Source organism: Rattus norvegicus, chromosome 5 (assembly GCF_021556685.1).
Source record: "Rattus norvegicus strain SHRSP/BbbUtx chromosome 5, alternate assembly SHRSP_T2T, whole genome shotgun sequence".
Lineage (NCBI taxonomy): Eukaryota > Metazoa > Chordata > Mammalia > Rodentia > Muridae > Rattus > Rattus norvegicus.
Window position 1 is genome coordinate 63,502,406 of NC_141538.1, and position 132,427 is coordinate 63,634,832.

The 132,427-nt window shown below is 46.7% G+C and overlaps 2 protein-coding genes, 1 long non-coding RNA gene and 1 pseudogene across 13 annotated transcripts; 2 read left to right on the forward strand and 2 right to left on the reverse strand.

The window, feature by feature from the left end:
- The first annotated feature begins 21,527 nt into the window (after positions 1-21,527).
- Clta (clathrin, light chain A) lies at positions 21,528-39,401 on the forward strand. Of its 4 annotated transcripts, NM_031974.2 has the most exon segments (7): positions 21,528-21,867; positions 27,457-27,494; positions 28,483-28,600; positions 32,540-32,651; positions 36,744-36,797; positions 37,967-38,002; positions 38,960-39,401. In NM_031974.2, coding segments are annotated over 7 exon segments (747 nt in total). In that variant the 5' UTR covers positions 21,528-21,650; the 3' UTR covers positions 39,132-39,401.
- Positions 39,402-43,136: 3,735 nt separating this feature from the next.
- On the reverse strand, positions 43,137-83,510 carry Gne (glucosamine (UDP-N-acetyl)-2-epimerase/N-acetylmannosamine kinase). Of its 8 annotated transcripts, none has more exons than XR_015687461.1 (12): positions 83,207-83,452; positions 68,468-68,673; positions 63,585-64,036; positions 59,089-59,241; positions 56,890-57,102; positions 51,671-51,758; positions 50,505-50,715; positions 48,037-48,166; positions 47,504-47,730; positions 45,862-46,044; positions 44,706-44,822; positions 43,137-43,679 (listed from the first exon to the last, which is right to left on the reverse strand). XR_015687461.1 is itself a non-coding variant. In XM_087660055.1 (12 exons), the coding sequence occupies exons 1-12, from the start codon at positions 83,255-83,257 to the stop codon at positions 43,444-43,446; spliced, it is 2,262 nt and encodes a 753-aa protein (XP_087516181.1). In that variant the 5' UTR covers positions 83,258-83,510; the 3' UTR covers positions 43,137-43,443.
- Positions 83,511-100,898: 17,388 nt separating this feature from the next.
- On the forward strand, positions 100,899-101,356 carry LOC148005766 (small ribosomal subunit protein eS12 pseudogene; annotated as a pseudogene).
- An 11,497-nt stretch (positions 101,357-112,853) lies between these two features.
- Positions 112,854-115,227, reverse strand: LOC148005767 (uncharacterized). The gene is made up of 2 exons (XR_015620852.1): positions 115,141-115,227; positions 112,854-113,314 (listed from the first exon to the last, which is right to left on the reverse strand). It is a non-coding gene; the product is annotated as an uncharacterized LOC148005767 (long non-coding RNA).
- Between the last annotated feature and the right edge of the window lie 17,200 nt (positions 115,228-132,427).

Consider the following 132,427-nt stretch of genomic DNA (forward strand, 5'->3'; position numbering starts at 1 on the left):
GTAGCCCCAGCCTTTTTTGGGGTTAGCTTTTAAGCACAAAAATCATGTTCTGGGCTGGCATACTTCAGTCGACAAGAACAGTTAGCTAGAAGCAGAGCTACAGAAGCTAAAGAGCAAGGCTGATAGATTTAGAGGAATTCCCAGGGGCTGGAGAGATGGCTCAGCGGTTAAGAGCACTGACTGCTCTTCCAGAGGTCCTGAGTTCAATTCCCAGCAACCGCATGGTGGCTCACAACCATCTGTAGTGGGATCTGATGCCCTCTTCCGGTGTGTCTGAAGACAGCTGCAGTGTACTTATGTATTATAAATAAATAAATCTTTTAGAGGCGTTCCCAGAACTATATGGCCTTGGTGGCTCAGCCTTTGCTTTAGTTTTGGCAGCCGGTGTTGTCTGTGAGCTGTTTTACAGCCTGCATGGTCCTTCCATTGTGAAATCAGTGTGCTAAGGTCGGGGTCCTGTTCCATTCTCGACTGATCTTAGTGTATCAGTGGACTCATCCAGCTTTAGAGAGGTATAGTTGGTCCCATTAATTTTACTGAACTGACACATAATTGGCCGCGTAGTTTAAGATGGAGGACCTCCATGAGAGAGCAGTGAGCTGGCCCTGTCCCTCGCCGGCAGCAGCACTCAGGAGATAGGCACTGTGTGTCACTTGGGCAGCACAGTAGGGCTGGCCTTGGTGGAGGGGGAGCAGATGAGCTGGCCCTAAGAGAGAGATGCCCTGCCTCACCTGCAGTAGCTGGACAAGTTGGCCCAGAAGGGATTCGAGCAGGACAACTAGCCCTGCCCCCTCTTCACTGGCCGTAGCACTTGGGAGAGGGCACCATGGACCTCACCTGGGCAACACAGTGGAGCTGACCCTGGTGGCGAAGGCACAGGTGAGCTAGCCTTGTCAAGTGTGTAAGATTCCAGCCCCTCACAGGCTGTAGCACTTGGGAGAGTGGGCCTGGTGCAGCACAGTGGAGCTGGCCCTGGTGGAGTGAGAGCTGAAGAGATATCCCTACCTCCTGCCCATGGCGGCATGGAGTGTTAGCCAGAGCGGTGCTGGAGAGCTCCCCCTGGTGGTGCAGATAAGGGAGAGCCTATGGGCTGACCAGCTCAGCTACACCCAGGCTCAGATCCAGGGCTCTGAGCCCCCCACCCCCCAAATCTACATCATCTGTGAACAGTTGGTGTATGAAAGGGCCAGCCCTGCCGTTCCAAAGCTGCAGGATCTCCATGACACAGAAGAATAAGAACAGGTAGGAGTCCCAATGAGGACCCAATATTGATGGTGTCACAGAAGCCAGAGATATCAAACCAGACCAATGACTCATTACAATGGACATTTGCAACTAAAGTGTGGTCAGAGGAGTATACTGGGGGACACACTGTGACATACACACTGAATGCTTTCATGAGGTGTTTTCTATGCTTTGTTGTTGTTTGTAAGTGAGTTTTTATTTGGGAGGGGGTAGGTTGCAAGGGTAGAGGGCAGATATGGAGGGACAGGGAGATGAGTAGGACTGGGGTGCATGATGTGAAACTCACAGAGAATCAATTAAAAGGTTTTAAAAAATGGAGGGTCTACCATTAATTCAGTCCGAACGAGAATTAAAGGCCCAGTGTGCTGGCAGCAGAGTAAGCCAGGAGGACCCAGAGAACAGAGACTGGCACCAATTATCTGACAAATTATATATTTGTTTCTTTTTCCATTTTGATTTTCCCCAATCATAGCAAGATTTTTTAAAATTACTCCTGATTGAGTAACATAGAACAAGTTTTCCCAAAGTCATATACAGTGTCTATTATCTCACGAGAAGTCTAAGTTGCTATCCTAGGAAGCACAGGGCTGCATGTCTGAGTGTGACCAGCAATCCTGGGTGGCTTCTGGCTGGGAATGGTTAACTGAATTCCCCAAGTTCTCCCTGTCTCCCAAAGACTGAAATCTTTTTAAAGGAATTTTCCAGGAAGGTTCAGTTTCACAACCCCAGTTTTTGCAATGGAAACTCCTCTGTTCCTAGGAACCAAGGAACAAGCTACAGGGCATGCATAGATTTATAAACTCGGCATTCCTATCTCAAAAGATAAACTCTTTCCTTTCTCCAAACAGCAGACACCTAAGGTAGACATCTGTAAACAAAGGCCAACATGGGTGTGGGTTGCTGGTCTGCAATCACACTAGCTCTCAACTCCCCTGTGTGTCTTCCTCAGTTCCCTGGTCCAGACCTGAGGTGGGTGGGCATTGGCCCAGGACTCTGTTTTCATACCAACAGAAGACTCGGGAGAAGGTAGAGGACCAGGGAGTGGAAGAGCCCAAGGCCCAGTGAAACCTTAGTTTTAATGAGTCCAAGTCTGCAAGAAAATCTATTTGACAGCAGCATCAGCAGCTTCTGCTTTCTTTCTTTTTCTTTCTTTCTTTCTTTCTTTCTTTCTTTCTTTCTTTCTTTCTTTCTTTCTTTCTTTCTTTCTTTTTTTCCCCCCAATTTTATTTATTCTTTTGTGTTATGAGTACACTGTTGCTCTCTTCAGACACACCAGAAGAGGGCATCTGATCCCATTACAGATGGTTGTGAGCCACCATGTGGTTGCTGGGAATTGAACTCAGGACCTCTGGAAGAGCAGTCAGTGCTCTTAATCGGCGAGTCATCTCTCCAACCTGGCTTCTGCTTTCCTTATGTAATGCTAGCTTCCTTCATCACCGTAGAAGCAGAGAGAAATCAGCTCATAGGGTCCTTTCCAGGTTAGTTCTAGAACCTCTAGGCTAGGTGCTTGACCTGAATTGGGTATCTCTAAACTCAAACAAGGGACAACTGGTGATGGACTTGGAGGTCAGTTGGGTCTCTCAGATAGTTTCATGACTAGGCTGTATGGAGAACTGGAGGACCCGTTGTGACTTGAGAAAGGAACGGTTAGAGATTTCTGCCAACTGCTGATGTCTGAGCCTGGGAAACGTAGGGGAGTCTTCTAGACATAATCTCAGAGGGTAAAGCCTTCCTTATATGGGGCTCAGGGGGCCCAAAGCAAATCAAAGCAAAGCAAAGAGGTCTGTCCACCTTTGCAGGACTCTGGGTCACACAGGCATTACACAGCCAGCGTTCCGTGTTCTGTTTCTGGTGTTCCTCAGAGGAGGGCTTCAATGGCATGGGGTCCTGTGGGTGTGAGGTCTTGACTAGAGTTAACGTCTTTGTTTGTTCTCATTTGTCTACAGTGCTTAGACGGGTGGGCCATCCTGTAGCTACAGGGTCTAATCAGTTGGGAAAGTGTGTGATAGAATATTTCAAGTTGGGTTAAAGCCCTTCTGAGGTTTTGAGACATCTGCACCAGGCCTGGAGTAGAAGACAGAACTGTTTTAAAAGTCTGAAATGCCTTTTGTTTAGTCTCAGTACAGTTTAGGGGTTTGGTGCACCCCCACTTTGTGCTGGTGTATAGAGGCCTTGCTATTTCCACAAACTCTGGTACCCAAAGACCTCTCAAGTGGTGTCTTAGTCTTGGATTGGGATCTGAAGATGGCAGCACTCCGACTTGGAAACCGGCTCCCTCTGCCTCTGCTCAGGTGGGGCACAAGCCAGGCAGCCCTGATGTATGGAACTGGGCTTTAGTCACCATTCTGTAGCCAAGCTCTGTAACTCTAACAGCAGTCCCTCGGTTGGCTTTTTTATATTCTATTTTCCCAGGAAACCTCTGACAGGAGTGCAGGAGGTTAACACTTAGGGTCTCATCAAACAGGGCTGGAGGATTTTTAAATTGTTGAGGCAACCTGGTCCAGGTAGGTGGCCCACTGTAGCTGCCCTCTGGGTCTGTCCATTTAAAAGCAAATATGGATTGACTCACTTCTGCCAATGTGAGGCAGCCTAAGACAATATATATCTGTTTCTCTGGAAGAACCAGACTCATGAGAATTAGAGGTCCTAGGTTTCTTTACAGGCAGGAGAAGTATATCCCAGGATGACTGGCAGGACATCAGGATGCCTGTCCCTCCAAGCCTGGCGACATGGTTGGCAGTTTTCCCTTTTGTCTCCAGGGTCATTGGGTATTGTTAAATATGGATGGAGTAGATGAACCAATTAGTTGAACACTTATAGGAACTTGGTTGTAGTGGCTATTCCTGGTTGTCAGCTTGGCTGTATCTGGAATGAACTACAACCCAGAATTGGAGGGCTCACCTGTGGTCCAGATCTTGAGGCTGGGAGATACAAGTTTCTGACCAGGATCTTGGCATAGAGATCTTTAGGTATAGTAGCCATGAATCCCAGGAGACTAAGGCAAGGAGATCTCTGAGTTGAAGGTCATCTGGTACAAAGCAAGTTCCAGACCCAGGCTTGGAGGTACACACCTTTAATCTGGACCACATCTTCTGCTGGAGACCTACATAAGGACATTGGAAGAAGGAAGATTCTCTCTTCTGCTTGCCTTGTGGGGCTGAGCTACTGCTAGATTCCATTCACAGCTGCTGCTGACCAGTGTTGGGGAATTGGACTGCAGACTGTAAGTCATCAACAACTTCCTTTACTATATAGATACTACCCATAAGTTCTGTGACTCTAGAGAACCCTGACTAATCCACTGGTCTTGGGCCAGTCCTTGAGGGTGGTTTTCTCCCATACCCTAGGAATCTTTGTTCTCAATTTGAGTGATAGTCCCACTGTATCTTTTGATTGGAGGTCATCTTCTGACAAAGGGTAAGACCGATCTGCTGGGATCTGTAAGTCTAACAGCATCTCAGCAGAGAAGGTGATAGTGGCTTCCAGTTCATGCAGAAGGCCTCATGGCAACCAGCTCTCTGTTGTTAAAACACTTTTCGAGCTACCTCAGCAGCTGGGATCTGTTTATACCTTTAAATTTTTCTAAACTTTATATTTTTTTCTAATAGCTGGGACCGACTGGTTGACAAAGGAAATCTTTTTAGTAGCTACCTGTAAGCCTTCTAAAAAGGCCCAAGCAAAAGTAGTTTAGTTTCAGACCTTGGTCAGTGCTAGACAGAAGAGAAAACCCACTCTATCCAGCAGCAATTCTCCCCACCTGGCCCTGGGAGGGTTTCTATTTTTTTAGAGAATGGTTAGGTTTTGAGTTTTCCAGTTATATGGATAATGGGTTGAAAAATAGACATAAACCACAAAAGACAGAGTAGAGCTTCCTCCCTCCGCCTCCACTAGGTTGCTTAGAGCAGGAGGAGGGGCAAAGGGGCTCGCCTCAGGCAGTGTGTGTGCACTCCATGTGGTTGGCAGGGGACCTGGACGAGAGCCTAGCACCTCCCTACCTCCACAGGACCCTGAGTGGGAGTCAAACAATAAACAAACAAGTGTTCCTGCTCTGAGATTTGAACAGGTAGAAGCTTTTTGTGTTTGTTTGGTTGGTTGGCTGGTTGGTTTCTCTGGGTGACCTGGCAGAGCCAAAAGAATTCAGGTACCTGAGGGGGAATAAATCTTAAGCCAATTACACCAGAGAAAGCCACTGGTCATTACAGGGAAACCAAACTAACAGAAATAGAAAGACACACAGAGACGCACAGTAAAGACAACCAGTGGTGGCCACCACACATTCATAAACACGAACAGATAGGGGAATCTAGTAACATCTCACATGGGTCCTGGACACGGGATCAGCAGCCGCCTTTAACCTCTCCCAAGTCTCCAAATAGAAGGTGTCTTATCTAGACTTACCTCTAGAGGTGACAGACTTTGTAACTTGGTTCCATTTGGGGCGGAAGTATCAGATTCCTTAGGGTAGAGGTTGATCCTGGGGATCTGGATCATTCCAGGATCCTACCCTGGAGGAGTCCCTTGACCACCACAGTCTTCACCACTCCAAGGGCCTCTGAGACTCCCAGTATCTCTTGGGATCTTGGTGGGACCTCCAGAAACGTTGTGTGGTATCCACCAGAGAAGAATGTTTCGACATGTAGTTAAGCCAACAGAAAATCTTTATTAGCTACCTGGTGGCTACACTGGGTATTTGGGATTGAAGTGTGGTGGGGTTGAGGAGTCGCCTCACAAACACAGGACGCTCATCTCAGTCAGACAGGGACAGTTTATTGAGCATTTGCCCCAGGACAGATTCGAGAGCTGGCTTCGACCCTGGGTCAAGATCTTACAGAGCTTTTAAGCCTTGAACTCATAAACATCTGTGACAAGTTATTCGACCAACCAGGATTTAGGAATAGGGGACTTCCTTAGGAATATGTCTTTGTTGTACACTTACTCTGCTCCCATTAGTTGGGTATTCATCTGTGGCAGGGGACTTGACCTGTCTAACATTCATGCCTGAACTTGTCAACCAGGATGGGACTTGTCTTGCCTAACATGAATGTCTTAACTTGCCAATCAGGATTTCAGTTACCCCAGGACTTACCCTTTCTGCCAACTAGGATGTCAATTCCCAGGGAGGTCTTGGGAACTTAAACTTTATTTGACCCCTACTCAAAGTGGAAATCTTTTTCCAAATACCTTCCTATATTGGGGCAGGTGTCTCTCCTATGTTGGGGTCCATTCCAGGGGCAGCTTATAAAGGCAGAGACCATAGAAGCTCACACACAGGTGCAGGAAGTGCTGCCTGGCGGTTGGTTTGGGTCCAAACCTGTTGTGGGTAACTCTACAGAGCAGCTCTAACTGACCTCTGTTGTGACTGGATTCCAAGAACACCAAAGCACAGCATTTAACAGAATATGCAATCAAATTAATCATGAGAAAGTTTCCTAGTAATGGCACAAAATGGCAGGCTAGACAGGTAATAGTTACAAGGCCTTAACATTTTACCTAGGCCGTAAAGCACTTAACAAGAACAGTTAGCCAAAAGTAGAATTACAGAAAAAGCAAGATTATTACATTTAGAGACATTCCCAGAACTATGGACTTTGATGGATTAGGCCTTTGTTTTAGTTTTGGCAGGTGGTGCTGTCTACGTGCTTTATTTTATAGCCTGACTGGTATTGGCGCCATGGAATTAGATATGCTAAAGTCTGAGGTCTTCTAAAGTCTGGGGCCCTGTTACAATTCCATAACCCCTTTCTTGTATCCTTGACTCTAAACCCAAAATCATGTGTCTGAATCTGCAAAGTTCTGTTGTTTGCTGGAGTCAGAACATGACCCCCATTATTCAGTTACATCTGCATCAACTTCTGTTTTAATGGTTTCCTTCATAGGTTAGAAGCTTAGCTCAGTACGGTCTTGTCCTAAGGCTACCACTCCCTTTATTCTATTCAGCATCAGGCTTTTTTTTCAAACTTAATCTCCTTGACTCTGGACTTGGCTCCACTACACTTCCTGGTGCTCCTTTTCTCTTCAAGCGCTACACTTTGTATTTTTCCTTGTTCAGCTTTCTCCTTTTCATAATATATCTGTACAAGAGTGTCCACTGATAACCGTATGACACAGTCAATGCTAGGCCATCTTGAGATCTCTGCCAATGCCATGAAGCCAAAACTCTTCAATTCAGCCTCAGACAGATTTCTTTGGTACAAAAAGCAGCCACATTCTTCTCCAAAATATCACAAGGCCATTTACTAATATTCTTTCCCTCTGAAGCCTCTTGAGCATTGAGCATCTCAACACTACTGTCTTTCTCTACATTCACACTAGTATGGCCATTAAGCACTGCTTAAAGCATCCAGCGCTTTCCTAATCTAAAGTCCCAAAGTCCACATTCCACCAGAGAGCAGCGTGGTCAGGCCTGTCTCAGCAAAACGCCATTCCCAGTACCAACTTACGTCTTGGTCAATATTCCAGTACTTTGAAGAAACACCGCGACTGTGACAACTCTTGCAAAGAGAAGCATTTAATTAGGTTCTACTTACAGGTTCAGAGGTTTAGTCACCACATCACAGAAGAAAATTTGCCTAACCTAAAGGAGATACCTACCAAGGTACAAGAAGCATACAGGGGGGCTGGGGATTTAGCTCAGTGGTAGAGCGCTCGCCTAGCAAGCGCAAGGCCCTGGGTTCGGTCCCCAGCTCCGAAAAAAAGGAAAAAAAAAAGCATACAGGATCTAAAAACAAATTCTCCATAACACACTATAATAAGACACCTAAACATACTATACAAAGAAAAAATATATTAAAAGCTGCAATGGAAAAAGACCAACTAACATATAAAGGCAGAGCCATTTTATTAACACCTGACTTCTCAATGGAGACACTAAAGTCCACAAGGGCCTGGAAGGATTGTCTATAAACTCTAAGAGACCACAGATACTAGTCCAGACTTCTATACCCAGCAAAACTATCAATCAAATAGACAGAGAAAGATAAAGCCAAATTTAAGCAGTATCTGTCTACCAACTGTCTTCCAGCTACATAGAAGTCACAAGAAGGAAAACTTCTATGTGAAGAGGTTAACAACACCCAAGAAAATGGAAAGAATACATAACCCCAGGCCAATGAATCAAAAGAGGAAAAAAATCCACACCGTAATAACAAAATAATACAGATCAATGAACACTGCTGTTATGGTTTGCATATGCTTGGCCCAGACAGTGGCACTATTAGAAGGTGTTGCGTTAGAAGGAACAACCATGAGCCTGCCCCACATGTGGCCCATACATATACAGCCACCAAACTAGATAAGATGGATGAAGCAAAGAAGTGCAGGCCGACAGGAGCTGGATTTAAATCTCTCCTGAGAGATACAGCCAGAATACAGCAAATACATAGGCGAATGCCATCATTAAACCTCTGAACTGAGAACAGGACCCCCGTTGAAGGAATCTTAGAAAGGACTGAAAGAGCTTGAAGGGGCTCGAGACCCCATATGAACAACAATGCCAACCAACCAGAGCTTCCAGGAACTAAGCCACTACCTAAAGACTATACATGGACTGACCCTGGACTCTGACCTCATAGGTAGCAGTGAATAGCCTAGTAAGATCACCAGTGGAAGGGGAAGCCCTGGGTCCTGCCAAGACTGAACCCCCAGTGAACGTGATTATTGGGGGGAGGGCAGTAATGGGGGAAGGATGGGGAGGGGAACACCCATATAAAAGGGGAGGGGGAGGGGGTAAGGGGATGTTGGCCCGGAAACCAGGAAAGGGAATAACAATCGAAATGTAAACGAGAAATACCCAAGTTAATAAAGATGGAGAAAAAAATTTTTTTGATAAATTTAAATAAGTTGGTTGGGGCTGGAGAGATGGCTCAGCGGTTAAAAGCACTGACTGCTCTTCCCGAAGTCCTGAGTTCAATTCCCAGCAACCACATGGTGGCTCACAACCATCTGTAATAAGATCTGATGCCCTCTAGATCTGATGCCCTCTTCTGGTGTGTCTGAAGATAGTGTACTTAAATATAATAAATAAATAAATCTTAAATAAGTTGGTTGTTGTTTAAACTGATTGTCTGTTTAAGTAAGGGAATAAATATCACTTTAATTTTCAAAAAAAAAAAGGTGTTCCCTTGTTGTAGTAGGTGTGACCTTGTTGCAGTAGGTGTGGCCCTGTTGGAGTAGGTGTGTCACTGTGAGGGTGGATTATAAGATCGTCCTCCTAGCTGCCTGGAAGCCAGTATTCTGCTAGTAGCTTTCAGATGAAGATGTAGAACTCTCAGCTCCTCCTGCACCATGCCTGCCTGGTGTGGCCCCAATTAAATCTTGTCCTTATAAAAGTGGTCTTGGCCATGGTGTCTGATCACAGCAGTAAAATCCTAACTAAGACAACTGCTAACTGATAATTCTCAACATCAGTGGTCAATTCTTCCAATAAAATGACACAGACTAACTGATTGAATAAAATAACACAATCTATCTTTCTCCTGCACTCAAGAAACACACCTTAACATCAGAGATAGACACCATCACAGAGTAAGACTGGAAAAGGGTATTCCAAATGGTCCCAGGAAACAAGCTGGTGTAGTCATTTTAATATATGAAAAAAAAATAGACTTCGAACCAAAACTAATCAGAAGACCCAGGGAAAGATACTATAAACTCATGAAAGGAAAATTCCACCAAGAGGATATTTCAGTTCTAAACATCTATACACCAAATGCAAGGACATCCAAGTTCATAAAAGAAACACTACTACGGCTAAAATCACATATTCACACACACAGTGGTAGTGTGAGAATGCAATACCCCACTCTCTCAGAAACAAGTCATCCAGACCAAAACTAAGTAGAAAAATGCTGGGGTTAATCAATGCCAGAATTCAAAAGAAACTAGAAGACATTTACAGAACATTTAGCTCAATACGAAAGAATATACTTCTCAGTAGATCATAGACCTTTCTTGAAAACTTACCACGTACTTGGGCACAAAATAAGTCTTAACAAATAAAAGAAAATTGAAATAACACCCTGAATCCCATCTGACCACCATGGATTAAAGCTTAATATCAACAACAATAGATTTTGTTTTGTTGTTTGTTTTGAGGCAGGATTTCTCTGTGTAACAGCCCTATCTATTCTGAAACTCACTTTGTAGACCAGGCTGGCCTCAAACTCACAGAGATCTGCCTTCCTGTTTCCTGAGTGCTGGGATTAAAGGTGTGGGCCACCACTGCGTGGCTAACAACAACATCAAATTTAAAAACTCTTAGAAATTGAACAACTCACTGAATAAAAAAAATGGATTAACATATAAATTAAGAAGGAAACTAAAGACTTTTTAGTATCAACCTAAAATGTGAAAATGAAATCACAACACAAACAAATAAAGGTGGTTGGTTCTAAGAGTCAAGTTCATTGCACAAGTGCTTACACAAAGAAAATGAATAGATCCTTATATTAACAACTTAATGGCACACCTAAAAGACTTAGAACAAAACAAATAAGTGACACCTAGTAGAGGGGAAAAAATTAATCAAACTCTGGACTGAAATAGATCGAATTAAAAAAACCAAAATTGTTTACATAGACTCAATGAAATAAGAGTTGGTTATTCAAGAAAATCAGTGATTTTTTTTTCTTTTTTTTTTTTTTCCGGAGCTGGGGACTGAACCCAGGGCCTTGCGCTTACAAGTGGTATACACTGAGCTAAATCCCCAACCCCGAAAATCAGTGATATTTATAATTTTAGCCAAATTGAAAGATAGAGAGAAAAGATTCAAATTAATAAAATTAGAGACAAAAAGAGCACATCACAACAGAGGAAACTCAGAGAATCATAAAGACATACTTTAAATCTGTAATCTACCAAACTAAAAAACCTAAGAGAAACGGATAATTTTCTTGACATATACCACTTACCAAAGTTAAATCCAGATCAGAGGGGCTGGGGATTTAGCTCAGTGGTAGAGCGCTTGCCTAGCAAGCTCAAGGCCCTGGGTTCAGTCCTCAGCTCAAAAAAAAAAAAAAAAAAATCCAGATCAGATAAGCAATCTAAACAGACACAAGACCCCAGGAAAATAGAAGCAGTAACCAAAAGACTCCCAAAGAACAGCAACAAAAAATAAAACAAAACAAAAATTCAGGGCAAATAGACTCAGCACAGAATTCGACCAGAACCTCAGGAAATAATTGTTACTCCTTCGCAAACTATGTCACAAAAGAAAAACAGAAGAAACACTGCCTAATTTTTTTAATGAGGCATTAATTAGTCTGATACCTAAACCACACAAAGACCCAACCAAAAATATCTACAAACCAATTTCCCCAATACACATAAAGAGTCAACGAAAAAGAAAATTACAAACCAATTTCCCTGATAAACATACATACAAAAGTTCTCAATAAAATACTTGCAAACAAAATTCAAGAACACATCAAAAATTTCATCCACCATGATCAAGAAGGCTTCATCCAAGAGGTGAAGGGATTGTTCAACATTTGTACAGAATAAATGTAATCCACCATATAAACAAATTAAAATTAAAGACAAAAACCTCATTGCAGAGAAGGCCTATGAAACATCTTTCCATGATAAAAGATCTCAAGAGATTAGGGATCAAAGAGAGATACCTCAACATAATAAAGGTGACGTACAGCAAGCCTGTAGCCAGCATCAACTTAAGTGGAGAGAGAGAAACTTGAAGCATTTTCCCTAAAATTAGGAACAAGACAAGGTCATCTGTTCTCTCCATACCTATTCAATGTGGGACTTGAAAAACAGCTCAAGCAATAAGACAATTGGAAGAGATCAGGGGCAATGATAGGAAAGGAAGAAGCCAAAGTATCTTTGAATTCTATCTAAAAGTTCTACCAGAAAACCTCTACAGCTGAAGAACCCTTTCAGCAAAGTAGCAGAATACAAAATTAACATGCAGAAACCGAGAGCTTTCCTACATACAAAAGTCTCATGGACCAAGAAAGATATCAAGGAAACAAAACTTTTTGCAATAATTTCAAAAAATATTTTGGGGCAACTCTAACCAAGCAAATGAAAGACTTGAGTAACAAAAACTTTAAGACATTGAAGAAACGAATTGAAAAAGATAAAATATCAGAAGATGAAAAGATCTCCCACGCTTGTGAATTGGTAGGATTAATATAGTGAAAATGGCCATCCTATCAAAAACAATCTACAGACTTAATGCAATTCCCACCAAAATTCCAATACAATTCTTCACAGGATGATTTTCAGCGTCATATGGAAACACACACACACACACACACATACGCACACACACGCACACACACCCCACACCACAGGATGGCTAAAATAATCCTGGATGAAGAGGAACTGCTGGAGACAGCAGCGTCCGCAGTCTCAGGATGGACCTCGGAGCTATGGTAGTAAAACAGTGTGGCACGGGCACGAAGCAAACGTGCTGAGCAGTGGGATCAAACTGAAGACCCAGACCTCGATATACAGACCCATGGACACCATATTTTAAACAAACCCAGAAATATTCGCTGGGAAAAAGACGGCATCTTCAACAAATGGTGCTGGTTAGACTAGATGTCTGCATGTAGAAGAATGCAAATTGGTTCAAGTCTATCATCCTGTACAAACCCCACGTCCAGATGGATCAAGGACCTCAATACGAGGCCAGATGCCCTGAACTTGATAGAAGACAGAGTGAGAAGCAGTACTGAACTCATCGGCACAGGAAAAGACTTCTTGAGCAAGAACACCATTAACACAGATGCTAAGATCAACAACTGATAAATAGAACCTCACAAAACCGAAAGGCTTCTGTAAGGCAAAGGACACTGTCATTCGCACAAATAAGTAGGCTGCAGAATGGAAAAAGATCTTTACCAGCTACATCAGACAGAGGGCTAATATCCAAAATATAGAGCTAAACCCCAAAACCCACAAGGACCCCCCCTCCCTGAAAATCAAGAAAACAACTCAATTAAAGAGAGGGTACAGACTAAATACAGCCCCCAAAAAAGGAAACATAAATAACATCTTTAACTCAACATCCTTAGTCACCTGGGAAATGCAAATTGAAACTACTTTGAGATTCCGTCTCACACCAGTCAGAATGGCAAAGATCAATAAAACAAATGGCAACTCATATTGGTGAGGGTGTTGGGTAAGGGAAACTCTCTTTTATTGATGGTGGGTGTTGGAATAATTTTTTTGTATGCTGTATGAGGTGTGTTTCTGTCCTTCTTCACCTGCCCAAGGCATTCTCTGATTGGCTTTAATAAAGATCTGACAGCCAATAACTGGACAGGAAGTAGAAGGCGGGACTTCCTGGTAGAGAGAGGATTGTGGGAAGAATCAGGAGCAGGAGGATTCCACAGTGTAACACCGAGGTGGAGGAAACAGGTGCTGGGTCTGAGAGAGGTAGCAGGCCACGTGGCAGATATAGACTAGAATAAACTGGTTAATCTAAGTTAGACGAGGTAGTTGGGAGGTACCCAGCTATAATAAAAAGGCTCCGTGTCATTATTTGGGAGCTGATGGGTCGAGACAACCTGGCAATAGGTGTGAGTGTAAACTACACAATCATTATGGAAATCAGTGAGGCAGTGCCTCAGGAAACTGGGAGATCTACCTCAAAACTCAGCTATACCACTCTTGGGCATATAAAAGACTACATCCTACTGCAACAGTGGTTCTCAACCTGTGGGTCGCAATGCTCTTGGAGTTGTTGAATGACCCTTTCACAGGGGTCACCTAAGATCAGAAAAAAGATAATCTGGGGGTTGGGGATTTAGCTTAGCGGTAGAGCGCTTGCCTAGAGAGCGCAAGGCCCTGGGTTCGGTCCCCAGCTCCGGAAAAAAAAAAAAAAAAGAAAAAAGATCATCTATATTACAATTCATAACAAGAACAAAATTGCATCTATGAAGTAGCAATGAAAATAATTTTATGGTTGGGTGTACCACAACGTGAGGAACTGTATTAAAGAGTGGCAGAATTAGGAAAGTTGAGAACCATTGTACTACTGAGAAATTTGCTCAACTGTACTCACTGCTACTCTATTCGTAGTAGCCAGTGTTGCAGGATAGTTGGTGATTGTACAAAGAAAACTAAGTGTTAACAAAACAGGGAAGCCTAGAAAGATACTGTTTGTCAGAGGTAGGTAGGTGTGTCTGGAAGAGCTGCAGTTTGGGTGTTGCCTCTAAAGGCCTAGTAGATAAGAATGCTAAAGAATTAAAAGTTCCTGCCCATTTCAAGGCAAATTGCTTGGGTGAGGTCTTTGGTCTCTGCTCTACGACCTGAAGCAAAGTCAGCTGGATGGCCTTGGGTTGCCCCACTGTACAGGTGACATGGTTTGGCCCCCACTGACTTGGCTTGGAGCCACTACCACCACCATGACCGTGGCCTGGCTCAGCCTGGCCAGGGTGTAAGGAGGAGCTAGAGACGTCTTTTATAGCAATGGACCTTTGAGAGAGCTCTACTGGCTTTGTTTTTGTGGGGCTTTCTCTCTAGGGATTCGTTCCTTGGGCTAGCAGGAACCTCAGAGAAGCAGCTGGCAGGACGCAGGTGAAACGGGATTCTAGGGGCCCTCTTGGGTTTGGAGGAGCTCAAGAGAAAGGTAGACAGATAGAATGACACAGACAGAACGATTTCCGTAGCACTAGCACTTTAGTTGTAGAATCAGGCTGGTAAGAGACCTTTTGTTAGGAAAATAAAGTTAGTTGCTGAGCTAGCAGGTTTCTACCACAGCTTCCGCCTCCAGTGTCTTTATGGGAATAAATATTAAGTAAACCTAAAAAGATAATTATTACAAACCAGGAATTGGAAACACCCTTGATGCCTGTCTAAGGGTTTCTATTGCTATTGCTGTGAAGAGACACCATAGCCAAGGCAATTCTTTTTTTTTTTTTTTTTTTTTTGGTTCTTTTTTTCGGAGCTGGGGACCGAACCCAGGGCCTTGCGCTTCCTAGGTAAGCGCTCTACCACTGAGCTAAATCCCCAGCCCCGCCAAGGCAATTCTTATAAAGAAAAATTTAGCTGGGGCCGGCTTACAGTTCAAAGGTTTAGTGCATTACCATCACAGCGGGAAGCATGAGGCATGCAGGCAGCTGTGGTACTGGAGAGGTAGCTGAGTTCTACATCTGGATCCAAAGGCAGCAGGAAGAGGCAATGAACCACTAAGCCTGACTTGAGCTTCTGAGACCTCAAAGCCTGCCCCCAGTTAACCACTTCCTCTGAAAATGCCACGCCTACTCCAACAAGGCCACACCTCTCAATAGGCCTAGTCCCGAGGAGCCTATGCGGCCATTTTCAAACTACCACGATGCCCATCAGTAGAGGAATGAACCAGGAAAATGTGGTATATTTACACAATGGCATATTATTTGTTACAAAAATGAAATCATGAGATTTTTTTTTTCAGGTGAATGGATAGAAGTAGAAAAAAAGTCATCCCGAGTGAGGCAATGAAGAATTAAAAAGTCAGATATGGTACTGTGATGCTTGGAGTGGGCATGGCTCCCAAAGGCTCATATATTTGAATGCTTAGCTCCCAGCTGATGAACTGTTTGGGAAGGATTAGGAGGTGTGACCTCTTGTAGAAAGTGTGTAACTGGGGAAGGGCTTTGAAGTTTCAAAAGCCTATGCCAGGCCTAGTGTCTGTCTGTCTGTCTGCTGCCTGTGTGGATGAGGATGTAAAACTCCCAGCTACTGCTCTGGCAGCATGCCTGTCTGTTCCCTGTCCATGATGAACATGGCCTAACCTCTGAAACTACGCAAGCCTTTAACTAAAGGCTTCTTTCTATAAGAGTTGCCTTGGTTATGGTGTCTCTTCACAGCAACAGAGCAGTAACTAAACTGGGTATATATTCTTTTTTATGTGGATATTAGCTTTTAAGCCTTCAGTAGGCAAGTTACTAAGTGAACAACTGCAGAGGTTAATATGTAGTGAGGAACTAGAGGGGAGAGAAGAATCCCCCCCCAAGGAGGGGAAAATAGGATACATAGAGGAAAACGGCAGGGAGGAGGCTGGAACTGGAGGAGAGAGTGGAGAGAGGAGGAAAGATGGGGTAAGGGAGGAAGTGTAGGGAGGGCAGCTAACAGTAAGGTCATTTGAATGGGCCATGGAAACCTACTGAAGTAGAAGCTTCTGAAAACTCTACACCCTACCAGAGGAGAAAGTTAAACACTAACTCGACTCAAACCCTTTTACCTACATCTGTGACGTTCCTGCATGGTAACAGTGGCATAGATGTTGCTGGAGAAACCAACCACCAAGCAGTTGGATCTAAGGCCCACACCACATGACAGAACCCAGGCCTGTTCAGGTGGACATGAATCTGAAACTACATAGGCCATGGACCTAGGGAAAAACCAAATACTATTGTTCTGCTAAAGTAAAGAAGCAATAACATGTGTCCTAAGAACATTCTGCTCTAGATCAGTGCCTAAGGTAAGTGACCTGGATCAGTGTCTCCCTCGGCTATCAGCAGAGAGGCCGTCTCCTGCAGTAATTAGCAAAGAGACTTGAGGCTGAATGGTGTGTAGAGTGGGAGAGGCCTTGGAACACTTAGTCCTAAGTGGGATGTCACCATCAAATCCTTCCCCTCAGGGCTCAGAGAACTCTGAGGAAGGGGACACACAAAGATTCTAAGAGCCAAAGGAGATGAATGGTACCAAGGAAATTGTCTTCCAGGTACAACAGAGCCGATGAACACACAAACTCAGAGTCCGTGGCAGCATGCATTGGGTCTGCATAAATCCAAACCAGATGCAGTTCCAGCACCAAGACAGAGAAGTAGGCATAAGCTCCCATCCCCAACAAAGGAACGACCTCCAACTGACAACTGCTTGCAAAGAAAAAATTGGTTTCCTCAAGTCTCAGTGGCCAAACAACTTCACTTAAAGGCAGGTCCTGTGCCAGCAGCAGATGTCCAGCACAAAACAAACTCAAAGGAATCTGTCTTAGTTAGGATTCCATTGCTGGGAGGAGACACCGACACAAAGGCAACTCTTATAAAGGACAACATTTAATTGGGACTGGCTTTCAGGCTCAGAGGTTCAGTCCAGGAAGCACAGCAGCATCCAGGCAGACATGGTGCTGGAGAAGGAGCCAAGAGGAGACTCAAATTCCACACTGGGTATAGCTTGAGTTTATGTATGAGACCTCTACCTCCAATGACCACACCTCCTAATAGTGCTACTCCCTCTAGGCCAAGAATTCAAACACATAAATTTTTTTTTTGGTTCTTTTTTTTTCGGAGCTGGGACCGAACCCAGGGCCTTGCGCTTCCTAGGCAAGCGCTCTACCACTGAGCTAAATCCCCAACCCCCAAACACATAAATCTATGGGGGCCAAAGCTATTCAACCCACCACCTTTCACTGCCTAGCTCCCACTGGCTTGTAGCCATAATTTCCAATGTTTCTTAGTAAGGGTCTTATTGGTCATGGTGAACAGACACCATGATCAATGTAAGTTTTATAAAGGACAACATTTAGTTGGGGCTGGCTTACAGGTTCAGAGGTTCAGTCCATTATTATCAAGGTGGGAGCATGGCAGCATGTAGGCAGGCCTGGTGCAAAAGGAGCTGAGTTCTACATCTTCACCCAAAGGAAGCCAGGAACAGACTGAGCATCCTCAGGCAGCTAGGAGGAGGGTCTCCAAGCCCACCCCACAATGACACACTTCCTCCAACAAGGCCCCACCTTCTAATAGTGCCACTCCCTGGGCCAAGCATAAGCAAACCATCACACAATGCATTTAGTCTAACTTCAAAGTCCCCATAGTCTATCATAATCTCTAAAAGTTCAAAGTCTCATCTGAGATTCATGCAGTCTATTAACTGTAATCCCCTATAAAATTAAAATAGAAAAGCAGATCGCATAGTTCCAACATTATGGGATATGCATTACCATGCCAAAACATCATAAGGAAATACTGGACTAAAACAAGACCAAAACCAGCTGAGTTAGTTCCAAACTGTATCTCCATGTCCATCTGCATATCCAACTCTTTTCAGCTTTGTTGACTGCAACACAACTCTTTCTCTTGGGCTGGTTCTACTCCCTGTTAGCAACTTTCCCAGCAGGTATTCCATGGCTCTGATGTCTTGAACAATTGGGGTCTCCAAGGCTACTTCGACGTCACAGCTTCTTGTTCTAATGTCTGGAATCCACACATGGTCTGCGGTCACATCTCTGGCTCTGCCCTCTGTAGCACTCTAGGCTCCACCATGCTACTGGGGATGATTTCTCTATGCTGGGTTCTTCCACTGCAACTAGGCTGCACTTCCACTAACAGCTCCTTAAGGGTTCTCTTCATGGTGCTGAAACCTCTACTTCTTTGCATGACTCCTTCGGTCCTGGGCCTTTAACTACCACTGAGGCTCTACCTTGACCCATGGCTTTTCCTGGCCTCGTGCATCAGCTGCTCTCCATGACCCTTCCATGCCTTCATAGCCAGTTCTACATGGGTGACTCTTGCACACTCCCAAGTCTGGCTGCCAGCACAAGATCCTTGACTGTACAGCCAGAACCACATAGCTGAAAGATGCTAAGGTCTACTGCTTGCTGGGACTGGAACATGACCCTCTTGTTCAAATACATCTTCACCGGCTTTCTTCTTTGCAATGGTTTCCTTCACTGTCCAAGCTTGGCCGTCATGGAACTTGCCCTGTAGACCCAGCTGACTTTGAACTCAGAGATCTGCCTGCCTCTATCTCCTGAGTGATGGGATTAAAGGCTTGTACCACCATTCCTGTACCTAAACTTCTCTTTAATTCCTTTTTATTGTAGATCTTTATAAGCATGATCATTATGCCTCGAGATCTGGATTAAATGTGTGTGTGGATCTGGATCAAGACTGGGATCAAAGGCAGGCTGTCTTCCTGCTTCAAGGTCCAGATCGCGGGTACACCCTCCATTTCAAGACTGTAGCTCATTCCAGACATAGTCAAGTTCACAACTGTGAATACCCATCGCAACCCATCCCTTGTCAACCTGACGCAACATCATATCTCCTGTGTCTAAGTGAAAACAGTAAAAAGGTCATCATAATGCCTAGTAAATTTAGATTAGGTGGCAATGTCCCTTTTTCAACATCCCTTTCACAAGATGGAGCTTAGGTGGGTGGGATCATGCTCCAAAGTCACCACTCTCTTAATTTCATTTAGTATCTTTAATCTGTTACCTTCTTGTATACAGGATTTAGCTCCATCCCACTTCCTGGTGCCCCTTCAACCCTTGAATCATACGTTTTGTATTTTCCCTTTCTAAGCTTGCTACACCTGATCAAAATGCTCTACATAAGAGTGAACGGCAGGGCAGAGTCTATGGTAGACTTTTTTGAGACTTCCCTTGTCAATGCAATTAATCTGAATCTTTTTATCTCAGCCTCAGGCAGACTCTTCAGACAAGCAGTTCCATTCTTCCCCAAAATATCACAAGAACAGTCTCTAGGCCACATAGTAAAATTCTTCTCCACTAGAACCTCTTCAGCCAGACCCCCACAGTTCAAGTCATTCTCACCACCACTATCTCCCATTGCTTCTACTACACTTGCCCATTAATCCTGGCTTAGAGCATTCCACAGCTTTCCAAAATCTCCATTACTCCAAAAGTATGGTCAGGTCTATCACAGCAATACCCCAGTCCCTGGTACCAACTTCTACCTTAGGGTTTCCATTGGTATGGAGAGACAACCTGACCAAAGCAACTCTTATAAAGGACAACGTTCAAGTGGCTTAGTTTCAGAGGTTTAGTCCGGGAATCATGGCAGCATCCAGGCAGACATGGTACTGGATAATGAGTTGAGAGGTCTATATCTTTGGAATATTATTTGGAGATTTTTTTTTAATATTGCTTTGTTGGGTTATGCTTTGATTTTTGTTTGTTTTCTTATATATATGTCTTAAACCTTACTGGTCTTTTGCTTGTATAGTAAGGTTTCCAATTTTGAGGTTTTGGGCTTTGTTTCCCCCTCCCTTCCTTTCCCCCCTCTCTGTGTACTCATGTTCCTTGTGATCTTAGTTTTTTTTAAGTTTCATTAATTTGTTAATTTCATCTTACTTTTGTTTGTCTTTATTTTCCTGTTTTTTTTTTTTTTTTTTTGTTCTTTTTTTTTCTTTTTTTCGGAGCTGGGGACCGAACCCAGGGCCTTGCGCTTCCAAGGTAAGCGCTCTACCACTGAGCTAAATCCCCAGCCCCTCCTGTTTTTTTTTAAGACTTTATAATATATACAGTGTTCTGCCTACATTCCAGAAGAAGGAACCAAATCTCATTACAGATGGTTGTGAGCCACCATGTGGTCATTGGGGTTTGAACTCAGGACCTCTGGAAGAGCAGTCAGTGCTCCAGCCCCCTCCAAATTTCTTACAACCATGCTTAGAATGGTTCAACCATGCTTAGGATGGTTTTAGAAGGCCCGGATGTAGTTCAGTGGTAGAGAACTCGCCTAGCAAGTGTGTAGTCTTCTGTTCCCATTCAGCAGAACAAAAGAAGTGGTTTCTGTAGTTACTTAAAAAGCAACAACAACAAAAACAAATCAAAGATAGTGTATTAAAACACACAGGACTGGCCAGATGGAACACTGGATAAAGGTGCTACCACCAGGCCTGATAACTTGAGTTCCATCCAAGGGACCCACATTAGAACTGGCTCCCAACGAGTTGGCCTCCAATCTACACACGCACTTTAAGTAACTATGATTAAAAAAAAAAATAGAACTCACATTTTCTTGTCCTTACTATTTCTGAAGGCATCTTGTTTGACCCAAGGGTTGGTTGGTTGCTTAATGGGGTTTTCTACGTTTTGATGCCCAAGCTGGCCTCAAATTCCTAGGCTCAAAGTGACCTTTGTCTTTTTGTTTCTTTCTTTCTTTTTAGGGCGGTGACATTAAATGGTAAATGCACTTCTCTTGGTCTATGTACCCATAAAATTTTTCAATTATCCAGGAGGGAAACAATGTAAGATTCTTCTACCAGTCTTCCAAGCAAGGACACTGAGGTTCAGAAACACCAAGTGGTTGCGTGTTGAGTAGTCCGGAAGAGCTCATATCCCAGGTCCCCGCAAACTCCTCAAACCCTACTAACGGCTGTTCCAGGTCACTCAGGCTCCGGACGCTCGACGACTCCCAGCTTTCCAAAGTGGGCATTTCCGCTGGCTCCTCCCTCCGCTCCGGGTCACGAGTTGTCTCCAGGACTCCACCCCTTTGCCGGCTGATAGGGTAACTTTCACCTTCTGATTGGCTGTTCTTTTTGTGGCTCGCCAACCTAACCGGATATAGAAGCAAGGCTTCCGCTTCCACCTTCTCCCTCCTCTCCGCTCGTCCTCCGGTAGCAGCCGCCAGCACAGTGTCCGCTGCTGGGCGGGGTGTCGGCGGATCGGTCGGTTGGTTTCGGCTTCGGTGTCGCTGCGTTTGAGTTGGGCCGTCATGGCTGAGTTGGATCCATTTGGCGCTCCCGCCGGTGCGCCCGGTGGCCCCGCGCTCGGGAACGGGGTGGCGGGCGCCGGCGAGGAAGACCCGGCCGCGGCCTTCTTGGCGCAGCAGGAGAGTGAGATTGCGGGCATAGAGAACGACGAGGCCTTCGCCATCCTAGACGGCGGCGCCCCCGGGCCGCAGGCACACGGCGAGCCGCCGGGGGGTCCTGGTGAGAGGGCGGCGGCGTTCGGGCGGGAGGACCTGGGGGCACTCGGGTCGGTTCTCTTCCGCGGGACTCGGGCTTCTGGCTGAAGCTTTAGGAGCTCAAAGAGGAAGTGAGACCCCGGCTGGGTCATTGCACAGACCTCCGCTGCTGCAGGCTGTCGGTGAACGGAGTGCTGCTGGGCCGGGGCGGAGGGGAGCGCAGATGCAGTGACTGTCAGGATCCGGGCCCGTTCTGTCCAACTTTTCACCAAGCAATTGCTTGTGCTGCCGCATTGGCGCAGTTTGGCCAGACTTACAGACGTGTCTGAGTCCACTCGGAAATTGCTTATTAGGAAAAAGTAAGAATAATAGAAACTTTGGGGCACACGCGCCAATAAAAATGTCAGCGTAGTTCAGCAGTTAAGATATATAAAATGTTGGATTGTGGGGAGGAGGAGAGGAAGATAAGGAATTCTTAGAAGATGGGCTGGCCGTGGAGAAAGAAACTAGTCCAGAGGATAGGTGTTACGTTATATACATTGCATAAATTGTTGAGAGTAGGACTCCGGGCGCTTGTCTTTGGAAACAACTTTGGAGGTAGTTACTGCCTCAGGGATAGTCCGGACCAATCAAAGAGAGAAAAAGAAGATGAATGTGGAGTGCAGCGTGGGCCTTTTCACAGCAAAGCTCAAGGAAAAGAGAAGGGATAGGATGACAGTTTGGCCTTTGGATGGCTTCCTTGTGTGATGCTCACGATTGTGGTATGGGAGGAAAGATGGAGTGGAAAAGGCCTATTCAGTCCCAAAGGAGGTAGGAAATTAGCTAGAAAAGAGAGAGAGAGAATGGCTTTCCATTTACAAGGAAGAAAAGCTTGGCATTGCAAAGCATGCATTTAGGTGTTTGGGACATGGGTACCAGAGGCTCGCCACCAGCCTGAGTAACATAGGGGGAACGAACGCTCCATCAAAAAAAAAAAAATGCAACTTAAAAAAATAAAATGGCAGCCTCTGGGGGAGAAGGAATATCTACACTCTGAACTGCGACTGTGAGGCAGGTCACTGAGGAGGGCAAACAGCATGGAGACATCGAGGGGTGCAGGCACAGGCTTTGGTGCACCAAAGTAATGCTTTGTGGGTATTCGAGGCCAGAGATCACAAATGACCATTCTAAGCAAGCAGAATATTTTGAGGCACACAAGTCATCCCCCAGCAGGAGCTGACATGGGAACATGTACTGTACCCCAGGTTTACAGTTTCCAGCAAGCTGCCTGGACAGAACTGGGGCGCAACCTAGAGCTGAGGCCGATTTTAAGTGACAGGGGCTGTTTTCTTTGGTCTTTTGCATTTGCCTGAGAACTTCTAAAATGTGCTTCTTACCCCCATAGTGTCCTTCCTTCACTTAATAGAAAGCTGAATCCTAGAGAGTCGTGACTTAGTTAAGAAGACAGCTGCACCTTGACTCAGACTGTACCTGACTCCTGCAGATGTTTCAGTGGGGTGCGCGTGGATGGGAGAACCGCTTTGTGGGTGTTGAATTGGGAGAGGAGTGTATGATTCTACGGTCAGTGTAGAAAGAGCCCTAACAGCACACAGCTCGGGGAAGGCAGCTTGGGAAGATAAAGTGGAGAGACTAGAACTGCACAGTTGGGCCTCTCTTCCAGCAAAGGGAAGGAAAGGGATGATTGCTGACTTAGTTCCTGGGAAAGACGTTTTTATGAACTAAGCATTTAATGACTTAATGCCAGATCCTGACAGTGTGTGGTGACACTGTAGTCTCAGCACTTCCTCTTGGGATTAGAGAACTTTCATACTCAACACAGTAGTGGTTGGGATTTGGGCTATCCTATGTTGCTTGAGGGTGAGTTTAGGCACTTTAGGTAACGGCCATCACTGCCCAGCCGGTTTCTTCTCTGTCTTAAGATACATAATGTATACCACACAGTGTTTTTAGAATTACATTAATTTGTCTGTAAAGTGCTTACTGGTGTGTAAGTAAGCAGCCAGTGAATTTTAACTACTACTTTCCTGGAAGTAGGAGGAGGCGTTACAAGGCTTGGAGGCTTTGGGGTGTACTGTGTAAAACGAAAGAGTAGGTGGGAGCTGTGCTTTCCAGAGGGACAGAGGAAAACAACATAAACGTGCCCCTTCTGTGGGGAAAATTCCCATGGGAGATGTGCACAGGTTAAACACAAGGCTGGGATTAGGAGGTAACCAACAGGTGAGATGGCGGGGATGGGGGGCGGGGGTGTAAAGAGGAAGGGCGCAGATGGTCAGGAGGGAGGCGGGGCAAGTCCAGGTATTAAAAAAATCCCTCACTGGTGGGGTCTGGCAGGAGAAGAATCTAGAAGGGATTGAGGAACCACAGAGCGTGGCCACAAGGCCCTGTGCTTCCAAGGAGCCCAGAGAGATGAATTAAGGGGTGTTTTCTGGAGGGAGATTAGTTTTATTGGTAGAAATGGGAGAGAGAAATAAAGAGTGTTACACGTGCTCTTTAAATATGCTGTGCATTTACTGCATCCAAACACCCCTTACACCTCTGCTTCACACAGCATCTGCCAGCTAAGCTGAGGGGTTTCGGATGAGAACTGTTTCTGTGTCAGTTAGGCCGTCCTAAGGTAGCAGGCTAATCAATCAGTGCTCAGCGAGGATGCAGCCCTAGGTCTGCCTGACCTCACTTGCTGACATAAACATAAGCTTAAAGTTGTTTTGCTCCATGGAAACTTTACTCTGGCCCTTGGTTCTTTAATTTTGGGCGAGTCGGGTGGTGGTTTGAGACAGGGTCTGTCCCTGTATCCTGGACTGTCTTGGAACTTGGTGCAAACAAAGCTGGCAGAACTCAAATCCTCTGCTTCTGTCTCTGAAGTTCTGAGATTAAAGCATGTCCTATTGTGCCTGACTTGGCCTTTGTTTCTTTCTAGACTTTCTGGTTTTTTGAGAGGGTTTCTCTGTATATCCCTGGTTGTACTGGAACTCACTCTAGATCAGGCTGGCCTAGAAATCACAAAGATCTGCCCACCTCTGCCTTGAAAGTGCTGGACTTAAAGGTGTGCCGCACTACTGCTTGGTTTCTTTCTGGACTTCTTAAGATGCCTGAGAAAGTCTCTTCTGGATCATTGGCGTTAGTGTAGCTATCCTAAATCAAGGGCCATAGATATAATTTCCCTGTTCCTGTAGACTGTCCTTCACTTGGGTCATTTGATTCAAGTAAGAATATGAGAAAAGGACTGGAGACATGGCTCAGTGGTTCAGATCACTGGCTGCTCTTTCAAAGGAACTGGATTCAGTTCTAGTATCACATAACAGCTGTAACTCTGGTCTCTGGGGATCTGATTACCTCTTTTCTTTGCAGGCATTGCATACAGGGCGGCACACACACACACACATACAGGCAGAGCACCCATACACACAAAATGTCAAAAGAATAATGGAGTATCTAATAAAGAGCTTGCTGCCCCAGTAATATGGGAGCAGTTGTAGCATTCCTCTGTGGGAAAGAAACTGTTACACAGTTTTATGCCTCTTAGCTACATAGAAAGAGGAATATGGGTGACAGACACAAGGCAGGAGGGGAGTTGGAGAGGGGGGAAGAGCTCAAAGCATGTGCCAGAGGGTCGGGATGAATCCTCAGACCCAAAGGACAGGCTACAAGTAGTTTAGGAGGTGTGGGATGTGCATTGCCCTGGTTTTATGTAGAGAGTAAGGGCCAAAGTCTTCTTTTGGAAACGGCCCTAAGATGAACTATATTAACTGTGTGGCTGTGATGTATTAACCATACTGTAGGACTGGTCAGGCTAGCCACTGCAGGCTCTAGGATGTAAAACTCTCTCACTCTACCTTACACAAGAACAAATTCCAGGTAAAGTACCAGAAGAGGGAGGGCCAGTGAGATGGCTCAGTGGGTGAAAGGCCCCTGCTGTCAAACAAGATGGCCTAAATAAATAAAGTGTAATAAATTATTTTTAAGTACCAGAAGAAAAATACAATTGTGGCATAGTCTGTGCAGAAGCCACGAGTTGGTAACATTGGCAGAAAAATTGCAGTTCTCAGTATTAATGTCCTAAGCCAAATTGAAAAACAAAATGGGGTGTTGGGATGTAACTCAGTTGATAGAGTGCTTGCCGGGTATACATGAAGCCCTGGGTTCAATTCCTAGCACCATATAAACCAACTTACATGGTGGTGTAGACCCATCTTCCCAGCACTTGGGAAAGTGGAGGCAGAGTATTAGAAGTTTATTTAAGGTCATTCTCACCAGCATACTCTTTGAAAACAGCCTGGGTTACAGTGAAAGCCTCTGTCAATTGTGCGCGCGCGCGCGCGCGCGCGCACACACACACACACACACACACACACACACACACACACACTCTCTGAACGTGGGAGATGGCTCAGGCTGGTTGAGTACTCCCTGCACAAGCTTGCCACCCTGAGTTAGATCCCAGTACTCATATAAAATCTGGCTGCTTGGTGGATGCCCGTGACCTCAGAGTTGGGAGGAGACAGGAGGATCCCTGGAGCTTGCTGGTCTACCAGCAGACCACATCTCAAACAATAAGGCTGAAGACAATTGAGGGGAGATAACAAGAACCCCTGAGCTCCACGTGTGTGCACAGAGAGAGGAGCCTGGGGAGGGAGGTGAACAAGATGGGAAAATACTTGCAACAGAATAGGTTTCGTAATAAAGGAAATTCAGAGATCAGAAGACAGGAAAAACAGGCAAATCTCAGACAGTTCATAAAGAAGAAAGTCAGGTGTCAGATACAAATACCTGACAGGGAGTAGGGACCTTCGCCTTAGTGCATACCCTGTGACCCAGCATTCTAAACAAGGAACTATCAAAGGAGTAGTTGACTATACCAGCCAAATACTTGTATTCACTGTTAGGAACCACTGTTAAAATTGTTAGGCCATATGCTGCCTACCTTTGGTGTCTTGCTGTGTGGCTGAAGCTCACCTGGAATTTGCCCAGGCTGGCCTCACAACCCTTGATCTCCTACGTCAGCTTCTGAATGCTGGCACTATAGGAGTGTATGAACATGCATAGTTCATATCCACACCCCAACCCCTGTGTGTGTGTGTGTGTGTGTGTGTGTGTGTGTGTGTAGGTCGGAGGAAAGCTTGCAGGAATCCTGTCCTGCTGTTTGGGTCACGGGGATGGGACTCAGGGTGTCGGGCAGCTTTTTTTTTTTTTTTTAAAGTGCAAATGAGTGTTTTGCCTGCATATGTGTTTCTGCACCACTAGGGTGCCTGGAACCCATGGAGGCAGGAGAGCACTGGAGCTCTTGGAACTGGAGTTACAGGTGGTTTTAAGCTGCCCTGTGGGTGCTGGGAATCAAACCTGGGTCCTCAGAGGGCCTCCAGTGCTCTTTACCCCTGAGCCATCCTTCCAGCTACCTTCTCCACTGAAGTATTTTGCCTTTTGATCCCATGGCCTCACTGAGGCATGGGGGCTAGGAAGCTGTCTTGTCACTGAGCTCTGTTCCAGCCCTGCCATCACTTCTTAAAGGCTACTTAGTAGCGCATAGCTGCTACAGTAGCAATATTATATTTTGCTGTATAGTCCTTAGTCCTTCCCTCCAGCCCCGATTGACAGGCTGGAATCTTATGTCTTGCAGATGCGGTTGATGGAGTGATGAATGGCGAATACTACCAGGTACGAAGTGCTCTTAACTATATTAAGTGATGTCTTAAGTGTGATTTGAACTGACTAACCTAAAAGAGACCCCAGTGCTGGTTCACTGCCTACCAGAGTGGACAGTGGAAGTGGTAGAAAGAGCTTTTTTAAAAAAACGAAAATTGAGATACTGGTCGTCATCCTCAATTCAAGCACTGTGTGCCTTATGCCATACCCAGCACTATAGAGGTCACTAGTGACAGTGTAGTCCTGGCTGTCCTGGAATTCACTGGACTGGGCTGGGTTCCCTCACAGTTTCACTTGCTCCTCAGCTGGAATCCACCACTAAGCCCGGCAGTCACAAGAACTTTAAGTAATTCCCCTTTTCTCTTTGTTAGAGTCTAATAAGGCTAAGCGGGTAATGATCCCCAGGTGGCCACATAGTATAATTCTCCAGTCAGTTCGCAACTATGGGTTTCCGTCAACCTGTTATTAGCTCTCAGGTCTTTACCCACCACAGAGAAGCCTCCCTGCCCTCTGACTCATAGTCACCCCCATTTTTTGATCCTTCCCTGATTTGACTACAGTTGCTATACTTTTGAATTCTTTCCTAAAGTTTACCGTCTGGCTAGATGTTATTCAGTGACTGTTCCCCTGTGTGGTAAAATGGCTTCTGAAGTCTTAGGCTCTAGGCTTGGCTTTGCTCTGTGCTTATTAGCTTTGAAGGCAGCACATAATCTCCGAATATGTCCCTTACCCATCCAGCCTCAACTCTCCTGTCACCCACTTGTGTCCCGCTTTTCAACAGATAGCAACTAGTCTGCCTCCCTCCTGAGAGCGCAAGGACCCAGCTCAGTAATGTTGCGATGCAGGAGGCTCTCTGGTGGCTTGTAGGGTTCTCTTACTGCTTTAAGTAGTCCTTTAACAGTTACAAGCCCGCCTTCTATGTGACCTGACGTTCTACTCTTGTGAAAAACATTTCAGAAAGACTTGGGGGCACTGATGGATATAATTGTTTTGTGTTAAGGAGAGCAATGGTCCAACAGACAGTTACGCAGCCATTTCAGAAGTGGATCGGTTGCAGTCAGAGCCTGAAAGTATCCGTAAGTGGAGAGAAGAGCAGACAGAGCGCCTGGAAGCCCTCGGTAAGGAATTCCGCTTTGCTTTCAGGTATCTGCTTACAGTAGAGTAGTTGACGAGAACTGTACTCTGATCCCCTTTAAGCTTGCATCGGCCATAGTGTCTCTGTTCAGTGTTGAGGAAGTTGTATTTCTCAGCCTAAAGGTCACAGGCCACTGGCAAGGATAGGCTTCATCAGCGGCTACTGCATGAAGAACTCGGGAGTGTAGGGAGGCGTCTTCTCCAGGAAGTGAAAGGCTCAGTTCAAGATTGCACCTTGCTGACTGGGTGCCTGGTTCCCGTCTTTCACTGTCATCATCTGAGGGAGTCAGTGATGCTGACTACAGCTGAGTGCTGTTGACAAGCATATGGGAACTTGAGGTACTGCTCATGTGAGCGACACTGACGGTTCACTTCTCATTTGAAAGATGGATCTACTGTTAGGAAATGTGTCCGTACCTTCCCATGCTGTGACAACATAGTGGACAGAATCAACTGAAGGAAGAAGGTTCAATTTGGCTCACAGTTTCAGACATAGCTGCTGGCTCTATTGCTTTCAGGTCTGGGAATAGAGAGACTTCCAGGCAGAACAGACAAAGGGCATCTGTTCGCCTCATAGCAGATAGGAAGCAGGGAAGTAAGGATGTCATACAGTTCAGAGGGACTCTCCACAGCCACCACTTCACCCAGCCTTTACCTTCCCCTGTTACCACATCTCCCAGTGGTCCATTCAGTCATGGATCAGCCCATGGATTAGGTCGAGTCTCTTACAGTGCAGTCACTTCCAACAGATAGCACCATGAGCCTTTTTTTTTAAAGTCCATAATTGAATTTGTGTGTGTGAATGTTGTAGCAGTGTCTTAGGGTTTCACTGCTGTGAACAGACACCATGACCAAGGCAACTCTTATAAGGAATTTAGTTGGGTCTGGCTTACAGGTTCAGAGGTTCAGTCCATTATCATCAAGGCGGGAGCATGGCAGTGTCCAGGCAGGCCTGGTGCAGGAGGAGCTGAGTTCTACATCTTCACCCAAAGGAAGCCAGGAACAGACTCAACATCCTAGGAGAAGCTAGGAGGAGGGTCTCCAAGCCCAGCCCCACAGTGACACACTTCCTCCAACAAGGCCACACCTTCTAATAGTGCAGCTCCCTGGGCCAAGCACATTCAAACCGTCACAAGCAGCATGTCTGTCTGTGTAGTGTGTCTGGTACCTGCAGAGGTCAGAAGAGGTTGTTGGATCCCCTGCACCTGGAGTTACAGATGGTTGTGACCCATAATGTGGATGCTGGTCTTCTGCAAATCAACAAGTGCTCTAAATTCCAGAATCTTCTCTCAGGCTGTCTACATGAGTCTTTTTAGGGGATCCTATCATTTCCAAATCATAACATGGACTTTTTTTCTTTACCTTATTATCCCTGTAAGGTAAGGGATCTTTTTGCATTTAAAAAAAGTATTTATTTTTTATGTGCATTGGTGGTTGTGACTGCATGTATGTCTCTGTGAGGGTGTTGGATGCCCTGGAACAGGAGTTTCAGATGATTGTAAGCCACCATGCGGGTGTTGGGAATTGAACCCAGGACCTCTGGAAGAGCAGCCAGTGCTCTTCCCTGCTGAGCCATCCCTCCGCCCCCCCCCCCTTTTCATTTTTATGAATAAAGGTATTGAGGATCATAAGTAGATTACATTTGAAGCACACAGCTAAGGAGTGTGGTAAAAACAAGTTTGGGTTTGTCTGCTCTGCTGAGGCTCCACATTTACCCCACGAGCCACGTGGCTTTCTACGTGCATTTTGTGTACAGGGCCATCTAACTGGGCAGGCCAAGCCCTACCGTGGCATCAGCTTCTTGTTTCTCTGGCTGTCCTGGAACTTGATACTTCGATCAGACTGGCCTCAAATTTACAGAGAACCATCTGCCTCTGCTTTCCAGGTGCTGGGACTAAAGGTATATGATATCATGCCTAGCCCTAACAAAAATAATTGTAATGATTGTTAGAATACATAGAAAGAATATAGTCCAATCAAAACACTTAAAAATTGTAAACATGTCAAGGTTCTATTTTGAGACCCAGGATTGGACTCAGGCCATCAGGCTTCTACCCCAGAACCATCTTGCCAGCCACAAAAGGGGTGTGATTGGGAAGTGATTCCAGTTTGCAGTTAGGTCAGGTAGTAGATTTTTATTTCCTTGAAGCTCACGTGGCCTCCTCAACTTCTGGAGTCTGATGGCAGAGTAGTTTATCCTCTGCCCTGTGTGTGCCATGGGCAGGACTGTCGGCAGTTCTCTGCCGGTATGTCAGAGGCTTTCGGGGGAGCTCATAGTATACAGTCTTGTGTGAGTGCCAGGCAACTTCCGGTGAGTTAAACAACAAAGAAGAGAGTCTGTAATAGCAGGACGCCTGGAGATGGCTCTAGACACAGCCTGGCCCAGGAGGTTAGTACGTGTCTGGCAAAGGGCAGATGCCCAGGAATACTCTGCTTCTTCAGGCCTTCCTTTACTTGATGCCACCCTGCTTTCACTCTCCTTCTCCAAGGTGCTAATTACAGGTTGGGCTCTTACTCTGTGCTTGGAGACCTCTCTGGATTACTTGATGGTTATATAATCATGTGATTATTTCCAGGTTTGTGTACTGAAGTGAGTCAAGTGTGAGCTTGAGAGCAGACTGGGTCTTTGCTCGCCCCTTATCCATGGCAAGCTTACTCAGCTTTTTGAGGGCTTTTTCCTCCCTTACTGCTGAAAAGGAACCTAAAATTTATCTTCTTGGGAGTATTGTAAAGATTGAGGTCCATGAGAGGATGTCCCCAAGACCATGTTTAACTGTTAGCAATTCACATGTGCTGCTAGCAGTGATCATGCTTCCCTGCCTTTGTGACAGGTGGTCTTCAACCAACATCGTGCAAAACTACATTTAATCTAAAACTTGACTTTGGTGGCTAAGAGTATTGACTGCTCTTGCAGAGGACCCCAATTCAGTTCATAGCAACCACATGGTGGCTCACAACTGTCCGTACCTCTATCTCATGGGTTTTCATATCTCTGGCCTGCATATGTGCTGGATTGTGTGTGAGCACACACACCAAAAAAGAGCTTGCAAAGGAGAAAATGTTTGCGAATCCAGGGTAGCAAACCTGCAGATATGAATTCTCTCTGAACTTACTACTGTCTTAAGCCTTTTGGTGATTGTTAACCGGTGACCCTGTGTCCTTGGCCCCTGCAGCTCCCTCCATCCCGGTTTTCTTTCACTTAGCTCTGTTACAAACTGACTGTCATCCAAACTGGAGTAGGTATTCTGTGGTCCTGTGTCCTACCATTCTCTGATTTGTGAGCCATTTCTACCTCTGCTAATTTTACTGTTAGTTTCCTGCCTCGCCAAGTGTTTCTGCCATATTTATAATTAGAGTAACTTTGTTTGGGGTGTGGACTGTGTACATTTCTAGAAGAGTTAGAAGAATCTGTTCCGTTAGTTGGGAGAGTACTTGCCCAGCATGCACAGAGTCCTGAAGTCAGTCCCTAACACAATACAAAACTGGGCAGAGTCACACATTTCTGTAAATTAGCATTCAGAGGGGGAAGCAGGAGGTAGAAGTTCACAGTTTTCACCAGTATCATAGGTTAAGGGTCATCCTGGGCTACATGAAACATTGGCTCAGAAAAAGAAAAAGTTGTTATTTATGCCCGTGCACCATATGTGTGAGGTGCCTGTAGAGGCCAGAATGAGGGTGTAGGGTCCCCTGGAACTGGAGTGAACGATGGTTGTCAGCTACCATGGGATATGGGTGTTGGGATGGAACCCAGGTCCTCTGGAAGAGCAGCCAGTGCCCTTAACCGATGAGCCATCTCCCATCATTTTTCCCAACATCTGTATGCTCAGAAGATACGTCGGTAACTTCTATAGGACTACAGTGTTATACGTTGACATGAACTTATTTTTGCTTTCCCTCAGTTGTATTCTTTTCTCTCCTAAAAGATGCCAATTCTCGGAAGCAGGAAGCAGAGTGGAAAGAAAAGGCAGTGAAGGAGCTGGAAGAGTGGTACGCAAGGCAGGATGAGCAGCTACAGAAGACAAAAGCCAGCAACAGGTGGGTCCTCTGTGCATCTAGAACAGCCTGCTCTCTGAGACTGAGTAAATCCATTTTCTAGAACCCAGTCTAGGTTCTTGGCTGTGCCTGCCTTCTTAGAAAAGCCTTGGAGATCTGGAAGAAACTGCTAGAAACAGAGGCCGCAGGTTTCCTGGGTCTTATGAGCAGAATCAACTTGGATTGAGTTTGGCTCTTAAACTGGGTTTGGTTTCATCAGCTGTGATGGTGTGACCTGGGAAAGTTAGGCCCTGGAGAGCCCTGAGATGAAAGGTCAGTTGCAGTCTCGTGACTTGTGAGAGAGACAATTACAGACAACATACAGATCCCCCTAAGTGTGGCCCTGTCCTCCTAGAGAGGCTTTCTGAAGTCCTTAGCAGGGATGTGCTCTGTAATTACGCAGCTTAGGACGTTCCAGCTTGAACTACAGGGTGAAGGCTTCACTGACTGCTACCTGTGCTTAAGAAGCTTCAAGCTGATTTCCTAAAATTGCTTTAAACACGTACGCGAGCGCGCATACACACACACACACACACACACACACACACACACACACACACACACACACACACCCTGTGGGGAGAGAAAACACTCATTTTCCTATCATTACAAACAGTAGCTGTGGGATGCACTCATTTCTTAGGAGCCCTTACTTGGGTGTAGCCTAGGGGAGACACTCGAGCGGCTTTCCGGTGGATTCAGAGCCACCTCATTGTTAAAACAAAGCTAAGCCCAAGGCTGAGTCTGTTGTTTTTTTTGTGGGCAGCTCTTAGGTGGAAATCTGACAGAATGTAGCTAACCCTCACCAGCCAGCTGGTGCCATCGTGAAGCAGCTGTGACAGGATAAGTAGGCTCTTCCCTATGACGGTCCTTTAAACCCTCGTGTGTTTCCTGGTCATCTTTGGCACTGTCCTTTGATGCCGAGCCCAGGCCTCTCCACCTGGTCGTTTCTCTGAGGGTTGTCCTCTCCTCTTCTCTAAGACAGGTTCCATCTGAGTAAGGTGGGGACCACTGTGAGTCAGGGTTGGTTGCCACGGGGACAGTTGCCATCAGGCTGCCCAGAGCTGCCGCGCTGATGGGAAGTGTGAAATGCCAGGCTCCCCTGCTCTTCCCACCTCGATGATTCCCTCCAGGGTCCAGCGCAGCTCTGCAGTAAAGAGAGTACCGCAGTGTGGTGCTTCCCAGCAAAGGCCCCCGGCACCCACTCTGCTCTGAAGTCCCGAGGTTAGGCCCACCAACTCTTCCTGCATCGGGTCCCCGGGCTTCAGCAGCTTGACAGACGGATTTTCAAACTTGATAAGGAAGACGTGAGGCTTTCTATTGCAGAGGGCTTTGCTCACTCCCTTTATTTAGAGGACTGCCCCGTGTCTGATGTAGGGCGTAGAGGGCGGGCGAGGTTCTTCATGTAGTCAGACGGTACTCTGATTACTTGGAATTATAGAATGTTGAGTTCACTGACCCTCCGTAGTTTCAGAGAGGAGAGATTTCTCATGGAGTGTTAGCATATTACTGTCAGAAGCCCGCTCATCTGCCTTGTAAAACTTGCTTACAGGCTCGAGTCTGTGTGTGTAAGTAAAGTTAGGATGTACTAGCCACCATCCCACAATACTAGGGCAGAAGATAGTTTTTTACTCTGTTCCTGCAGGTTTGGTTTTTTTATGTTTTTGGTTTTTGTGTTTTATCTTGAGACAGTCTTTCTGTGGCTGGCGTCACTCAGAGAGGTCCCCCCGCCTCTGTCTCCCAAGGGCTGGGACTAAAGGAAAGGCCTGTGCTACCACTGCCGGCTTCCAGTGATTTCTTCAGAGGATGGTGGTTAGGTGGATGTGTGAGGGGCTAGGAATGAAGCTCTGTGATGTGCTAAATCCTCAAAATGACTAAGGGAAGGATGGGCACCCATCAAGCCATTGGTGGTACCACACCACTGTAATCGCATGCTCTGAAGGCTGAGACAGACGTGGGGTTAACCTGGGACAGACAGACAGACAGAACGCCTCACCAAGATACCAGAGCATATCCCAGCCAGTGTAGAGCGTCAGCAGAAGGTTGGGGTTGGGCGGGGTGGGGTGTTAGGTTCCTATGTAGATGGACTGTGTTGTCAGTGCCAAGCCACATCTTTTATCCCAAGTTAGGGCCAGAGCATGAATCATTCAGTAGTGGCCTATGAAAAAGCATGGAGGACAACTCTAGAACTCCCTTCCCAAGCCAGAAGAGAGACATTCCTCTTGTGAGAGGTCTCTTGTATTAGGACTTTCAGCTCTAACCAAGGCCTAAAAAGCACTTGAGGAATTAAAAGTCATTAGTCTTAGCAATGGTAGACTTCTTTTCCCATGCCCACTGTGGGGCTATTTCTAGAGTGAAGCCCTGAGTTGTTATTTTAGGCCCTTGGTCAGACATTCCTCTCCCCTTTCCCAGGTCCGCCTCATCCTGGAGAAGAGCAGCCAGGAGGGCGCCTGTGCTGTGCTTACTGTGTGCAGTTTTGTCCCTCAGAGGCCCTGCTTGTCCATGACAAGCTCTTTAGTGTTGGGCCTGGTTGTGAAGAGGCAGAGCTTCACAAAGGCCTTTGTTGTGAAGTGATGCCCTGGGGTGGGGGGAAGTAAACCTTTCTTCTCCCCCAGTTGGAGCAAGGCAGCATTAAACGGATTAGACTAAGCCTTCAGTAAACTGAAGGGATCAGAGCTGCCTGCCCTTCTTTGCCGCCTATTTTTGGTGACTCACCGGCAGCTGCTTCCCTGCTGAGTCCCTGAGTTACAACCGGGCTGCTCCCTTTGCCTTCTTTAAATGTCCACAGATAGCCTCTGTGGAGAGCTAGGAAAGAGTGAAGGAGAGAGTTAGGAAAGGTGTGTTCCGTGAGGGATTGCACAGTGTGTGAGGCCCTGGACCTGGTCTGCAGCACTGCCTGAAGTGGATACTCACGATCCCAGCATCCCTAAGACGGGTAGAGGCAGGAGAACTAGAACTTCAGGTCATCCTCAGTTACCTGTCAAGTTTAAGGCCACCCTGGGCTACATGAGACCGTTTCAAAATGAAATAAATATATACTAGAACGTATGTTACTAGAATTTGCTTTCATATAAACGTGTGTGTAAGTTCAAGAGTGATTATGATTGTCCTTTAAAAATGTCCCTCCCAGCCAGGTTCTGCCTCTCAATATGAGAGGCCAGGGCTACAAAATGAGATCCTGTCTCAAAAAATTTTCCTGGTTTTTATCCTAAAACGATGTAGCAAAGGACAGGCTGAGACTTAGCAAGGTTTTTCGGTGTACCTTCTTGAGGCACTGAGCCCTGGTTAGTGAAATCCTGCCGATTGATCCTCCCTCACCCCCACCGGCACATAAAGACTTGCTGAAGGTCAGGACTTTAAGCTACACTGTCGAAAGCCCAGAGTGGCACATACGTGTTTAGAAACTGTCCTGGCTTCCTGAGCAGACACAGAACCCCGGGCCAGAGCCCAGACTAGCTTCTGCTTCCCAGACCACTTACCCTCCAGCCTCTCTTACGTCTGAGACTGACATTTTGCAACAGGTTTTTTTTTTTCATTCCACGAAGCAAGTATGGGGAAGCAGTGATTAGGCTGAAGATTTGGGATTAAATCTTTGGGACTGTGTCCATCTCTTGCTTGGCAGTGATCATACCCAATGATAATTCCTGAGGCTGGCAGAAAGGCAGCATGGCGTCCTGAGCTGGCAAACGTTATAGTGAGTAAAACATGTGCACTGCGAACCACACTGCCACTAGCTGACCAAGTCTTCACCACTGAGCCTCGGTCTCCTTCCCTGGGGAGGAGGGCGAGAACACCGGCAGCATGGGTGGTAACCGTTGCCGTATGGAATGGCACGTGGCCCTTAACAAAGCGCTTACTAAAGGTTGTCGTCAGTGAGGCCCAGAGCTCTCCATAGAGCCCATGAAGGCCAGCTGCCAAGATGCCTCTGTCCACTGCAGCTCCGACCGCTGGAAGCCCCCTGGGGTCAGATGGAGCCTTGGGAGCAGCTCCCTGGGGTGCTGTCACGCCTACTGTGGATTTTAGATGTTTCTGCTTCTCAATGTTTTCTCTTTTTTCCTGCCTGCTTGCCTGCCTTTTGGACTTCTTGCTGTCTAGGGTGGCAGATGAAGCTTTCTACAAACAACCCTTCGCTGACGTGATTGGTTATGTGTATGTTGCAAAACTAATTCCTTTTCTTGTTTGATTCTTTCTTTCTGTTTAGAGTTATTGCTCTTAGTTGTCACAAGTTGCTTTGCTTTTTAAACTATTTCACATTGGCTCTGTGGGGCTGCTTGAGAGTTGATAAGCTAGATATGACTGTTGCTAATCTTGCAGAACTGTCACTCCACGCACTCCCTGGTGACATTTTCACATTGAGGTCCTGGAGGGAAGCAAGCTTTCATGCTCCCTCTGGGAAGGGTTTGTTTTGGGCTTAGATGGGTCTGACACTTGCTGGTGCTGCCAGCTTCCAGGCCCTGCTGCCTGCCTGTCTGCCTAAGCTGGGAGGAGAGTTTCCCCTGTGGAGTCAGGGATGACCTAAGGTGTTGGGCTGCCATGGTCAGCAGCACCATATATTACCAGAGTCAGCGCTGGGAAGTGTGTGGTAGGTGGAGGGTGGGGTGGCACGGGGGATGGGGGCTCTGCCTTGCCAATTCCTGATCCTTAAAGAAGTGAAGTGTCACTCAGGCAGCATGGGTCTCTGTCACTGTTTTTCTCTGGTCTTAGGTGTCAGAAATTGCTATTTTAGTGACCAGCTTCTGGTGCCCTGTCCCCTCCCCAGCACAGAGGCCCCCAGCTGCGAAGTCAAAACTGTCCAGTAAACGACTTCAGTTTTCTCCCAGAAAACTGTCTTTTCTGGAAAGGCTTTTTTGTTTCAATAAAATATCCTTGTTAATGAAAACAGTATTGCTGAGGACTTGGAAATCGTCCTGTTTTCCTTTTGATGACAGAACTAGAAGGAAAAAATGACAGCTGCTTGGGCAAGTTGGTAGACAGAGTCTCTTGGGGCCCATGACCCTGAGATGGCCACCTCATTAGACAGCAGAACTGGGTGTCCTGGGTCCCCGGGTGAGTTTGCAATGAGACTTGTGAAATGCTGGACTTACAGGTGGTGTTCACTTTGACTTTTACACGTTCTCTGGAGTAGAAATGGAGACTGAAAAGGTTGAGTCTGGGTTTGCTGGACAGCAGGGTGGCTGGCAAAGGCAGCTGCACGCTCCCGGGCCTAGGAAGAGCGGCAAGGGCATGTGTAGCTTACTGACCATCTGCATTGAATCATTCTCATTTCTATATCTGACCTAAAGTTTCTCCTTGTTTCTTTTCTTCTCTTCACCTTTAAGCACAAACATAAACCATCCTTGCTACAGCCTAGAACAGTTAAGTAAACCTTCCTCACTGCCCTAACTGTGTGTGCCATGAAGTCGCAGTGTTGTAGTGGCTCTGGGCTTCAGCAGTGTTTGCCACGGCCATCCCTGTGAGAGTGCCACCCTCTGTCCCCACAGACCGGTCATCTCCATTGCTTTTGCTTTGCCGTGATGCTTGTTGGAGTAGCTAAAGTACATTGTGTCTTTCCCACTTTTACCACCGTCCTTTGGGCTGTCGCTCTAGCCAGTAAGTTCCCACTGGGGGCGGGCTGGTCCTGATGTGAAAGAACGTTGGGGTGGCGTCCTGCCAAAAAGCAGCTCACGTTGGCTCTCCTGCCAGGGTCTTCCCTGAGTGGCTCCAGATGCCTGGCTGGAGAGAAATGGCAGACTTGTTGGCTGAGCTGGTGACTGTCCTAATGCCCCCTTCCAGAATGGCTTTAGTCTCTAGTACCTGCTAGCATGGGAGCTTGGTCTTGAATGCCTTTTGCTCTGCCCTGTTTCTCTCCAGCCTTAGGATAAGTTTGAGGCTATTATGCAGTGACCCAAGGGCTTTTGGGAAATCTGAATTCCCTTGAACCTCAGTGTAGCCCAGCATAAGCTACTCTGTAAGCCCTTGATCAGCCTGCTGCTTTCTCTTCTTGTTCAGAGAAGCAGTTTGTGATTGGCCAAGGATTTGCTTTTTCATGCTCTGATGAGCAAAGCCAGCCATAGAGACAGAGCGAGCCCTGAACCAAACCTGTACTCCGCCATTTCACACAGCAGCCTGGGTACTGTATCTAGGAGAGCTGGCCACATGTCTGCCCTTGGTTCTGACCTGAGCTCTAGGGGCTGATATGATACTCTCTGGAAAACCAGAATGCCACTTTTGAGTCAAAAGTCACTCACTCTGTAACAAGTTAAAGCAAGGCAGCCATCAGACTGCTCAAAGGGTTTTTACATTAAACCAACATATTCTGTTATTGCTTCCAGGGCAGCAGAAGAAGCCTTTGTAAACGACATTGACGAGTCATCCCCAGGCACTGAGTGGGAGCGGGTGGCCCGCCTGTGTGACTTTAACCCCAAGTCCAGCAAACAGGCCAAAGATGTCTCTCGCATGCGCTCAGTCCTCATCTCCCTGAAGCAGGCGCCCCTGGTGCATTGAAGAGCCACCCTGTGGAAACACTACGTCTCCGATCTTAATCCTACTCAGTGAAGCTGTTCACGCAATTGGATTAATTATGCCGAGTTCTTTTGGACCAAACCTTTTGTCTTTAGAGTTGATCATTGTTTGTGATTGCATGTTTCCTTCAACTGTGTTCTCCCTGGCATTCAGAGAAGAGAGAGGAAGAGGAAGGGAGGGGAGCTCCCAACAGTAGCCTCAACCTGTGCTTTTGTGCATTATTCTGAGAATAAATTTCTGTTTCAAACAATATATACGTGAGGCATTTTTACTTGATCTCAAAATGGTGCTGCAGCTCGGGGCAGGCTTAAAGGGGTGAGAGATTCGCAGTTATTTCTGGGACTGAGAAGGCACTGCCCTTGAGCATCTGCCCTTTTTAAACTGTAGTAACTCCAAATTTCTGGTGTTGGGGGGGGGCTCCTAGGGTATGCTAGGTAAGCATACTATCACAGCCCATCAACCTCCCTCTTTCCCTTTTGAAATAGGGGTCCATTTTAAGAACCAGTTTAAAGCCCCTCCCTCCATGATGCCTTACTCCTCTCCCTGGACGCCCATAGCCCTTGGTTTTGGTATTGGCTACATGCCATTGTCTTGGATTTTCTTGGATACATGACAGCTTTAAATTTTGATATTATCCAGATGAAGTAGAGGACAGAAGTGATGGCTGTGAGTTCCAAAGCTAGACCATATAGGGCAGCACAGCTGACGCATTAAATCTCTGCCTGGTAACCCCGAGCCACTCTATATAAGACGTTCTTCTGTGGTGAAGCCACCATGTATCAAGGAAACAAGCTCACCCGGAGACCACCTGAGAGCCCTTCGTGTCGGCTCTAGCAAGTGCACAGCGCTAGGAGCAAAGGCTCTCCCACCTGAAAATGGAGCTGCTGTTTACAGTCTGTTGTCCTTAATGCACAGCATTTGCAATTCTTAGCCACATGTAGCTTCATAGGTGACAGAATGAGGGAAGAGACTGGCCCTGATGGCACACACCTTTCATCCCAGGCAGACTGGTGAAGCAGAGGCAAGTGGATCTCTTGAGTTTGAAGCCAGCCTGGTCTACATAGTGAGCTCCAAGTCCACTAAGGCTGCACAGTGAGACCCTGCCTTTAACAAAGAGGAAGCAGTCATTGGTTTAGGGGTTATTTATTGGGTGTTCGACGTCAGTTCTGAGCTTCCTTCTTGGGGCTACCTTTTCTCTGTGTCAAATGTAGATGCTAGTTTAGTAATGGTCTCTATTAATAGCTCCTTTTCCCTTGGTTAAGAAAGCAGTGGTACTTGATTATGATAATGTAATGTATGATAATGTATGTAATGATAAAAGTAAGGCCACAAACACAAAGCTCTTGAGAAAAGAATTGCTTTTAGTTTAAGGGTAAGCATGCTATAAGGGTGTTAGGACTTACACAAGGAGGGGTTGGGGATTTAGCTCAGTCGTAGAGTGCCTGCCCAGCAAGCGCAGGCCCTGGGTCCTCAGCTCTGGGAGAAAAAAAAGACTTGGACAAGGAAGTGTATTTTGTCTTAAATTGGATTCAGAATCGCAATAAAATTTTTTAATTGAGACATAGGTTAATCATAGGTTATTTTGTCAGAATATATTACACTTTCCACAAGATTTGGCTTTCAGTTTGGTATCATCCTTTTAAATACCTGGCTCACAGCATGGTGGCAGTGCAGTCTGGTGTGCAGTAACTACAGGTATATCCTCTGCCCAGACATGGCTGCCTGGATGATAACCAGGCCTGGGTGACGAGTGAAGGCAGCAGTTTAACCTGTGGGTTGTGACCCCTTTGAGGGGTCATATATCAGATATCCTGCATGTCATATTTACATTATGATTCATAACAGCAGAATTAGCAACAAAATAATTTTATGGTTGGGGGGTCACCACAACATGAGTTCTATTAAACTCATTTAATACGTGGAATGGTATTAAAGGGTTACAGCATTAGGAAGGTTGAGAACCACTGGTTTAAGGGCTGGCTATAACCAGCCCAAGAAAGGTATGTGTGTAGGTGACAGGAAAGCTGGGGGTGCTGAGCCTCGAGCCTCGAGCCTCTTGATGCTGACGGCCCGGTGTAGGCATGAAGCTGCAGGGTTGGAGTTTGCCCTGCTAGTTCGGTTTATGTCCAGTGTTCTCACTGCTCCTGTCTCCCACTGTGCCCCTAGTTCCTTCCATGCCCCATTCCTCGTGTCCCTAGTCCTATGCCTCCATTACTCTTTGGAAGTTAAATGTACACTCTGCCATTGTGGGTTGGAAGTCTGTAATTTTCATTTTTCCCAGGGGGTTGTAGTTGAGAGATTCCCTTAGTCTCAGAAGAAACTTAGTACTGAGGCTGTTAGAGACTACAGGGACTTTAAAGATGTCCAGGAGTTTATGGGAGTCAGGAGTGGATGTGTTCGGAATGGGAATGTCTTCCGTGGGCTCAGGTGTTCTCAGTATGCCCCTCAGGTAGCTGAGCTGTTTGACGAGGGCAGCCTGGGTGAGTCCATGGCCTTCCCCCAATTGCCGTTCACTTACCCTGCTGTTTGCTTGTAGTTGATGTGATTTCTCAAGCTCCCTGCCCTGGCCTCCTGCCTCTGCCTTCCCTGCCTTTATGGATTCTCTAGAACTGTAGGCTAAATGCTCTCTTCCATAAGTTGCCTTGGTCACCTTCACAGCAGCAGAAGGTGCTGACAGACTGGCATTTGCTGGTGCTTATGCCAGGGTACAGTTAGTGGTCAGAACCTCAGACTTTAATATTTTGTCATTCAAGAAAGCAGATTTTAGGCTGGGTGTGGTAACTCATTATCTATAATCCCAGTACTCTGGAAGCAGGGGCAGGAGGATGGTTCTGCGTTTAAGAGAAACCAAGGATACAGAGACAAACAAGATTCTGTCTTAAAAACAAGCACAACGAAAAGACAATAATTTAGTCAGAATCCAGATCCATGGCTTTCAGCGGTAGGTGTCACACAGCACTCAGAACCATGCACGCACTCTACTTCTGCTGACACTCTGGGTCCTTCCTGCTAGCTCTGGGAGGAGAAGGATGGCCACTAAGGCCACCATAACTTGGACCTCAGTCTGAAGTATCTCACAAACTCCACAAGTAAGGGGTGGACACTGGGATGTGACAGATCTGTCCAGTTCCTTTGTCTGTGGTAACTATTTAACAGGAGTATGACTTCTTGAAAGGTTATGAAATGTATAAAGTTAACATTGCTAAAAAACAAAGTGGGCAGGCATTTGTGGTAAGCTTTTCTTCCGTTGTGTGACAGGCTCTCTGTGGTCTTAGGAAGGACTATGACTGTTAACCCAAGCCTTGCCATGATGCTCGCATCCCAAGGTCTATAAGGAGTCCCACATCTTCTGGGTCAGTTGCTGTCGCTCCTTTTGGTGTGGGAAGTGTCCCTGGAACCCACAACAGGGTTTGCAGTAAGATGACCCTATCAGAGCAGCCTTGGCGAAAGCTGGCGAGGAAAGGTGGGTTTGAAAGGTATGATACCATTCTTGGTTGCCAACTTGATTACACCTGGAATTAACTAAAACCCAAGAGGCCGGGTACACCGGGAGGGATTTCTTAATTAAATTATTTGAAGTAGGAAGGTCCAATTTTCATCCACATCTTTTTGAGGTGGGACGGTCCACCTTTAATCTGGGCCGCACTTTGTGCTCACAGCTTCTGTAAGGGAAGAAGCGATGGGAGAAGGAAGCGATTGCTGTTGCCTGGTTACCCTTGCTCATCATTCACGAGTACTAAACCTGCTTGACACTTCTGATGTGTACGGAAACCAGCAGAGACATCCAGCCTCGTGCACTGAACAAGACTTTTGGGCTTTCCCTCCATTGTTGGACTAGCTGAACCACACAGCCTGTGAGCCATTCTAATAATCCCTTTTATAGAGAGAGAGTCGTTCTATCAGTTCTGCCCTAAGGAATCCTAATACAGAAGAGAAGGGAAAAAAAAAGCAAAGATTCCTCTGGTATTTCTGGGATTAAATATCAAGTTTGCCTTTTAAAAAATAAGATTTATTTTAATTTACGTGTATTCTGGAGAGGACTATGTACATTTGAGTGCAGATGCCTGAGGCAGCTGAGGCACTGGATCCCCTGGAGCTTGGCTTTCAGGCAGTTGAGTGCCTGACATGGGTGCTGGGAACTGAACTTGGGTCTTTGGCAAGAGCAGTTTAGGCTCTTGACCACTGAGCTGGCTCCGCAGCCTCCCACATTGGCCTTTGAAGAAATACTGATCTAAGAGAGCGTGGTTCCACTCAGTAGCTCTTGGGTCTCAGTCCAGGTCTATTCCCAGGAGGCCTAGTGGATCCTGCGGGTCGTGTAGTCCAGAACCATGCTGGCCGCACCAAGCAGGGCCGGGTCAACCAAGTCTGAAACCACTACATCCACATCCTGCACGGAGGACAGGGCTTGCTGGCGGATGACGTCCCTCACAATGTGGATGTAGTGACTAGCCAGGACTCCAGACAGGATCACCAGGGAAGGATTCATAGTGTGGAGGATATTCACAACTCCGAGTCCCAAAGCAGTTCCAGCTGCAGGAGAGCAAAACCAGAGAAGTTTAAAGGTTAAATACCAGGAAGTGCTACATTTAAAAGCTGTTGATGAAGGCCGGGGGTGACGGCACACAACTTTAGTCCCCAGGAGACAGAGGTAGGTAGATCTCTGAGTAGGCCAGCCTGGTCTACACAGGACAACCAGGACTCCGTCTCAAAAAACCAGAATCCAAACCAAACCTGTTCATGACTTCGTCTTTCTCCCATTTTTTCCTTTCTGTTTTTGAGACCGACTCTTACCGCGTGATCAGGCAGGCTCCAGCTCAGCGTTCCTCGTCTCACCTCAGCTCCCGAGTACTTGCCTGAGGGCTGAGCTGGCTTTCTGTTCTGCTTTGAGACAGGAGTCTCACTACATGGCTCAGAACTACCAGGATCAGGCAATTCCGCCTCCTGAGAAGGGGCCTGAATGAGAATGTCCTGATATATTCCTCCTGCTTGAGACAGTGCTCATTCTGTAGCCGTGGCTGGTCTTGAACCCACCTAATCATGCAAGCTGCTACCTAGATTTCTAGAGCTGATGTTCCGTCCTCCCGAGGTCTCCTAGCTACCATATCTTTCTTTCCCATTTCTCTCTTGGTGTCAGCACAGACAACAAAGGAGACGCCATCCAAGACAAAAAGAGGGATGGGAGTCTAGCTTAGTGGCAGAGTGCTTGCCGGAATGCACAAGATACTGTGTTTATTCTAAGCACTGCAAAAATAAACAATATTTTGTATATACTGTTAAGGATGACCTTAATGATGTGACCTTAGAAGGCTGGAAAGACATCCTAACAGTTGGAGACTGAGTGGGAAAACTCAGCAGGTTTTCTTACTCCTACACTTCTCTAAACACCTATACGTCAACTTGTAATATTTTACTATAAAATAAGGATTACAACACACAAAGGCAGTGCTTGTAAACATCAACACTTTCCCTCTCAGCAGTGTAAGTGAGTGCACGCACTGCGCCTGAGGGAAACTGAGGCTCTCTGGGCAGCCCCGGGCATCTGGGACGCAGGCTCACCTGTCCGTAAGATGCTCTGGGCCTTCACGTTGCCCAGCTTGGCGGCTTGGATGAGATGGAGGGCGCCCACAGCTTCGTCTTTTGGCACTGACATCCCTTCCACCAAGAGCAGGTCCTCTGAGCAAACAGGAGGAGCAGTGGGAATGAGCAGCCCTGAGGGGGCCTCGGCAGCCGCTCACCGCTCACCGCAGCGAGGCCTCCTCACAGGCAGGGCCACGTGACACACACACATCGCCTGAGCCTCTGCTGCCCTCTTGCCACACAGTTCTGAACTTACCCACATGTACAGCTCCCTGCTTGCTGCTTCCCTGGCTCCCCCTCGCAGTAGGAGAGCCCTTGTTATACTCCCCGCCCACTCTTCCTTCCCAGCTCTGCGGTCACCACAGCAAGGCTCATGGCTAGGGTGATGAGCTGGGCCCGCTCCCACTCAGACCTGTCCCAGCAGCCACTACTAGCCGCACAGGCCTGCCCACATCATTTCATTCTCTATGTCCTTTTTTTCTACAAGACTGGGATAATAAAATCTAGAATTATTTAAGGAAGTAGACAGTGGACATTGATTATGTACAAAGCTGGCTCTACTGAGTGTTAATTAAACAGTAGGGGCAGGGTCTCTAATGGAGCCTAGAATTCACCTGTCCCTGCAAGCCCCAGGGGCCCTCCCTCCACAGGGATTGCAGATGTGCACCAGGTGCCGGGTGTGGGTGACAAGCGCTTCACAGACTGCGCCATCTCCCAGCCCCGACAGTGGACACCACTGTCTCTGTCCTGGAACGACTCTTTGCCATCCACACTTCTTTCCCAATTCATGTATTCCCTAAGGCTCGGCTCCCAGGATGGCGCCCTGACACTCCCTCCTTTCCCTGTATGGAGGGCAAGGAGGGAACTCTAGTGTCCCCTGTACAGATTGCCGCTGCCTTGGCCACTGCTCTCAGTGCATTCCCACACTGGAATGGAAGATGTCCACTGTTTATTTCTTCACCAAAATGTACATGGAGTGCGGGTCATGTGCGCTAATGGCTGAGAAACAAAACTGAAGAAACGCCCCTGCGATCTTGGATGGTAGACCCCTGTGCACCTCCCTCAGCTCTAATCGCTACTCCCATGTCCTAGTCTGCCGTGTGGTTGGCTACTTCCCCAGGTGACAGAGACCCACCGTCGTGGAGCTTCTTTGCTTCCCTCTGCAAGGCCATTCCAGAGGCGTAGGCTTCAATGCACCCATGGCTTCCACAGGAGCAGTCAGGACCATCCAGAGACACCACGAGGTGGCCAAGCTCTGCCGCACAGAAGGAGCTGCCGTGGATCAGCTCGTGCTGGTGGATGATTCCCCCACCGATCCCTGCAGGGAGAGACGGGGCGCTGGGTGGCACAAGCTCCACGTGGAGCAGGAAGCCAGACTGTGGCAGTGCCCCATCTGCTTGCCCATGAAGTGCCTGCTTCTTTAGATGGCTGAGGCTCACTATGCACTGAAACTGTCTGGTGCCACTCCGGAAAGCAGTGTTTGTGGCACATCTTCTGAGGTCTTGCTTCCCATCTGGCTGACTCCGTAGGACTTCAAACCGCCTTGTGTTGGACGGTCCGTCAAGCACATGCTGCCTACTCTATGCACTGGAGTGAGAGGTCACTAGCTAGCAGACTGGGGCAGACAACTCCAGACAGTGCTGTGGGAAGCTGCTTCAGAGTCCTGGGAGATGGTGGCCCTTACTGCCTCCATGGGACTTGGATGGCACAGCCTTTAGTGGCTTCACTCCACTTTACCTCCCCCGGCCTCCCTCATGCTTCTCCAGACCATCTGCACCAGAAAAGAGCAAACTCTGCCTCAGAGAAGGCAGATAAGACAACCTGTCTAATTGTGTTCAGGGCTTGTTCCAGAAGCCCAGAATGCGGAAGATGATTCTGAGGCCATGGCTGAAATTCTACCATTCTAAAACAACGACGACAAACATGTCTTCTGTGGAGTACTAACGCACTAACTCTCTTATTAAGGAGTTAAAGGGTATTTTACCTTAGAAGCCCCCATTTTAAAGAGCCATCCATTATTTTTCGCTTTAAATTTTATGTGTATGGAATTCTTTCTGAACAGCTAGAAGAGTGTATTGGATCCCCTGGAACTGGAGTTACAGATAGTCAGGAGCCACTGTGTGATTGTGGGAGTCAAAGCTGGGTCTTCTGGAAAAGAAGCCAGTATCCTTAACTGCTGAACCTCCAAAACTGACTCTCAATTCTTCTTCCTCGCCCTGAAGCTCACTGACTGTCCTGAGCAAAATGTATCTAGGTTGTTAAATTGTTCACTACAGAAGGAGGGCTGCATGAAAACCCACGAGCTTAGTCAGGATGGTGGCACACCACTTGGAACCCAGAGTTTGCAAGGCTGGGGCAGCAGGTTCAAGTGTTCAAGGCCAGCCTTGGGTACACGAGATCCTTGTCAACCAAAACAACAAACATCAGAGGCTGAAGGGAATAAGACAAAATGTAAGAGCTGTGTAGTCTGGCTGACCTGGAAATCACAGCAAACCCCCTGCCTCTGCTTTTCGAGTGCTGGGACTCAGGTGTGACCCAACATGCCTGGCCAAATTCTTCTCCCTTTTCTTCTTGGTGATATTGGGGGTGGAACTCAGGGCTTCACATGGTGGACACAAGCTCCCACTATTGAAAGGGGCTGAGGGGGTGTGACCTCTGGTGTGTGCCTCCCCTTCATGGTCTACGGTAGGGCAAGTGAAGGCTGAGGCATGGTGGTAGGGCCTCAGTGACGGCTGAGTCCAGCTCTGGCACATTCTGAACCCTTCTTCCCGTCTCACCTGTCCCTGTGATGAGCGTCACAAAGTTCTCCTGTCCTTTTCCTTGGCCAAACTTCCTCTCCGCCATGGCAGCGCAGTTGCCGTCGTTGTCCACCCACACGGGGAGATGCAGGGTGTCGGAGAGTGGTGTCCTGAGGTCCACAGAGTTCCACTCCTGTATCAGCTTGGTCGAGTGCAGCACAACTCCTTCCTGGGGATTCACACGGCCACCTGTGGAGATGCCTGAGCTCCACCCCAAACAGGAAACAGTGTGATTACCGATTTTAGGAACGCCTGCCGACATAATTAATTCATCCAGCATCCTGGACGTTACCAAGAACTGCAAGGAATCGACAGTTGTGAGTGAAATGTACGGTGGTGCACAGACCATCCGAGCTTCTCCCTAACGCTGGCTGCCATCTGAGGCATGCGTGGGGCCCGTGGGGAGCCTGGAACCTAGTCACAGGCAGACACTGGCCCCGAGGCTATGTGTGAAGATTCTGAATGGGAACACAGACAGGAACATTTCTTGGATTTGTAGTTTAAAATCTCACCTACTCCCAGAATTCTGCAATTGAGCTTCACGGCTTCTGCTGCCGCTTCCACACACATCTGCAGGATTAGACTAATCCTTTCCTCATAGGTTTTAGGATTGAACTGGGTGTACTTCTTAACTATTTCACCCTAGAAGGGGAGAGAGAAAACAAAACACAAGTCTGTCGTGGTGGCCGGCTGAGCTGAGGAGCACACTCCGTGAATAGTGGCCTTTGCGGTGACAATCAGCCCTTGTGGAGAAGGCGGGGTGTCTGTGTGTAGAGGGCCTGAGATGAGCCTGAGTCATTTCCTGGGAATCCATCCCAACACAGGCTGCTGACACAATGGCCGCTCCATAGCCATCGGGAAGACTCTCTTAGACTTCTGGTCAATGGCAAGCAATCTAAACCTAGTCCATTAAAAAGTCATAATCCCTCTTTTCAGGTTGATACAATTATCTAATCAATACTGAGGCAACTAAATTGTTACCCTAATGTTTTCATTTTAGTCATCTACTGTAACGAAGGCCAGTAATGGTGTACATACTCAACTCAGGACACATTTCCATGCGGACTGGCACATTGCCATGTCTTGTAGAATACCGTCCTGATTTAATCCAAAACAGAGACAGCCCCTCCTCACTATTCCTGGGGTTCCCGGGCTTTGTTTTGTTTTTTCATTCACCTCAACTGTGTATTATTTTGCTTCAGAATAATGCTATTAAAAATTCCCAATAATGTATGATAATTTTATGAGACTCTAAGAGCCTATTGAAATGTTGACTATAGTTATGTTAAATTTATAATCCAATTTGTGAGGTGCTGACATTTAAAAATACTCAAGACTTTCAGATACTTTTTTCAGGCCTTTGGCACTATTCCAGAATTTTATTTATGTAAATCATGGTTTTATGGTTTTGATTATTCTTAGGAATTTGGGTTGTTCTGAGTCGGTAGCCTTTTCCTTTCATATTCTTTTGTATTGATGGATTTTTATATGTCAAATACAAGGATTAAAGCTGCTTATCATTAAAAAATAAATCTACAGGAGTGCTTCTCAACTTTTATTGTGTGAGTCGGCTTAGCATAACTACGGTGTCCCCAGAGAGTCCAAACTAATGAGTCTGCGGCAGGAGTCAGACACCGGGGTCTTGCAGCATCCGAGCACTGTTAATGTGCAGGACGTTGGACAGTCACATAAAGGGACCCAAAGTCCTTGTCACAAATTCACCTAACCAGAAAATTATTGATACGTATTAAGTCATAGTATCAGCCATTTACTGGATCACCCTAGCTCTACAATCCAGTTAAGTTCTTCACATGACCCATAAATTGTATCTTTGCTGTGTGTAATCTCCATGCTGTCCCTTGCTTTATTCCTTACAGGACAGAAAACACTTTTTCTTAATTTCAATTACAATTTCATCTCTAAAAATGTTGTTGGTCAGTGGTAAAAACCCTATGTTTGGAGAATAATCTATTAATTTTTTTTTTAAGTATAGGGAGGTCTTGGGCTGAAGAAATGGCTCAGTGGTTAGGAGCACTGGCTGCTCTTCCAGAGGTCCTGAGTTCAATTCCCAGCAACCACACGGTGGCTCACAACCATCTGTAATGAGATCTGATGCCCTCTTCTGGTGCGTCTGAAGACAGCAACAGTGTACTCACATAAAATGAATAAAAATCTTAAAAAAAAAAAGTATAGGGAGGTCTTTTGCTTCTCTTAAGATAGCTATGGTGTGTTTTGTTTTGCTTTTCATTGATTGGCCTAGTAGTATTAAACTTCTAATAATTCATGTTTAAAATCTTTGCTATTTCTCAAGGACTGTTGAAACTTTATATGTCTCTGATACAGTAAACAGATTTCTCTGGGAGGCTCGCTTTCTTAAGTCAATAAGACATCATTTTAACATAGTCTGCTCTTTTTAATGAAGGCCCTCTCACCCTGCCAGAGCCCCAGCAGTGTGTGGCTCTCTGTGAAAATCAGGCTATGAAAATGAACCAGAGATGTACCCAGCTGACCACTCTTTAGACCACTCACCTGTGAGGACTCTCAGCTAGGTGCTCACTGGACTTCACACTCATGGTGTCTTCAACTCAGTCCTCCAGCGGCAAAGCCCTCTCTTCCGTCTAAGGGAGCCTCACCTTTGCCAACTCGAGATTTACTGCATTGGATTCCCTAACGGTTTACTCTGAAATGTCTGTTTTGTTTTTTGAGACAAGATCTCACACTGTGGCCCAGGTTGCCCTCAAGCTTGCAGGAATCCTGCTGCTGTGGCTTCCTAAGTCCAGGGATTATAGGCATTAGCTACACACCAGCTTGAAATGTTAACCATCGGTGGACACGAGATGCACATTGTAATGGACCTACGGCCCCATGGGTAAAAGATAGCCCACTCCTTCCTGTGTGCTTCCTACTCCGGCCCCCACGCACACACTCTGAAGGTCAGCCACTCATTCCAGGCGCACAGCTAAGCTTGCCGTGAGTTTACCTTCATGCTAACTATCGCCACTCTCAGATTCGTCCCCCCGAGATCAACAGCCAAGGCACTCAGAGTTTCGAGGATATGGTCAATATCCTGAGAGATGTTCTCCTTCACGGGAGGGAAGCAGAATTTCTTCTGTAGTGGCTCTTGAAGGTCGATGGATTTGAGAAACTTTAAAATCCTTGGAACAGCATTTCCATCCCCATATATCTTTGAGCTGCAATATTCAACAAAGTCAGTTCAGGGAAATGGTTTAGCCACGCATGACAGGTGACACTGAGGTCACTGAAATCTGAGTCTTCAGGGAGAAACAATCTGTTCTTTTAAAATAACCTCTCTGGCTGGGGAACTACCCAGTGGTAGAGCACTTCCCTGGCATGCAGAGACCCCAAGTTCAGTCTCTTGCATTGCAAAACAATAAAACAACATCCCTACAACGTGTGTATGTGTGTGTGTGTGTGTGTGTGTGTGTGTGTTAAAGCGTGATACACGTGATAAGTCATTCTATGAATTTATTTTCTGTCAATTAAAACAAAAACTAGAGCTGGGCACGGTGACATACAACTTTAATTGCAGCTCTTGGATGGTAGAGGCTGAAGGATCTCTCTGAGTTCGAGGCCAGCCTAGCTTACATAGTGAGCACTAGGACAGTCAGGGCTGCATAAAAGAGAGACCCTGTCTCAAAACACAAAGACAAAAACAAAACAACAACAGCTCTACAAATCATAATGACACAGAGCTCAATACAGAGAGGGCTGGGCCTTTGGAAAACACTGTAATTTAGAATCTAAATTTGGGGCTTTCTGTCTTGGTTTGGGTTTTTGCTATTTTAGAAGTTTTAATCTTTACATTTCTGAAAAATTACCATATTGAAATAAAAGGGAGAGCAGTGGAAATTAAGTTTTAAGGAAAATCAGATACATTATTTTCTAGTATGTAGTCAAATTATTGCAGTGAAACCCACTGTAGGGGCAGTACTATTATAATTAGCATAGCAAACTGTAAACGTTCTCCACTGGAACTGGGCAGACGATGTCTTTCCAGCTGCTAGGCTGTGCTAACGGAAGAAGGAAAGTCTGTTAAGATGGGTAAATGGTGATGGACCACAGCTTCAGTTGGTGCCTGAGGTAGCTCCCGTTTAATTACTCCAAAATGAAAGGCTCTATACTCACCAAGGGTACTGTTTACCGAACTGGAGGTGTAGTGCTTGTAATATTTTGTCTTGGGTGTCAGCATCCCGGACATGAAGAACATTCTCCCCTAAATAAAAACAGAGACATTAGAATGATGTGCAGGGTGACTGTCCAGAGGAAGACAAATAGCAGCAGTGCTGGGTTCACACAGACAGCAGTGCTGTGCTCACACAGACAGCAGTGTACTGGGCTCACACAGACAGCAGTGTACTGGGCTCACACAGACAGCAGTGTGGGGCTCACACAGACAGCAGTGCTGGGTTCACACAGACAGCAGTGCGGGGCTCACACAGACAGCAGTGCTGGGCTCACACAGACAGCAGTGCTGGGCTCACACAGACAGCAGTGCTGGGCTCACACAGACAGCAGTGCTGGGTTCACACAGACAGCAGTGTACTGGGCTCACACAGACAGCAGTGCGGGGCTCACACAGACAGCAGTGTACTGGGTTCACACAGACAGCAGTGTACTGGGTTCACACAGACAGCAGTGTACTGGGTTCACACAGACAGCAGTGCTGGGCTCACACAGACAGCAGTGCTGGGTTCAGTTCACTCCTAAACCCAGCAGATCGTAAAATGCTCTTGGTACGATTCCCCTGCAGCAGACAAGATCTTTATCCCCAAAGAAAACAAACCACAGCTTTGTTCATTTACTGAGATCAGATAGATCAATGTTTGGTTTTGGTTTTACAGACAATGTCTTACTATGTAGACCTGGCTGGCTTCTGACTTGTGGCTCTCTCCTGCTTCTCCCTATGTGCCAAGATCACAGCTGTGTGCCACCACATATGGCTTCTTTTGTTGTTTTGGGTTGGGGTTTGGTTTGGTTTTGGTTTGGTTTTTGGACGTCTTGCTCTACAGGTTGGCCTCAAACTTAGGACCTTCCTATCTCAGGCTCTTGAGATAACATGCACCACCACATCCAGTTAGGATGAGTTAATCTAATGCTAACAAACTGTTTGCCTAGATATCTACCAAGTCCATTCTCAACTAGCCAGCCAGGCCAGCCAGTCAGTCAGTCAGTCAGTCAGTCAGTCAGTCAGTCAGTCAGGCAGGCAGGCAGTCAGGCAGTCAGTCAGTCAGTCAGTCAGTCAGTCAGTCAGGCAGTCAGGCAGTCTGCTAGTCAGTCAGTCAGTCAGGCAGGCAGGCAGTCAGGCAGTCAATCAGTCAGGCAGTCAGGCAGCCAGCCAGCCAGCCAGTCAGTCAGTCAGTCAGTCAGTCAGTCAGTCAGTCAGGTAGTCAGGCAGTCAGGCAGTCAGGCAGTCAGGCAGTCTCAGTCCATCCGTCAGTCAGTAGCCAGTCAGGGCTGGCCAGCCCACTGTCAGGCAGGCACTTTCTCTCTGTACATCTCTGACAGTGTGAGAGAGTATAAACATCATGGATAGCCAGGTTTTCAACAGGCTTGGCTAAGGGGAGTAGAAGAGAGGTGACTGGAGAGAAGCGAGGGGCCAAGGGAGGGTTTGGTTTTGTTTCCCAAAATAGGAGAGCCTAAGTATGTTCAAGCAGCGAAGGAGTTAAGCACACATGGAAGAGAAAGGTTCACTGATGGGCAGGAAGGTCCCAGAAGAGACAGGGGGGAGGCGGAGGGGTTTTGAGCGTAGGGAAGAGGCTGGGCAGACACTTTTCTGGTGTGGCTGAAGACAGCCGCAGTGTACTCATATAAATAAAAATAAATCTTTTTTTTTAAAGAGGCTGAACAGAAGATAAGCAGGAAACACATTCATCTCTGAGACCCTGGCTCCACTGAAAGCAGGTTAGAAGGAAAGGGAGCCCGATGGGGCACGTACATGTAAGTGCGCTGACAGGAAGTGCAGAGACTACACTGTCATACCCACCTCCAGGGTTCCTTCACATGGACTGTTCACTGCTTCAGCCGGATCCCCATAAAGCTGATCGCAGCTTAAGGTGTCAACTTTAATGTGTTTAAAGGGTTCCTTTAATGTAGCCCATCCCACTACCTTGCATTAGCAGTCTACATGGCACCTAAAAATCCTAGTAGTTTCCTTTCGGGTTTGCATACTTATCTTCCTTGAACCACTAAAATGCCAATTATATAAGAACGTCGGCCCTTGGCAGTCCCTACAAATCACCATGAAGTTCTGTTGGGTCTGCCCATCTTTCTGAGTTCTGATTCAGAAAACCATAATGGTGCCTTTTCCTTCTCTTCTGGGTTTTTTTCTTTCTTCTTGGATGAAATAGAGCCAAAGTACACTTTCTCCCAGGTAATCTGGGCTTCTTACTCCCTCGTTTCTAAAGCTTTCCTCCCACCACAAGGCATTAAGTGATCCTGCGCTTTCCGCTCCAGGGCACAATCTCACAGAGCATGGCCGGCCTCAGCTTGCTACCTGAACTTCTGACCCTGCTGCCACTACCTCCCGAGAGCTAGGATTTCAGGTGTGCACCACCACGCCTCGGTGCCGGTGCCGGGACTGAAGGCGGCTCGAGGCACGCTGGTAAGCACTTCCAGCTACCCTGTGACCTGAGTTACTTAGTCTGACACTGCCATATTCCACAGCCTCGCACGTGGTAAGTGTTTGTTCCATTTTTAAAAACAGGGGCTGGGGATTTAGCTCAGTGGTAGAGCGCTTACCTAGGAAGCGCAAGGCCCTGGGTTCGGTCCCCAGCTCCGAAAAAAAAAAAAAAAAAAAAAAAGAACCCATTTTTAAAAACAAACCTGAAAGAATTTCCCTCTTGGACTTCTATTTTCCCTAAGGAACAGGAAGCAAAGTAATGTTCTGGGAATGACGTGAAGATGGTAGAAACAGGGCTGCGATGAAAGGAGCGGGAGGAAGGGCAGCAGGGCTGGGCGGCCGGGCTGGGGCGGCAGGGCTGGGGTTCATCTCTGTAGCTCTAGTCCAGATCTCTCTCCATTAACGACATGCATTTTCCCATGAGCTACAGACACACATTTGCATGCACACAGCATTAGAACCTAACACTGGTAACACCCATAGCTCAGTCAGCATGGGGTTAACAACCCTACACACACTTTCATTATGCAGGGTCACCACACTCCAAGGACCAACTGAAAGCACACATGCCAGCTCAGAGAGCAGGCTGGCACACACAGACAGCCACCGAGTCCCTTTCAATCAGGCTAAGAACCATACTTGAGGTCCGCTAAGCTCAGGCCAGGCATGGTGGAGCACACCAGCCTGCTCTACAAAGCAAGCCCAGGACAGTCAGGGCTACACAGAGGAACCCTGTCTCCAAAAACAAAAACAAACAAACAAGTGAACTGTTTAGCTCTAATTGATTTTACAAAGCAATAAAAATGTTATTAGATCTATAAAAGTGGTGATCACGTGTGTTACGATGGCTATCAGGCTATGACTAGTGATTCGCTTCTCTCACCTGCTCACTGACGCTCTAGTCACAACAGGTAGGAGACAGAAACAACCTGCAAGCCTTCAGCTGATGACTGGATAAATCATGACGTGTGCAGGCAAACAGACTGGGAAACACACCGATGAGGTGACCCACATGGAGAATATAAATGCTGTGTGTTCTCTGATTTGCAGATCTCAGCCTCCAGTCCTTAGATCTGTGTGGTTATCCTGGAATAACCACAGACGCCGGAAACGTAGAAAGGGTTCATGGGGGCGGGGGACAATATGACACAGGTTCTGTGGGGGGAGGTAGGGAAAACGGGGGATGCTGTAGCTGGGGGGTCTGGGGGAAACTAATTCAGAGGGAGAGGGAAGGAGGAGAGATAACAGCAAGGATGTTTGGGGAAAAAACCAGGAAAATGCATACTTTTATAAGATGCATTTATAATGTTGTCTACCCCTGGCCCCACTCAGAAAGGACCACAGACTATCTAACAAAAACCCCAGTGCCAAGAATGGGAAACCAAGTTAAGAGCACTGGCTGCTCTTCCAGAGGTCCTGAGTTCAATTCCCAGCAACCACATGGTGGCTCACAACCATCTGTAATGGGATCCGATGCCCTCTTCTGGTGTATCTGAAGACAGTGACAGTGTATTCACATTAAATAAATAAATAAATAAATCCTTAAAAAAGGAATCTCCCTTTGAATTGTTGGTTTGGGGGGAGCAGTTCAAAAGAACCCCTGAACAGTCCAGGCCATTGCCATTGTCCCTGGTCGTGTTCTAGAGCTGGAACACAAAGACCTGGATGAACCAGCACACGGGACACAGGACTCGGAGTGAGCTGGGCCTGACCTAGGAGCCTCCTCCCTCAGGACCGGCTCTCGTGGTCTCAGAAGGTGGCATACAGGCTGCGAGGGAGAAAGGCAGTCAGCAGTCCTACCAGGCTGGGAAGCCCACAAACCACGGTGACTGCTGGCAAGTTATCCCAGCAGCTGTTTAACTGGACTTCAGGATGGCTTCAGGGCTAGTACTGTAAACTTAGTCAACTAGCAGTAGCTGGAGAGGTCACAGAAGCTACCGGAGAACTAACTACCGCCATTTTCCTAAACCAATATAACTTCTGCTACACTCTAAGCAGTTATACGTATACAGATAACGTGCATCTCACCCCTCATTAAAGAAGCTTCTTTTCACATTAATTGATTACAGAGATTGATCATGCCTGGTCAACATGCAGGGAGTAAGAGACTGGGGTGGCCAACCTCAACTAGGACATCTATGAAACAACCCTACACGTAAGGCTCAGGGAAATCACAGAAATTTTAAGATGCAGATGACCAGGACACCTACTTTGAAACAGTGTCTTCTAGACTTGACAAGGAAGTCACACCCACTAAATCTCAACAATATGGCTGCCTAAACAAGGCCAGAACAACACCAGCTGACACTACCTTGTGGAGGAGGAATTTCACAAGGCCTCACCCTGAATGGAAGACTTATAGGCCATCAGTGCTTAGTGAGAGGGGGTAAGCAGCTCCCCTACAGGTTAGCCCAAATGGTCCACCCTAAACACACGTACAAACAAGCAACAGGTACGGATTCAGTAGGTGTGTGTGTGTGTGCGCGCCCATGCACACACACGCATGTAAAGTAATAAATCAGAAGTCATGCATCTGAGAAGGAGTTGGGGGGAAACAGGAGGAGCTGGAGAGCGAGGAGGAGTAGACGTGATGTGAATGTAAATACACTGTTTATGTATGACGTTCTCAAAAAAAAGGGTAAAAATAAAGAATGTGGCCAGTGCCAACCCATCACACACAGAGCAGAGCTGGTCAGCTGAGATCCAGGCAAAGGCAGGTACCCACCCGTTTCTCTTCCTATCTGCCGCGTGCCCAGGTTGATCACAGGGGTTCCAAAGGCGCCAACCTCACGCACTCCACAGCTGCTATTCCCAATCATGCAGCCAGCGTGGGCGACCAGCTGAATGAACTGGTCAAACGGGACGTGCTTGACTGCGCGGAAATTGGGGTGATGCTCGATGCCCTTCTTCCGCATCACTCGAACCATCTCCTTGCTGCCTGTGAGAGTGATCACACCGCATGATGAAACACGACTGCTTAATCAAAGAGACGGAGACATTACTGCTTAGTGGTGAGTGCAGCCCTGATCCTCACCCAGTTGCTAGGGAAAGTCACGTGACCACTCATCTTTCGCTGTTTTGCGCTGGGGTTTTCGTGAGCGGCTATCTGCACCTCATCCAGGAGCTGATACACAGCAGCTGGGGGTTTCAATTAGAACTTAGCAAGTAGATATATTTTAGCAAGACCTCCATATAAACTTTCCCCTTAGTTAAGAGGCTAAAACAAGCCAGCAGTTTCTAAGCAGGAAGGTCTTAGGCTCCACTCAGAAGCCGGACAGAGCTGCTTTGCCTAACTCTGCTCACATTTTCACAAACTCTCACCTTTGTGAACTAAACTCAAGGCAACATGGCCAGGGTCCAATGCCACAGCTGCCATTTTATTTTAAATGGCACCACTTTAAAACAATTTAAAGCTATGAGAAAAAAACAAAACAAAAACAATACTTCATGATCACTCCCTTGTCTTTTTCTTTTTCTACAATTGTGTGCGTGTGCCCACATGTGTGTACATGCGTACTGGTCATCTGACTGGAAGGCACACAATGCTCACCAATGGGTAGGGGCCATCAACCCACCAGAAGCTATGTATGTATCCCTTCTTTTTCTTTTAAACTTTCTCTATGTGACAAGATAGGTAAATGGGCTCAGGGTCCAACACCCCGCAAGATGACAGGCCACTTTTCTTACATGCCAACCCTCACCTACAATTATGGGAGAGCTTGGCACTCTGGAAGGTCCTGCTATCCCAAGGCTCCACTTCGGTTTCAAGTCTAAGCCATGTGCACTAATCTAGTTCTTCCCTATAGCCCACCATAGGCAAATTGCAGGCACTTGGGCTCTAAGATGACAAGGTTCTGGCTGCTCACAGACAGTGGAGGCACATGTGGGGACCTGACTCAAGTAATTTTCCTTTAAATTGAAATGCTTTTTTCTTTGAGTCAGTGTTCCAAGGGATCCTTCCCCTAAGCATCTGCGTGGCTGTGACTGCAGAGACACAGCCACTGCATCTCAGGGGCCATTTTATTTTGAACAGAAGAAAACTCTCTCTAATTCTAAAGTGTACACATTCAGGAAAGTTACTACAAACAACACATCATTTGGAGCTGAACAGATAAATTATAATTACTGATACAGGACTTACAGGATCTAAAAAGAACCTTAAAGGTTTTTGAAATATTTTATATTGCCTGATCAAAACCTGGCTTCAGAGTCTTGTTTCTTCTAACAGAAAAGATTCTTCTGGAGTGGATGGTAATATCTTAGCATTTCAAAGAAAAGGTCCCACTTCTGTTACGAAAGGAACCCGAAGAGTCCTACAGTGAGTAATGTCCACACCAATATTTGAAAGTCCCTTAGTGTCAGACCCTGACTCAACCTCTGTCTTACATCTCAGATCCCCATCAACTTGCCTACGGTCTTGATTAGCACTAAAGATCACGGCTCTCAGGTGACCATCCACAGCAGGCTCAAGGAATGACAGGTTGGGGACTCCAGATCCAAACTCCCTAAGCTCCAGATTATACTTTGAGGCATAGCTAGCATAAATAGGAAAGAAAACAATTAATAATAAAGGCTATCTTACTGAGGCCAGTGGCATCAGCACTTGCTGGAGACACTCTTCACCATGAGGTCTAAGGTTTATGTCTCACAGGCCTTAGAGTTTCTTCTCAGTGCACACTGAAGGGAAAAGACTGAACACGGGAGCAAACTGCACATTGGCAAGATCCTCTAAAAAGTATTTACTGCCTGTGGTCTCTACTGGACTTGACAGAAACATCACAACCTCTTGATCTACAGCAAGCTAGGTAACCTTTGACCAGGATGCACTTCAGAAGAGCCTTTAATAAGATGGGCAAGAAAAGAGGTGACAAATGTCAAAGTTTGAGAAGGTTCACAGTGTAATCTCATCTTCAAGTTCCATTACCTGCATCGATATTTGGAAACAGAACTAGGGTCCTCTTGTTAAATGAGATAAGAGCATCCAGTGTCAGTTCGAACATCTTTATGGAATGCTTAATGTCGGTGGTCACCGGGTGTTGCAGGGCAACAATGTAATCTTTACATTTTACATCATCACCTGTTTAAAGAAAGGGAACCACAGAGCTTCATTAGTTAAGACTCTTGTTGGTACGGGTGGTGTTTGTTTTTGAGGTAGAGTCTCATGATGTAGTGTGGCTGGCCTGGAACGCATTTTCAAAGGTGAAGAGGGAGCCAGCCTCTCTCATTGTGTTAGCAGAAGTCTAAAGGACAAGCCTGTAGGTTACCAGGTAACCTCAGTACTGGTACCATAATCGACAGGACGATACTATGTATCGTTCTCCCGACTCACAGCTGCCACCCGTGGTGCTGTAATGTGAATAAGCTCCTTCCTGACAGGTAAACAGAGGGATGCTCTCCGGCTTCACCATGGCAGTGGAGGTACCCACCCTCATCCTCACAGTGTATCTACACCACCAACGTCTATGCAGACAATATGCTCCAAGGATACCAGCTCCTCTCAGAGTCTCTCCACCCCTCATCTTTCCCCTTACCTTATAGAAAGCAAGTTCTGATCTCTTCTCAGAGGGTTTTCTTTGAAAAGGAGAGGGACCCCTCACCCCAGGAGTCTGGGAATTAAAGTCAGGGTTCACCAATCAAGTATCCAGCTACACTAGCCCTGAGGGCTGGGATGCTAAGGACTTCTATAGTCCCATGCAAAGGAGCGTCCCGTACAGTGCATGGGTAAGCAGACGACTCAGGGGAACTCTAGCAGTTCTTTCCATGAGTGATTTCCACTTCCCATGGACCTTCTACTTTGAGTGTACCTTTATAAAACTCTATTTATTATTATTACTAGTGAGGGGTCCTGCGCATGCTATGGCACACACAGGAGGACTTTCAGTCAGTCTCCTTCCATTATATAGGTCTCAGAAACCAAACTCAGGCTTGGGTCACGTGTCTTACCAGCTGAGCCATCTCACCACCCTCGACTGTGTTTCGTTTTGGCACAGGGTGTCCCGTGTTCCAGGCTAGCTTTGCACTCAGTATAGCCAAAGAGAACCTTGAACTCTTGATTTCCTCCCAAGAGCTAGGATTACAGGCATGTGCCACTATACCTGTTTGTTTGTTTGTTGTTTGTTTTTGAGGCAGAGTCTCACCATGTAGTGGTGACTGGCCTGGAACACATTTTCAAAGATGTTCCTCTTTCTTCTGAGAAAGAAAGCTCAAGGCATTGAGCCAAAACTGTCTATTCCCAGCAGTGAAGTCTGATGTTAACTATGTGGTGTCTCTCACTATTACGAGCTTAATGTATCCTTTCGATCTTGCTAATATTTCATTGGGATCATATTAATGTTCAGGTAATAAAGTTGCATGTTGTAAGTGACCTGCACAATTTATTTTCCTGTAAGCGCAGTGATAACATAAGAAGCTGTTAGTAGGGGGCTGGGGATTTAGCTCAGTGGTAGAGCGCTTACCTAGGAAGCGCAAGGCCCTGGGTTCGGTCCCCAGCTCCGAAAAAAAGAACCAAAAAAAAAAAAAAAAAAAAAAAAAAAAAAAAAAAAGAAGCTGTTAGTGGAGAAGCAAAGTGTATTATTTGTACGAAATCCATTGTTGCCAGATAGACAGTTCTGCTCACTGTCTTGTGTTTTCCTTTTTCACTGGCTTAAAAAACAAAACAAGAAGCTGGGTGTTGTGTGCACACTTGTAAGCCCTGCAGTACATGTGAAGATGAGGTAGGAATGCCACAAGTTCAAAACTAGCCTGGGCTATGCAATGAGTACAAGGATAGCCAGAGCTATAGAGCTAAGCTCTGTCTGAAAATAAAGAAATAAATATAAAAACTAAATATCCAGGTTTTGCTGTTTCTAGAATGAAGTATAAATGGTCAAATAGGCTTTAAATTTGAATTACAGTCTTAATGCACTGTTTTTTCATTTAAAAAAATTAGTATTCTTTTTCAGGCACGATGTGCGGGTGGGGGGGTCAGAGGTCAATTCTATGGAATCCGTTTTCTTCCCACCTTTAAGTGGGTTGTCAGGACAGCACTGTAAGGAGGCAACAGCATTTGCCGCTGAGTTCTCTCACTGGTCCTCAACTCTTGCTTTCTAATGGTCACTTTCTATTCATTAGAGGTTTTCAGTGACGCATTTCCATAATAGAGAGAAAGCTGACAGTATGACCAGAGCAGAGGGCAGGAGCATTTACTCAGACCCGTGAGGTGGGGAGAAGAGACACGACATCCTTGACAGCAGCACACCGACCCAAAGACAAGGCATGGAAGAAGTGGATGAGCTTACCTGTGAGAAAGCCCAATGGCGTTCCTGTTTTAACATGTCTGAACTAAAACAGCTAATCTGGGCCCACCAAGAGGCTCCAGAGATAAATGTGCTTCTGCTGACAACTGGAGCTGTAGGTCAGGGCCCACAAGGTGAGAGAACTGACTCCCACACAGTGTCCTGACCTCCCAGGGTACTGCGGCACACACACGCACATAGACACACACAAAATACATTTAAAAAATAGATAAAAGTAACACTTTTATTTCTTTGATTATGCAATTACCAATTTCTGTTCTTTAATTTCATTATTCAACAGATCTGCTTTTCATAAAAAGTACTAAATAATTATTCCTCATCGCCAACATAGTATTTTCACTGTAGATTTAGTTTCCTGCCTTGTTTCATTTTCTCTGTGTAGCCCTGGCTGTCCTGGAACTTGCTCCGTAGACCAGGCTGGCCTCAAACTCAGAGACCATGCGCTGCTATTAAAGGTGTGTGTTTCCACCGTCCCGCAGTGTTCTTACTATTAAGTTGGTTCATTCATATTTCTGTTTGTGATCTGGTTTTCCTTACTCTGTTAACAAAAGGTAATTTTGTTAGCAGAGTAAGACTTGAAGGCTTATTTATGAAGATCACAAAATCTAATACTTCGCCTGCTACTGTTTAACAATACCAGTGCCCCTTAAAGTGCTTGGTGTGTGAGCATGAGGGTCAGGGTTCAGAGCCCTAGAACCCACATTTAAAAACAAACAAAACAGAAAGCAAACAAAAACCAGGTTTGAGTCAGGCAGTAGCTCACACCTTTTATGTAGGACTTGGAAAGGAATCAGGGGAAGGAGGAGCTCTGTGAGTTCAAAGCTAGCCTAGTCTACATAGCAAATTCCAGGACAGGCAGGCCCTCAGAATAAACCCTGTCTCAAAAACAACCAAACCCCCCAAACCCAAAACTAAAAAAGCAGGTATGGGAGCGTCTGCCCAGAACCCCAGCGCAGGAATGAGGGAAGACAGAAGCTCTGGGGCTTGTCGCCCAGCCAGTGGCGACCAGCAGCCGCAGCCTCGCTTATCAAAGCTAGAGTCCAGTGACGCTGGACTGGCTGGCCCTCTGCTCTCTACCTACCCCCCAAGCTGGGACAAGGCCTCACCACCACAGCTGGCTCTTTATAGTGAATTCCTAGGCGTCACCTCAGGTCCTCATGCTTGTTTGCCAAACATCTGACCCCATGAGCCATCTCCTTGTCCTTTTCCCCATTTGTTGACAAAGTAGGAACTGTGACTGTCAACAGGTGTGGTAGCATAGGAGGGAGATCAGGAGGATCAGGAGTTCAAGGTTATCCTGAGCTATATAACAAGTTCAAGGCCAGACTACACTAGATACTGTCTAAAAAATAGAAAAAAGAAAAAAGGAAGAAAAAGAAAAAAAAGGAAAAAAGGTGTTGGAGGGGGAGGCTGGAGAGATGGCTCAGTGGTTAAGAGCACTGACTGCTCTTCCAGAGGTCCTGAGTTCAAATCCCAGCAACCACATGGTGGCTCACAACCATCTGTAATGGGATCTGATGCCCTGTTCTGGTGTGTTACAGTTACAATGTAGTCATATAAATAAAATAAATAATAAAGAAGGAAAGAAAAACAAAACAAAAACAATGGGAGGCCATTAGGTTAAAATGCTCAAGTCTTGACCTAAGTAATCCCTAGATCATACCATAGAAGGACATACTGACTAAGGGTCATCCTTAGACCTCTGTACATAATGCACATCAAGATTTAAATATATACACAAGTGTAAATGCACACAATAATGAAATTAATTTTTTAAAAATATTTTTGCTTATTTATCAACATATATTAAAACTGTTAAAGAACTATCCTTATGAATACCATTCACTGAATTATGAAATATAATTAATAAATACACTAAAGTATTTAAAATACTTAATGGAATAAAACTACTCCATGTAAAAACATTTAAAAATCAATCAGGCATGTCTATTTTATAGATAATCTTGGAGGTAAAGAGATGACAGAAAGCAAGAACTATGAAGTAAAAACCTTAGTTCTCTGGTCGCTAATGGAACATTGTGTCCATGTGTTTCCAAAAAGACTGAAATTCACTCAATGCTTTGTGGCAAAACAACCATTGGCCCAAAAAGTTTGGCATACATACCTAGCCACATCCGAATGATGCTCATATAGTCTTTATTCTTGGCTGAGAGCAGTTTGTCATAGGAAGGGCAGCCAGCCAAAAGGATGCGGTCGTGGTCCTCACACATGGAGATCAGGTGTTGCTCTGCACTCCTGGTGCAGCACACGTGGTAGTGAGCCAGTTTTGTTATGGCGTGTCTGATAGAGTCATCAATAGTCCCGCTGACCTCTCCTCCTTCAATGTGAAGGATGCGGATGTTCATCAGGGCAGCAGATGTAGCCAGAGCGAGGGCGTCAAATCGGTCTCCGTGAACAATCATGATGTCAGGCTTCAGGCGGTTGAGGACATCCGGTAGCTTCACTAGCGCTAGGCCCACTGACTCTACCATGGCTGCTTCGTCTTCCCCTCTAACAATCGTGTGTAGCCTGGTGTTGATGTCAAAGTCGTCCTGCTCAATCATGCGGTATGTGTTTCTAAACAGGAGCAACAAGAAGTGACCCCGTGTTCTCACATAAGACAGCAACAATGCTAACCCTGAAGTGAGACTTGCTTACATCGTTCTTGCTAAAACAAGTAATTACATTGCAAATAGAGAGCAAAGGCGGTAAGTGCAGTGTAGGATCCACACTGTTACATAGAATCAGTGGCAACGCCTTCCCTGGGGAGCGCAGCTGTCCCCCCACCCCATGCCCAGACAGTACTAGGGGGAGACATTTTCTTTTGGGGGGCAGAAAGAAATTGGACTTTTAATGATGGTCAGATCTTTTCCTTTTTATCACTCATCTATTTTCTTTTCAAGAAGCAATTGTCACTTTTTTTTTTCCTATTATTTTTTTCGGAGCTGGGGACTGAACCCAGGGCCTTGCGCTTGCTAAGCAAGCGCTCTACCACTGAGCCAAATCCCCAACTCCACAATTGTCACTTTAATGGGGGAAAAAAGTTTCCAAACACAGTTGTTTGGTTTTTTTTTTAAATAAAAAATAAATATATAAAATAAAAGGCAGGGCACCAGGATGCCTGGCAGGGCACTGTAATATACATTTCTTTTAATTTTTTTTTTAAAGATTTATTTATTTATTATATATAAGTACACACTGTAGCTGTCTTCAGATACACCAGAAGAGGGCATCGGATCTCTTTGCAGATGGTTGTGAGCCACCATGTGGTTGCTGGGAATTGAACTCATAACCTCTGGAAGAGCAGTCGGGTGCTCTTAACCGCTGAGCCATCTCTCCAGCCCCATTTCTTTTAATTTTTAAAATGATTTCTTCAGTTAGGATGCAAGAAAGTAACGGGGTCACCATGACACTTTATACATAGTATCATTATATTGTCTTCTTACAGACTCTCCCACGGCCCTTTCTCCCCCACCCTCCACCCCTTCGTCGCAGTTCCTTCTGCTTCCCCATCCCATAGTACCAGTCTCTGGCCCTCTCCTGTTCCTTCCCTCAGTCCACTGCCTACTCTCATATCTGTGCATATAACATATGCATGCTTATATATTACTTCAAATCTGTGTTCTACATGAGAAAGCAAACAGGCGGTCTGTCTCTCCAAACCTGGCTGATTTTATTTAACATAACTCTCACAACATAACCACATTTCCTTCAGCGATCGCCCCAGTGGCCAGCACCAGGCTAGGCTGGCTCCGTAACTTGGCTGTTGTGAATTGGCTGTAATAAGCATGGGTGTGTGCATCTCTGTAATGTGCTGACTCAGGCTACTTTGAGAAGTACATGTTTAGTTTCCAATGGTCAAACACTTCTAGTTGCCTTTCTATGACTGAATGAGCAATTGTTTCTCATGTACCCCACCCACCCTATCCCCGTGTGTGTGTGTGTGTGTGTGTGTGTGTGTGTGTGTGTGTGTGTGTGTTACCAGGGACCAAGTCTAGGGCCTCCCGCATGCTAAGTACCACACTATAGCCTAAGCCCCTAGTTTTATTTTACTTTGAGATAAGGCCTCACTAAGATGTCTAAGCGGGCCTGCACCACTGTAGTCATTCAGTATTTAAAAACCCTTTTACAGAGCTTGTAAGGGGAAACTGGGAGAAATACCCCCATAAACTGCTCGGACACTCCTAGAAACTGCACTAGTTTTTCTGCAAAGCTATTTTATAATTTGAGTTGAACATTTATTCCCAATGCCCCCTAGTAAGACTACAGACTGTAAATTTATTCCTTATGATGGAAGAGAATGATACATAAAAGTATCACGGTAGTCTCCGCAATTATTACATATGTTTATGACTTATCCAGAGATCAGTTTCCCCGCTAGCGCTAGGTTCCATGTTGGCAGGGTCTTCGTTCGCTGCCGCCGCCGTGCGGAGCCCCCGTGCGCAGCCCCCGAGCGGAGCCCCGTGCGCAGCCCCGAGCGGACTAGCCACCTGCTGAAAGGACAGACGCATTTGCACGCAGGCTGCTCACAGTCACAGTCAACTGTGAACGTGGTTTGCTTATTTTATTTCACCTGTGTGAGTATTCTGCCCGAGTCTGTGCACACGTGTGTGCCTGGTGCCAGTAGAGTTCAGAGGGAGGAGTCAGATCCCTGGAACTGGAGTTACGGATGGCTGTGAGCTGCCATGTGGGAGCAGGAATGCATCTGGGTTCTCTCCAAGAGCAGCAAGCGCTCTTAACTGCCGAGTCATCGGCCAGCTCCCCCATTCAAGTCTTAGAGAGTGCGCGCGAATGCCAGCTGAAAGCAATCCTGAGGGCGAGTCCTTATAATAATTTCACTGTAAATCAAAATGTCACAAACTGAAACTGCATTCGGGCACTCTTGGAAGCACAGGCCTGCCTGCTATGGCAACATTTGGGAATCCGAGGCAGGAGGCCTGCTGCGAGCTCAGACTAGCCTGGGTCACACAAGTTTTAAGCCAGCCATGCTACATAAGAGTGTCTCAGCACAAACAAAACCACAGCAGAGAGAGAGAAACTGCAGTGCGCACCCGTTCTACCAAACAGCCAGGCTTACAAACACCACCTAGCAGAATGGTCGCACCCTGAGTTCTTACTACAGACTTCTAGCCCAGGAAAAATCCAAATTCAAAATCTGAAGCATAGTTTCTACTGAATTCCCATTCCTTCAGATTAATTATAATAAAGTTAAAGTCTCCTTAAATTGAACCAACATAAAACTGTGACTGTGCAAGTCGGGACAGAAATCAGCTTACTTTTTCAGCTGATTTATTGTCATTTTAAAGATGTTATCATGTGAGTGGGTACATGCACTGTATGTGTGTGTGTGTGTGTGTGTGTCGGTGTGTCTGTGCACACTCGTGCGCTGAGGTACACAGAGGACAGCTTTTAGGAACTGTCCCCTTGCACTCTGTGTAGGCTCCAGAAATTGAACTCAGGTCATCAGGCTTTTGAGGAGCCATCTCGCCAGCCCACACTGTTCTATGTCTTGTGAAAGTAACTTATACAGGTCAGGCATAGTAATGTGTACCCAGGCCCCACCTATTTGGGAACCCAAGGCAGAAGGCAGTTAAGTCCAAGTCTTGGGAGCCAGCATGGTCTCTCCGGCAAATATTACCTTTCTACCTCAGGTGCTGGCTGTTCCACTTCCCGGAGAGCCTCCCGTCTTCCTGCCCAAGCTCTGTCACTCAAAACCTACTGAGACTTTCACCCCCACCTCAAACTATGTCCTACCAAGCAAGTGTCTTAGAATGCCAGAATTCATTTCAACTTAAAAAGAAACACATCTGTGGGAGCTCCCATAAGCTTGCTCTCTGCTCCTTATCTGTCTTCTTACAGCAAGCTGCCGCGGGGAGACTTGGATACAGTGGAACTCTTCTTGTTCTCCATGTGCATTAGTGTCTAAGGTCCTGTTGCTCCAGCAGTCTTTGGAGGCTGCATGGACATTTTCACACCACAAGGGGGCACTAGATATATGCTGAGGGCAAAGCCAAGCTCCTTTCTGGTTTATCCACCCAGGGCTCTCTCAAATTACCTACCCTGAAGTTTTCAAATAGACCCTGCATACAGTGCAAACCTTAATGTCACACACGTAATAGCAACGATCTTGGTGACAGGACATTTTTATTTGCCTCAAAATAAGTTAGATTTTTGTATATCTCGTTTCATTTATACTACCTTATAAACCAGAGCTGGTTTCTGTTGTCGTTTGTTTGGAGACAGGGTCTGTGCAGCCGTTACTAGACTTAAACTCACTGTGTAGTCTGGGCAGGCCTCAAACTCAAAGCAATCCTCCTGCCTCTGCCTCCCAAGTGGTAGGATTATAGATGTGCACCAATACACTCAGTTCGGTAAACTACTTTAAGAATTGCCCTCGGAACTCACAAGACACAATGGGGTGGGGTAAACGGTGCTCAGTGGTAAAGCACGTGTTTAGCATGCTTGAAGCTCTGGGCTCAAACCCCAACACCAAATACACACACACACACACACACACACACACACACACATGCATTCGCACACGCGCACACACATATGCACACATGAATGTGCATGCGCACGCACACGCACACGCACGCACGCACACACGTGTGCACCCTCGCGCACAGGCCAGGCACATGCACACGCACACATACGAGCACACACACAGGCACACGCAAACACACGCACACACAGGTACACGCACACACAGGTACACGCACATAGGCATGCACTCGGTGCTTCTGAGTGAGTAACAAACAGCGATGTTTTCAGCCTTCGGTTATCTAGCATCTGTTACTAAACAGCATCCCTGTGGCAGGCTCCACTACCTTTTTGGCTTCACCCTATTTTATAACTGAAGAAGCCGACTCCGATATGCTCCCCAAGTTCTCCAAGGTACGGGGAGACTAGGGAAGAAATGGGGCGTGACAGAGGGTTCACAGCCTACAGAACCCAAGCTCCCCAGGGCACACGGGAGGCAGAAGATCAAGGAAGCACTCAGCTCACCCGTAGTCGTCGATCAGGTGAGAGCCCAGCACCACCACGTCGAGCTCGAAGAACGCAGGCTCCGTCTTAATGCCGAACATGATGGGGGCCAGTTTGGAGTAATCGGCTCGGTTGCAGGTAGCAACGCAAACCCGAAGCTTCCGGTTATTCCCGTTCTTCTCCATGACTTGCTTTTTTTTACTTGAGAGTTTTTTAAAATAGAGTTCCTAATGGTACAAAAAAGTAAGTTACTGTTTATAACTGAGATAGGGATCAGTGGTGTATGTCTGTCTCTAGTCCTGCCTTCTCCTACAGACTTCCAAAGTGACGCTTCCAACTTCATAGTTCAGAGAGCCTGTGGTTTCACTAGTGGTCTATGCCATTCATAGATCTAGGCACCTCTACCTAACACTTCCTTCCCCTCTTGCCCAGACGCCTACCCAGGCTTCAGAAGTCAGCCAAGTGTCACCTCTTCTGGGAAGGATTCCCATAAACCCCAGGTGCTTCTCACCCCATCCCTCATAGACGCCACCTTCCTCTTGGCACTGCCGCCCTACCCCATACACAAAAACCCTTTAGTGTAACTCCTCTGCCCACGTATCTTCCCATCTGCTCTCACACCACACCCTTCATTCACGAAGTCTAAAATTAGGACGAGAGAAGCTGCTTTGTGGAGTTTGTCCCTACAAGCAGCTTATCGTGTAATCCCAGCACTCAGAGGGCTGGGGCAGAAGGCTCTGAAGATCTTGAGTTGGAAGTCAGTCTGGGGAGACATGACAGGAGAAAGGGGCAAAGAGATAAGAGGGGAGGGGAAGGGATAGGGGAGGGATTTGTTTTATGGAACATTTTAAGCTTCCCAATAGCGATGTTAAGCTTCCCCTCCTTGGACTCTGAGCTTAGTGGGTTTAAGGAAGTACATCGATATTTGGAACGTGAATTAAGAATCTGTGCAGCTTGGGTAAGAATGTGATAGAGTCGTACTCTGAAGCTCACTAGAGAAGCCTGTCAGGAGTCTTCTGCAGTGTGCACACCATCGAAAGCAACTGTTTGTGTCCTTCAGTGTGGAGCTCCCTGACCGTGCAAACAGTCCCTCGACAAGACCCATTCTGAAAGCACAATACCCAGAAGAGGCTAACTCTACCCGGGGAAACCTCTTGTAAGATACCAAATGAGTGTTGTGCAGAGGCAAAGCACTGCTCAATGATTGAAGACGAAACTGCTCTTCCGTATCAGCTGTCTCAAGTGTTCTTGCACAGAATCCTCCCTCCGCTGACCGAACGTGGGCTGACTAAACTGCCGGTGACATTTAATTTGCTGGGTGAGGCAGAGCAAATGACTGGCAGTTGGTCACCTTCTATTTTATTTTACACAACAGTGAGCTCTCTCTCTTCCGGTTCTCTGTGTTTGCCAAGTTATACTGAACTCTTGTTCCAATGAACCCCAGGAAGCCAGTGGTATAAACTGTAAAAGCACAAGTGTCCTTTTTGTTGTTGTTGTTGTTTTTAAAGTCAAAGCATTTTTAGGGAAATAAATTAAATCTTAGAACATTTAAAGAGGAGTGTTTCTTGAATTTTAAAAACTATTCCAGAAGAAGAGGAGGGTGGATCCCGGGGAGAGGGGAGGTGAGGAGTGTGGGAGGAGAGGGAGGGAAGCTGCAGCTGGGATGTAATGTATGAGAGAAGAATAAAAAATTAAAAAAAAATAAAGATCCACACACAGCTGATTCTTTCATAGTGGGCATGGTGTGGCACAAGCCTTTAATCCTAGCACTCAGGAGGCAGAGGCAGGCAGATCTCTGTGAGTTCCGGACCAGCTTGGTCTACATGCAAGTTCCAGGCCAGCCAGAGTCCTATGGTAAGATCCTGTTCCAGTAAATAAACAAGCAGATAAGCAGATAAATACATAAATTCATGATTGGGTGGTATAGCCCCACGACTTCAGATAAAGAAGTCACCACACATCTCAACAGAGCGTGCCAGGCTGAGCTCTCAGTCGCATGACTCTCCTTAGAGGCTCCCAGCACCAGTTTGGTTTCCTTCTCTTTCTTTTCCTTTCCATCTTTTCTCCTTGCCTTGTCCTCAACATTTGTTATTTGGGCTTATTTATGGGTTTTGGTTTTGTTCTTCTGTTTTGTTTTTGTTGGTGTTTTGTGTTTTGAGCCTTCTGTAGCCCTCCCTGGCTGGCCTGGTCTGACATTCATTACATAAGCTCCTAACTCATGGCCATCCTCCTGCCTTAAGCCTCAGGAATGCAGGAATTATAGGAATGCACCATCCTCCTATATATACATATTTATTTATAAATATATATATAATGTATATTATGCAATGGAAAACATTTTACAAACCGTTGCTACATTCTTTAGTTTTTAAATATTATGTTTCTGAATTAAGTAGGAACACGGACAAATTTAAAGCCAATAGAATATCAAACCATGGTTGCAAGTTATCAGCTTTACAATAAATGAAGGGTTATGAGTGCCATGAAGGCAAGCCCTTCCCGAATGTTAGGCTCTGCAAAGAAGGCAGAGACAGGCGCAGAAACAGTCTCGTTCTTGATTTAGGGGCTGACACTGGGGAAGAGGGCCTACAACACACAGACCCCAACCATTTTGCTTTCACAAACAGGAGCATCAGAACTCAGAATCTTTAACAAGTTGTTATTTGCTCTGCATAAAACATTCCAAAGGGACTTCTGTTTTGTTGTTTGGTTTGTATTTGTGAGACAGAGTCTCTCAATGTAGCCTTGGCTGTTCTGGAACTCTCTCTGTAGACCAGGCTGGCCTCGAACTCACTGAGATCTGCCTGTTCTGCTTCCTGGCCTCAGGGATTAAAGGCCTGAACCACTAAAAGCACATTTTATACTGAAGATAGTGACCAGCATCTTCATTGTCAATCTGGGATAGGGAATGTGACAAAATGGACTTAAACCATTTAAAGGGAATTTAGGTTTCATAAAGCACAATGCAAAGCAAGATAAAATGTGCTTCTTTATATAGCGAAATGTTGGACAAAAACGAAAATTGATCAACTGTATCTATATTTGACAGTGCATACTGTGGATTCCCATGCAAAAGGCTGAGGCCCCAAACATTGCAAAATGCAAACGGTTTTGAGCACAGGAGCTGAAATGGCTGTCTGCATGGGTAAAAGTGGAGGCCGGATGGCAAGCTCTAGTATTGGTCTGCCCAGCTGAGGGAGTTAGAAATGGGGTAGAGATAAGGAGTGGAGGGGCTTGCTTCTGTAAGACTTGGCGGGGGTGGGTGGTGGGTGGGTGAGATTGAAAGGAACACAACAGCAAACACCCAAACAAACAAACAGCAGAAAGGAAAGAAGGCTGCCCGGGGCAAACACTTGGACTGGAGGACCTGACAATAAGGGAAATGGGAAGACAGATGACTGATGCGAAGATGGACTTGAAGACCGACACATGGATTTTATAAAATGCCTCACCCAGAGTCCACCTGTCAGAACTCCCAAGTCTGGGACCCATCCCACCCAACAGGAGCTGTCAGCTTGCTTCAGTAGAACGTTTCACTTTCTCTGCCTTTGAGTCTTCTATCGATTCTATGCCTGTCTCACAGACCCACCTCACCAGCTCGCTGCTACACTTTCACCTTGTTGGAAACAGGCTCTCTGTTGTCTCCCTGCCCCCTCCCAAAGTCCCAAGGCTTCGGATGACTGGGATTACAGCTGCTTGAACTATAGGACTGATTTTACTGGGTTCTGAGCACCCAAAATCAAGTCAAGTTTTCAGCGTTATACCACCACCAGCAGCAACATCCCCGGCTCCAAGAAATGGCAACACTCACATACTACATTCAACCCAACTGTGCTTTAAGAACGCTGCAAAAGAATAAATGAATGTCCCAACCACGAGAAAGTATAAGTACACTTGTGCAAGTAGTCCCCAGCAGAGAAAACAATAGTAAAGTAAACATTTGCTAAGCGCTTTCACCAGCACTTGGCTAACATGGCGTTCTAAGCGTCCTCCTTCACTCCACCATACAGACAGGGACACTGAGGTATTGAAAAAAAAAAAATCCACTCGCTCTAAATCACAGCTAGTTAATGACTGACACAACTTCAAACCCAGGTCTAGATGACCTTCCTACACGCAGGTCACTGCCCTTACACACCTTCTACCTTGTGTATACATTTCACAAACATCCACGTGTGCAAACCTTTCCGGAGAACTTGGGACACTCCTTCCTTTCACTCAGAACGGATGGAACTCGCCGCAATAAAAAGGGTAGGGCTGCACAGAATTCTCCGAACCCTGCTGCCCAGCTATAATAATTCAGTTTGCTGTTCGTTTCAGAGCCTTTACAGTTGGGCTAAACCATTATCTTTACTGTTAAACCTTTCCCCGCCACCACACCCCTCCTATCGAGGAGCAAAGCCTAGCCCTTGCTCTAACAATTTTACAAGCCTGTTCAGGGATGGATATAAACGTCTATCAAATTTCCAAGGACACCGAGAGTCCAGACGGTCAGAGTTGGGCGGGTCTCTGAAACGTCCCTCAGTGCAAACCCTCTCCACCCTAGGCAGTGGTGGGCCCTCGCAGGTATCTCACGCCTCTGCTCGGGTACCCAGGGCCGTGCTGTCTGCTGCCCGCACGGATGGGCTGGAGCCTGGCCAGGCCTACCTTTGCACGCCCCGGTCCCCATTCACCCTCGCGCTGAGCCTGACAGCTCCGGGATCCCACGCCGGAGCAACGCACCGGGTCAGCAGAGGCGCCCTGCGGTGCAGAACCCGGGCACACAGCGCGAGGCCCACAACTGCAGCGATGGTGTCAGAGCCTGGCACGATGCTCGTGAGTCACCGACTGACTCGTGGCCTCCGCCGGGTTAGTTCCCTCCGGCGCCACCTCGGCACTCTGCAGGCTCGGGTCCAACGGGTCCACGGGGCAGGCCCCGGCAAGCGCACCCCGCGGCTTCCGCTACCCGGCGCCGCTCGACGACTCGGCGCTCGATCCAGCACAAGCCTTTGCTCCTGCATTCGCAACACCCACACACGGCTCTTGCGGAGCGCCGAACCGTCGATCGCTCCAGCTCGGGCTCCGCCCCCGCCCCTCCTTGGCGTATTTCTGTTGGCTGGTCGTGTAGAGAGCCTTCCGCTGTCGTGTCACCTCTGGTAGTGACATCCACTCGGTTTCCTGAGCCTACTTTTCGCCTGTGGGTGTTCTCTCCTTTAGCAGAGCCCACAATGAAGCCCGAGTTCTCCCACGAGATGGTTGTTTTAGCGTTGCACCCAAGCGGAGAGCCATCTCGTGGACCAAGCTCCAAGGCAACTCTGTGTTTGTGGTCCTAGAGTGGATCCTGCAATTTTTTTGCCATCCCTGCGACCAGGCTCTACCGGAGCATAGAGTGGCAATACACATGCTAACTGAGCGTAACTGTCAACTCCGAGTTGCCAGCCACTCCAGGGATCTAGGCAAGTTTGTTACCGAACTTGGGCGTCACAGTTTGTGCCCTAGAGGCCAGGTTCTGTCACCTGTCCTCCATAAGTTAACGAGAACAAACAAGTTACTAGCTAAAAAGCAGAAAACGGAGGTTAATTCAATGTGGCCGTATTGGGAAGAGAGACAGAAATATCCAAAGATCCCCCGGGTTCATTTGGGGAGATCAAATTTTAGGTTAAAATATAGAGAGTTGGAGACGAGCACATCTAAACGGTCCAGGTCAAGCTGTAGCCTATCCAGTACTGCCTGGACTCCAACTTCTCCAGTAAAGTGGCAGTAGCAAATTGTCAGTCCCGTGTGGAGTCTCTTTCCAGTACCACAATTCTGCCTTTTCTTTCTCTGAGCATGAGATTCTTGGGGCGGGGGGGATTCCAGTTTCTTTGAGTCGATTGTTTCAATAGTCTGGTAGATTGAGGGACACAGACGTCTCTAGAATATCTCCAGACTGATTGTAGCTCCAAGACCCAGGAAGAGGGGAGAGAGGTCTGTGCAGCTAGCTCCTGATGAAGTGTTTGGATTTTTTTTAAAAAAAGATTTTATTTTAGCTTATTTTTATTATGTATATGGGGAAGGGTATGCATGCATTAGAATGCACATGCCATGGAATCCAAAGGGGGGCATAAGGTATCCTGGAGCTGAAGTTCCAGGTGGTGGCGAGCCTCCTGACAGGGGTGCATTTACCACCCCTTATGCAAGAGCATAAGAAGCCAGATGGCATTCTCAACAAGATAGCTACCCCCATGTCTCAGACAACAGCAGAAAGCCACAAGTGGAACTTTCAAATCTATTTGTTTAGGTTTTTTTGTTTGTTTGTTTGTTTGTTTTGAGACAGGATCTTACACTGTACCTAGCTGAAACTGGCATGGGATTCACTGTGTAGCCCAGTCTAGTCTCAAACCCATATTAGTCTTCCTGCCTCAGCTTCCAGAGGCTCAATCCAGTAGCGTCCCTAAGGGATACTATTTAAACAATCTAACACTCCATTGGGGTTTCTTGCTATAGGCTAAATGTGAACCCCATTAGACTTTTACAGCTTGCAGTCTATTTCAGTCAAGGATGAAGCTCTGGTTTACATGGCATTCGTGTAGCCTTGTTGGATCCAGCAAAGTTCACCTCATCCTGGAAGGACAGATAGGGAGTGGTTTTGTACACAGAGGTGACATTGTCTACCCTTCTGTCTGAGGTCAGAGCAACCATCGATTTGTAAGTTGACCAAGTCACCATTCATGTATGCTCAGCTAACACATCCCTTTCCAACACATTTCACATCACATGTCTTTTCTAAACACCATCTTGGCTGCTGGGTGGAGAATGGATTAGTAGAGAGTCGAGAATTGCTGTCAGTGAAAATTCCACTGAAGGGGATATGCAATTCATTTAGATGTAAGAGTGATGAAACTTATTATTGATTGGTTATGAGGAAGAAATAATGACTTCCCAGTTTCTGTTTTTAGCAATTGGCTGGGTGTCTGTGGCACTTTCTAGGGTGACTCGGATAGACTGATGAACAGGTTTGGGAAGGAAAGTTAAAAGATTGCATTTGGAGTATGATACATTTGAGAGCCACAGGCAGCCATCAAGTACTAATAAGGATGTGAATCTGGACATAAACTCCCAATGCCAGACAGTAAATGGTTTGCTAGCCTCCTACCATTGCTGTAATGCTCTTTTACTTCCTTTATCTTATGTTTCCGGAGGTCAGGGGTATGTACAGAACCAATATACAGGCAGTAGCAGGGTATCCGCCCTTTGGAGGCTGAAGGAGAGAAGCCATTTCCTTGTTATTTCCTCGTGGAGCTTGACAAAACTTCTTGGCTTGTGAACACTCTCCCAGCAAGACTTCCACTAAAATCAGGAATAAGACAAGGCTGTCTACTCTCTCCATATCTATCCAATATAATACTTGAAGTCTTAGCTACAACAAGACAACTGAAGGAGATCAAGGGGAAACAAATTGGACAAGAAATTGAAGCATCACTATTTGCAGGTGATATGATAGATAAGTGACCCCAAAATTTGTACCAAACCCCTACAGCTGATAAGCACCCTCAGCAAAGTGACTGGATACAAAATTAACTTTAAAAAGTCAGTAGCCCTCTTTTATACCAATGATAAACAGGCTGAGCAAGAAATGAGGGAAACATCGCCCTTCACACTAGCCAGAAATAATATAAAATACCCACAGACACAGATATTACCTCAGAGGCAGGACAGGTATAGCATGAGGACAGAATCCAGTGCCTGGCTTATCTGGGATCACGAACAGCTTTCTGGCTTCAGTCTATTTAGAAGTTGGACTTTTCCCCTGCCTCCGCCCCTATTTTCTGCGTTTTTGCAATACCAGTACTCCGCTACTGTGCTGTCTTCTCGGCTCTGCTGTCTCTCCACTTTTAGCATCAGGATAGATCCTCTTTGTCTTCAGATGCCTTTTCCTGGCAGTCATTCGACAAGAAGAAACAACAAAGCTGAAGGTCAGGGAGAACCCCCAGATTTATGACTTTGGTCCCCAACTTCAAGTCACTGCAGATGGCTGCTTGGAAAACTGTGTCGACCGTGACTCAGGACTGAGTATAAGTGAGACTGGAGAGAGCGTTTGTGTGTCTGCCATGTTGTTTGGAAGGGGCCCCAAGGGAGGCAGAGATGTTGTCATATATTCTCTGTCTCTGCTTTGATTCATGAAAAAGGCAATGGGGTGAGGGGTAGGGAAGGGGGAGGGAAAGGGGGAAGGGGAAGAGAGAATGGGGAGGGAGAGGGAGAGGGAGAGGGAGAGGGAGAGGGAGAGGGAGAGGGAGAGGGAGAGGGAGAGGGAGAGGGAGAGATCAAATCAGCTAGATGGCAGATTAGGTCTATCTGGAATCCCAGCCCTCAGGAAGAAAAGAAACAGGTTTGAGGACAGCCTGGGCTACAGTAAGCAACCATATGGATACATAGTAAACATTCTTCATTTAGTTGTTCTCACTTACAATATTTTTGATTGACAGGGTGCCTAGAGTGTGAAGGGTAAAGCATGCTGTACACTCTGTTGCTTCTAACCTCCCCATGAAGCAGAATAAGGTATAAAAAAGACAAAATACAGAAACTGACTTGTTGACGTTGTTGGCATGGCTTTTCACCAAGTATAACTTCACTTTTGACCTGGAACATCATGAATGACCCGGAAGAGCAGCTGAAACAATGGGTCGATTGCTCTTCACCTGACCAATCTTGCTTGCTTGCTCCTCTTAGCTTGTGGTGTTCAAGTATAAAATGAGAACACAAGCAGGACCCTGTCCTGGGCCTTTCAGGAGCTGCCCTGGCTTCAGTCCCCCCATGACACCTCCTCTTTTCTGCTCTCATTGGTGTTAGAGTGCTTGTTCTAGAAACGTCCTGTAGCACTCAGAATACAGAATGGCTCCTACACTAACTTTGCCTTATGTGGCTGTCTTACACGAGGAAGCAATTTTTTTTTGCCCTAGGAAAACCATAAGGATTAAGATTGCATTGTCTGACCTTGTAGCTTATTCAGGGGAGTTAAAGATCAGTGAGAGACTGCCTAAAACAGGACAACATGAACAGCACTTGAGGGCGATCTCTGACCTCTATACACAGCTACAATGTGCAAGTGGGCCTTCACACACACACACACACACACACACACACACACACACACACACGCACACACACGAGATTACATTGTCTGTAAGAATCCAGAAACATCCTAAAGTGTATGAGTGAACTTTAGTTTAAGGTTAAAAGATAGGCTAACAAGAGACTGGTTAAGGTACTAATGGCAAAGGGACCCGTTTTGAGACTCATATTTCAGAGCAGTTAAATGACTCTTCATAGCTGCAGTTACCAGTTAGCATGCTTTTCAGAGGTCTGTGATGGCAAGCTGACTCTGCTAATGTTGCCAGCTATAGAAGAGACCCGCACAATACAGAAGGCAAACATAAATCCGACTTGCTGCGTTTGTTACTATAGAAGGTTGTGCTTTATTGAGGTTTTAAAATGTAGCTTTCACTGTGGACTAGGGAGATAAATTGTTTCACTGTGGACTAGGGGATAAATTGTTTCACCAATGTAAACCAGGAAGCACTCAGCCATCCCTGGTTAATAAAAGTTCAGGAACTGGCACAAATCCCGGAAAAGTGTGGGGAGAGAAACTAGTTTGCCTTTAATAAAAAGTTGGGTCAACATAGTTGTTCTCTAAAATAATGTCCCACTGAAAGTTATAAAAGTTTTTTCCGTTGGACTTCCTGGTACTTAGCTATAGTCAACAGAACTCAACCAGCAAGGAACCTTCGGAGAAACTTCCTGGGTTCCTGACAAAGGCCAAGGAAATAATCTGCTGTTGGTCCACAACTCCTGGTGAAGGGATAACCCATGCTTGTTGTATAAATGCCACATGTTAATCCATTGTCCTGCTGGAGCGCCCAAGCCATATTAGTTAGTGAGCTAAGGATGAAGGAAAGGTCCTATGGGGTCTGGCTGTGCAGTCCTGGTTGACCTCAACTCTGTCTCCTAAATTGTCATCAAACAAATTGCCTTTCACCCCAGTCCTTGAATGCTGGATGACAAGGATGGGATACGGTGCCTAGTGGTTCAAATGGGCTGCTTAACATCCGCATGATATTGGCCAGGAGCTCAAGACTAGCCTGGGCTATGTCGTTAAGACTCCATCTCAAACAAAGCAACAAGAAGAGATGTATGCTTAAGGCTAACATCTCTGAGGCCTTGGCATGAGCATAAGGCCTCAACCCAGTTCTGTGTCTTCCTTTCCCCCACTGGGATAATATCAATTCTATGTTTCAAATCGTTTCTTCCATTTCTTTTCCTCTTCCTCTTTGCCTCTTGTCCTGTCCCTGAATGTGAGCACTGTCATGTTGTGAGCACTCGTCCATGGTTTTCTCTGTCTTCAGAGCTTCTTTTATTCTTAAGCTTTCCATTTCGACCTCCGTGGGTAAAGCCTTGTTTACAGCATCTCCTCTCCTGGCCTCTCTGCTCCTCTCCTCTGCTCTCTTGTCTTCTCTCCCCTCCCTCCACCTCCCCTCTCTTCATTCCCTGCTCCTTCCTCTCTCTAGCATCTCATGGATACCAGGCTAGCCTCACACCCACCCTACAGCAGAGGACAACTTTGAAAATTTAATCCCCCTGCCTCACCTCCCCAGTGCTGGGAATTACACCATCCCTATGCTCAGGTTAATGTGGGGCTGGGGGATTGAGCACAGGGCTTTGTGAGCGCTAGACAAGCACTTTACCGAACTACACCCCAGCCTTAGTTCCTCTGTCCTGAACACTTTCTTCTTTGTTTCCCGTGTTTGTGTTGAACATTTGCAAGACCTAGCCTCGTCTGAGCTTCTTGTGCCTTACTTGAATTTCAAGTCCTATCTGTTCTGAAACTTAATCCGAACTCTCCACACCAAGACAATCCTCCCTCCACTGAATTTCTTTAGCATTTGGCTTGAGTGCCCATTTTGTGTCTGTTAGCTCCTGGGCGTTTTTGAACGGATACATTTTTGACTGTGATGATAAACATTACAGTTAACGTTCTGAGAGATCAAGTCATACTAGCTACCTCCTCACCCGTGACACAGTTCTTAATCAGATTTTAGATTCCTTTAAGTTAGCTCTGTGTGCTTCTCTCTGATAGTTCCTGGAATCACTACTTATGTAAGAAATGTGGGCAGTAAAGACTGTGTCAGTTAAGGGTGGTCCTGGACATCTCTGGTTTTCCCCACGGTCCACATCACTCTGTAATCGACACCCCCTCATTGGTCATCCTCCACCACCTAGGCTTAAATATCCTTTCCTAAAAAACAAAAATGATTGTCATGGTGTGTGCATGTGTATGTGTGCACTCATACATGCTATGACACACACGTGTATGTCAGAGGACACTTTTGGGGAATTGATTCTCTCCTTCCGTTGTGAGATCTGGAGAATGAAACTCAGACTGTTGGGCTTATAGAGCAGAAATTTTACCCACTGAGCCATCTAGCTGGCCCCATAGTACTCTTTACTGCCAAGTTTTTAATAACAATCAAGTGTGAAAAGTGGTAATGAGCCGGAGGAACAAGGAGAAATCCATTGTTGCTGTAAGATAGATAATTGCGATGTGTACCTGGAAGGCCAGGTCAGCAAGGGCCATGCATAGCATCACACACTCAGAAAGCCAGACATGCTCCTCTCCGTATTTGAGGTGGCATTTGGAATTATGGGGGATGGATTAGGAAGAGGAGGGACTAGAGGAAAATAACATCTCCAAGGGACGGGAACGGGAATTAAGGAAGAGAATCCTGTCAGACATGATGGCACACACTTGTTATCCAAGCAGTTGGGAAATGGATGCAGGAAGTCCTGGTGAGTTCCAGGACCATGTGAGAGCCTGACTCAAGAGGGTGAGAAGTGGGAAGGAAAGAGGAGGGAGGGAGAAGATGAATCCTGACAGTGGAACTGAGAGGATGTGGAGACAGAATGGATAGGCGCAGATGGCAGAAACCGTAGTGAGGGACGGAAGTTCCTGCCTCAATATGTGGGTGGTTGGCAAGCTGTTATCCTACCCTAAGCAGAGACAGAGAGAATGAGCTGTGGGTGGGAGATGGTGCTCTAGCTTTGGATCTAATGAGTCTGTGGAATCTTAGGAGGTTTCCATGAGGTTCAGGACGTAGAGGAACGCATAGGTTACAAATACAGGCTTGTCATGGGCATGATTGATTCAGTACCTAATATCTGGTTTTTGGTTTTGGCTTTTTGCTTTTTAAAGATACTGCTCACTCTCAGTCCAAGGCACCACTCTCTGTCTGGGGGTTTTGTTTTCGTTTGTTACTGGTGTTTTCCAGTCAAGTTTGGGGAAATCTTGGAGTGCGGTGAATACATCTCACCACGGGAAAGCCAACTTCGTGATTTTTTTACCTACAGGATAAATGTCAGACTATACTTTTTACCGTCTCATTTTTTTCTCCTGACTCCTCCTTAGTGTTACTTGTGGTCAACTCTTTTTTTATAAAATACGCTTCTATACTTGCAAGTTCCACATCCACGGGTTTAAGGAGTTATCGGCAGGAATATCCAGAAAATCTGTGTCTGCCCTGAATCGCATGGCTTCTGTTCTTGTTGCTTGCTTGGTAGTTAACCCAGCCTAAGCAGGATGCGGTGTTTCCGTTGTGCTGCGTGTTGTGGGTGACTGAGAGGGGATTTAACTATGCAGGCGACGTGTGAAGGCTATCACTGTAGGAAAACACCCTCGTCTCCTGTAAGGGGCTTGAATGTCCACAGGTTTTTGATGCCCTTGAGGCTTCCTGGAACCAATCCCCCTGTGGATACCAAAGGCTGACTGTTTTTTTGTTTGTTACATATGTTACTGTCTGGGCCTCAGTAGTTCATTATGAAATTGAATTGAATAAGGTGGGGAGTTCTGTGAAAGTGGATGCCTTCCTCTGGGAAGCTTTTCTGGACGTGAACGTCTTTCTTACTCAGGCTCGCTCCTTCCGCAGCCCCAGCACTGCTTTTCCTTCCCTCTAGCGTCTCTTCATTTGACGTTTTCTTTACTTTAAAGTTTACGAAACTTTTTTTTTTCTTTTTGAGACAGAGTGCCATATAGGCCTGAAACTCACTACGGAGTCAAGGATGACTTAAACTCCAATCCTCCTGCCTCTCCCTTCTAAATGCTGGGACTGCAACCACAACCTCCACCTCATTCTGGAAACACTCCATTTCCTGGGCTTCCAGGACACTTGCCTTCCGGTCTGTCTCTCTAACCTCTAGCCACTACACTGCCTCAAATCCCGGTGCGAAAGTTGGCTCCCAGGATTATGTATCTAGTTTCCTATACACGTCATTTTAATACTCACGCTTGACCTCATTCGCTTGAGTGGCTTAGCCATCATGTAAAATTATTCTAGATCTGAAAATCAAGCCGAGGCGTCTTCCTCCAGGCTCACTCACTAGCCAGCTGCTCCCAGACACCTCAAGTCAAACTGGCCCAAATAAAGATTTCTTTGACCTCATAAACCTGGCTGTCCTCCTCAACCACAGCTCCCGGTGAATGGCCTTCTGTCTATCCAACAACTTGAGGGACACATTCGGTTCCTCTCTGTCCTTGCTCTCTCATATTCTGTAGGCAATAAACCTTAGGAGACTTAAAAAGATGCAGAGCACTTGCTCAGAGTGACTGTTGTCCTTGTAAGTACAATAACTAGATCTCACAGAAGACCTGAGGGCAGAAAATAACAGCTTCGTTTTAGCCGGAAGCTCCAATAGTCTAAACTTGAATTTAACTGCTAAACAATAAAAATAATACCTTTTCACCAAAGGCAAATCAGAATTGGGCCTCACTAGCTTGGTCAGTTAGCTGTAGACTCTGAGGGAAGGCAATTGCACTCACCACTGCACTGCCGACCTAAACTGTACGGCATGAACAGCACCACCTAACTGAAAAGGTTCTTTTTAAAACTTTTGTCTGATTTATTTACTTTTTAAAAAAAACCAAGCTGGCACAGATTCAAGAGGCAGAGTTATGAACTTCATAAAGACAAATCTTTCCGTGTGCCGTGGAGTTTGGCCCAGCCCCTCCCACACTCTCTTCCTTCCTCTTCCTCCTGGGCCTGCTTGTCTCAAACCTCCCCCGCCCCCCGACAAGTTCTTAGAAGCGTTCCTTAACTGTAGGTGATCTTCTCACACCGAGACGTTCGATTAAAGGCACTGCTGCCCTAGAACATACAGCTGCTGGTGTCCTTCAGTCAATGCTTAGCTTAAACATACCACGTATTGATACACTGTACCGTGTGGTGATCTAAATATAGATAAACCTGGCAATTTTGACTTAGATACTAATTAACACAAAGAAACCGCTCGGGCCCCATATGGTCATTCAATAACTCAGCCGCGGCCGGTATCAATTAAGGCGGGTCTGTGGGTCATGTTTCAAAAGCAAAATGAAGTTACATCAAACACTGTACCTTTTGGAAAGAAACAGTATTTATGAAGTGAAGAATTCAAAAGACAAAACCAAACCCTTTCTCATCTGATAAGAGCCAAAGGCATCGGAAGGGAAGAGTTTGTTTTAACCTCTGCATTTGGAAATACAAAAAAAACAAAAACAAAAACAAAAACAAAACGGGATGATGACAGAGACTCCCCACAGCTATACAGTGACTAAACATACAGCTTCGAGCCAGGGTGAGCAAGAGGAAAGACATTTAAGAAACAGTAGATGGGACAGATTTAAAACTAAAGCTCCCTTCCTCCTTCGACGGCCCGTGTCTCTGACAGCAAAGCCACCGTGCTCTAGGGGATGCAGGGGTGGCCTGAGCTACTCACATGAGGTCCTGCGTGGCTCTGCTCCCTGTGGAGAGGCATGTGTGTTTCCATCCTGTGGCACAGCCGTTTCCTGAGGTGTGGTCAGACTCACTGAGCAGCCGTCTGTCCTCTTGGGTTAGCTACCATGAAGTGGTCATTAGTAAGCACCTGCGGTCCAGACTAACTCTCAAGCCCCGCCTCTTCGAAAGGGAGGGAAAGAGAGGCTCTGAATTGTTCCTGTGTTCCTGGACACTAGTTTTGAAGTAGGAGGACAGCTGGCACCTGAGGGCCACTTCCCTGTTCTTGATGGATGACTGAACTCAGTGATTTTATTTTCAATTAAAAAAAAGTTTCTACTGAGCTTCTGAATGCGCACTGGACGGACAGCATCCACAACGTGAATTCCACTGTCCTTTCCACTCGGTTTCCACACAGGTGATTTCAGGACATCTGCCAATGCATTCCTCTGAACAAAGCAATGAGGACACCAAGACTTACTAGGGGTCCTTAGCAACTGCAAAGTTCGCCATATTTAGAAACCTTAAGCTCCTTAGATTGAAGGAAAATTAAATCACATTCAGGTAAGCTGTTAGGACAGAGAATATGCTTCTGCTTACAAAGGGTGCACGTTTATGTTTTCAGTGTTCAGGGACCCCCAGAGGGATCCCGGCTAACGATCTGCTTGTTATAAATACAACCCTCCCTTTCAGCGGTAAGTGATCATCTCCACGGTCCCGTACTGACTCAGGCTTATGTCCCACCTGAGGTGATCTATAACTAAATGTAAGTGCCTTACTGGGTGGCACCCAGTAGCATTCCATGGTGTGAAGTGGACCTTGAGTTCCAGGTCATCCTGGAGACAGTCTATGCCGGTTAATTTTCTCTCAACTTTACCATAAGCTAGAGTCATCAAGAGGATGGGACCACGAGGAGAAAATGTTTTCCCTTGTGATTCTCTGGACTTCCTTAGTGAATGTTGTTTTATGCCCCCACTTTCTTTTCTTCTTCTTTCTATTCTTTTAAAGATTTATTTATTTATTTATTTATTTATTTATTTATTTATTTATTTATTTATTTATTTATTTTTGTATTGTGAGTACACTGTAGCTGTCTTCAGACACACCAGAAGAGATCCCATTACAGATGGTTGTGAGCCACCATGTGGTTGCTGGGAATTGAACTCAGGACCTCTGGCAGAGTAGTCAGTGCTCTTAACCTCTGAGCCATCTCTCCAGCACTTATGCCCCACTCCCCTTTTCATCTCTAACTTGAACGTGGATCTTCTTTCTCCACCTCTTAGTTAATTTGGCTAAGGATTTGTCAATCTTAGTGATTTTTCTCAAAGAACCATCTTTGTTTCATTGATTTTTTTTTTAATTTTACTAATTTAATTTTTGGTTTTACTAATTTCGGTCCTGAAATTTGATTATTTCTTGCCTTCTACTCCTTTTGGCTGTTATTTCTTCTTTTTGTTCTAGAACTTTCAGTTGTGCTATTAAGTTCCTAGTATGAGTTCCCCTCCACCCCCTTTTTATGCAGGCCTTTGTGCTATGGGCTTGCCTCTGAACCACCCTCTTCGTCCCCCTCAAGTTTGTGTGTGATATGTATTCGTTTTCATCCAGTTCTCTAAAGTCTTCAATTTCTTTCCTAATTTGTCTTGACCACCCCCCCTTTTTTATTCAGCAGTGAATTGTCCAGTTTCCATGAGTTTGTAGGCTTTCTATTGTCTCTGTTGTTGTTGATGTCCAGCTTTAATCCATGGTCGTCAGGCGGAATGCAGGGAGTGATTTCAGTTTCCTGGTATCTGTTGAGACTTGCTTTGTTGACCGAGGATGTGTTCGGTTTTAGAGAAAGTTCTGTGAGGTGCTGAGAAGGCACACTCTGCGTTCGGGTGGAATGTTCTGCGGACACCTGTTCAGCCCATTTAGTTTCTAACACCTGAGGGCTCCAGCACGTCTCTGTTCAGTTTTTCTCTGGATGACCTGTTTATTGGCGAGCATGGGGACGCTGAAGTCTCCCACTCTCAGTGTGTGAGGGTCAAGGTGTGATTTAAGCTGTACTAACATTTCATTTTAGAAATCAGTTGCCCTTGTGTTTGGTAACCAGCATAGATGTTAAGAATTGAGGGGCTGGGGATTTGGCTCAGTGGTAGAGCGCTTGCCTAGGAAGCGCAAGGCCCTGGGTTCAGTCCCCAGCTCCGAAAAAAAGAAAAAAAAAAAAAAGAATTGAAATGTCCTCTTAGTGGGTTTTATTGTTTTGTTGTTGTTTTTCTGAATATGTTGTGTCCTTCCCTATCTCTTTTGGTTTGAAGCCTATTTTGTCAGACATTAAACAGCCACACCAGCTCTTTAGTAGGTCTGTCTGATTTGAATATCCCTTTTGGTCCCTTCACCCTGAAGTTATGTCTCCCCTGGATGTTGTGGTGTGTTTCTTGGACGCAGCAGGAAGCAGGATCCTATTTTGCTAATCCGTCTTGTTACTGGGGAATCGAGACCATCGATGTTGAGCATTATCAGTGAGCAGTGTTTGTCTACTCCCATTAGTTTGTTGTGGTGATGCCCCCCACCCCCAATTTGGTGGTCTGTGATTATTCCTTGTGGGTTTTTCTTTTGTGGGGGCGGAGTTGGTTAACCTCTTTAGGCTGGAGTTCCTTCCAGCACCTTCTGTGGGGCTGGGTTTGTAATCAGATAATGCTTACATTTGGTTTTATCATGGAGTGTTTTATTTCCTTCACTTATTGTGATCGCAGCTTTTGTTGGGTGTAGCGCTCTGGGATGGGATCCGTGGTTCCTCGGAGTCTGTAGAGCGTCCGTCCAGGCCCTGCTGGCTCTTAGAGTCTGACTCTTTGAGAAGTCAGGTGTTAACAAGACGACTCTGCCTTTGTATGTGATTTGCCTTTTTCCTTGCAGCTTTTACTGTTCCTTCTTTGCTCTGCATCTTCTGAGGGGACTTCCTTTCTGGTCCATTCTATTTGGTGTTCTGTAAGCTTCTTGTACCTTGATAGGCTAGGAAATATTCCCCTATGATATTTTTAGAAAATAGTTTCTGTGCCTTTGACCTGTTTTTTCGTCTTCTATTCCTATTATTTGTATATTTGGCCTTTTAATAGGTTTCCTGGGAGTTTTGTGCCATAATTTTTTGTTTGTTTTTTGAGACAGGGTTGCTCGGTGTAGCCCTGGCTGTCCTGTAACTCACTCTGTAGACCAGGCTGGCCTCCAACTCACAGAGATCCACCTGCCTCTGCCTCCTGAGTGCTGGGATTAAAGAGTTGTGCCACCACCACCTGGCCATGCCAGATTCTTTCAGAGTTACCATTTTCTTTGACCAAGTATCCATTCTTTCCATCGTGCCTTCTCTGTCTGAGATTCTCTCTTCCATCTCTTGTATTCTGGTGGGGAGGCTTGCCTCTGGCATTCTGGCTGTCTCTAAATTGTTTATTTCCAGATTTCCCTCAGGGTTTTTGTTTTGTTTTTCTGTTTTTGTTTTTGTTTTGGTTTTTTTTTTTATTCTGTTTCCACTTTCAGGTCCTGCACTGTTCTATGTTTGTGTCTTCATGGATGTCTTTAAGGAATTTTTTTCATTTCCTCTTTAAGGACTGCCATCATTTTCATGAAGGCTGTTTTTCAGGGCCTTGTGCTGTGTTTCAGCTATGCCATATGTCTCAGGGTCTACTGTGGCAGGGTTGCTGGGCTCTGAATAGACACGTTACCCTGGCTGCTATCGGTTGTGTTTTTATGCTGGCATCTAGGAATCTGGGTCGGGAGGACTGTAATTCCTGGCACTGGTATCTGGTCTTGTGTGTTTTGGGTCAGGGTTCATTCCTTGGCTTCTGTTGCCCTCTCTGGTTTTTAGGCGTGTGGTGGCTGTGAGTAGAGAGTGCTGCTCAGATCTGTGGGTATTGCCACTTGGGCTTTTGTTTTTAAAGGAGCTGTCTCTTGGTATCGGGAGCTGACATTTGGAGGTGATGGGCTAGAAGGGGGTGCACAGGGGTCCATGGGGGGAGTAAAACAGGGTGTGCCTCCAGGGTCTGCTGATTTCCTTGGGAATGGGGGCAGAGAGGGAGGAAGGTAACAGCCTGAAGTCTGCTACTGAGCTGCGGCAGACACTAGGGGATTAGATTTGAAGGAGAGGAGGGAGAGGAGGGGCCTGAAAACTGCTCACCTGCCTCCCAGGCTGCTGGGGCCCACAGACTCCCCTGCCATGCCTATGAGACTTGGAGGCAAAGCGATGGATGGTGAGGAAGATCATCATGGTCCTCAGATTTGGGAGATGGGGCAGAGAGAAAGGGGAAGCCACTGCAGGGTCTGCTATAGAGCTGAGGTGAGGCCATGGGACTGGATTGGGAGCAGAGGAGGGAGAATGAGGGTCTGAAGATCGCCTACCTGCTTCTTTGGCCAGCAGATTCTCCAGGAGTCCCAACAATTTATCTTAAGATTAGCCCCTAATGGTCAAATGACCTTTATTGCTCAACCATCAGGATGGTTCGATTTTAGAAAAGTCTCTCTATATAATCTATTGTATTAACAACAAAAACTAAGTTAACTTTTGAAAAAGTATTTCCGATTTTAAAAGCAGACAACTGACAAAAATCCCAATCTTAATTCGATAAGAAAAACTGCATGAATCGATGTTAAGGACCAAGGATGATGTTAAATGCCGACATCCTCACAGCCACACATCGCTTCACTGTGCTGACAGTTCTAGCCAACACAAGACGGGCTACAGAAAGTGTAAGCATTGGGAAGAATTAAAACCATAGTATTTATGGATTACATGGTTGACCACATAGATAATCCCAAAGAGACTCGGCCTAAAAATTATTATAATCAGTGTTTGCCAATTTGGCTAGATACAAAATTGCCAGCAGTAAGTATGTTCCTTTTTTTTTTTTTAAAGTAACAAAAGAAAATTCTCATTCACAGAATGCCAAAGACATCTGATACCTAGGAATCATTCTACATGAAAACGTTAAGCCATTAACATGAAAAAAACTATAAAACCTTTCTGGAAGAACCTAAGAGATCACCTCATGACATGTGAAGACTCTGTCCCTAGATGGGAAAGATATTAATTCTCCCAAATAATGAACAAGCCCAAGGCAGTCCCAGCAGGCCTCATGTCAGTTGATTAAGCACATTGTAGGTTACTTAAAGCAGGAACAGTGGAAAAGATACAAGGTGGCTTTCTTAGAGAAGGATGGGTGAACTGGCTCCCTGCCTAAGGCCCACAGCAGAATTTAGGGGACTCCTGAAACCTTGCAAGCAGGAACTCTGTGTGTGTGTGTGTGTGTGTGTGTGTGTGTGTGTGTGTGTGTATGTGTGTGTGTATGTGTGTGTGTATGTGTGTGTGTATGTGTGTGTATGTGTGTGTATGTGTGTGTATGTGTGTGTATGTGTGTGTATGTGTGTATGTGTGTGTATGTGTGTGTATGTGTGTATGTATGTATGTGTGTGTATGTGTGTATGTGTGTGTATGTGTGTATGTGTGTATGTGTATGTATGTGTGTGTATGTGTATATATGTGTGTGTATGTGTGTGTATGTGTGTGTATGTGTGTGTATGTGTGTATGTGTGTGTATGTGTGTGTATGTGTCATCGTCATCATCATCGTAGTTTTGTTATTTTAAGGAAAACTCAAATATGGAGAGAGTATATTCTAACTCAGGAAGTGTTAACAGGTTGACATTACAGATTTATATCGATATATACATGTGTGTGTATAATTATTTTGAGATTACGCAATCCACTCTGGCCTTGAACTTCTGATCTTCCTTCCCCAACCTCCCAAGCGCTGGGATTAAAAGCATGCTCCACCTTGCTTGGCTCAGTGTTTTCACTACTGGATTCTGTTTTACAGTGCACATTTGGGGAAACGTGGTCTCACACCGGAGCCAAAGCTGACTCAAAGGCAATGTCAATCTCACCTCTGCCTCCCAAATGCTGGGATTCAAGGCGAGAGCTACCATGTCGAGCTACAGTGTCAACTTTTGTTGATCTGTTTTGTTTTTTGAGACCCTGTCCATACAGTCCTGGCTGGCCTCAAACTCAGAAACCCGCCTGTATCTGCCCCCTCAGTTCTGGGAGGCGTGTACCACCACAGACACTAGTGTAGTTTGTTGGAGGGATTAGGATTTGAAGGTCATTCTCAGCTACATGGTGAATGCAAGGCCAACCTGAGCTCCATGAGACCCTTGCGCTGCTCGGCAGGTAAAGGTGCCTGTCACGAAGTCTGATGACCTGGGTTTGAACCCGAGAACCCACATGGTAGATAAAATCAACAAGTTGACCTGCTCATGCCCATACACATATTAGACAAACACAAATATAAATAAATAAATAAATAAATAAATAACTGTAAAAAAAAAAGGAGCAAGATTTTAGATCAAACTTTTTGGTTGAAATCAATATTTAGGTAAACTTTAGATTAGAAAACACAACTTCATTGTCCTGCACCTTTTCTTATACAAACAAAGGTATCCCTTAGTCAGCCATGGTGGCACATGCCTAAATCCCCAGCACTTGGGATGCAGAGAGAGGAGGATCACCCAGGGCCGACCTGGTCTATATAGTGAGTTCCAGACAAGTGAGGGCTACGCAGTACAACTGTCTCAAAACACAGAGGACGGGCCTTAGCTTCTTCTGCACTTCCACATGCCCAGGTTGGCCCTGGCCTTGCTCTCATCGACTTATGACGTGTTTTCCACAGTAAAAATAAAAAACTGAAACTACACATTGGAAAGGGGGCTTTGCAGTTGTCTCTGATTCTAATAGCCAAAGGAAGTGTGCATCTCGTACTCTGCAAGAAGAAACAGATGCATAGCAGACTTCTAGAGCCCTGGGGCACGTCATGCTTTCAAAGAGGCGGAGGACAATAAATCACTGAGCTGACAGTGAGCTCGGATTTCTAGATGCTTCCATACCGAAGAGTGCTGACTTGGGTGAATGCTCAACGAATGCTCTCTGACTTGGGAGACAGTGACAGGGAGTGTGTCTTAGTTAGGGTTTCATTGCTGTGAAGAGACACCATGACCACAGCAACTCTTATAAGGAAAACATTTAATCGGGGGCTGGCTTACGGTTCAGAGAGGTTCAGTCTGTTATCATCATGGCGGGAAGCATGGCAGCATCAAGCAGGCATGGCGCTGGAATTGCTGAGAGTTCTACATTTTGTTCTGAAGGCAGCTAGAAGACTGGCTCCCACATGGTTAGGAAGAAGGTCTCACTGGCCACCCTCACAGTGACACACTTCCTCTAACGAGGCCACACCTCCTAATAGTGCCACTCTCTGGGCCAAGTATATTCAAACCACCACAGTGAGTGTGTCCAGGGCTGAGCCAGCTTATGGCTTCATAGGCCCAGAAGACAGAATCAGGGCTTATCTTTGAAGGTCTGCAGCTAGAAGAATAGAGAAGACAGAGCTGAGGTGCTGACAAGTGAGAAATGCTGGCCAACAGTGGGCAGGATCAGGGCTCCTTCGGTAGAGTAGGACTTGGGTAGGAGGTGAAAGACTAGAGGTAAAGGGTTCAGAAGTGACTCCTGCCCTTGACACGTGTGTGTGTGTGTGTGTGTGTGTGTGTGTGTGTGTGTGTGTGTGCGCGTGCAAGCACGTGCCCACACAAGCCCAAGGTGTGAGTAGCCAGGGTAGGGTAGGGAGAAAGATGAGCCACTTGATGTCTCCCAGATGTGTCAGCCTCCTCAGTAACATTCAACCACAAAGTAGAACAACACAGACTTACTCTCGCACTCCTGATATCCAAAGCCCCACACTATCTGTGCTCCCTTTGCAGACTCTAGGGGACACCTTCCGTCTGGCTCTTCTAGCTTCTGGTGGCCGCTGTAGACAGTCTTTGGCTTATTTGGAGCGCCCACGTCCCTCCAGCCTCATCTGGGCATCCAAAACGCTTTCTTCTCTTCTGTATGGTCCTCTGTGTGGCTCTTATGAGGACACTAGTACTGGATTTAGGAACTACCTAGGATAACTTTTCCCATTGTTGTGACAAACACCTGACAGCTTAGAGCAACTTGAAGAAGAGTTTGCTCTGGTTCATCGTGGTGGGGGAGCCCTGGCGGCAGGCGTTTGAGGCAGCTGGTCGTGTTGCGTCTACAACAGGAGCCAGGTGAATGCTGCTCCTCAGCTCGTTTTTGCCTGATTTATTTGGTCTGAGTCTCCAGCCCATGGAATGGTACTGTCTGTAGTTAGAGTGGATCTTCCCATCTCAAACCCAGTCTAGAAACCTTCAGGGATAAGCTCAAGACTTGTCTCCTAGGTGACACTAGATTCTGATAGGTTGACAGTCAGTATTTACCACTGCAGTAATGGGCTGTTCCCATCTCAGGATGCCCGGTCAAGTCCTCGGACAATTTCTTCAGATTGTCAAATACTCAGAGACTTACAGACGTATCTGTTGATAAGTGTGAAAATTTAATATGTTAGTTTAACTGGACCACCATACCCAAAATTTTGCAATTTGGGGGGAACTAGGGGCTGAACTCAGGGTTGTAGACTTTCTAGACCTCTGTTCTGTTACTGAGATAAACCATAACTCATACATTTGCTTAGATGTTATTTTGAGTGATTTCCTGAGGGTATTTTGGGATGACATTTACATTTAAAGGGATGGGCATTTACAGTAGATTATACAGTCAATTCAGGCCTGAATACAAGGAAACGCTGACCTCTCCCACACAGGAAGGAGTCTGTCAGAACATTTCTTATTCATCTACAATGTGAACACTTCCTGGATCTCTGACCTAATTGCCTTTGAATTTGAACGACAAGTTTTTCTGGAATCTAAATGGCCTGCCACGTTCACCCATCAAGTTTTAGACTCAGTAGCCACTATGATCAACCCCTTAAGCCTTTTTGAGTGTATGCACAACTGATCTGTGTCTCTGGTGAGTCCTGGCCAACCTAGGCTGTGGCAATCTCTGTGGGTCTCTTTTTGCCAGAGCTTTAATTCTTCTGAGTTTTCTATCAGAGAGAAAGCTTCCCTGGGAGGATTCCTTTATCAAAACCTCACAGTGGCTCATCAGACAGACTCACCACTGACATCACTGAGCTAAGAGCCTTGCACGGAAGCCCCACCACCCTTCCTTCAGGGAGCCCAACATCCTTGTGTTTCCTGACTCAGCCCTCGTCCTGGTCCACAGACTGCGGTCCACGCAGAGTGGAACCGCAGGCTTGATGCGTGAGTTCCCTTCCTCTCCACGTAGACAGTGATGTGGGTCTCCATGTCTGCCTATACCAAACGTTGTCTGAGATATTTTACTATTTCTTATATCTGTCTGGAAATCAATCTCAGGCCCCACGAGACAAGAGGCTTATGGCCTCAGGAGTAACAGATAGGCGTGAGGTCACTTCAGGTTATGCACTACACCTGGCTGTTGCTGTTTTCTTATATGTGTTTCCATGGAGAAACACACTTCTGCCACACGCAGCTTGTCCTTGTGATTGTATAGAGCTTGAGCTCGTGAGAACTTTACTCGGGTGACCACTCTTAATCTTCAGGGTATAAATTGTCCGACGCTCTGAATAAAGCTGGCCGTTGCATGAGTCTTTATCTGCCTCATTTTTAGGCTCCTTTCTCCCAGGTTCTGTCTCCTTCAGAGGTGAGCGTGCCACCAGCCCAGTTTTATGGGGTTGAGACCTGACTCCATGCTAGGAAAACACCCTACCAATGGAGCTGCATCTCCAGTCCTTATATAAAAATAAAGCAGCAAAACAGCTCATTAAGTAAGGACGTTGCTGCCAAGCCTGATGACCTGAATTCGGTCCCTGAGACCTCCATGTCAGAGGGTGCAGCAGATGCTTCACATAGGGCGGGAACTCCACTCTACTTTTTATTTGCCTCCATATGGAGGGATCAGAGACATTAGAGGAGCTAAGCCGAGAGGACCTGCGTGGTATTAACTAACGTTAAAGCAATCATCTGTTCTCGCTTCTTCATCTAATTTTCCCTGAAGGAAAATTGACTGAAAATGAAAACGTTGTCCTCTGACTCCCATGTATGTACCATGGCATGTGAGTGCCAACAGACACACACATGCATGCCTGTGCACACTCACACTCACACACACAGACACAGACCACAAACACACACACACACACACACACACACACGCATGCATGCATGCACACTCACACACACACGCACATGCACAAATAAAACTATAATTAAACATTTTAAAACTTAGTTTTAACCAATTACATTTATGAAATCATGTTTAATGTGATAATTTTCCAGTCAAGAATAGATTCATTTGGTTACTCATTCAAGACAGAAAATGTCTCTGCTTAGAGCGAGATGGAGGGGTTAGTTATGTACACATTTTCTAGAAAAATCAATGACAAATGCATTGATAGTCTTCCGGCATAGGGGTGGCATGCGCTTAGTTTAGTTTATGATTGCATTTTATGTGTGAGGGAGATCTGCCTGCATGCGTTGCAGACATACATGGGCTGTGGCACACATGTGGAGGCCAGAGGACGACTCGGAAGGGCCACTTCTCTCGTTCCATTGTGAGTGGCAGGCATGGAGCTCAAGCCGTCGGGCTTGTGTGGCAAGTACTGTCTGGCGGCCCCAGCATGCCTGTTGTGTTAGTCAGCAGCCTGGCTCTAAGTTCTGTTTGTTTTACTTGTTCTGTTTTGTGAGTCAGGTTCTCTCTGTGTAGCCCAGACTGGCGGGGAACCTGCTGTATAGCCTGGGCTGTCATTGGATTCACGATTCTACTGCCTCACAAGTACCACGGTGATAGATTATAGATGCGTGCCACCATGCCCAGCTCATTGTGAGCACCTTAGCGCCCAGGATAAGCCCCAGCCCCTGTGTTCCTACAGAAGGGAAGACTGACTGACGGCTGAGGGAGCCGAGTGCACCGGATCCTCCATTTTGGCTGAAACTCTGCTCTCTTTGCCTCCATACAGAAGGGAGCGATGAAGTTAGAGGAGCTAAGTCAAGTGGGGCCTGTGCAGTATTATAATTAATATTAAAACAATCATCTTCTCCATCTAATTCTTCCTGAAAGAAAAATAACTGAAGATGAGACCCTTGAATACCCCTGTATGGATCCGTGCGTGTGTGCGTACGGGCGTGGGTGCATGCATGCGTGCGTTTTCTGTTCCTTCGGGTCCTTTTTCCATGAAGCTCACTGATTCAGTTCTTGAAAGGACCGGCAAGCTAGTCACATGACCATTGCTTTATTCCTCACGGCTTGGCCTTCCTCACGTTGTCACAGGCGTCTAGGCTCACGTACGAGCCTTCAAGTCACCTGGAGATAGCAGTGAAAGCAATGACAACCGCGATGGCTTATTTCAGTTGTCAAGTTGATGGGATTCAGAGTCACCATGGAAGCAGCCCTCTGATCATGTCTGTAAGGGTGTTTCTAGATTAGCTTAGTCGAGACAGGAAGATTCACACTAACCATGGGTGGCGCCATTCCCAAGGCTGGGGTCCTGAACTAATATAAAGGAGAAAGCAAGCTGGCCACCACCATTCTCCCCTCCCTCCTGCCTGTCTGCAGATGCAGTGAGCCCACCCAGTTGCTCCTGCTGCCCTGACTCTAACTGTAATGGACTACACGCTCAACTTGCAAACCAGTTGCTTTAGTCGGGTGTTTTCTTTCAGGGACAGGAAAAAGTCACTACTACGCCACCTTTGGACTACACTTTGATGGTAGCTTTATCAAACCCTGTAGCCTCACACTCTGCTTTAACTAACAGAATGGCTCCCCATTGGGTATGATTTCCCAAGCCTCATCCTGGCTGGGACAAGCCTCCGTGTCTCTTTTTTTGTTCTTTACATAGTCAAGACTTTTCTTTCTCTCAGGGCCTTCCTTCTGTGGACTAGCATGGCCTTCTGTGGGCTAGCATGGCCTTCTGTGGCAAAAACAAGCCCACTGTCCCAACTCTCCCTCTTTCCCTGTGGGTACCATCTCTTTCCCTCCTCTGACAGCACCAACATGGCGAGCAGGCTTTCCACGGGCTCTGGGCTTGCTAGCTAGTCAGTCCTTAATATTGCCAGTCTGAGCTATGCAGACTATGACCTTGGTCTACCTCTGTAGCTAGTTACCCTCCAACCGTCCTTTAGCTGTGGCCCCAGATGGCTTTACACGATCTCCAAGGCTGTTCCTAACATGTCTTCTCTCCCTGCCCTGTGACGTCATCGGGCCGTGTCCGCTGGCCTCAGTTCCTATCACTGAGTCTCAGAGAAGGCCGTGTGCGTTGTCCTGTGTCTCAGCAGTGTGACCTCACCTGCCTTCTCATTAGAGGCGCAGTGACATGATTCATCTTCATCTCCTGTCAGAGCTCAGAATAGAAATATGGAAAGCCTCATGATGTAAGTCAGTGAGAACAGTGTAGGTTTTCAGCAGGAAGTGTGACTGTGAAGCCAGTGGCTCAGAAGAACAAAGAGGTGTGGAGATGTGGAGAGGGACGCATTCCAGAGCCACCACATTGCTTCCTGCTGATGAGCCAGCCGGTGTAGTCAGCTGGTCAGGAGTCCCCTGACTGGAGGCCCCTGGGGTTGAGAGCGGTGTCAGCCAAAGACTACCATAGTAGTCCTCTAGACAAAGACACCCAGGGCAGGAGAGAGGGAATAGATCCCTTTCCTGAGGCTTTATGGGTGGGACTTCTGAAAAGGAAGGACCCCAGGGCGCTGTGATGGTCAGAATGGCCCAGACTCCTCAAGGAAAGGAAGTGCTTGACAGGCCCAGCCTTGCTCACCCATATCTGCGGAGACCTGGGGGCCTGTGTGTTCCTTAACATCTGTAAGGCTTGTTTTCAGCCCTGATGGGTCCTGGCTGTTATTAGTGGACAGTCTCTTGTTCTGTGGAGCAGCAAATGGGGACAAAGAGCTTGGGAACCTGGTGAGAGCTTCCCTCCTCAGCTGCACCAAAATGCTTCCTAGCATTTAGGGTCTGAGGGAAGCAGAGGCCACTGGAAATAATACCCTTGTCCTGCCTGCTCTCCTCTCTGTCTTCTGCTATAGAGGAAGCCAATGCCAAGGCAAGTGAGTTATCATTCTCTCCTTGTCCCCATTTTCTTTGTCTTAGTGAATTTTTTTCTTTTTCTCTTCTCTTTCTTCCCCTTCCTCCCTCCCTCCCTCCCTCTCTCATTCCCTCCTCCTCTCCCTCCCTCCTCTCCTCCCGACTCACCCATTCATTTTGACTTTACTTCAAATTTAAAGTCTTGCTGTCTGGCTCAGAGGTTGAGCTTATTCTTCAAACCTTTTTAGATTTATTTAATTTACTTTATGGGTCTGAGTGTTTTTCCCGAGGGTGTACATGTGCCTGGTTCGTGTGAGCCTGGAATTGGATTACAGATAGTTGTAGCTTGTGAGTGCTGGGAATGGAACCCAAGTCTTCCGTAAGAGCAACAAGTACACTTAACCACTGAGCCATCCCTCCAGCTCTGACCTCAAACTCTTCAGCTCCAGCTTCTCCCACACGGTCTGGCGCACAGGCATGTGCCACTGCGCCCAGCTCCATCAATAAACTTACTGTTGGTAAAATCTGCTAGGCACAGAGACCGGCATTGAGAGGAAAACGGCCCAGCTTTTGAAGTTTAACCTCATGGCATTTTTGTACTAGCTCTTGTGGTTTGGAAAGAAAGGCATCAGAGGGCACAGATCTCTGGTTTCTAAGGGGCCTCTTAGCCTCAGTTGGCTTTGACCCTGGAGCTGCCTTCTGTCCTCACACAGGGGCTGGTCTTGAGGTGGGAAGGAGCTGCTGATGTGGACAGGGAGTGGGGCATGTGTGTTAGGGCGGGGCTAGGAGGAGCTCTACTAGGAACCAAGGGCTCTGGGAACAGGATCTCTAAAGGAAGCAATAGAGAACAGCGCCCAAGCTTCAGCTCTGGTTTTTCTTGTTTATGATGTTGATCAACTGACTGTCCCTTCACTCACTTGCTCATTTATACTCTGCTTCCAGGACTCTAACTGCTGGCGAGCACTCTAGGTTTCCACTCACGTGACAATCTGTGTCTCCATATCCGATTGCAAGATTCGGGCAATATCTGACTCAAAGTTTTTCCCGAGAAGCTAAGCATGGTGGGTGGATCACGTCTGTATCACGGCATGGGGAAACTGAGGCAGTAGGATCACTGAAGCAAGGGTTCCAGGCCAGCCTGGTCAACGTAAAAGTACTTGCTATACAACTGGGAGCTGCATTCAAATCTGAAGAACTGACGTAAACGCCAGATGCAGTAGTGTGAGCATCTGTAATCCCACCTCTCCTGGGAGGAGATGGGAGGTGTGGACAGGAAAATTTCCAAAACCTCTCAGACCAGCCAGCCCGGAACATGCAGCAGAAGCCCAGCAAAGAGACCTTGCCTCAGACAAGGTGAAAGGTTGTCTTCTTACCTCCACGGGAATGTGCCTGAATTCACACACATGGATGTGCATGTTCCTACATACTTACACATACACACATACAGTGTGTCACTGAGCAGTACTGGCCAGCCTGGAACTTACTGCGTGAGACGACCTGGCCTTGAACTCAGAGAGATCTTCCTGCCTCTACCTTCCAAGTACTAGGATTAAACATGTGTGCCGCCACGTCCTATCTATTTTTAATTATGTGTATGTGTCTCTGTCTGGGTATGTGCACAGGAATATGGATGCCTACAGCGGCCAGAAGAGTACGTCAGATCCCCTGGAGCTGGAGTTACAGGTGATTGTGTCACCCAATATAGGCACTAGGAACTGCAATAAGCACTCTTAACCACTGAGCCATTTACCCAGTCTCACAACAGAATATTAACAATAATCTAATAATTAATAGTTATAACAGGATTTAAATTATTTTGGTTCACACCTGTAACCCTAGCATGGGGGAGGCTGAGGCAAGAAAACTATAAATTTGAGACCAAACCTGACCTACACAGATCCTTTCCTCAAACCAAACCAGAAAAAATAATTATTTAAAAACTTTCACCCAAAGCACTGAGCCTAGACAAAGACAAACTCTACAAGGAATCCCTTGGGGGCCAAGCCAAATATGTAATGTAGGTTAGGAAGGTGGGACGTGTTTTGAAATTAGTGGAGACTGAAGAGTATAAACATCACTGGAGAGGCTGGGTCTGCTGGTGGAGAAGCGGATCTGCTGGTGGAGAAGCGGATCTGCTGGTGGTGGAGAGCCCCAGTCTGCTGCTGATGTTCCTTCCATATTTCTGAGTTGACCAAGTTGATTAAGAATGGTGCCTTTTGTCTTCCTTATGATTTTATTATTGTAAAGAGACACCACAGCCACAGCAAAGGAAAGCATTTGACTGGGGCTGGTTTACAGTTTCAGAGGTTTAGTCTGTTATCATCACGGCAGGAAACACGGTGCCATGAGAAAGGCTGAGATTCTACATCTTGATAGCATTCGGAGACCATCACACTCAGAGTTGCATGAGCATGGGAGACCTCAAAGGCTGCCTCTGCAGTGACACACTTCCTCCGACAAGGCCACATGAGTCTTTGGAGGCCACACCTATTCAAACCACTACCCCTTTCACAGCAAGGCTTCAGTTAGCTATTATGGTGCATAGCTTGCACATTAAACTTGGACACAGGTATATGAAGTGAGTATATGGGATTCAGTACCATCTGTGGTTTCTGGCCCCTGCCAGGAGTCTTGGAATGTGTTTTCTATAAAATGTGTTTCCCAAGGAATGTGTTTCCTATGGATACCAGGGAACTCTTTATTCCCTCTTCTGCCCGTTTCCATGTCTTGGACAAGTTCTCCTGATAGTGAAACACTGCTTGTGGACCATAAAGCCAGTCTGGTGGCTGCCTGGATCCAGACACCCTGACTTCGGTCCTAATTTCTTTATTACTCACACTCACTGATTACAGGGATCCCTCCCGCATTAGCACGTTGTGGGGATTAAGGAAAGTACTTAGGAAGACATTTGGGCATTACCTGTTTGATTTCCGTATTGAGGCAGTCCAGGGCTAGTTGTCCATGATTTAAAGCTTTCCCCCAGGAACTGCCACAACTGACTAGGCTGACTTCTGTCTCCCTTGCAAGCTCTTAACCTTTCATCCTTGCAAGCCCTCAACACGAACCAGAAAAAGAAAGCCACTGTAACCTTCAATTTGCAGATCACATGGCTTGTCATCATGCCTTGCCTCGGGCTGTCCCTTTTATCATAATTCAGCTCATCTGAAACAGTTATGAAGTGTCCTTATTTCTTACGCCTTTGATTAATATGTGCTTCTTTGGTAGCAGGAATCACTTCCCTTTCCCAACAACTGACATGGCCGTTAAAAGACAGTTAATAAAGTCAGGTGTGATGAACAAACCAGTGATTCCAGTACTTGTGAAGTAGAGGCAGGAGGATTGGAAACTCACACTCGGGACTGGAGAGATAGCTCAGCCATTAAGAGCAGAGGACCTGACTTCGGTTTCCAGCACCCACATCAGGTTGCCCACAACTGCTTATAACTCCAGCTCCAGGGGAATCCAGTGCCTACTTCTGACATCTGCAGATGCCTTCATTCACATGCACAAACCCACACATAGGCACACATATACACATGTAGACATACAAAGGCACACATAGATGCACATAGACACACAAAGGCACACATAGGTGCACATAGACACACATAGGCACACATAGGTGCACATAGACACACATAGGCACACGTAGACACACATAGGCACACATAGACACACGTAGACACTCATAGGCATGGATAGGCACACATAGGCACACATAGACACACATCGGCACACATAGACACACATAGGCACACGTAGGCACACATAGACACTCATAGGCATGCATAGGCACACATAGACACACAGACACACATAGGCACACATAGGCATGCTTAGACACAGATAGACACACATAGACACACATAGGCATGCATAGGCACACATAGACACACATAGGCACACATAGGCACTCATAGGCATGCATAGACACACATAGACACACATAGACATACATAGGTACACATAGACAAGCATAGGCACACATAGACACACATAGGCACACATAGGCACACATAGACACACATAGGCACACATAGGCACACATAGGCACAAATAGGCACACATAGACACACATAGGCACACATAGGCACACATAGACACACATAGGCACACATAGACACACAATTTTAGAAATAAAGGAAATCCAAGGTGGTCCTTTGCCATGAAGTGAGTTTGAAGCCTGCTTCGGATGACTTAGACTCTGGGGTTGGGGGAAGTGAGAGCGCACTGGGCATACAGCTTAGCTGATAGAGTGCCTGCCTCATATGGGTGAAACCCTGGGTTTAATCCTCAGCACCTTTAAGGTGGACATGGTGGCATACGCCTGCAATCCCACCCAGCACTTGGAAAGTGGCAGGGCAAGAGGTTCCTGATTTCCATGCCAACCTCGGCTATGTGAGACATAGTCTCAAAAAAAAAAAAAAAAAAAAAAAAAAAGTTGACTACCTAGAGGGCATAATTTCTTTCTGCCTGTCTTTAGAGTAATGACAATTTATCAGAAAGGGCTCAGGCTCCTCTCGCTGTCCTCTGCCTTCTGCGGAACCTAATACAGACTTGCAAAACGATATCCACTCTTCTAACCAGGACTGGTCTTTTGCTTTACCTTTAGGGATTAACCCTAATGCCCTTTCTTCTATTCACACGTATGAGGCAGGCACTCTACCAGCTAAGCTACAAGGAAAGTTAAAGTCTTTAAGAACTATCATTAAAAATAAGGTTTGATTTTTTTTTCCTCCTGCCTCCGCCAAATTGTGCGGAGGCGGAAGCTCAGGTGCGTTCAAGATTCGCGTCACCCATAATCCACTGCGATGGCCGAGGAAGGTGTAGCTGCCGGAGGTGTAATGGATGTCAACACTGCTCCACAAGAGGTGCTGAAGACCACCCTAATCCATGGTGGCCTAGCACGTGGCATACAGGAAGCTGCCAAAGCTGTAGACTAGCGCAAGCCCATCTCCGTGTGCTCGCATCCAGCTGCGATAGCCCGTGGTGGAGGCACTTTGTGCCGAGCACCAAATCAACCTGATAAAGGCTCCCGACAGCAAGAAACTAGGGGAACGGGTAGGCCTCTGTAAAACTGATCGCTCGGGAGGGGAAACCTCAGAAAGTGGTTGGTTGCAGTTGCGTGGTGGTTAAGGACTTTGGCAAAGAATCTCAGGCCAAGGATGTCACTTAGGAGTACTTCAAATGCAAGAAATTAATAAATAAAATGTTGGCTCATTAAAAAAATAAGGTTTGAAAAATTAAAGTTACAGGCTGCTGAGTTTGATGACCTAAGTTCAATTCCCAGATCACAGGTGGAGGAAGGAGAAAAGAGGCTCCTGTCTGGCCACAGGAGTTCCATAGCTTATATACAGACACAGAGACAGACAGACAGACAGACAGATACATACATACATACATACACACACACACACACACACACACACACACACACACACACACACACACACACATGTCCTAAGATACTACCACAGGACTGACCATCTGAAAACTCCAGTGAGTTGGTCCTGGTGTGGGCTACTTGAATTCATATACTTATTCTGTGATCTTCAGCAAGTCACTGTAGGAGATCAGAATATGTCACCCCCAAATCTGTCTGTATGACACAAGGATTACTTTGAGGCAATTTTTTTTTGTTTAAAAAAAACAAAAAACAAAAAAACAAAACCACCCAGGAAAGGAGGCTCTGCAAAGGAGGTAAAGGGAAGTTTAATCTACAGAAGAGATCTCCATTTGTCAGGCATTTTCCTTTCTGTACCTCAAAAAGAAAGATAACCCCAGATTTCTAGAAGTTCCTATCTGTAAAGTGGGCAGCCGCTGGTCTACACCACAGACCTGACTGCACGCTCCTGGTCACCTCCCTCTTCCCAGCTTGTTCTACATCCTTCCTTCTCTTTGTATTCAAAGATGGTGCTTAACCCTAACTCCAAGGCCACCTTGAAGATTTACCCACATCTGAGAATCTTCCATTTGTACACAAGCTGTTTGTGTCATTAATCATGGTTTTTTTTTTTGTTTGTTTGTTTGTTTTTTTCTGTTTGACAGTCTTTTGCTATTAGAGATCCCTTGAGACCAAGAACAAAGCAGGGCAGAGAGAAAATTCTTTCTCTTCCTCTGTGTTGCTAAATCACGCATGCCTGATTTTCTAATATCAAACGGAGGGTGGGGGAGATATCATTCACACCATAAACTGACTGTAAGGATTAAAAGGCTGATACACCCATGGCCTGAGAAGCTGCATAAACACAGTGAGTGCTAAACAAGTGTCATCTGCCGACCTGAGGGGTTAGAGCTCTTCCCTAGAGACTCACAGAATGCTGAGAGACAGAGAGAGAGAGAGAGAGAGAGAGAGAGAGAGAGAGAGAGAGAGAGAGAGGAGCCAGGCATGCATGGTGGCTTATGTCTGTAACCCCAGCAGATTGAAGCAGGAAGGTTCTACAAATTGGAGGCCAGCTGAGGCTACAGAATGAGACGCTGTCTCAAAAGAAACAAAAAAACAAACAGAAAACAAAAACAAAACAAACAAACAAACAAACAACAACAACAACAACAACAAAAAAAACGAAGCCAGGCATTTTGCTCATGGTATATGGACTCTTTAAAAACCACCAGCTCCCTGACTCTTGCATTCCCAGGCGTCTGTTTGGTCTGAGGAGGGATGTTTGGTTAGTGCCAGTCCTGTGCTCCCGGATCTTCACCTCATACATCGTTTTGGGTGTGTTTGTGTTCTGGGTGGAAGTCAAATAAATAATAAGCCAGGAGCCAGTTTGCGCAGCCTCCTAGAATTCACAAAGATGGTTCTGTGTGCCTGGCAGTCATCACCTGTAGACTGTGTGATCTTAAACAAGGCAGGCCCACAGCTGTGAGCTGTTCCATTGTGAGCTGGATTGGCTGTTTGGCTTCTCAGTGCCATTCTGGGCCCTTCGGTGTCCTTTGGTGTGGCAAAAGCTATCTGGGGTTCCAGGTTAGACCTTACCTGCAGGTTAGACCAAACCTGGTGAATTTGGTGGGAAGAGCAAGTGGATGTGATTAATGTGCCAGTGTGGAGAGCAGGCGTGGGCTTCGGCTCCAGAAGTGAGTTTATCAGCCACCCCCTGGGGGTCCTGACAGAGATCTGCCTCCTCAGGTCTACAGGCAGCCGAGGACATCCAGAATGTCTACCCCTCTCAAGTCCCTGAACACCAGACCCAGTCTTGTCTCCTCCCAGTTGATTTTAAGAGAGCAGAGCCTTGGAATACAAGACAGAATGGTTTTGTTCGGAAAGAAACCTACCCAGTGCCATCATTCCTTCCTTCCCCCAACTCTGACCACCCTCCCTTCTCCTTTCCAGCCCAGAACTGCGGGGCACTTTCTGTCTGTGTGGCTTTGTCTTTCCTGGGCCTGGCCCACCCTCTTCCCAGAGCTGTGGTTCACTGACCTGGAGCGCATTCTGAACATTGAAGGTTTGTGGTAACCCTGCTCTGATCGATGCTATTGGCCAACTCTGCCCCTGTGTCTCCTTCTGGGAATCCACACAGTATTTGTCATCTGGTAGGCTGTGGTGGATTGGTGTTGCTGCCCAGCTGCTCCCTGCCACCCTTTCCCCAGGGGTCCCTGTTCCCTAAGACACATAAAGAGTTAAATGCTAAATGTTCCCAACAGGCTCCTGGGTTTGAACATTTGGTCCTTAGCCAATGAGAGTCGGTGAAAACTTTAGGAAGTGGGACTGATGGTCTGAGGAGAGAGGAAGGAAAGCTAAAGGCTTTTAGCTCAGTCTTCTTTCGGGTCCATTCTCTGCTTCCCATTCCAGCTAGATAGCAAGTAGCCTCACGTCGTTATCACAACCAGGAGTGCCCCGTCCCCACCCAGGCCCCAGCCCCCTCCCCCAGTAGTAGCATGCCCGGAAACCTGAGCTGGAATAAACCTCCTCAGAGTCGTATCTGCCAGGTATTTGGTCACAGTAACAAGAGAATTCGAATACTCACGCAATATTGAAGGGAGCTGGTTAATAACCCAAAGCATTTAGATGAGCAGTTGTGTTTTCTACGTTTTCAGAATCCAGACATGATTAAGCTTAGCGAGGAAGGCGGGCCAAAGGCTGAGCGGTGGCAGGGGCTTGCCCTCTGTCTGAACAGCCAAGTTGGGAATACATAGGGAAGCTCTCCAAGGAGATGAAGTGTCCAGAGGGGCATTTCCACAGATACGCAGGGATGAGGAGATTCTTTACTGAGTCTCAACAGCAGCCTTACATCATCGCCAAATGCCGCTGTGAAATCCTCTGTCACGGTGCACACGCCAGGTGACAGCTCAGGAGAGAGGGCACAGGCAGGTCGGCAGAGCGCTGTGCTGCCCACTTTTGGGTCTGACAGTGTTCGAAAGTCCACAGGCCAAGGTCTCCCTGTGCTTAGATGAACCCTTCCTAGGGCTGACTGAAGGACCTAGGCTTGAAGTCTGTTTGCCGGAGCCTGGGGCAGAGAGCTGTGTACAGGTCGTGTGGTCCATCGTGTCCGTCCCCCCCCCCCCCCCCCCCCGGAAGGCCTCAGTCTGTAAGCTGTGAGCTCTGAGCGAAGAGCACTGGGCTATGGGAAGGGGACTGCAGGCCTCAGAGAGCCTGCTATCCAGTAGATTATGTCCTCCAGACCAAAGAGAGTTTTGCAGAAGATGCTTGACTTGGAGGCTTACTGTCAGAAATCCCCAGAGCTAAGAGTCTATAAACTGATAAGAAAATAATTACACCCTGATTGAGAATGTTGCTTAGAATAGCAACAGTGAGGGCTGTGTAACATCTTTAACTCCACCAGCAGTAACATGTTTGCTCTTCAGCAAGTAAATGGCTTTTTGTTCTTTTAGATCTTGGGGAAAATGAGGCCTATACTTCCTCTCTACCATGCCCCGGTGTAAACACCTGCTTCACCAAATAAAAAACCCTAAGGCCCTGATCACACTGTAGCTGTCTCCCTATGACTCCTACTTCTCCGTCAGGTCATCTTGAGGCTGCTAGGCAAAGGTACCCCATGTAGGAAATCTGGCAACAGAGCCCTTGGGCTAAGTCTTGCGCTCCAAACACTCAGGGCTGGTCCAAATCCTCTGCTCTGGACCAGCCACACCCCTTCCTGTTGGCTCGCTCAGGATCCGCTGGAAAATTTGTTGAGAATGTGGGCAGCTGGGGACGGGGAGAAGACTTGGTTGGTAAAGTGTGAGAAACAGAGAGCAAGCTCTCTTAGTAGGCCTGTAGCCCTTCCCCCAGCCCAGTGCTATTCCCTCAGGGCTCACAGCTTACAGACTGAGGTCTTGTGGAGTCCCTGAATTCATATAAACTCTGGGTGGGATTGACAGCTCACCTTTAGTCCCATCATTCAATAGGTGGAGACAGGATTCTCAAGGCAAACTGGCTAGCCAGACTAGCCTCCTGGGTGAGCTCTGGGTTCACCTGAAAGACCCTGACTCAATGAATAAGATAAGGAGTATGCAAGGATGACTTTTTATTTCTGTCTCAGGCCTATACAGTGCACATACATGCATGCGTACTTACAAACACACAGACATGTGTTAAAGGAAAAAGATTTAAGCAGCAGGTGTGGCATCCTGTGGAGAGCAGAAGAGCAGGATCAAGGTCATCCTAACTTACACAGCAAGACCAGCCTACGTTAAGTGAGACTAGTGTCTCAAAAAAACAAAAACAACAACAACAACAAAAACAAAAACACTACAAAACGAACAGCATGGGAGTCTCCTCAATCCCAGCACTCAGGAGGCAAGGGCAGTTGGATCTCTGTGAGTTCAAGGTTAGCTTGGTCTATAAAGTGAGTTTCAGGCTAGTGAGGGCTACATAGTGAGAGCTTGTCTCAAAAAAATCAACCAACTGCTGAGCATGGTGGTACCTGCCTTAATCCTAGCGCTTAGGAAGCAGAGCAGGCATCTCTCTGCCTCTGAGTTCGAGGCCAGCCTGGAACGTATACATAATGAATTCCAGGACAGCCAGGGCCCAAACCAAACCCAAACAAAACCAAAAAAAGCCAAACGAACAAAAGCAATCTAGGCAAAGAAACTTGTCTGTTAGAGGCACCTGCAACTTTGTCGCAGCTCGGACACTTTCGCATCCTCTTCTGTGGGTTTAATACCTCAAAATATCTTACATTCATTTCTTCAGAACCTGCTGTTGGATCTAGTGCTAGGGCTTGTCTTTGAATGCGTTAGTGAATCGCTCTTTCTTCTCCACTCCACAGATAGTTATATTTGAGTAACTGTGCTTCAACATCATTGGCCTTTTATCTACAGTCCCTCGTTATTTTATGCCTCAAAAGCCCATGGAAGGACCGAGTTCGCTCGCCCGGCAGGTGGAGGGTTAAGAGCCAAGTGCAGCAGCTGCTATAGGGGGACGTTCTGAAAACAGGAGATCTGAAGTTCCGTTTCCACATCCTTCTTAGAAGACACAAAACCTTTTGTTTCTCATCTCTGTTGCCCTCTAGATTTGATCAAAAGCCAACTTGGAGAGTAGGCTGAAGCTGAAGAGCTATGGTGGTTGCTGCCCCAGCCCCCAACAGGAGTTGGTGGGGGGGGGCACACATAAAATCCTCTGAGGCCTGAACCTGGGCGCGAGGGGGAGGGGGGTAGGGGCACTGGTTCCTGTGGTATTTTCCAACCTCGGACCCTTCCATCTCCTGTAGAGACCAACCCTCCAAATGGTAAAGATGTGTTTTTGACAGTCTTCATCTGATGATGTGACCATACTAGGATTTTATCACGTTGTAAACCAAGGTTTAGCATCCCACGCCCACTTGAACATCACAGGTTCCCCGTTTCATTAAGAGGGATCTTGTGGGGACTGAAAAGGTGGTTCAGTGGATAAGAGGGCTTGCTGCACAAGGATTAGGACCTGAGTTCAAATCCCTAGCACCCATGTAAAGAAGCTAAGTGTGTCTGCACCCTGTTGGCCTCTAATCCCAGGGCTGAGATGGGTGGAGACTGGAGTATTGTTGGGACCTGCTGGCCTCTGGCCTAGCTCCAAAGTCAAGGAAAAACCCTACCTCAAGGAAATAAAGCTAAGAGTGTCAGAAAAGAACACTGTTATCCTCCGATAGCTTCCAAGGACAAAAGCAACCCCATATACATAGTGTGTTCACCATACACATGCCACAAATACATACACACACAACAGAAAAGAAGGCTTTTATGAACTTGGTGTGGTGACCTTTGCATATAATATCAGGATTTAGAGAGGTAAGGAGTTCAGGGTTATTCTAAGCTACATATCGAGTTTGTGGCTAGCCGGATTTCTTGTTCATGGGATCCTGTACTCAATGACAAAAGGCTATCGTGGAGTCTAGCCTCCTGTCAGGAACATGTTGATTCTTCTGACAACCCCAAATTTTCCAGCGGATCCTGAGCGAGCCAACAGGAAGGGGTGTGGCTGGTCCAGAGCAGAGGATTTGGACCAGCCCTGAGTGTTTGGAGCGCAAGACTTAGCTCAAGGGCTCTGTTGCCAGATTTCCTACATGGGGTACCTTTGCCTAGCAGCCTCAAGATGACCTGACGGAGAAGTAGGAGTCATAGGGAGACAGCTACAGTGTGATCAGGGCCTTAGGGTTTTTTATTTGGTGAAGCAGGTGTTTACACCGGGGCATGGTAGAGAGGAAGTATAGGCCTCATTTTCCCCAAGATCTAAAAGAACAAAAAGCCATTTACTTGCTGAAGAGCAAACATGTTACTGCTGGTGGAGTTAAAGATGTTACACAGCCCTCACTGTTGCTATTCTAAGCTCCACCCCCTTCAGCTATGTGGCAACAGCCAGGTATGCTCCGCCCCACAGTTGCCTGGCAACAGCCAGCTGTGCTTGACTATAAAGGGGGCTGCTGGCCCCCTCCTCTTTCTCTTACCCCTCTCTCTTTCTCTGTTGTTCTTCGCTTCTCTGCTCTCTTCCCCTCTGTCCCTATCCCCACCCCCTTCCCTCCGCGTGCTCCTGGCCTGCCCTTCCTCTCCTCTCCTCTTCTCATTAAACCTCTCCACGTGGAACCATGGTGTGCTTTGTCCCAGCAGGAGCCAAGATTTAAACCCCAAACTTGGCCCTAACACTCATCATTACCCAGCGGCACTTCATAGCAGCTCCTGAATGCCCGTGACCACAGTGACTACCGTAGCCATAGAACAGCCGCGTGATGATTGGAGGTGCGCAGGCATTCATCCCGTTAAACCACACACACCCACTGGGCAGCACTCTTAAACTCACTTTCCACGAGAGGTAGGGCAAGCTCGCTCACGTTAAGGAATCGATTTCTTCACACGTCCTGCCTTCTAATTTGGTTTTGTGAGTTTAAATTCCCTTGTTTTGGGCTCGAGTGTGTCACACATTTGGCAAGGGGGTGCCAAGGACAACAAGACTTTCTCCCGTATAGGGAAATTTCCACAGCAGGGGAAAGGACTTGAGGCTGTCTGAGGTCGGGGTGGGAAAGAAGTCTCAGGAAGAGGGGAGGGGAGAGCTGATAGTGTTAGTCAATTCCTTACTAAAGTGCTATCGCTTAGATTTTTCTGCTTCTAAAAGTAAAATGGAAAATTTAAGAGATCTGAAAGCTGAGCGTGGTGACATGTGCTTGCATCCCAGCATCCCAGCACTTGGGAGGCAGAGACAAGAGAATTGCCAAGTTGGAGGCTAGCCTGGTCTACCGTCTCCTCCTTACAGGGTTTACAGACAGCCCAGCTGCCCCGCTCCTCTCCAGATGTTTGCTGCTGCTCTCCGTGGGAGAGGCCCTGGGCGAGGCCCTGAACTGCTGTTCTCCCGGGGTCTTGCAGCATCTGAAATCTCATGAACTTCTACAGGATCGAGCCCTGGAGATTTCTGCAGCTGCCTGTTTTCTGAGTTTATCCAAGGACAGAATGTTTGGGCTCCCCAGGTGACAGCTTCAGAGCACTGGGTCAGCAGCCCTTCCGGTCAGTCAGCCTCCGCTCTCTCTCAGCCTGCCCAACCTGTTGTTTCATAGGGGGATGGGGATGACCATTAATGGTAGCAGGTCTGACTTCCTATACCTTAGCACATCCTGCAAATGTGGTCCAGACCCTTCAGTGGGATGCAGGGGGAGCTAAGCATCGTCTCACACTGGAAGCCTCAGCTAAAATGGGGGACTCTTACAAAACAAGTCCAGCTGCATACAAACAAGCCATTCCTTAACATTGGAAGTCTCTACTTCAGCTGCTGTTTCTTCAGAACAGCCATGGCTCTGACCTGCCAGGATCATCTGACTCATCCCTGAGCTGAGTCCCTACCCCCAATTATGAAAACAGAAGAAGCTTGCCCCTGGATAGCTCGATGTATGTTTCAAGCTACGAGGGCATCACGGTTGCTTCATGGTTTTGGTGAAAGGGTTAATGTGGCTATCACTAATCACTGAGTTCAAGAGGATAAATCAGGAGTCCACAAACTCATGAGCTAGTTTAGGCCTTTGATGCCACACCCCCAGGCCATAGGCTGTTGATTATCATGTTTCTGGCCGGGTTCTTGTCTTGCCCTCTTCAAGAATAAAGTAGGTTAAGAATGAAAGGTGAAGGGGTTGGGGATTTAGCTCAGTGATAGAGCGCTTGCCTAGCAAGCACAAGGCCCTGGGTTCGGTCCCCAGCTCCAGGAAAAAAAACTTCATTCACAGGAGAGAACAATTCAAACAGGAAAGCAGGGCGCCATGTGGGACTAACAACTCGAGTGGAAGAGTAGAAGTTCAAGCTCTCTGAAGCCACGGGTGCTAACCGAGGCCCTGGCAGCATCATGGTTCTGAGCTCTCACTGGCCTGGGCAGGCTACGGGGATACCCTGAAGAGCAAGTCTGTGGAGAGCAGGCTGTCAGTGCACAGCAGAAGCAGAGTCTCGGAAGGCAAGAGCTGTAGGGGCTGTTCCCAAAGCAGGCATGGGTCCCTGCAGCAGGAGTGGCAAGTCTCAGAAGGGGATCTGTTTCCAGATGCTCTCAAAAGCAGCCATCTTTCCCCTCTTCCCTGTCCATTGAGAAGGCCAATAGAATCTGACTCTGAAAAGCAAGACTCTCCCCACCTGGCTGAAGCCTGACCCTGGCCAAGAGTCAGAATGACTGACGTGGATTTATCTAAGTTCCGGGGGCTCTGGATGGTTAAGTGTGTGTGCAGAATAGGGAAGAATAAGGACTATTTAGGAGAGAGCTCATTGGCCCTAGGCAGGAGAGTCAAAGCCCTTCATAACTGGGGTGGGCTCTCAAACACATCAATGGCTCTGTGGATGTGGGCACTTGGCTGCCAGCAGTGTGGGAGAAAACAGTGTGTACCCAGTGTTCTTTTTTTTTTCTTTTTTTCGGAGCTGGGGACGGAACCCAGAGCCTTGTGCTTGCTGGGCAAGCGCTCTACCACTGAGCTAAATCCCCAACCCCATACCCAGTGTTCTTACACCTGTTCCTAATCAGCCACAGGTTTCCTTGCCTTCTTCTGGGGCTGCCCCACTGCCGCTACTGTCTCTGGTTGTTGTTGGGGGGGCTTCTCCTACCCCATCTCACTGTCACACTGAGACAGCAGACTCTCCAGTCAGGTTCTTGTCTTGCCCTTACTGCAAGAGCACGAGCGGGTTGGCAGTAAAAAGAAGACAAAGAAGAGAACCTTTCATTTGTCAATCGGGAACAATTTAGACAGGAGAGTGGGTGTCAACCCATCAAGAGAGGTTGGTAGTGTTCTCAGCAGGCTTCAAGATGCCCAGCCAAGAGTCTGCAAGGGTTATGGCTCCAGCTGAGGACAGCCCCCGGGAGCACGTGTACAGATAGAGTCTGACAGGTCTCAAAGGCTGGGGCAATACCTCCATCCTGCAGAGGAAGCTGCAGATCTTCACAGCTCCGTGGAACCAACACATCATTCATTTACTTATTTTATGTGAATGTATGTTTTTGACTGCATGTATGTCTGTGCACCAAATACATGCCTGGTGCCCTCCGGGTCCAAAAGAGGTGCCCAGAGCCTGTAGGACTAGAATTACAGATGGTTGAGAGCTGACATAGGTGTGCTGGAAACTGAACCCAGGTCCACTGTAAAGCAGCCGGTGGTCTGCTAAGCCACCGCTACAGCCCCTCTAACAAATCTTGTGTGTTCTTCCTTCCAGAGAGTACCTTTAGCAGTCTTGCCCCAACCCTCAGCCGCCAGAACTGTAAAAGCCCTTGGGCAACCTGTTATATAGAGACAGGCCCTGATTGGCTGTGTGTATGTACAGCCTTGTAGATGGAACCAATCAGGAAGCAGCTTTCAAAGTTGGAAGGGTGGGGTCTCATTCTGGTCAAACCCTCTGTTACCTTTGCTGCCATGGATGGAAGAGGAGTGATACTGAGTCGTTGAAGGACTCCACAGTCTGCCCTTCCGGCTGCTGCAGAGACGTTCTGATCATCTTGCCACACTAGGCTGCGTGATCTTCGTGATCTTTGTCTGGCGATATCCTGCTTGTCACCGCCTGTTCCAATAGGATCTTCACTGGGCGTCTAATCTCTGACAGTGGAAGCCGTCGAACAGCCTCTTCCTGGATGCAATTGCCCTTGGGTTTGTCTGGTTGTTGTTGTTGTTGTTGTTGTTGTTGTTGTTGTTGTTTTCTTTCCATTTCTGGCTGCCACTGTGGTCACACATGGTCCTCTCCTGTCCCTATCGATGTCAAGCCATTCTCCAGTGCTCTCAGGGTTGCTTTGGTAGGACATCTTCAGATGTATTACATGTGGCAGCCAGCCTCCAAGATGGCCCCATGATCCCCGTCTTCTGGTGTCCACACCCTGGCTTGTTCCAGAGGTGGTCTGTGTGACGGACAAAACTGGCGAAAAAGATGTGTCTTTGCCGTTCCACTGCTGTCGCAAATATCAGAAAGAGGGTAGCTGATAAAGAATGGGTTACTTAGCCCACGGTTCTGAAGGCACGGCATGGCCTAACCAGGCTCTGCAGAGGGACTTTTCACTACATCATGACATGGCAGAGGGCAGTACATCAAGTGCACCATCTTGGGTCTTCCTTCCTCTTTCATAAAGCTATTAATGCCATTGTGGGGTTTCACTCCCTCGACCTTTTCTGAACCTAGTTTTCTCCCTGAACTCTGCCCTAATCTGCAAATGCCATTAACGTATGACTTTGGGGACCAAATTTTCAGCACATAAACCGTGAGAGACAAGTATTCAAACAATAGTTTTGAACTATAGCACACCATTTCCAAGATAAGGTCGAGAGTTAAAAGATTTAAAAGATTTGAGTTCTGGTATGCCTGTGTTGGGTGTGTGTGTTGTGTTGTGTGTGTGTGTGTTGGGTGTGTTTCTTTTTTGATAGTTTGCTTTAGGGGAATGAAATGGACAGGAAGCCCTTCAAGAGGCTACAGGTTGAAGAACAAACTGATCTTGGCAGCACGAAGCCCGGCTGACGGCCTGAGCATTTGCTCCCAGGAGACCCTGTACAGAATGACCCACTCCAGCTACCCCTAGAGCTCTGACACTCAGACACTATGTGATGTGCTGTCTATTGCTATAATGGCTACGTTTGGGGTCATTTGTCCTGCGGCAAGATCACGAGTCTCTGTGTGATCACAGGGCTTCTTGCTTAGGATGTGAAACCAGGAGGCACGTTGTCTTTGTCTTGGCCCCCCTCACTCTTCTTCCCTCTTAAGAAACATTATCCTGGAGCAAATCCAGCCACCACAGCCTCCCCGACTCCCAACTATTTTTAAAAGAACAACAGTTGCCAACAGGATTTAGTCCCCAAGAGCTTTAATACAAGGCCAGAGAAAAAAGAAGCGTCAAGAGACTTGAGCAGTTTGGTGAGGGCTGCGGGTGAGGATGGAGCACTGAGCTAATGAGAACATGGAGAATGTGTTCTGGGGACAGGCGTGAGTGCAGGCCCCAACATGTCCAGCCGGGAGGCACTCACCGCTGCCCATAGGCTCCGACACAGGGAGACTCCGTTATTGTTGATCTATCAGCAATAGCTGAAGCGGAAGTTCAGGGGAGTCACCTTGCAGAGAGGACTCTGACTGAGAACCCCCGTGCTTAGGAAAGGATTTGATTCTACTTGTTTACTCGTTGGTTCATCAGTGCAGATATGTGTGTGCCAGAGGGTGCAGTCGAGGTGGAGGACAGCATGAAGAAGTTGGTTCTCTTCCTTCACTGTTGGAGCCTGGGCATCAGGCCTGGTTGGTGAGCCATCTGCAGGTGCTTTCAAAAGGAGCGGCTGCCATGTTACTTACTGCATGGTACATGCCTGAGTTACTCACTACACCATCCTGCCAGCCCTTTTCCTTTCTCCTTTCCTCCCTCCCTCTCACTGAGGCAGTGTCTCAGGTAGCTCAGACTGACCACAAACTCACTATCCGCCAGGGATGCCCCTGAACTGCTGCTCCTCCTGTCTTTATCTCCTCAGCGCTAGAGTTAGGCATGCACCACCACCCTTGGTTTAAGCTGTGCTGGACCCAGGTCACCAGTGCCAGGAAAGCGCTCTACCAGCAGAGTTCCATCCCAGCCCTGAGCCAGTGCTCCTTCATACAGAGTAGCTCCGCTCTGTTCAACACAAGCCCATGTTGCTGACAAGCCCGAGTTGCTGTTTTAAGACAGGATCCTGCTGTGCAGCCCAGGCTGGCCTCGGGCTCCTAAGTGCTGAGAGAATAGGATAGGCTTTTTTGCCATCCTACTGGGCACTGTTTAACCAAATGACTTCTACTTCTGAAAGCAGCGTCCTGCAGAGACTTTTACATGATTCTATCAGTTATGATGCTTCATCCAGTCTGTTATAGAAAACCAGAACAGCGACAGCCTTACAGGTGCTCTGGCGCCCGCCATGACGGAGTCAGATGGAGCACACGTGTCAATATGCCAAGTAATCTCAGAAGAGTCATCTGCCCTGCGGAGGTCACAGGGCTGCCTCCAAAGTCCTGGCTGTGCCCAGGACAATGTAAGTTCCTCACTGTCTTTAGTTAACGCATGTGACTGTGCCGGGCTTAGGGTGCATTTCCTCCTAACATGCGGTGCGTGGGTGCGTGGGCAAAGTGCCTGAGGACTTTTAGGAAGAGGAGAGCAGGGAATGGGTACCTGATAGGTAATCAAAAGAGTTCATCAGGTAAACTTCAGAACCGAAAAGCTAAGAACCCAGAGAAAATGTTGCTAATTATATTATTTTAGAGACAGGGTCTCATGTAGCCAAGGTTGGCCTCAAACTCCTTGTAGAGTTGAAACTGACCTTGAACTCCTCACCCTCCTGCCTCCCCCTTTTGAGTTCCGGATTTACAGGTGTGCTCCACCATGCCTGGCATCAGGAGGTACTAGGCTCAAACCCAGGGCTTTGTGCGTTTAGGCAAACATATTACCAGCTGAACTATGTCCTCAGCCCCACATCATCTTAGTTATGGAAGAAACCGAATGCTCTAGTCATTTGTAGGGACAGGGAAATTAATTTTTCATTCGTTTCAACTGTCATTATGTGGTTCCAGAATCTTCTCTCCAGACCTCCAGGGAGTGCCTTTGTCCTCTTACGGAATATGTAATGGCAGTCATCCATCAGCATTTGTATAGGGGTACCTCAGTAGTCATTGCTGTCATTTGCACCACACAGTTTAACTTGGGTCCTACCCTGCTGTACAGAAGCTTGAGGACATATTACCTGGACGTTCACTGAATTCAGACAGGCACGTTGCTAAACAACATTAATTAGGATTCTTGAACTGTAGCTGAGTTAGTTGAGTCAAACATGGGGCGTTCCAGGGTAGAGATGTGGATCAGACAGGAACCAGGCTGAGGCCAAGCCTTTACCTCCTCTTACTCCCTCACCCCGTCTTTCCCTGCCCCAGAGGCTTCCCTGTAGCCCAGTGTGGCCTTGACCTCTCTACATATTGAAGTGAGTCTTGAACTCCTGCTCCTCCTGGATTTACCTCCCCAATTCTAGGATTACACTCAGAGCCACCGAGTTCTACTACATGGTCAGAAAACCCCTTCAAAAATGTTTTTGATCCTGGGGGTTGAAACCAGACATTCCTGCAGGGCAAGTCTACCTGTTCTTCTTGTTTCTGCCTTTTCCTCTCTCACAGGCAAGCTTTTCTGCTCTGTGGAAGAAAACAGTCATTTAAGTCACGGTCTTCTTCTTCCTGAGTTCCACATTCTGTAGAACCATTAGCCATTGTGAGCCTGAGTGTGTGACTGTTGCTCTGGCCCCGTTCTGAATGGATATCATGAATTGAGTGGTAACTCTTGAGAGTACTGACTCCTAAGGCCAGCTGCAGGGAACAAAGCTATGTGAGCTCATTTGCTTACTTCCAGCAAGTGGCTACTAGGAAGGAGCTTAGACGTCGAGCTGCTCTCTTTCAACTCAGAGCCTCATTGTCTGCAGCTCCTGCCTGCATATTCCCCCATAAGCTACCTCCAACTTCACGGTCATCTGTCTAGGCAGTAGTGCCCCAAGGCCATTCACCATCAAGTTCACTGTATGCATGTAGAACCCTGATTAGGTAGCCATTTGAGACCCACACTTTCCCATCTTTGTGAAACAAATTGGGTGTTTTCTCCAGCATAGCTATGGTTCCCAGTGGGATCTGGGTTCGGGGTGGGATCTGGTTCCAGGCGGGATCTGGGTTCCATGTAGAATCTGGTTCTGGGTGGATTCTGGGTTCCAGGCGGGATCTGATTCTGGGTGCGATCTGGAAGAGTGGCCAGAAGCCAGTGATGGTGTTGGGGGTGGGACCGGGTAGGAAGACAAGGCCTCTGGGGGCAGTGGCCTCTGTTAGAGCCCAGGCTGTGGGATAGCTTAGCTAGCACTGCTGCTCTGTACATAGGCTACACTGGCCCCTGCCTTAGTGCCCTTTGTGATTGGTCTGAGTATGTGAGTGTGGCTCTCACCCTACCCTACCTGGATGAACACTAACCTGGACCTAACTGCTGGCCCCACAGATCGGAGAAAGGTAACAGGCCCAGAGCCTGGGGCACTGTTGTAGCCGCAGTCTCTCTCCCACTGGCCTGAGCAGTGTTTTTTTACTTTCTTTGAGGCTTGAACCCATCCAGAGCCAGGAAGTCTTGTTAAGAACAGCACGCTCCGGTCCCAGCAGAAATCATGGCTGCCCCAGGCCTTGGGCCATCCATCCTTCTCCCAGGAGCCCATATGCAACCCTGAGGGCCTCTCTGAAGAAGCCTTGTCCTGGGCTCCAACTTGAAGGAATTTCTTTCTGCAGGAGAGGAGCCCGGGAGCTGTGCTATAAAGGAGACCCTCTACATCCGCCTTTTTGCCACGGCGAAAATGTTCCTAACGCAGAGCGCCCACACTTCTCTCAAGCTCCACCAGTCATTCAAACTGTCTGCTGGAAGATGAGCATGGTGGTGCCTGTCACCCCAGCACTTGGAAGACTGAGGCAGGAGGATCACAATTTGTAGGCCAAGCCAAAGATGGGCTACACAATGAGGCTCTGAGTTGAAAGAGAGCAGCTCACACAGACTGGACTACAGGCCAGAATTCACTCTTATCCCCCTCAAGCTCTTCAAAGCCAGCTCCGCCTCTCATAGTCACTCCTCAGGTGCCTGTCCTCACAAGCTTAGCTACTCAAACCTCGAAGTTTCTCCTCACATCTTCATCCAAGAAGCATCAAGTCCCACCTTGGGCCGGGCCCTATTGCCAAGTCCTAAAGGTAAAGCTGTGAGCATCAAGGACACAAGCACGTGTGTGCACAGCCTGGCGAGAAGCTGGAGTCAGCAAGGGCTTTTCAGTCTGAAGGACTGGAGGGGCCCGCTAGCTGGCTGGCTGGTTGGCAGCGGTCAGGAAAAGCAGGGGTAACCAGAGAAATTGGGTTCTGAGAAGTCAATAAAATGCCCCCAGCAGGCTGAGGTTGCTGAGAGGCTCAGCAGAGCTGAAGCTGCAGCAGGAACCACACAGGTTAGAAGCTTAGGCAGGGAGAGGCCACCTAAATTTATGGGACTTTGTCCTGTAGGTAGTGGGAAGATGGCAAGGACTTGTGGTTTGCACTGAAGTGGATGCTGAAGGCAGCCCTAGTCAGAATGTCTTCTCTTGGGGGCTAGGAAGCGCTTGGCTATAAGAGTACAGGGACACTCAGGTGTGGTGGCACACATTTTTAATCCAAGCACTCGGGAGGCAGTGGTAGTTATTTTCGTTTTAGGCCAGCCTGGTCTACATGAAGTTTGCTAGGCTAGCCCAGGCTATGTAGTGAACCCTGTCTCAAGGGAAATGTAGAGGGGAGTGGAATCTTGACAGCCTGGAAGACAAAACCTGAACTAAGGCTGTGGAAGAAGGGTAGACAACGGCCCATTCACCCCGGCACATGCCTGTAACCCTAGCACTTGGCAGGAGAATCATGGTTCGAGGCCAGCCTGGGCTACATAGTAAGTTCCAGGCTAGCCTGGGCTATGTAAGACCCTATCTCAAAAACAAATAAACAAGGTAAAAGGCTAGTGAGATGGCTCAGCAGATAGATGAACTGAGTTTACTCTTTAGGACTCAGCTCCTGCCAGTGTCCTCTTTTATCTACTGCACACGCACATACATATACAGAGTAAACGAATGTTTAAAAAGAAAAGGATGAGCCAGCCTAGGAAGATGCCCATCTGCTCGGGGAGCAGGCTGTGAGGTAGGCTGGCAATGAGAGCAGTTCATATTCACATAGAGTGTGGTTAGGTACGCAGGATGTTCAGGGAATTAAGTCTGTGAAATCTCTCTCTCTTCTCTCTCTCTCTCTGTCTCTCTCTCTCTCTCTCTCTCTCTGTGTGTGTGTGTGTGTGTGTGTGTGTGTGTGTGTGTGTGTGTGTCTGGTCTTTTGACTGCTTTGTGGGTTCTTCTCTCTTCTACTCTTCTCAACCCTTCTCTCACACTTTCACCCCCATAGCACTAGACAGGAGAGAAAAAAGGATAGTGAGGAAAGGAACAAGATCCCTAAGTAAAGTTAGGGGTCAGAAGAAGTTAGATTACTTCCTGCTGATTAGTGGACTCAAGTTCCACGGAGCAAGTTTGACCTTCACTGTCAGGATATCTAATTTCTTCTTGTTGTTTCTTCTTTGCTCATGACTCCTTAACAAATCGCAACTAAGAGCAACCAACCAACAACTTTAAAATAGGTGTGGCTTTTTTCTGGGGACATCAGGTCTACCATGTAGCCCAAGATGGCTTCAAACCTGTGATCTTCCTAAATGCTTCCCAAATGTCAGTACTGCAGGTGTACCCCACAATGTACCACTCCACTTAAACTTTTAAAACCACATCAATTCTGACCTTCGAACAGCTTATTCTCTGCACTTGGTAATGTATAATGGCGCCCCCTGGCGGATACTTTGAGAATTAGTATTTTTCATTAGCCTGGGCATTTAAAAATATCTCTCTGGTTTTTGGTTGAAATCTGAAATTTCTTGGGTGAAAAATACATCCACAGGGTTCGGATGAGGATAGGCACTGTTTGTCCTGTCTCTCAAGCCCAAATGATGAATTAATAATCCTTGAAGGAAATGATACTGAACTTGTTTCAAATTCAGCGGCTCTCATTCATAAAGCCACAATAGTTAAAAAAACAAACAAACAAACAAACAAAAAAAAAACCACAAGGATTATCAGAAAGGTTTTGGATGGCATCTATGTGACTGAGAAGGGAACTGTGCAGCAGGGTGATGAGTGAAACCTCAGTTTCCTGGCTTCAGAAAAAAAGATCCTGATCACAAGAACAATTTGGGCTCTTTGGGGACAATAAAAGATTTATATATGAAAAAAAAAGTATTGGGGCTGGAGAGATGACTTAGTGGTTAAGAGCACTGACTGTTCTTCCAGAAGTCCTGAGTTCAATTTCCAGCAACCACATGGTGGCTCACAACCATCTGTAATGGGATCCGATGCCCTCTTCTGGTGCATCTGAAGACAACTACAGTGTACTTATATTTAATAAATAAATAAATCTTTAAAAAAAAAGTCTGTTCCTTTTTTGTTACTTCTCCATTTTCACATTAGTTTATTCAAATCTTTGCTACTAGTTATAGAGTTCAAAAGAAACACTTTAAAATAAAATATAGCTATTTTTAATTTGTGAACATAAAAGGACATAAAGTGTATCGCACCGATCCCTTCTGACAATAGGCGACTGCCAGGGCTCAACCTCAGATGAGTCTCTGAACCTCTCCCCTCCAAGGCTCAGAGAACGCTGCAGACATGAGAGCCATAGGCTGGGGCCAAGAGCTGTGAAGTCCTGTCTTCCAGGCATGGCACAGCAGACACACACCAGCCATGGCTTCTGCAGAAGGGCTACATGACATGAAGCTAGCTAGTCAGAATCTAACATGGGTTGAGAGACGCTAATCCAAGGCCCTGCCTCTGACTGAGGAGCTGCCGGCAACTGACTGATGGCTGCTGAGGGAGGGAGAGTCACTAAGCCCTGTGGGTGTGGCCACTGGTCAGTAGCTCATGCCTGTGTATGGCCCCCATCCGTTCACACACAGTCAGCACTAACGGGACTAGGGTGAGGGGCTGATAGGAAATAGGTCTTTTTTCTCACATAATATATCCTGATCACTATTAGACCTCCCTCTACTACTCCCAGTTCTTCGCCCCCACCCCGCCCCTCTCTCATCCAGATCAACCCCCTTTCTGCTGCTCATTAGAAAACAGGCATGTAATAATTAATAAATAAAATGTAATAAAATAAAACAAAATCTAACACATTGGAATTGGATGAAACAAACAAACAAACATAAGAAAAAGAACCCAAGAAAAAGCACAAGAAACAAGAGATGCACACACTCCATTCCGGAATTGCATAAAACACTAACCTGGATTTCAGCCCTGTTTAGATTTCTTGCCGTCTACTCCTTTGGGTGTGATTTCTTCTTTTTGTTCTAGAGCTTTCTGGTGTGCTGTTAAATTACTAGTACAGGATCTCTAGGATTTGTTGTTCTTGTCCTAGGTAGACATTAGTGCTATGAACTTGCCTCTTAGAATCACCTTCATGGTGCCCCATAAGTTTGGGTGTGTTTGATTTTATTCATTCTAGGAAGTCTTCAATTTCTGCTCTTGACCCATTCTTCACCCAGTAGTGAGTTGTTCCATTTCCGTGAGTTTGTAAGATCTCTGTTGTTTCTGTCGTTCGTGACAGCCAGCTTCAATCCGTGGTGGTCAGACAAGATGTATCTTGAGACTTGTTTTGTGGCCAGTTTGATGCCCTGCCGAGAAGTTATATTATTTTGCGTTTGGGTGGAATGTTCTGGAGACACCTGTTCGGTCCGTTTGGTTTATAATGTCTGTTGGCTCCAGCATTTCTCCGTTCAGTTTTTCTCTGGATGACCTCTCTGTTGGTGAGAGTGGGGTCTTAAAAAGTCTCCCACTATCGATGTGTGAGGGACAGGTGTGGTTTAAGCTGTACTGATGTTTCTTTTATGAACTTGGATGACCTCATATTTGGTGCATAGATATTAAGAATTGAAGTGTCCTTGGTAAGTCCTTGCTTTGGTAAGTCCTTCCCTATCTCTTCCAATTAGCTTTGGATTAAAGTCTATGTTGTCAGGTATTAAAATGTCTACACTGGCTCGTTTCTTGGGTCCATTCACTTGGGATAGCTTTTCCATCTTTTATTCTGAGGTGCTGTCTACCCTTGATGTTAAGGTGTGTGCCTTGGATGCAGAAGGAAGGAGCCTCTTTCTGTACCCATTCTCTTAGCCTGTGTCTCGTTATTAGGGAATTGAGGTCATTGATGATGAGAATTATCAATGAGCAGTGCGTGCTTGTTGATTCCCATCGTTTTGTTGTGGTGATGTCCCCGATTTGGTGGCCTCTGATTATTCCTTGTGGGTTTTTTTAAGGGGGGGGGTGTTAACCTCATTGGGTTGGAATTTTCCTTCCAGGACCTTCTGTGGGGTTGAATTTGTAGATTCTGCTTAAATTTGGTTTTATCATGGAGCATCTTTTTGTTTTCCTCCATCTATTGTGATTTCTTGGTATAGCAGTCTGGACTGGCATCTGTGTCTCTTGGAGTTTGTAGAACATCTATCCGAGCTCTTCTGATTTTTAGAGTTTCCCTTGAGAAATCGGGTGTTAATAAAAGAGATCTGCCTTTTCCCCTTGCAGACTTGAATATTCTTTTTTTCTGTGTATGCAGTGTTTTGATTATGTGCCAAGGGGACTTTCTCTTCTGGTCTAATCTACCTGGTGTTCTGTGTGCTCCTGTACTTTGACAGGCATCTCATTCTTTAGGTTACATTTTTTCCTTCTATAATTTTTTTCTTGAAAATTCTCATTGTTTATTTCATAGAGGTCTCATAACCTTATTTCAGAAATTTTAATATAGCTGTGAGATATACAGAGCACTTGAAACAGAATATAAACCATTTTGTTCAGCATTTTCTTTACATATACATATATTTGTATATATGTATACATATTTATTGATTATTACTTGGTAATCTCACATCATGCACCCTGACCACACTTACTTCCCAGTCCTCTCATGCCATTCCCCTCTCCCATTACCTCCCCCCCCAAAAAAAAAGAAAAAAGAGAGGGGGAAGTTCATTTTGTGTTGTCCATATACTCACTGGCCAGCCCCACAAGGGCAGCTGGGTCCTCCTTCACCTGCATCCTCCACCAGAAGCCATCAGCTGTGGTGAATCACACCTCAACATCACATGCTGTCTCGCCCTCCACTGTCACGGTTTTCTTTGAGGGGTGGGTTGGGTGGAGGTAGGATCATCACAGGAGGGCCTTCTGTGTCCCTCCGTCTCAACTCCTGTAGCCATTGATAGCACCGTGAGACTGGCTTCTTTGGTCTTCACAGCCCTCGGGAGTGTTGATCCTAGGATTGCCATTGGTTTCTGGCAACAGCACAGACCATGGACGTTTACTTGTTCTCCAGTATCAGCATGTGCCAAGGGCCTCAGCCTGGTCTCTCTGTTGGCAGTGTGGACCACTGACCTCAATATAGTCCTATACAGAAGCACGGGCCACTGGCCAGCAGGGCCACTGGAAGGAGCACAGATCATGGAAGGCTTCTGAGGAGGTCCAGTTCAGTAAGTTCTTCATCTCCAGCATCTTGTCACACACTGTTCATGCTAGGGCAACCTCGTAGCTGGGCACCGCCCTCCTCCTGAGTCAACTGCAGCCTTCTCTCATGCCGGTCATGGCGGAGTTTCTGCGGTGCCCACCCCCATCTGCTCATCCATCTTCTCTGCCTCTCCAGCTGCCTCTGGGTGGAGTGGCATTGGAAGCTGCAGGGTATCACACAGCACACCCTTTGGTCGGAACAGCTTTAATGCAAATGTTCACTGCAATGAGTTGTCGGTCTGACTCAAGGCCTCTGGCCTCTGTTACACTGTCAATATTAGACTCCACTTTTGGGTCTGGAGCTGTTGGCTTCGCTTCCTTCCACTGTTTGTTTGTGTAGATTCTTCAAAGGGTTTCTTTGTCTCCTCATTAAGGAGGACCACCACCATTTGAACAAAGGCTATTTCAAGGTTTTCGTTTTGTGTTTTAGCTCTGCTCTCCTCAGAGCCTCCTGTAGTAGGGTTGCTGGACTCTAGTGTAAGCATATTGTTGTATATCTATGCTGGCGTCTAGGCCTCTGGATTCGGGAAGATTGTACTTTTAGGTGCTGAGGTCTGCTCCGGTCTTTGTTGGATCCTTTGTTGTCTGGTCCGTGTGTTGTTTCCTTAGTTTCTGTTGCCCTCTCTGGTTCCCAGGAGAATGGAGTGACTGTGTGTCACTTAGTACGAAATTCTTCTGGGGTCCCAATAGGGGCACTGGGGGTACCAGGTAAAATGTGTTTCTGGGTATTGGGAGCTGACACTTAGGAATGAGGATGGGGTGGGGCAGGGTGAGGGCTCCACAGGTGGGAAGAAAGCAGGGTGCTCACCAGGATCTGTTTAGTGCCCTGGGAATAGAGGCAGAGTGTGAGGAGAGGCCACAACAGGTAGTCTATTACAGAATTGGGGATGAGACTGGGGGGCTGAATTTGGAGAAAAGGAGGAAGCTCACTGAGCTACTTCTCTGGCAGGCTTGGCTGGAGGGGTCCAGAGAAAACTTGCAATGGGTGCAGACCAGGAGGCTTGGCTGCAGGGTCTATGTTGTGGGGTACCAACTAGAGAAGACTGCTCAGACATGGATTTAAGCAATAGACAGTTTGATTAGCTTGGTGGCTACTACACTGGGTGTTCAGGATCCCATTATACCGTGAGCCTTTCTCAGAGTGAGTTACTGAACACAAAAAACATGTTCTGGGTTGATATACTTCAACAAGAACAGTTAGCCAGAGGCAAAACGACAGAAGCCAAAAAGCAAGGCCAATACATTTAGAGACATCCGCAGAAGTCTGAACTTCAGTGGATTGATATTTTTTCCATTTTATCTTATGGTTGGGTCTACATGCTGAGTCTTATGGCCCGAATGGTAGGTCCATCATGGAGTTAGTTGTGCTAGGGTTGTAGGGCCTACTAGGGTCTGGGGCCCTGTTATATTCCTCACTGGTTCTAGAGAATGAGTCAAGTCTAAAGAGTGTAGCGGTTCCGAGGACCATTAATTTTACTGAACTGATACATAATTGATCTACAGTAGATTGATCGTAGATGCAGTGTCCCGCCACTAATCCAATCCGAATGAGAATTAGAGGCCCAGCCAGAGCGGATAGCAGAGCAGTTAGTCAGGGGGACCCAGAGAACACAGATTGTCACCAATTATCTGATTAATGTCTTTGTCTCTTTCTCTTTTTTGAGGTTTTCAAACCTGGCAAGGTGTTTTTAAATTACTCCTGATCAGTTAGCATAGAAAGAACAGGTCTTTTCCAAATCTTGGCATGGTTTCTTTATGTAGATCCTAAGCACCTGTCTGCTCGTCTCCCATGATAAAAGCTGTCTGCCTGTGCCTGTTGGGCCAGGTGGGCCTGCTCTGACCCGGAGTCGGGTGAGGACAGGGGTAGCTTGCTTTTTGGCTTCTGTAGTTTTTTGTTTTTTTGTTTTTTTATAAGTCCAGGATCCATATTGTATAAAGCATCAGAAGAGGCAACACATTTAGTCACACCGTTGGCACACACCCAAGTCGTCTCCCAGACCCAGTAATATTGCTGTTGTCAGATGAATTACCCACGAGGCAGAATGGCTGACATCAGAATAAGGGGATGTACCCAGGTTAAAGGTTTTGGATATTGGATAAGTTCCCGTCCCATAAGTCCTCTAATGTTAATCTGGGCTGCCCCTGGTCACAATGAGTTTGTCAGTCAGGGTTAACAGTCTGCTTAGTCCCATTCCCTATGTAGTCCAGGAGCCAGAGGTCTAAGCATGCATAGGAAGCCCAGCCACAGGACAGGTATAAACTCTGTAATTTTAACCCCAAAGATAAGCTCCAATAAAATGAGACACTTACCAATAAACCGAGGTCAAAAAGGGTGTGGGCTGCTGGTCTGCAGTCACACTAGCTCTTACTTTTCCTGTACCTGTCTTCCTCAGTTCCCAGGTCTAGACCGGAGGCCAGTGGGCACTAGCTCATGATCTTGTTTTTATCCTAACCATAAAACTTGGAGAGGGTGGAAAAAACCAGGGAACCTGGGGCCTGATGAAACCTTAATTTTAATGGGTCCATCATCTAGGAAAGTCCACTTAGCCGAGGACTATAGCTTCTGCTTTCTGACCTGGGTGTGGTGGACTCATGGTGTAATGCCAGCTACCTTCACAGTCATAGGAGTGGAGAGAAGCACCCCGTAGGGCCCTTTCTAAGCAGATCCCAGTGCCTGTTTGGTATCACCAGGCTCAAACAAGTAGAAACTGGTGGTGGGCTCGAAGGCTGGCTCGGCTGGGTCTCTCAGTGAATCTAACTAACCAGTATGGAGAGCTGGAGTGGCTTGAGAATGGAATGTTAGAGAATTCTGCCAACAGCTAGGCTCTGAGCCTGGTCTTGCAAAACTAATCTCATGGGAGGTGGGTGGTAAATCCCGCTCTGTGGGGTGCAGTGGAACCAAGGCAAGGCAGAGGAAGAAGCCTATGCACCCTTTGCTGGACAATGAGGGTTTTGTTAGTTTCTTTGACTGTCCTGTTTATTTCTTTAACCTGTCCAGAATCCTGAGATCTATCTGCACAATGAGGTTTCCAATCTGTGGATAAAACGTTAGCTGTTAGTTGAGAGGTTTTGGCTCTGGTTGTTAGGACATGTGGCCCCCTTTGATATTGGAGGAGCTTTTTAGCTACTTTTTAAAAAAAGATTTATTTATTTATTGTTTATAAGTACACTGTAGTTGTCTTCAGACACACCAGAAGAGGGAATCAGATCCCATTACAGATGGTTGTGAGCCACCATGTGGTTGCTGGGATTTGAACTCAGAACCTCTGGAAGAGCAGTCAGTGCTCTTAACTCCTGAGCCATCTCTCCAGCCTGGTGGGGCACACTTCTACCCACCAGGAAAAGGAATCCTCCTTCAGCAGGCCAGAGCTTTGTTTTCTTAGAGTCTGCCGGGGGGTTGGGTTTCTCATTTGGACCCCTCAGGGTAAGGGTGTTGGATTCACTTGAGCACAAACCTGGCATCTGGCTGAGACATCCGTGCTAAGCTGTCCAGTCTAGGAATAACATACATTGGCCTGACTTAGAAAGTTTTGTGGGTCCAGATGAGAAGCCTGGTGAAGGTTGGTTACCAGAGTCCTGCCAGTTGTTTCGGGGAGAATCTTTCCCTCTGGTGTCCTCCATCAACCTGTGGGTTTGAGCTGTCCATTTCTTCCTTACCATGAGTTTGGGAGCATCACATCATGGTATGTCATCAGAATATCAACAGGCCCCACTGGCCTTAGGGACCTTTGTCAGGCAGCAACTCTGCAGAAAGGTAGTGGAGGGCAGCCATTTATAGGAAAAGCTAGATAGCCTCTAAGGGGGCCAAGATTTTTAAAAAATATCCTTTCCCCCTTTCTTCCATGGTGAGAGGACTTCTTTCTCTATACATCATACCGTGGACATGTGTGGTACCCATAGCCCCAACCTATGCATATAATGGTAGACTTCCTTTTCCCCCATCTGTGCTGGCTGGTTTTGTGTGTCAACTTGACACAAGCTGGAGTTAATCACAGGAAAAGGAGCCTCAGTTGTGGAAATGCCTCCATGAGACCCAGCTGTAAGGCATTTTCTCAACTAGTGATCAGGGTGGGAGGACCCATTGTGGGAGGTGCCGTCCCTGGGCTGGTGGTCTTGGGTTCTATAAGAGAGCAAGCTGAGCAAGCCAGGGGAAGCAAGCCAGTAGGTAACATCCCTCCATGGCCTCTGCATCAGCTCCTGCTTCCTGCCCTGCTTGAGTTCCAGTCCTGACTTCCTTTGGTGATGAACAGCAATGTGGAAGTGTAAGCTGAATAAACCCTTTCCTTCCCAACTTGCTTCTTGGTCGTGATGTTTGTGTAGGAATAGAAACCCTGACTAAGACATCATCTGAGACTAGGCCAGATTAATCAGCTCTGCTTTCTGGGCTGATATTCTTGGTACCAAATTGGTTCGGTTAAAATATGGCTGCTCCCACGTACCTGACTTCCTCTTTCGTCTTGTGACAATTATGGATGAGCACCTGAGCCATCGGGCAAGAAGGCAGCCCAGCTGGTTACCTGAAGGTGGTCTAGGAGCAGGGCCTGGAATTGGGTTACATGCAGGCTGGCTGTGTTCCTCCAAGGAGGGCCTCAATGGCATGGGTGCTGTGAGGAGAAGACTTGGCCAGAGTTAACGTCTTTGTTTGTTTTCAGGAGTTTAGCAGTAGCAGCCATGGCTCTTATACAGCTAATCCTGTGTGTCTAGGGCATTTCCATGGCCCCAGAGTTTGGGTTAAAACTCTTTTTGAGGTTTTGAGACATTTGAACTAAGGCTGAGCTAAGTCAGAACTGCTTTTTAAGCCTACACTAGGGGGCTGGAGGGATGGCTCAGTGGTTAAGAGCCCCGATTGCTCTTCCAGAGGTCCTGAGTTCATTTCCCAGCAACCGCATGGTGGCTCACAACCATCTGTAAAGAGATCTGATGCCCTCTTCTGGTGTGTCTGAAGACAGCTACAGTGCACTTATATAAAATAAATGAATAAATCTTAAAAAAAAAAAGCCTACACTGCCTTTTGTTTAGTCTCACTCTGTCCAGATAATGGTTCAGTGGCCAGGCTGTAGAGGTCTTGCTATTTCCACTAACTCTGGTACCCAAGGCAGCAGCAATACCTAGCCAGCCACACTTAGGACCTCTCGACCTGGTCTCTTAGTCTGTGAGGTTGTGACCTGAAGGGCGGCAGCAATCCGACTTAGAGACAGGCTCCCTTTGCCTCTGCTCAGCTGGTAGTCAAATGAGGCAGCTCTGAGGTACAAAGTCAGACTCTCTTAGCCAAGATTCTGTAACCCAAGGTCTATAACTCTTCAGCAGTCCCTCTGTGGCCTTTTAATAATCTATTTTCCAGGTCAGAATTTATTCTCTCACCAAACAGGGTTGGAGAACTTTCAAATCCCTGGGGCAATCTTGTCCAGGTAAGTTGTCCACTGTACCTTTGCCCTGGGTCTGTCTATCTAAAAGCAAAGATGGACTGACATCTCTGCCGATGGGAGGCTGAAGAATGCACGTTTCAGATCCAAGCTGGTGCTTCTGGAGGAATCAGACTCATGAGAATCAGAGGTCCCAGGTTTCTTCACAGGCAGGAGGGATGTGTGCCAGTGTGACTGGCAGGGCCCCAGGATGCCCAGATCTCTAAGTCAGGCAAGTCCTCTTTCTGTATCCAAGGTCATCGGGTATTGTTTAATCTGAATGAGGGTAATGCGAATTGTTTAGTTGAACAATTACAGGAGCTTGGTGTTGGCCCAGTTGGGGCGTTGGTTTCTGCTCTCATACCCCCAGGAATCTTGGTCGTCAATTTGAGTGTTAGTCTGTTTTTCTCTTTTTTTTCCTTCCTATCTATCTATCTATCTATCTATCTATCTATCTATCTATCTATCTATCTATCGTATGACTGTGCTCTAACAGCATGTACAGAGAGCATCAGATCCCAGTATAAATGGATGAGAACCACCATGTGGTCACTGGGAATTGAACTCAGGACCTCTGGGAGAGCAGACAGTGCTCTTAACTGTTGAGCCATCTCTCAAGGCCCTGTTTCAATTGGAGGCACAGCTAGGAGGTTTTCTTCTGACAGAGGGTAAGACCAAAATTTTGCTGTTAAATCTAACTGTATCTCATCAGCAGAGAAGGTGACAGCAGTGTCAGTTTATGCAAAATGTCTCGTGGCAATCAGTTCTCTGTTGTTAAACACCTCTTGAGCTACCCCAGCAACTGGGACCTACTTAAAATTTTCTAACTTTTCTAACCTTTTCCTAATATCTGGAGCCAAGTGGGTGACAAAAGAAATCTTTTTAGCAGCTGTGTCTAAGTCTTCTAAAAAGAACCTAGTTGAAAGTGTTTAACATCAACTAGGTCAGGGTTGGATAGAAGGAAGAACTGTCCTATCCAGGCCACACTGTCCAGCATCTCTATCCTCTAGCCCAGCCCTAAGGCAGCCCCTCCCCCTCCCTTTCTTCAGGTAATTTTTTTTTAATGGATCATTGGTGGAAAGAAGGCATAAATCATGAAAGAGAAAGGAGTACAACTTCCTCTTTTCTTCCCAGGTATGGCCTGGGGTAACTTTCCCCCTCCTCTGGGATTGTGTAACCCAGGTGGGGGAGTTGAGGGAATGTGCACCTTGGGGAACTATTTCACTCTCCCTGTGTGTATGCTTGGATGGCAGTGGGCCTTGGATGAGAGGCCCTGTTCCTCCTCTGCTCAGAGTCTGACTTGGCCCTGACTGAACAGAAGTCAAGTGAATGAAGCCCAGGAGTGGGCCAAGGAGAGGGGTTTGTTTGGGGAGGGGAGGCCGGGGTGGGGAGTCTTAGGGGCAATTTATCAGAATCAAAAGGAGTTGGCTGATGCTCCAACAGGAGGGGGCGCAGGTCTTAAGCCTGGGGGTGGGGTTTGACCCTAGAAAAAGTAGGGAAACAAAAGACAGAAAGACAGGCCCAGGATAAAGATAATCGGGGGTGGTCACCCCACACTCATACCTGAGTCGGGTAATCCAGTGACACCTCACATGGATCCCAGATACTGGATCAGTGGCTGTGTCTGACCTCTCCTGTGTGTCCAAACAGAAGGCAACCTTAATTAGACTTACATCTGAGGTCTCTGACTTAGGGTCTTACTGCTGTGAACAGACATCATAACCAATTTAAGTTTCTTAAAGGACAACATTTAACTGGAGCTGGCTTACAGGTTCAGAGGTTCAGTCCATTATCATCAAGGCGGGAGCATGGCAGCATCACAGCATCCAGGCAGGTATGGTGCAGGAAGAGCTGAGTTCTACATCTTCACCCGATGGAAGCCAGGAGTAGACTGAGCATCCTCAGCCACCTAGGAGGAGAGGGTCTCCCAAGTCCACCCCCACAGTGACACACTTCCTCCAACAAGGCTGTACATTCTAATAGTGCCACTTCTGGGCCAAGCATATGCAAACCATCACGGTCACAGACCAAGCAACTTAGTAGCTTCCTTCCTTTCAGGGTAGAAGTGCCAGACTCCTCTCAAGGTTTGATCTCTGCAATCTCACTGGGGTCTCCAGAAATACTGTAGGGCATTTACCAAAGACTACTTAGACATGGGTTTAAGCCAACCGCTAGTCTTTATTGGCTGACCCATAACAACACTGGATATTTGGGGTCCCAAACTAGTACCAAGCCTTTCTTAGGGTGACCTTTTATGCACCAAAACTATGTTCTGGGTTGACAAACTTCAGTTAACAAGAACAGCCAGAAGCAGAAGTACAGAAGCCAGAAGCAAGATTAGTACATTAGAGACTTTCCCGAACTATGGACTTTGATGAACCATGCCTTTATATTTGACAGGTGTTTCTGTCTCCATGCTGAGGCTTACAGCTCAAATGGTACTTTCATCATGGCGTCAGTTGTGTTAAGATCTGTGGCTCTGTTACAGTCTGCTCTATATCTAGGGAGAACACTGGATTTGGAGGAGGGTGAGGTGAAGGCCCGGTTAGTCTATTTTTAAATTGAAACACAGATGCCTTGGAATGAGGGGAAATTGCTTGTAGTTTTACGTATATGTACAGGTGCTTTCCTTACATTTATGTCTGCGCACCCTGTGTATGACTTGTGTCCATGGGGTCAGATCTCCTGGAACTGGAGTTATAGATGGTAGTGAGCCCCACAGGGAGCTGCCAATCAATCCTGTGTCCTCTGCCAGGGCAGTGCATGCTCTTAGCCATTGAGGGGTCTCTCTAGCCTGAGACTGCTTTAGGTTCTGTGCAATGCGCCTGTTACGGTTTAAGATAACAAAGTACATTTGCTGTCATCCTGACCATTGTCTAGCAGTGCTTGTGGATGAGTGGCACCGACTTTTACTTTTTGAGATGGGTCTCACTTTGAAGCCTTGACTGACCCAGAACTATGTAGACCAGGCTGGCCAGAGTGCTGGGGTTAAGGCCGTTAACTATTACATCTGAACTGATCTGTTTCGACACAGGGTCTCCCTCGGTAGGTCAGGCTACCCCTTCAAAACTACCCCTACTGACATTCGTGCTGGAATTAGAGGCACACCCAACCTACCACTTATTTTTATCTTAAAAAATTGTATTTGCATGCATATTATCTTGATTCCCTCCTTATACTTTTTCAAGCTCAGGTTGCCAGCTACATAGCAAGCAACTTACACCTGCTAAGCCATTTCAGTGCCTTTTAATTCCTTTGAGAAGGGAGGTTGTGTCTTGTTACACTGCCCAGGCTGCCTCAGAAGGCCTAGGCTCAGGTGATCCTGTTTTCCTTTCTGGCTTGTCTCCCCTACTAAAATTTAGTAGCTTGGACCTGCCAATCCCCCAGGGCTTCTGGAATTAGCCAATCTGTTTCTCTCCTCACCAGTGTCCAAACTAGGACTCTTCAAAGGCTGAACCGTAAGCGACAATAGTACATTCTCCTTGGTTAGGCTGGCTTAACTTTGACAGGACAGTTGTTCTGATATTACCGTCCTAAAGCAGCAGAAATAACACGTGAGTCCTATCTCCACTTACTACAGAAATGCTTCTCTCTATATTTTTGTCCAACAGTTACTAGATATACAGTAACTATCAGATTTCACAGTATTTTTTTTTTCTTCCAAGACAAGGTCTCCTATACCTCAGGCTGGTCTCAAATTTCCTGTGTAGCTGAGGACGACCTTAAACTTCTGAGCCTCTCTCCACCGCACCCCCAAGTGCTAGGGTTACCCTGGTGCACCACCATGTTCTTTATGCAGCGCTGGGGTCAAATCCAGGATTCCTGCATGGTAGACAAGCAATCTACCTCCTGAGCTAAATCTCCCACCCATCAAAGGCTGAGACACAGAGGCCTAGGGCAATGGAAGAGGGAGGCTGCTGCATGGCCAATGTTTATTCCTAAGAAGACAAAGGTGGCAGAATGTTTTCTGTTAGGAATGGGGCTGTAGATGCCATCCAAACACTGCATCTAATTTTACCTTGTTCTCATGGATAGGCCAAGAACCAAGGGCTTGATGAGATTTTTAGTTTTGGTGGTGCTGGGGATCAAACCCAGGGACTTGCCTATGCTGGGCAAGTGCCCAATCATGAAGCTACTAGTCTTATCTTTTATTCCTGAATGTCCTGCTACCTTGGGAAGCAGAGAACCACTTACGAGATTAGGAGCATGAGCACCCATCATACAGCAGTCTTAAGACCCAGTCATCTGAAAGTAAGTTGAAGGATAACCACCCTGATTCTTCAGAATCCCCAACGTTATAACTCAGATGGAAAAAAATGTTTTTGCGTGCATACTTGAGTGTAGATGCCCGAGGAGGCCAGAAAAGGATGTTGGATGCCCTGGATACAGGCCTTTTGGCAAAAGCCCTTGTAAGGCTTTCTTACTCCTTGTAAGAAAGGAGTCATCTCCAGTCCTGAGATGTCATTTACTTTTCTAATTTATTTAAATAGCTGGGAACTCTAAAGATGCTAATCAAACATATGACTTGGGAATTTACTGACCAAACAAGGAACCCTAACTTTTTTTTTTTTCTTTCATAGCTGGGGACCGAACCCAGGGCCTAGCAAGCGCTCTACCACTGAGCTAAATCCCCAACCCCAGAACCCTAACTTTTGACACAGGATCTCATACAGCTGTTCTCGAACTCACCATGTTAGTCAAGGCTGTCCTAACTCAATCCTCTTGCCTTCCAGTACTGGGTGCCACCATATTCAAGTCTGTGATGCTGGGAATGAGTTCGGGGTTTTAGGCCAGGCAAGCGCTCTACCGGCCAAGCTGTATCCCCAGCCCTAGGAACGCTGTTCCTGACTTGTTCATAACAACCAAGTCTGC

What these genes read in the sequence shown, in the direction of transcription:
- Gne (XM_087660055.1), bottom strand. Translation starts at nt 83,257, where the DNA reads ATGGAAACACACATGCCTCTCCACAGGGAGCAGAGCCACGCAGGACCT. An exon ending in CATCATTCGGATGTGGCTAG is followed by an intron (nt 59,242 to 63,584) that starts GTATGTATGCCA and finishes TTCTTTAAACAG; the next exon opens with GTGATGATGTAAAATGTAAA. An exon ending in TGGCGATAGTTAGCATGAAG is followed by an intron (nt 48,167 to 50,504) that starts GTAAACTCACGG and finishes CTCCCCTTCTAG; the next exon opens with GGTGAAATAGTTAAGAAGTA.